General features: G+C 39.9%; 6 protein-coding genes and 2 long non-coding RNA genes across 14 annotated transcripts; 3 read left to right on the forward strand and 5 right to left on the reverse strand.

Moving 5' to 3' along the window:
- Nucleotides 1–7,181: 7,181 nt before the first annotated feature.
- On the reverse strand, nucleotides 7,182–18,546 carry LOC146493172 (TBC1 domain family member 20). Its single transcript, XM_085147737.1, has 10 exons — nucleotides 18,289–18,546; nucleotides 17,505–17,559; nucleotides 15,441–15,571; nucleotides 15,236–15,316; nucleotides 14,657–14,843; nucleotides 14,469–14,570; nucleotides 11,803–11,944; nucleotides 10,855–11,039; nucleotides 9,914–10,023; nucleotides 7,182–8,695 (listed from the first exon to the last, which is right to left on the reverse strand). The coding sequence occupies exons 1-10, from the start codon at nucleotides 18,356–18,358 to the stop codon at nucleotides 8,529–8,531; spliced, it is 1,230 nt and encodes a 409-aa protein (XP_085003863.1). The 5' UTR covers nucleotides 18,359–18,546; the 3' UTR covers nucleotides 7,182–8,528.
- A 295-nt stretch (nucleotides 18,547–18,841) lies between these two features.
- Nucleotides 18,842–47,814, forward strand: dgat1a (diacylglycerol O-acyltransferase 1a). Of its 2 annotated transcripts, none has more exons than XM_085147736.1 (17): nucleotides 18,842–19,306; nucleotides 21,005–21,092; nucleotides 25,347–25,387; nucleotides 25,664–25,749; nucleotides 26,246–26,298; nucleotides 26,690–26,795; nucleotides 27,040–27,168; nucleotides 27,504–27,578; nucleotides 27,838–27,941; nucleotides 28,082–28,120; nucleotides 28,338–28,379; nucleotides 28,513–28,557; nucleotides 28,841–28,953; nucleotides 29,197–29,262; nucleotides 29,428–29,515; nucleotides 45,887–45,949; nucleotides 46,027–47,814. In XM_085147736.1, exons 1-17 carry the CDS (start codon nucleotides 19,041–19,043, stop codon nucleotides 46,171–46,173), a joined length of 1,551 nt encoding a protein of 516 aa, XP_085003862.1. In that variant the 5' UTR covers nucleotides 18,842–19,040; the 3' UTR covers nucleotides 46,174–47,814. The 2 variants fall into 2 exon arrangements, with proteins under 2 accessions (XP_085003862.1, XP_085003861.1); XM_085147735.1 differs by lacking the exons at nucleotides 45,887–45,949; nucleotides 46,027–47,814 and adding exons at nucleotides 29,732–29,794; nucleotides 29,872–30,387 and having other exon boundaries at nucleotides 18,851–19,306.
- On the reverse strand, nucleotides 32,130–43,055 carry cfap20 (cilia and flagella associated protein 20). 4 transcript variants are annotated; one of them, XM_085147741.1, is made up of 6 exons: nucleotides 43,008–43,055; nucleotides 35,091–35,170; nucleotides 34,610–34,721; nucleotides 34,327–34,515; nucleotides 34,104–34,217; nucleotides 32,130–33,978 (listed from the first exon to the last, which is right to left on the reverse strand). In XM_085147741.1, the coding sequence occupies exons 1-6, from the start codon at nucleotides 43,038–43,040 to the stop codon at nucleotides 33,973–33,975; spliced, it is 534 nt and encodes a 177-aa protein (XP_085003867.1). In that variant the 5' UTR covers nucleotides 43,041–43,055; the 3' UTR covers nucleotides 32,130–33,972. The 4 variants fall into 4 exon arrangements, with proteins under 4 accessions (XP_085003867.1, XP_085003865.1, XP_085003864.1 ...); XM_085147739.1 differs by lacking the exon at nucleotides 43,008–43,055 and adding an exon at nucleotides 42,270–42,458 and having other exon boundaries at nucleotides 32,130–33,975; XM_085147738.1 differs by lacking the exon at nucleotides 43,008–43,055 and adding an exon at nucleotides 42,270–42,450.
- On the forward strand, nucleotides 41,456–45,878 carry LOC146493175 (uncharacterized). The gene is made up of 5 exons (XR_014871810.1): nucleotides 41,456–41,727; nucleotides 44,370–44,588; nucleotides 45,019–45,107; nucleotides 45,351–45,416; nucleotides 45,582–45,878. It is a non-coding gene; the product is annotated as an uncharacterized LOC146493175 (long non-coding RNA).
- LOC146493176 (cilia- and flagella-associated protein 20-like) lies at nucleotides 47,682–52,460 on the reverse strand. Its single transcript, XM_085149463.1, has 7 exons — nucleotides 52,434–52,460; nucleotides 51,679–51,750; nucleotides 49,614–49,693; nucleotides 49,133–49,244; nucleotides 48,850–49,038; nucleotides 48,628–48,741; nucleotides 47,682–48,502 (listed from the first exon to the last, which is right to left on the reverse strand). Exons 1-7 carry the CDS (start codon nucleotides 52,458–52,460, stop codon nucleotides 48,497–48,499), a joined length of 600 nt encoding a protein of 199 aa, XP_085005589.1. The 3' UTR covers nucleotides 47,682–48,496.
- LOC146493177 (G-protein coupled receptor 20-like) lies at nucleotides 51,388–62,339 on the forward strand. The gene is made up of 3 exons (XM_085147742.1): nucleotides 51,388–59,197; nucleotides 59,578–59,710; nucleotides 59,994–62,339. The coding sequence occupies exons 1-3, from the start codon at nucleotides 58,902–58,904 to the stop codon at nucleotides 60,597–60,599; spliced, it is 1,035 nt and encodes a 344-aa protein (XP_085003868.1). The 5' UTR covers nucleotides 51,388–58,901; the 3' UTR covers nucleotides 60,600–62,339.
- A 1,741-nt stretch (nucleotides 62,340–64,080) lies between these two features.
- LOC146493178 (polyamine-transporter SLC45A4-like) lies at nucleotides 64,081–117,542 on the reverse strand. 3 transcript variants are annotated; one of them, XM_085147733.1, is made up of 17 exons: nucleotides 117,386–117,542; nucleotides 116,587–116,864; nucleotides 116,221–116,302; nucleotides 95,793–97,107; nucleotides 74,141–74,329; nucleotides 72,700–72,879; nucleotides 72,407–72,597; nucleotides 72,141–72,321; nucleotides 71,295–71,756; nucleotides 70,766–71,037; nucleotides 70,512–70,673; nucleotides 70,115–70,214; nucleotides 69,927–70,007; nucleotides 69,700–69,830; nucleotides 69,456–69,524; nucleotides 69,216–69,370; nucleotides 64,081–68,486 (listed from the first exon to the last, which is right to left on the reverse strand). In XM_085147733.1, exons 4-17 carry the CDS (start codon nucleotides 96,109–96,111, stop codon nucleotides 68,306–68,308), a joined length of 2,673 nt encoding a protein of 890 aa, XP_085003859.1. In that variant the 5' UTR covers nucleotides 96,112–97,107; nucleotides 116,221–116,302; nucleotides 116,587–116,864; nucleotides 117,386–117,542; the 3' UTR covers nucleotides 64,081–68,305. The 3 variants fall into 3 exon arrangements, with proteins under 3 accessions (XP_085003859.1, XP_085003858.1, XP_085003860.1); XM_085147732.1 differs by lacking the exon at nucleotides 116,587–116,864; XM_085147734.1 differs by lacking the exons at nucleotides 116,221–116,302; nucleotides 116,587–116,864; nucleotides 117,386–117,542 and adding an exon at nucleotides 101,627–105,205.
- LOC146493179 (uncharacterized) lies at nucleotides 86,083–95,786 on the reverse strand. Its single transcript, XR_014871811.1, has 2 exons — nucleotides 87,016–95,786; nucleotides 86,083–86,973 (listed from the first exon to the last, which is right to left on the reverse strand). It is a non-coding gene; the product is annotated as an uncharacterized LOC146493179 (long non-coding RNA).
- Nucleotides 117,543–121,896: the final 4,354 nt, after the last annotated feature.

Genomic DNA, 121,896 nt, shown 5'->3' on the forward strand with positions numbered 1-121,896 from the left:
GCTAACAAGTGTCCGCTTAATAAAACAAGACTTGAAAACCTGACAGGTATTTCTCTTAGAAGCTGGAGAGTAAAAAGAGAGCAAACATTTGCCAGAAAACTACAACTCTTAATGAAATATTAATGTTGTTTCATATGCACTGGATTTGTGGAAAAACACTTGCTAGCACAATTAGTATAAGTGCTTCAGTGCTTACAGATTTTACAGTGTCTCCTAAAAAGGAAAAATACCTTTAATGTCATCAAAGAATGTTATGCAAATTGTAAATAATTGGTCAAAATGTAAACAGTCTAGTGTAAAATGGGCAAAAACGGTCTACAAAGAGTTCACCAAATCCATCTGCAATAGTAGCCAGCACCAGACCATCCACCATGGGTCCTTTCTTGGGTCCAGTGTTCACAGCTGGTGCTTTTTGCTTCCATGTTTCTGAACTTTTTTTTTAAGCCAGTAAGGGGCAAATGGATAAAGACTTTTTTCATATTATATACATATGAATCCCTGAATCTCTTGGGCATGCAGTTGCCTTCAGTTTCTTAAACCGGGTCCACGCAGGGGGTGATTCACAATGATGTGGTGACCAGAGACTATAGAAATTCAGTGATATTTGGTGACTTTAAATGATCACAGCTGAAATTATGCTAAATTGGGAGCTAAATTATGATGCAAGCAGTTGATGCACAGGAATAACATTAGTTTACACTCTTTACAAACATGACTGCTCTCTGCCTTCCCAGAGAACAGGAGTGAAAGAAGCCATCTATGTCCACTGTGAGCGACCATCTTTGAACAGAGGCGGTGGTTTAGGACACCAACTGTCTGCCATCTATAATCCAGTTTTGAGTTCCCTCCCCAGATGCCTTAACGCCCACTCACATCCTGGGCCATCTGACCTCAGGAATTCACATGATAAGGTGGGGCCAGGTTTCACAATGAGCTCACCCGAAACCCTGGCTGATTGGGACCCACACCGAGTTTCACACCTTGGCTCAGGCGATTAGAGGATCATCAGGGGGTCCTTATGTCCCTCTGTGGGGGGGACACTCCCACTAGGTTTAAATCTAAGGCTCCCCATCATTTGACCTTAGAACTGAAGAAGCTTCTCGGATGAGAGGTGAAACGTCTTCAAGCAACTTAAAGAAGTCCAGACACTTCTCTTTGCAAGCTCCTTTGACTACGATGACCTGGATGACTGAGAACCTTCACAGACATCTTCCCAGACAAACCACATCTTCAAGTTTGTGGATGACACCACAGTGCTTGACCTCATCTCCAACAAGAGACGAGTCGGCTTATGGGAAAGAAGTGGATACATTGGTAGTCTGGCACTCTGACCACAACCTCTGTCTGGACATCAGCAGAACAAAAGAAAGAATTGTAGATTTCCAGAGGTCAGGTCGCCTACATTAGCAGCAAGGATGTAGAGCATGTCACCTGTTTCAAGTTCTTCGGGCTGTCCTCAAACTCTAACATAGCCTTGGACATTGGAAAAACCCAAGAATATCTGTTTTACCTCAGGAAACCAATGAGAGAAAAGACTGTTGGTCAATTTCTGCAATGGAGAGTGTGCTGACATACTGTGTGGCTTCCCGGTCCTCCAGCTGCACAAAGGCAGAACAGGAAACCATCCAGAGGATCATTAAAACTGCTGGAAAGACCATTGGGACAGAGCTGCCAGACATTACAACCATCTTCACCTCCCACTGACTCTTCTCACCCTGCCCATCACCTGTTCCAACTACTTTCATCAGGCAAAAGGTTCAGGTCCATTAAAGCAAGGACTTTTAAAATGACAAAAGTTTTTACCCACAAGCAATCAGACTTTGTAGTAGCTGCTCGCCGCAACTGTCTACCAGCCTTAGCAGAGAGAGTCACCCTTTGTGAGAGCCCATCGAGCTTTTGACTTTCAAAAAAGTCAGAATTTTGGCGTCAATGCTACCTGCAAACCACTAATTAGAATATTATGACTGACTAAAAATTTAATGTCTTCAATCTGTCACAAAATTAACCTCCCTATTCAAGTTCCCACTGGTAAAGAGACTTTACTGTGATACATTTCATTTAATCTGGGCTTATCTTTAAATACTGTGATCATCACAAATGCCACTTTTCTCAAGATAATGCTCACTGATTTTTATGCCTTTTAACTTAAAAAAAATAGACACTCAAAGATTTGGCACGGTTCCAGGGTTACAAACCACAGCGACGTGATTAAAGTGTTGGTAAAACAGGCAACACAGCTTTTTTTTTTAATGTTTGTTTGTTTGCAAAACTAAATCCACTGAATGAATTAAAATAAAACTCGTTTTGTCATGGCTCAGTGAAAGTGGAGGTGCTGCTGCTCCTGTTATCGCCGGCGCTAAAGCCATGTGAGTGCAAATGTGTGTGTGTGTGTGTGTGTCACCAGGGAGAGGAAAAATGAAGAAAAAAAAGAAAAAAAAAAAAATCAGACAAACCCCTGGAGCAGCTGTTGTCCCAAATGTGCACAATGTTTAGCACACATGCACACGCAGATACCTAGCATTTTATTTTGCTTTCACTGACGCTGTCCTTACTAACCTCACAGTTCTCAAACAGAAACACACGCACATATACTGTTGCTTGGTCTTTATTTACCAATAAGATCAGATGTGAAAAGTTTCAGTGGTCCTGAGGGTGGCTGGCTATCAGCTGACACGGCGCTTCATGGAAGAATTTCTGTCTGTGTGGGCTTAGGGGTCTTGGTCATCATTTAGTGTTGAAATTAGGGCTGTAACACCTCCAGATTGCTTCGTGAATAAACTCAAACCATCCCTCTCCACATCTGCTCTCAGCACTAATCAGAACCGCACTCACCTCCTTTCACCTCATTAGAAATCTTCAAGGGACTCCCTTTAAATACATATTTCCATGGACCTCCGCTACCTCTCTCTGTTACCTCAAACACGTCCGCCAGATGTCTTTTTCTGCAGTTTTAAATCGCGCTCTCTCCACCATCGTCTCATCCCTTGCTCCCTTTTAACCCTCGCCTTTCTGCCTCACCTCATGTTTCTGATTTTGGCCCCCACTCTTAATCCCTGGCTGTTTCCCTAGGGGGGTCAGACAGACAGATGCACAGCGTTGTCTTTACACACACAGACTCATTTTCTGACCTCATTTCTCCAAAGAGGGCAGTTTAACAGTTGCTACGAACAGACAACAGCTGCACAGTGCAAACAGAGAAAAGCAGAATAAAAGCAAGAAAAGAAAATTAAGCAGCTGATTTCTTAGAAGTTATTGCCATGCATTAAGGCTGAAATCTGTTTTCATTCTTCCTATCATGGAAAACCAGGATTAAAAGCAGCCACAATCATCACATTTGGCAGGCTGTGACAAGGGAATACAAGTTATTTTTGCTCCAAGGAATGTCCAGTTGTCAACATACATTTCAGCCAGTCATCATATTTTCTATGATTATAATACAGATACAACTGGCTGCTTTGACTGACAGCTGTGGCAACGCAGGCAGCTGTACAGAGAGCCAGGAGCTGTCTGCTAGACCTCACCTCCACTAATTTGAGTCACAGAACTGGACATCTGTATCATTTTTGTGCTTTTTGTGCCTTATGGTGAATTTCTAATGCACCTATCTGAGATATGGTATAGTGAGCTGTGAAAACTGTGCTCCAGTTTTGGGAAATTAAATTCTAGTATTAGTCTGTTACTAGCCAGCAATTAGCAGGTTGTATATTTGTGTGCTGCAATGACACAAGCTATAGATGTAGCTTTCAAATTAAGCTTGCTGTCACTAGCTGATATCTTAGCACTCCACCCTTCAACCCACATATTTATTTCACTTATCCAATTCAAGGTTTTCACTGCGATTGACCAGGATGAACAAGATTGGAAATGATCTGCTGTAGTGAGGCCTAAAAAGGAGAAGAAGAATCATACAATTCAGGGATGCTGCTGGCTTAAAGCCTTTCCTAGCTGTCACAGGGCAAGAAGGTTGGTACACCCTGGACAAGTTGCCATCTATTGCAGAGCTAACATGGATATAGACAATCATCAACACTCTCATTGACCAACGGCCAATTTAGAATCAGCAGTTAACCTAATGTGTATGTCTTTGGACTGTGGGAGGAATCCAGGAATCCAATGCCGCCAACTCCACCCTCTGGTCAAAATACCATAACGTCTGGTTCTTTAAAAACACAATGGCAACACCACAAACCAGTGGTGTAACCAGTGAATAATGTGTGTTTAAAAACAAATCATGCAATTACAGATTTGCGGAGAAATTGACACAACTGAGTACACTTAGCACATCAATTAAAAATACTAGTACAAAAATCTGAGATACAGTTTCCCCTCCCTGCAAATGTGCAAGTAACACTACTCCAACAATATGTTCACAGAAATTCAGAAAGTAATTGAACTTCTTTATTTTGTTCATAGCAATGTCACAATCTTAAGCAATGACCAAGAGCTTTTCAGAAAGACAGTAACAATAGCAACAAAGTGCTCCTCGTTCTCTGTAAACTCTGACAAAAGCCTGATAGAAGTTTTTTGTCACTTTCTTCCAGAGCACGAATAAACTTTCACTTTGGTGCTCTAAATATTTTATCTTTGTCATTTATTCACTGCTCTGCTCTATATGTGAACCACAGATCAGTACAAAGTAAAAGAATTGTTCAAAGATAGTTTGTAACAATCATCAGAAATGTGCATTAAAATGCTCATGAACTCTATGTGTTAACATACAGCTAAAGCATCTTTTTCAGGAAATTTGCAGACCTCAGAGAGAGAAGCGAGCAGTCATAAATTCACTGGAAGCTTAAAGGGTTTTTTTTAATAACAAGACACTTAATTCATAATCTGGCATGAAAAAGAGTTTCTTGATTTTTCTGTTATTTTTCTGTTACCGGGTGTTTGTCCTGCATTGATTTTCACTTGTTTTCATAATCAACATAGAATCTAATCATATCTGGCCAGATTGGTTCTTGAAATGAACTTTCAGAGGGATTTTGTTTAGCTACTACTAGGTGGAGTGAAAAACAGCTTCAAAATGCATGCAGGTCTCAGTTGTGATCTCAAGGGAAATGCAAGAAAAACAAGACACTGCAACTGAAAAGCAATAAAATAAAAGGCAAATAAATAAATAAATAAAATTGTGAACTGTTCAAGAAAGCTGATCAATAAAGTAAGTGTATGCACTACATGAAATTAATTTACTGCGAGGGTTCTATTTTCTGTTTGCTTCTCTTGAAATGAAAGTATTTAATGGTGTTTATTTATGAATTTAAATGAGCCTGAAACCTCCTTCGTCTTTCTTTTGACTGATCTCACTCAGACCCAGAAACAGGCTTCAATCATTTTTTAAGGCATGTGCCAAACTGAGACTGGGCAGGTGTTGGTGTGGGTGTTTTTGAAGTTTAACATGATTGCAAGGGAAAAAAAAAAAAAAAAAGACAAGGAGAAAGTATCTTAGCACGCCAAAAGCCAGGGGCAAGAATTAAATCCTCATTAGGATCTGGCAGCACTACCACTCACCTTGTGTGTTCATGTGTGTATGTGTGTTTACATGGCACAAAATAGAACCACATAGTAACATCAAACACAATCGTCAAAGTGTTTTTCTCAGCATATTAAAACCAAGCAGCACTTTATGAATAAGCAAAAACCAAAAAATATTTTCTGAATACAACTGATTTATATAAATCATGTGTCAAAGCATCATAGACACACAGCTACACACAACCACTTTAAAAGTACAGCCAGTGGTAACAGACATTACTGCATTTAGGTCAACAGTAAATGTTCCTTTTCTATATATTACTCTGAAAAGTATAAAGTTACACTATATGGACTAAAGTATTGAACCACACGTCTAAATTTTTGAATTCAAGATGTTTTCAGCCGCATTGGGTATAACAGCGAGCACCTAGCCATGCAGACTGCCTTTGCAAACATTTGTGAAAAAATGCACTGCTCAACAAAAGCTCACTGAATTAGATGGAGGCCTGCAATATTTCTCGATTTCCTGGCATGGTTCAGGCTTTACAGGGTTAACATCGGCAGAAAAACGCACCGGGAGCTTCACCTCATGGGTTTTTAAGGATGAGCAGCTCCTGTGGGTGTAAAGTATAGCTGGCAGTCTACTTAAGTCCATATGGTGTATTTCTCTATGTGAACACTGAGAGCACTCTCATTTCTGTCCAAGCACGGTGACTTCCTATGGTGCCTCAGTGAACACTTCTAACCTTCAATGAATTACAACTTGTAGAAACAAATTAAGCAAATAACATGTTTTGTGTGAGTTCCAGAGGTGCAGGTGGGCAGATTTCAGATGGAGCCAGAAATCGATCTCGTTTCCAGTCTTCATGCTAAGCTGCCTACAGTTGTCCAAAGAAGTATCTTCATCAAACTCTCAGCGAGGAAGCAAAATGTCAGTTCATTCCTTTCACTCCTAAACTGACTCATGATAACTGACACAAGCAGCTTTTAAAATCTAAGTCACTATGACCTGCACAGATATAAATCTGTAAACCACAAACCCTTATTAACCATTTAAGCCATTCCTCTTATTTGGTTATATTAAACACATATTCATACAACCCTGTCATTATTTAATATATCTAAATAAATAGCCAATCAGATTGTTGCTCGTAAAATAAACAATTTGACTGTTAATGAGGCACAGAGAGAAACAAAACATTAATAGATAAAAACACAGACGACCCAAACATTTTTAAAAGAAACAAAAACTAGCCTGCAACTAAAGCTAACATTTCCCATTTCTCGCTTTTTGCACAAGTGCACATTTAATGCATTTATACTGGACAATCAAATGTACAGCTAAGGCTATTTGAACAACCAGCACAGGATTACCGACTGACTTGCAGACCCAGTTGACAGTTTTCTCTGATTTATTCTGATATATAATGATTAACTTATTTTCACCGTGATGAATGCTTGGGGCCCAGAAGCTCTAATTTACTACAGTGAAACTGTAAACACAACTGATCGTGCACGGCTGACTTCACACGCAGAAGAAATCAACAGGGCAGACTGCACGGCGAGCTGTGCAAACATGTGATACATTCATATCTGATGACAGAGGAAGCAGTGGGGATAGGCTGGGTGGTTGGGGAGTGTTGTTACTTCAGCAAAGCCAAGTTAACCGAAGCTTCGGTACATGCTTGTAAAAGCTGATTAATTATTCATGATTTAAGTCTAACAGAGAGCATGCATCGCTGTTTGGAAGGAAACCCCTCACACACCCACGCGTGTACCTCAGGTGGAAGCGGCCTCTATTATTAATATTCGCTTTTCAGGTTATGAAACTCTGTGATTAGCTTTGGCATTAACAGCATCTAAGTATGTGTGATGTTATTCGGGGAGATGCAACGACTTCCACTAACACAAACAAATATATTTAAATAAAAATCTTTGAGTTACAGAAATTGTTCAAATTGTCCACTGATTAAAGCTAAACAGTCATTTTTAAGCTGCAGAAAGCAAAAGATGAAGATGAGGTACTTTTGCTCTAGTGATGGCTGTTCGGGGTGGATGTCAGCGCAAACCTGCTAAATATTTTAGGAATGTAAAAGTACTGGTTTCTTCCCCATATTCACTCAGCGCGGTGGGCAGCAAGCAGCAGCAAAACTGCAACTGAAAACATAAAAAACTGTTTCAATACCTCCTGCTAAATGATTTTCCAAAAAGTATTACTGCTTGCATAAAGCGACCCTTGTTACTGAGTGCAACGTTCATATTTTGATAGCGCAAAAGCTCATTTGGGGTGTCACGCTCTACTGTAAATTTAACTGGCTGCCACCTGGAGTAAAGCAATTAATACAAGGCTCACAAGCAAAATCTCCACCTCCATTGCTCCATCTTTCTCTTTCACTTCCCTTCTTTGCTAGTAACTAGAAGCTTTTAGCAGAAAACGCCGCTCTTTAATAATTTGTACTCATGTGTCACTGTGCTGGCTTTGGGCACTTTTGGCTCTCAGATATTGCTGCTGATCTAAAAAGCAACTTTAACAGAAATACACAAACCGGGCAGGACGAACTAAAAACAAGTATCAGCAAAATAATCAGCTGACAAGAAATAGATACCAGCAGCCTGAAACAGCAAAAATGTGTTAGTGTTTCACGTGCACGGACGGATCCTTATGTAAAGGGCCGCTGACAGGGGGACATGCATAATCCCCTCCTATATAGGAGCAAGTCACCCAGACTGTAAGAGCCACAAAATGACAACTAACCCTTTTGCTTTGCACCCCTTTGTGACCTTCATCTCTTTGTCACCGGTTTGGCTTTCTACTTCAGTTATCCTGCTCACACACACACACACACACGTGTACAAGAATCCTGAGGCTGAATTATAGAAAACAAGCCGCATGCTTGTTCAACGTGGTTTAGTGGCAACAACCTGTTTGGCACCAATATTGTTCCTCCTCATTTTCTTCACCATCTCAAGATAAGCTTCAAGTTTTTAAAAATGTGCACCTATACTGCATGTGTCAGTGTTCTTGCTGAATAGTCTGTATTCCCACCACCACCACGTCAGAACAGTTGAAGTAATGCCTCAGGTCCCCAGTCCATGGCGGTCTGAGCCACAGCGAACACGGCTGCCCCGAGTGTCGCGGACAGCCCCCACACTGCCATCTTCACCATCCTGTTTCCCCTCCTCCACAGCTGGCCTTGGTCCCCGGGCAACGCAGCTTCCAGGCCTGCGTGTCAGGAGGTTGCGAGCATAGAATAAGGAGGAGCACAAAAACTGCAATATTTAGGTTTTGAAATTTCGAAAGGAGCTGCTTCAGTCTTATGATTATTTTGGATGCTGTAGTTTGACTTTTTTTTTTTTTTTTTTTTACTACTATTTTAAATATTAGGTTCACCCTTCAGCGCTAACAAACAGACTACATCTTCTAAAAATGTCCATGGAGTTAAATCAACACAAATCAAAAAACACTTTAAGCAAAAATTGAATATTTTAAGCTTCGTGGAGGTTTCCTGCCAGGCTGCATTAAGAGCGCATTATTTAACATTTAAACACAGACCTTGTGTGTGGAATTTTAAACTTCATGCAGTGTTAAGCCAGTGTTAATAAACAGACTGACTTCTGACTTTTTTTTTTTGCCTTTTCCATCACTCCCAGTGTGTCTATCCTTTGTGGCTGCAATTTGAATCAATTAAAAACGGCAAATACTACAGAAAGGCAACCCCCCCCCAAGATTTCAAACACATGGTATATCTTTGATCAATGAAATTAGCTAAAATTGGACTTGAGTTACAATAGTGTTGTAAAACCACTGCTTACAAGGTGAAGGACGATTTTTCATAGTTAATGAGAGGCAGAGAAGAAGAAGGTTCTATAGATCGGCCCTCTGTGTGTCCGTTATGCATTTCATCTCACTTGTAATTGAATTTTGATGAAACTATGGGGAATTGTGTAAATAAGCTTTAATATTACTCTGCTTAGTCTGAGGGGAATGATACAACATGTTTGTGATTGCGTGTTCATCTTATACAAGCTGCTAAAAACCTACGGGAATAATGCATCTTTTTGTTCTGTTCTGCCATATTCAAATTTGCACTTGATTGGTCTGATGGGGGTGCTACAGTATTTGTTTACTTGTTATTGATTGGCCCAAAGGGAGGTGCAGAGATTGTGGGCGATGGCATATTTGCTGTTGCCTTGTTTTGAAGAATTGTGTTTACATGAGGTGGAAAAAACAAATGTAACAAACTGAGGATCCAACATCCAACAAATTTTCTTCATACAGTTCCACAGTTGATAATAATAATAATAATAATAATAATAATAATAATAATATTTTGCCAACTTCAAAGAATTTACTTTTACCATAACCATCTACATGTCTGTACCCTGTATGTGTGAAGACCTCCTTCAGAGTCAGTAATAAGATTACAGAGGCTATTTTTACCATGTCTGGAGGTGGTGGAGCCCTGGGCCTTTGTGAGACGCTGGAGAACAGAGTCCGGCCTCTGGCGGAGGGTGGAGAGCTGAAATGCCTGGAAGGTGCTGATGGACCGGCTAAAGAAAGCAGAGGAAGAGAAGGAAAGCAGAGGGAGATTTAGTTAGTGATGGAGAACAGAGGCAGGTCTAAGGTGAAGCATGGATAACTGGAATGATGTGAAAAGATGGACTGATGAATAAAGTGATGGATAAAGACAGGCGAGGAAGTGAGTGGTAGACAATTTCAGAGAACTGCTAACTCAATATCTCATGTGTATAGGAAGCTCAGAGGGTAATGTATGGTGAGACATCAGTATCTTTCAGTGTGTCAGTCAAGGCCTTGTGTCACTTCATGCCCTAAACAATGACTGTATGAGCCACACTGAAGGACACTGACAGGCAGAAAGCGACTGATGGCTGAGGATACACAGTGAAAAGGAGACTGTTATCATGCCTCTAAGGCTACCCCCTAAAAAGTTTAAATATGTGAAAAATGTTCACATAGAACCTCTCACTCACACACACACTAAATGTCCTGTGTGTGTTAGCAGCACCACCGAGCCAGTCACGATGTGCTTATAGAGCATCAACTCTCAGTTGATGAAGGAATGACATTACATTACATGCTTTTTCTGCATTTATTAAATATTCAATTAAATTCTATTTTATTTACAAAGCACCAAATCACAACAACAGTTACTTCAAGGGGCTTTACCATATTGTAAGGTAGAGACTCCAAAATAATACAGAGTTTAGATGACCCCCTATGAACAAGCACTTGGCGACAGTGGGAAGGAAAAACTCCCTTTACACAGGAAGAAACCTCCTGCAGAACCTGGCTTAGGGAGGAGTGGGTTGAGGGGATAGTAATGCCCAATTAACAACTTTATTAAACTGGCGTGCCCTCACCTCTTGCGAGACTGCAGTGCTGCCTGCTTGGCCAGTAATGATGGAGGGTACTTCTCGAACAGGTCCTGTGCCTGGCCAATCAGAAGCTCGTATGGGAGATCCTGGGGGATACGAGAGAGGAGGTGGTGGACCATGGCCATGTCACACTCTGTCTGCTTCACCTCCTTTTCTCTGTGCAACACAATCTGAGGAGAAGAGGAGCAAAGCACCAGTTAAAACTTTTAACCCTAAAGCAGATCACTCTGGGTAACACTTGAATACCAGACTGCATATATAGTACATTAGCTTGCGTTGTTTGTGAGGCGAAGTAAGTGCACTGCAGACAGATAAGCAGATGAAGAGTTAAAGCCCCATGCTGTGCGCTGTACTCTGCCTGGGAGGAAACATGAACTACATTCTGCTTTGTTGTTTCACACACTTCAAACAGAGCTCTCCCTCTGCCCAGCCCCTCTAAACACACTCACACATACACACACACACACACATAAAAACATCCTCAAGTGCAAACAAGAAGCCACTAATCAAAATGCACAGACTCTACAGTTAAATAACACAAAGGAACAAAGGACTTGTGTACACTCTCGACATAACATACTTCAGCAGACAGAAACAATCCAGCTGGAAGTAACACGCATGTATGGCATGCAGCAGTTAGTGTGGAGGAGCAGATGAAAAAAGTCAAAATGTTTTCCCTTTGTAATCTGTTTCCGTGTCCTTCCTACTAAAGCTCTCACATCAGTCAGCTCTCTCTGCTCATTCTTTTTCCCTTTCCTCTTTAATCCCTCCCTCTGTACCCCTCTTTCTCATCTGTTCATTAGGAAGTATCCAATTAACTAGTCTGATGACTTCACAGTACTCTGCCTCACTCTGTGTGCGTGTGTGTGTGTCAACATGTATTCACGTGTTCTGGATTACTGACAAAACAACCTCATTGGCTCTCGCCCATACCGTAGCAGCAAGGTAGATGGGCATCAGGGGATGTGAGGCCAGGAAGAAGTCGTACAGTCTCAGGGTATGCTTGAACTCTGAGAGAACATGGCCGTACCATGTGATGAGCCAGGAAAGTGCAAAGATGGTTCCAACCTCCGCTCTGAAGACAAAAGGCACATTTCATCATGTTACCTTATTTTAACATTTCATTTGATTGTTTTTTTGTGTAACCCTGTTTATACATATATCTACGTTCATATTTGCCCTGTTTGATCCTTTCTGAACTATTTTGTATTTATTTATTTATTTATTCTTGGACTTCTCTAGACTGGTTTTGTATCATTCGCATTTCAAAATAATCCCCACTTATTTACACTGGGTCTTAGTGCAGCAGATGGGTGGGGCTGCTGTGCTCACACCCATAGCCTGTGCCTAAGATGACCACATTAAAGATATTTTAATACAAATCCAAAAACAGAAACATTTCTGAAACCATAACAGTATATACTGTACAGTGTTGCCTCTGTACACCACCACAGCAGATTTTGATTAAAATAGCTAATATGTGATTGATGTTCACACTTTTAGCTGTAATTCAAGAAGTCTTACAGAAAAGTATTTCATCAACTATTTAGACATTGCAGGCATTTTTATAGATCAGAGGCTCAAACGCAACCTGAGAAACTAACATTTTACAAACGGGGACTGAAAGAACATCATCAAATATCCCTGTACTGTTAGACATTGATTTTATTCCACTTTCTCTGTCTTGAGAAACTCGCCAGTTGCTTTTGCAGTTTTCTTTGGACTCTGAAGTAGCATCCATATTTGGCTGAATCTGAGCAGACAATATAGCCCTGTACACTTCAGAATTTATCCTGCTACTTCTATCAGCAGTCACACTATCAATAAACACTAGTGACCTGGTTCCACTGGCATTCATACATGCCAATGTCATAACATTGCCTTCACATGTTTGACAGATGATGAGGTCTGCTTTGGATCATGGGTTGTTTCTTTCCTCCTCCATACTCTTCTCTTCCATAATTCTGATATGAGTTCATCTTGGTTTCCTTTTTTTCCGGAGCTGTTTTAGATGTTTTCTGGCAAAGTCTAATCTGGCCTTTCTGTTCTTAAGTGTAAGCAGTGGTTTGGACGTTTCATTGACAATGACACACCTACCTCCTGGAGAATGTTCTTGACTTGGTTAGATATTGTGAAGGATAATTTTTGTATTTTTAAACCAAGGAAAGAATTTGTAAAAATCAAGTGTCTTATTTGGTCTTCTGGGCCTTTTGGTGTTGCTAACTTGGACTATGTTTTCCTTCTTTTTAAAGATGGACCTGATTGTTTTCTTGGCCACATCTTAAGTTTTGGAAGTCAATGATGTTCTATTATCACCCAAATTTCTATGAAATAACAAGACACATTTGAACCTTTCATTGTTTGGGAAGCCAACCCCTCCCCCCCAAAAAAAATTAATTTGACCACAATAAAGGTCAGACTTGTGTGTCTGACTCATGCCTTTAAGTCACATTTTAAACATGTGGTCAAGTATGAAAAGTGAGAACGTACAATCACTCTTTCTTAATATATGACTGCCTGTTTTAAGTGATCCAATGACACAGGACATGTGGATCAAAACCAGAAAAAAAGAAAACCTCTGGATCTGAGTTGGTCAAAAGCTATTTTCCCCCCGCTCATTGCCTTTAATACATATGTCATAATCCTGAAATCCTGACCACTTGAGATATAAAATACAGAACTGAAAGAAAAGTATGTTTTTTCAACCTCACATATATCCTGCTACTGTGCCTCAAGTAAAATAACAAATTAGAAGTTTCCGATCAATACTGGACAGGAGAACTGAGCGACAAAGAACAAATGCGTGCTAAATAAAGGGACTGACAAATGGAAAGAAGCAGGGACTGATAGATAGAGGAAAGGAGCAAAGGGCAAAGATCATGTGCGATGGGTTGGGTAGGGATTGAAAATGAAGCAGGAGAGAAAGAAAAATAAAGGTGAGCAAAAGAACAAGTACAGAATAAAAGAGGCAGAGATAAGAAGACAGACAAGGAGAAGAGGAAGCGCACAGCAGAAAGGGTGACTGAAACTTTGAAGTAGGGTGTTGTTTATCCTGCTGTCTTCTCCAAGTGCAATGTCTTGTTTTTTGTGCTTTTTCTGTTTATGTCAGCATGTATGTGAGACAGGTAGTTTGCAAATATGGAAGTTGCCAGTACAGTATCAATTATGAACAGGCAGCAAGACAAAAAAAAAAAAAAAAAAAAAAAAAAAAAAAAAAACTGCAGACATGCACGCATCAAAAATACTTTAAAGGGTGATTCATTGATTTGCAAACATTTCCATCCGCAGTCCTACACACATTATCTGCAGCAGCTGGCTATTTCTTGACGTCCTTTGTTTTGTGTTTTAACAAACTGCAAATTGTTCATATATCATTTTTAGGTGAATTCACTAGTGTCTCGCAAATAAAGTTAAATGTGGTGTACACCTTGGCAGGACAGACAGGCTGTTGTACCATTTGATAGCTGAACTCCAACTGCTGATGCGTTTTCAGTAATATTTTAATTCAATTGCAAATACACTAGCCGTTTCTCTCCCTGTAAGCATTATAGGTAAAAACCAACACTGTGGTGCCCTCTAGTGGTCACTACTTTTTGTACCTGATCATGAAGTTATGCAGTTCCAAATCAACCTGCTCCAAAATAGGCATCAGATAGTTTAAAATGTGTTTGGTGCTGTCCATGGTAGGATCCATGAAGTCCCTGCACAGAGAGAAGACTTGCAGAAGTTGGAAAAATTTTAACTATACATAAAAGTATGAGAATCAGCAGGAAATAAAATATCCAACCTGAGGTGATAATTAGACAGTGTGTCCAACAAGGCGATGGCCATTCGTTCCCCAACTACCAGCAGCAGAGTGACGGCCACATCATGGTAGCCTTGGTAGTAGTGCAGCTGAGTGTTACGCTTCAAAACCTCCAGTATGATGTCAATGAGCTGCTCCTGAAGCACTGCTCTCTCCGTGGCTGGCATACCTGCAGAAGAGCAAATGAGCAGTGCATTTATGTAATCCAAAAAGAGACGCTAGAAAGGGTTTATTGTTGGATTATTAGAGTTCAGAATACAGAATCCAGTGTTTTCTATGGGCCTCATTCTGCTATGTTGCAAGATTTTAAAGGCAAATGTGCTTGCTGACTCTGTAAACAACAGTAGTGCTGTTGAATTTAAAATACAACAACACTCTCAGCTCAAAAAAGTGGGAACTCCTCCTGTGAAGATTAAACTTGGTTTATAAATTACTCACAAGATAACTCCATGTTGCTTTAAGGTCAAGGTTACAGTTTAACAAATGGCACATTGCGCTATGCTGCTATCTTTAGAGATAAAACACACCTACCTACCTACCCACCCACACCCACACACACACCTTTCGGAAAACGCTTCATCGACCTCCTGACATCAAGGACTACTTGGTTGTAGTCTTTGTGGTTCTCCCTCACATCTCGACCTACAACAAAAGAAATGTTTCCCTTATTGTTGCTAGCATTGTTTGCACTAGGAGCACTTAATTTATTACTTATTTATGCAGTTCATCAAACACTAACCACGCATTAAATTAAGTGTATACTAACCAGGTTTATGTGGTAGCTCATAGACATTTATGTTCAGTAGTTTGGGCCATACTTTTCTCCTTAGCTCATCAGTGAGCAGTCCTCCTTTACTGACTGCCGCTCTCCTCAAGGTCTCAATGTCCACTGGATCACTGTTCATTCAAAAGCCAAAATTAGACCATTTTTATATTACTTAAGGTCTGCTCATAGTATCTAAAATTTGTACCAGTTAGAAACTCCTACCTCTGATTTAAATAAACTAAGAAAACAGCTAATGCATTTTTTGTAGAATTAAAAAATTACTATGTTCAACAGGTCAGCACTATTTATATGTTAATGTAATTTAAATTACTTTCACAGGCTAAAATTTAATTGGAGTCATTTCAAGTAGTTTAATAAAAATTCTTTTAAAAATTACTGCCTGAAGTCTAGAACACATGTGCATGACCAAATATTACTTGATCATTGAAGAGAATTCCCCCAAAATAATAATAATTCTCTCTTGAGCTCCTTTTGCAGTACCCTTTTGGAATTTCCACCGCTGTCCAATCAGATTTGCAGAATTTGGCTGAATCTGAGTAGAATGAACCCTGCTGCTTCAATCAAGAGTCTCATCACTATAGACTAGTGCCCCGCTTTCACTGGCAGCCATACATGCCCATACCATAACATTGTAAACACTGTGTTTGACAGATAATGTGATATCCTTTGGAACATGAGTGGTTTTCTACTTCTCCATACTTAATCCCCATCATTCTGGCACTAGTTAATCTTATTTTCATCTTTTTTCCAGAACTGTTGCCACTCTTTTAGATGTTCTCTAGCACAGTCGAATACAATTCTTGAATGAACCGGTAGTTTGGACCTTATTGTAAACCCTCTGCATTTCCATTCATGAAGGTGTCTTTTGATTGAAGACCTTAAGAATGAAACACCTACTTCACAAAGAGAGTGTTCTTGATTTGGCAAGATCTTGTTTTGGCATCATCTTGCCAAGTGAAGTGAATTCACTGGCTAGTGATGAACCACATGATTTTGATCACTACTAAAGTTTCTGTGTTCGCTCTCTGATAGGTTTATTTGGGGATTATTCAGACTAATGATGGCCCCTGTCACTTTCATCAACATCAGTTTTGGACTTCAAAATTAAATTCAGATGAACAGCTCCAGACTGAACACCTCGAATGAACTCCAGATATTTTATCTGTGTAATTTGTCATGAATTAATGAGGGAGCAGGCTTTGCCTGGCCATGAAAGTGCTAATCAGTCAATTGTCCAATTACTTCTGAGCTCCTGAAAATAAGGGACTAGCTATAAAAACTGCTATAATTTTCAAACAGTTAATGCAATATCTTTGTGAAACCCCTTGAATTACAGCTTAAAGTCAGCACTTCAATCACATCTTGATTGTTTTATTTCAGTTTTAAATTTGAAATTCACTGGGGTGATGTACAGAGGCAACATTAGAAAACAAAAATGTATCACTACCCAAAAACGTGTGGACTTAACTGTATAACACATTTTAGGACACAGTTTAAGTGTATTTTTTTAAAACACAAGAACAGTTAAAACAACTGTTCTTGAGAAATTAGTCTGGCTGCTTCTGCCTCCTCTTTATAGTAAAGTCCTTATGATTACATCATAATATTCCTGAACACACCAGAGTAATCACCACATGTGCAATCATGTTAGTATAAAAGTTATTGTCTGTTGATAAATTAGTGCCATCTAATTGTGAAATAGTGTATTGGATAAGAAGGTAGAGGGGATTTCTCCAGTGGAAATATGCCTTATGCCCTGGAGTTGTAGAACTATCTGAGGTATTTATTACCATAGAAAATATTGAAAAAAAGATCCACTTTTTAGGCTTCTAAAATGATGAAGAAGATTGTCAGGATTTTCATGTTCGCTGAAGCAACTATTTTCCTGTTTTATTTCACTCCTAGAACATAATACACAAATCTGAATGTCCCATGACTGGCAGCACATAGCTCAAGAGTGTAAAATTGCTCTTCATCTGCTTAAATTTGCATGTCCAGTTTTTGTGGTGTAAGCACACTCAAGAGACACACTGTGATATTAACCTGATCAAAGCCTGATGGATCTCAGCCAGCTTTTGCTTCCTCCCACAACCTGGCTCTGCAACAAACAGGCAGAGATGAAGGTGTAAGAAAACAAAGTAAAAGCAAGTGGTATGGATGAAACAGAGAGTTGTGCGAGAGCGTCCACACAGAGAGAAGAAAAATGGATAAGGACAGAGACTTGAGGATCACGTTTAAAATCACACTATTATGGCTTTGAAGGTAAACCCAAAGATTTATACTTATTTTACTAACCTGCACAGACAAACCAGGTGTTTCTTCATTCATTTCATACTAAAAGACATTGCCTTTTTTAAAAGTCATTTACGCAAGGAAAGCCATTAGGATCAATGATCATAAAGTTATCTAAATGCTATGCTTTAGATTGCAGCCAGTGTGAGTTAAACGCAAAACAAGTGACAGCTTTGCTGGATCGCTGACCAAAAGCACCTTTTCCGTCTCCTCCCTGCCAGACTGTCAGCTGTAAATTTCCAAGCAGTCCAGTCTGCCTGACAGGCTGCCACGCAAGCAGCTGAAGTTTGCTCTTACTTTGCTCTTGTAAACAAAGCAGCACATTTTAGTTGCTGTCACTTGACTGCAGTAATATTAGATTAAATTAGAATTAGCTACATAGTCTAGTCTGGTCTAGTTTTGCTTGCCTGCACGTACAGATGTTATCGAAGCAGTCATCGTAATAAAACGGTATAACTTTAAAATAAGACGTCTTAAGCGACTGAATGCAGTATCTCTTCTTCAAAAACAAAGTCTGTTAGCTGTCATCGCGTACCTCTTGTGAAAGATCCATTCCCATTCACCACAACTCCGCCGTTCTGTTTCTTCCTCTTGAGTCTTTTCATTCCCTCTAAAAGCAGACTACGGAATCTCCGAGTTTACACCGTAACATATGTGAGTTAAAGAATTAAAAATATGTACGTAAACAGGTGAAAAAACACTGAAAATACCTGTCCTAGTGACGAAGCTTCCCTCAACAGCTGTCGCTACTTAACTCAACCGAGCGAGCGTTCTCAGCTACAATGCAATTGGTCAGAAATACCTCGTGACCAAAAGGACGTATACTATTGGTTTTCCTTTCACTCGCACTGCAACCTGACTTGATTACAGATTTGTAGTCCATACATGTGAGCGACACAGGCAATTATACTTTGTATAATAAATGTTGAGACAGAAATGTTCTTATGCAGTAACTTTTTTTATAAGGAAAAAAGTGAGTGTTTGTATCGTAATTGCAAATAAGTAAGAAAAAACGGACAGGACACTGTGATTGCTTTATTTTATTTTTTCTTCACGAACGGGGGATGTCAGCTGAAAATACAGAACTGGCAACCCTTCTGACAAATGCACCTTGAGCCGTCGTAATGAACCGCCCCTCTCATTACCAGCGCTCACATTGCAGGAGGAAGAACATCCCGCTGCTGTTTGTTCAGCTCCTGTTGTGAAGTTACTGAGGGACAAACGAGCGGCGGGCAGTTTGACCAACAATGTCGAGCAGGTAGAAACAGCGTGACTGAAGCCCCGGAAATGAGCGAAACAGCCGAGACGAGAGGGCCCGTAACCCGCCGGAGGAGGACGACCATCACCAGCACCAAGCAAACCAAGAGGCAAGACGCAAGGGAGAAACCTTCACCGTGTTCCTCTAAAGAAAAAGCCGCAGACAAGGTCCAGAAGCATGCGAACAACAACGGCAATGTGGAGAAAGAAATGGGGAAGTCAACACAGCAGCAGCAGCTCGCAAACAGTCCGAAGAAGCAGAGGAGTGCGGTAGAAGATATCAACGACATGCTCAGGTAACCTTTGACGTTAACGTTCCAGCATTACGTATAGACGTTAACGGTAAATTGTTAGCAGATGGGTACATCTCATACTCCTCCTCCCCTTTTCATTCATGTGTAATTTAGCCAGAGTCGTTATTCTTCCTCCATTGTTTCCTGTAGCTTAATTGCCGTTTCATGACAGGTTAGCGGGTACTTATTTCTTACAAAGCTGTTCTTGAGCTAGTGGGCATATATTTAAAAAAAAAAAGACTCAGTTGCAGAAACCCAAAAGTTGCACTTAATCCTAACATTTCCATAAGCTTTAAATACCTCCTTTTGAGTTGCCTTCGTTCATCCCTCTTTATTTCTGCATTTTCTACATTTCTTTAATAGCCTTGCATGAATGCAATCTGTGAGAGTCTGGCACAGGTCTGGGGAGCTTTTTTATTTCCAGCTTTATAAACAAACTGACATAACTTTCATTGCTTGCTTTTTTTATTAGCTGGAGTTTGCTCTTTTGCCAGGCCAATAATAAATAATTTAAGAAAATAGTCAGCAGATCGATGGAGAGTTTGTCTCAGATGTCTCTAATTTTGATGCAATATAAAAATGAATAATAGTAACAGACTTCTTTGGCAGAACACTCACTCACTTGTGGAACAGAGGTAGGGTAGCTTTGAGTTTGTATACAGGGTGTGTCAGGAGAACAGGTAGGGTATGACCGACCTTGCTGCAAACAATAGCCCATGCTTCACCCTATGGGCACCACACCATCTTCTCAGATCTGCCTACCTATTTAAAGCATGCATTTCTTTAGGTTGAAGCCATGCCTTCTTGATTACCCCCATGGAATTTCTACATCCTTGTGATTGGTGTGAAGGCCAGGGTCCTAATACGACACTTTAATACACAGTAAAAGGAAGGTGATTTTAATTTGTGATTCATTTTTATTTTAATTGGATCCCAACCAGCTGGCGTAGGCAAGTGATGTGTTCTTGTGACACATGCTTTGGCAATAGCATGTCTACTGTTTGCATGCATTTCTGCACGTTTCTCATGTTGAGTGAGTCTCCTGGCACTATGTTAAAAACCACTTTGGTTTTTCCTCCTTTATTTTTCCATCCTCTTGCCCTCTCTACAGTTTTCCTAACTCGCTGTTATTGCTCCATCTCCTCTGACCAGTCTTCTCCTCCTCTGTCCTTGTTCACCCTTTATCACATATGGCTGTGTAAAAGTTCCTTCATGGTTTCTTGATGAACAGCCTCAGTTTTCTAAAGCATAGATTGGGGGCAGTGCCATGTAAACCTTTTAACTGCAGTGTGTGATTTATCCACGTAAAAGCTGGTATAGAAATTAAATAATTTTCCTCTGATCCTAACTTGAAGTTCAGATTAACTTTAATGTCAGATTATACCACATTGTTAAGTGTATTACCACCTGGAAAGTGGTAATCGGTCCAAGAAAAATAAGCTAAGTAAGGGAAGTTCAGCATAGCTGGTCCTCAACATGAAGTCACACGTGTGTCATTTTTGAAGGATTTCTCAATGTGTTAATCATAAATGACTCACTCTGAGTTATCGGTGCATTGTAAGAGTTGTAAAATCAATCCTGTTTCTCTAACTAGATTTCCCCCCTTAGCTTGTGGAGACAGTGAGACAGGAAAGAGTGCTAATCATTTGATTATAGTCTAAAATTTAATGGTGAACGTGTCAACTGTGTGTTTTTCTGCAGGTGTCACAATCTACAGGAGTCTCTCTTGAGCTCAGCCAGCGGCTACAGCAACTACAGAGGAATCCTCAACTGGTGTGTTGTCATGCTGGTGAGTTAAACCTCATTACATGTCCACACAGAAATGAAAATGTATGCCACCGTTGCTTCGAAAACTGTGTAACATTTAGAAAGTTAGACCCCTCATTCACCTAAATCTTACTGGTCTGGACAAGGCTCATGCAAGAAATCTCAAAGAATTACTCTCTAATCTCAACAGCTCATGTATGGTTATTCTTATTCTTTGCCACCCCTCTCTCTCACTCACTCACTCAGCCACTCACTCACCCACTCACTCAGCCACTCAGCCATCCAAAGTGTATAAAACTACTGCAGCAAAACAAAAGTTCCAGCCCACACAAAGTACACATCCCTCTGGGCTTGCTGTTAGACCTGTTGTTACATTGACTTTTTGTGACACATTAACTTGTCGTGTTGTCTGCAGGAACGCTGATAAATCGACTTTTGTGTTATCTCTCATAACACTTGCAGATTAGCCACATAAGTACTTTTTTTCTTTTTCTTTTTTTTTGGTTTTGCTCTGGCCTGGGTTGCCATTTCTTGTAGATATTTCTATATTTTTGATAAGAGGCGTGTTTGTAAGCTACAGTTTAATCTCAGTGAGCTTGTTTGAACTTTCTCATCAAAAGTGAACTTTGTTAGGTGGGCTTATATTACGCGAGGTCTTTAATTTGATGGCCAAATTGTTTTCCTTTTATTAGTAATTTAGGACAGCGTGGCATCGCAGTGGTTAACACTCTCTCCTCACAGTAAAAGGGTCCTGTCTTTTAAGTTTTATTTGAGTTTTTTATATTGGGCAAACAAATAAATGAGCATCACGCAAAACATGCAACAAAAAAACAAGAGGTTGTGGGATTAGAATCACAGTAAAATAGAAAAAAAGTCATCTGCTCCAAAGTATGTAGATTTTTTTTTAACAGTGTGAGTAAACACTTTTTTTTTTTTTTTTTGGCTAACTGCCCGTAGGACCTTTCAAACAGTGTTTATCTTTCTTTTAATTCATGTGGGAAAGCTGCAAAATAACATAAATAAATAAATTAGAACTCTGGAGATCATTCGTGATGATTCTTTCCAAAAAAGTTGACTCAAAATGCTTCAGCTCTAACTTTGATCTAACTGGACCCATATCTAATATTGTGGTAATTTCTTTACTGTAAATTTTTAGTGAGCTAACATCCTTAACAGTTATCAATTCTATGAAAAACTCAATTTTCTAGCTGTAGCAGGGACATTTTTATTAGTAATGACAAAGAAATTCCTTCATTCACAACAGCTCACAATGTTTGCTAGTATTGTTATTGTTAATGCTTGCTAGTTATTTGAAAATAACATTTGCTGGAGCTCCTTTTAAAATAATTGAAATGGTTTGCTACAGTGTATGCAAAGACTAACCATTGTGGCTGCCATACTTTGTAGTACTACTAGCATTAATAACTAAATTGGCCAACCTGGCTTTCATACAGCAAGATACTTCTGTTGAAGTTAGCTGAATGCAGGCATTTTAGTTAAATATGTCATGTCCCTCTGTGTTGAGGAGACTTCAGGACTGTTAACCTCATTTAGAAACAAGAGCTTCTGCCCCAGTCCAGTGAGGGAAGTGTTGGTGTCTGTCTCCAGAGACAGCCTGCAGTGCCCCAGAGAATCCTGTCAGTTTTAGCCTTATAATAGGCATCTAGATTTAAAAATATCCAGTTAGCTGTAATCTACATGAAAGGGAATTCGTGTGTGTGTGTGTGTGTGTGTGTGTGTGTGTGTGTGTGTGTGTGTGTCCTTGTGTAGATGTACTTGCATGATTGCTCTGTCTGCATGTATCTATGCAGATTTCTGTATGTATGTATTTGGGTGGTTCTATGACAGGTTTATTCCCGTTTTTGAAGGTTTAGATTGCCGTTCAGCACATCTTTCACTTTGTGGTCACCACATACCCAACGGATGGTGTTCACTTTAGACGTTTTTCAGAGGATTGTTTAGGATCAGGCTGTAAAAATGTAAAGTGGACCCCCAGAGCCTTGAATGTGTGTATATTTAGGAGTTCAGTAAGTTGTGTACTTTGTCCTCGATAACAAGGACCATCAGATAAATTCCTAAAATGTCAGCTGTAGAAGTGCATGCTTCTAGAGATGGGAATATAGATGTATTTTGTGCCCTCTATGATTTTTTATTTGTAAGATTTAACACAAAATAACAGGGAAAAACTAAGTTTTTAAGAAAATAGCCCAAAATACTAGTATGAAATTCTTCTTGTGAGAGAAAACTCAATATTCTTGGTACTCCATCCTCTGCATTGCTGGCAGGATAAAATACTTCTCATGTTGTGTAATTACTGAGCTGGCATCATCTAGTATCCGAACCCTGGGAACAAAGTCTACATGGGATTTTGAGACTTCCAGAATACCTTTTGTTTATATTTGTCTTCAGCACATGCATAGATTATTTGTTACCATTTGTTTTGATTTGTGATCTGATGAAAGTGATTCTGAGGTTCATGAAACATTTTTTTAAGCTTTGTTTTAGAATAGTCTTATTTTCTGATTGTTACCTGATGAATCATGATCCATTTACAGAGACCTCTAAGAGAAGATCGCTCGTTCTGCTGCAGACCCATCTGCTTGGCAAATAGCTGCATACCAGATGTTGGTTTTAAGGTGTCCCCCTTCTCCAAAATCAGACCTGTTCATTTTCAATTCGAAAACTTCATTAGCTACTAACAAGGCACAGATGGCTGCGACCAGTTCTTCTTCATCTTTGTTACATGGTTTAAGACACAGTATTGAGCTTGTTGGTCATAGATGTGGGAAGAGTACCTGAGACTTAGAATGGTTCATTGCATTGTTCCAATTGATTTGCAGACAAGTAAACCATGTAAATAGTTTATATGGCCACAGGCTGACAAGGTCAGTGCACCGTGACGTAAAGCCTGTTTTAAGATTTGATCTTTGTTCTCACCTGTTTTCTCAGGGCATCTTTGCCAGAGACCAGGTTCAGTGAACATCAGTGGCTTCTTTCATTGTTAAAATTACTATCCACCAGATCAGAGAGAGGGATGTTCATTTTGCATTATAGATTGTTCAAAGAAAGTACAAGTGGATAGAAGTAATATTTTGATTTAATAGTTCTATAGTGTAGTTTGATAGCTGTATATTATGTGATTTTTTTTTAAAAATGTAGTCTTATTAAAAGCATTTCATTTTCTAGAACATTATAAATGATAACAAACATAACATACACTATAGTAAAGTAGCTTTTGGACATATTAACCTTTTTCCTTCACCCTTCCCAGAGCGCAGAGATTTTTGCCCCTGTACCCAGCCTTTATCATTACTGTTAATTCATCCTCCTGAGAATCCTATGACCCTCTGATCCTATGACTTATAATATCCTGTGCTGAAAACTGACATCCCATCAGTATTTTAATGGTGTGCATAGAAAGGGCAAACGGTAACAATGAAAAACACTGCGGTGGAAACAAGTAGTTTCCACTGCAGGAAGTTGGGGGGGGGAAAGGCAAATCTTTGTAAAATCTTCAATGTTGCAATATTCTCTACAAACGTTGCTACAGTAAATGTGTGACATGCTACAGTGGCCTCCTCTGTGCTGAAGATTACTGAGGTAAAGGTTACTGGTTTGGACTACAGACAAAACCACATTGCTGCCGGGGTTTGGCAAGCTGGTGGGGATATTCACTGCAGCATGACCCCATTAAGTGTCATACACCAAATGTCGTCATTATCTTAACTAGCTTAAGCAGCTAGTGACTAATATAAAAATGAACTAGAACTGTACAGATCCCATATATAATGTTGCTTCTTTAAATCGTGCAAAGTCTAGCGTTATCTTAGACTCTCTGATAGCCCCGATGGCTGAGATAAAGCTGGACTCTGAACTTAAATATACAATTTAATAATAAACTTGTTTTGCTCGACACTTTCTATCAGATCGCGCTTCAGCAGGGTGTCAATGTGAACAGCAGGAACATGTGGCTAAATTTAGCTGAGGATCTAATCTATTTATAACTCGGCATCTAACATTTTTATTTCTAATATCCTCCTCCTTAATGAATTCCAGCATAAGAATAAATGTGTTTTGTTTGTTTGTTTTCATCAAATTTGAATAGCAACAGTTTCAATGTGTATAAACAAACAGTTACATCTGCACGTTGAAGATTCAGACAGTGTTTTGTTTTCTGTTTCAGCTTTTTAATGAAGATCAACTTTGAAAAATATGCTTTGAAATTTTTCTATAGTACGAGTCATGTTAATATTGTGTCCTGTTGCATCTTTCTCAGGTGCTGAGTAATGCACGACTTTTCTTAGAGAACATTATAAAGTGAGTATACACCTATATTTATGTAGCTGTTATGGGGGGGGGGGGGGGGGGGTGTTTAATCAACAAAAGCTTACATATTGAGAACTGCTTCATGCCCGGAACAACTTGAACTGTTGCTGCAGTACAGATGTTCTAAGGCATGAGCTTGTTCCAGGTCTTAGGTTATGAAGCTTATTTCCTCTTGTTCCACATCAGCTTGGACAGGCTCCAGCCTTCTGCATCACTTTAAGAGATGACTTCCTATAGCTGTAAAATATATTTCTGTTCCTTTTTCAGGTATGGCATCTTGGTAGACCCTATCCAAGTAGTGTCCCTCTTCTTAAAGGACCCCTACAGCTGGCCAGCAGCATGCCTAATAATTGGTACGGAGCCTTAATTTTACTGCACACGGTTATTGAGTTACAACCATGTGTTTATTTGTAACTTAAGGATTGAGATGATAAAATTCACAAACATGGTTTGTAGTTGTATTGCTGTGTAGTGGTTATTAACAGCTTCTTTAAGTACAAAAGATGTAAATGGATCCAGCGTAATTAAGTTTTTCAGTGGCTCAAATGTGCAATGTTGCCACATAGAAGTGTAGTTCATGTGAGCCTCTGTGTATAATATATTTTGCTGATAATTGTTCAGATTTTATTCACTTGGATACAGTTGATTCTTGATGCAGCCTGTGTTTTACAACACAGGTAATCAGTACTACGGTGAAAGCAGAACTTAAAACAAAGGTTGCATTTGAATGTTGTTCTTCAAATTCTCTTTTGAAGTTTGTGACTGAAATAAACCGAGTAATGATTGATTTTGATTTTTATGGCATAGCATCTCATAGAGTTTGAGTACTGTTTTGTTTTTGTGTTTTAGTGTCCAATGTGTTCATCTTAGCAGCCTTGTACATAGAGCGGCGTCTGGCTGTGGTAAGTCCCTACACTAATATGATGTGTTTTTCTGTGTTGGATTAAATTTTCATTTAACTTGTGATGCTCAGGTCTTCTTCTGGGACTCTTCGACCTCAGTAAGCTTATTTGTTGATGTGATAACACTGTTTTCTTACAGTACAAAGAAAGTGGATTTGATTAGAAGGTTGTCATTCTGTGATCTCCCATGTGTGCTTGAAACAGGTGCTTTTCAGTTGCTGAAGTCCTCAAAGTAAATTCAACATCACAGCGCCACCTCTTTTTATACCTGCTCTTAAATCCGATAAGAACACTGAAGCTGATCCAGATTAGATAGCACAGTTCCTTAAGAGAAAAAATACTGAAAGTATTAATAAAATATTGCTTACTTTTTGTCCTTTATTCTTTCTAGGGCACAATCTCCGAAACTACAGGGCTGATTCTTCACTTGTTTAATCTGACATCCTTGTTAATCTTTCCTTCAGCCTCAATACTCACTGTGACCTCCATCACACCAGGTACAATATATTTTTTTTTATGCTTTATTCTTTTTTACACAAGAGGAGTGGGTCTTCTGTTTAGAAAATTAGAACAACTGAGAGCAATAATGTCAAGTACTTTAAGGTGAATATGAGTGAGCCAGTGAGTCAATCTGTACACATACCCAGCTATGTTTGGTCCATTATTTATTTATTACGTACCATGTCATCTATTGCACACTGCTAGTGACTTGTACATTGTGTGTGTCTGTGTCTGTGTCAGTGGGTGGTGTGCTCTCCTTAGGCACCTACACAGTGCTGTTTCTCAAGCTGTACTCCTACATGGACTCCAACAAGTGGTGCAGAGAAATCAGACACGCCAAAGCTAAAAGAATGACACGATCATATTCGTGTAAGTATATTAGCATAGGAACTGCTGGGCTGTTGAGTCATTGTGACTAAGTTCAACAAAACGACTCATATCTGTGAATGAATTCAGTAGACGATTCATACCTGCAGAGATTTATTGCACTGTTTTGCTTATACTGCCATCTAGTGGTGGCATAGTAACATGTGCAACTCTTTCATAGAATAGCTGGTGCTATTTCAATTGACCGTGGATCAAAGCTGGATCTGCATCTGTAGCTATATTACTGTGGATTCATTTTAATACACAATAATGAATAAAATAAAATTGAATGATGCTTGAAATTCTAATTGTTGTGCCTATTCATCTGCCACATTCAGGTCCAATTGTGGCACAGTCCAACGGGTCAGCGGCTAACACCAATGTCTCCTACCCAGGCAACCTCACACACAGAGGTAACAGACTGCACAGTTAGTGCAGATGGACATTGCTACCAACAACAATGAGAAAGAAAATTAGTGGGTCAAAATATTTGCTGTGTAAATATTAACTTAAAGTAGGGGCTGAGGAGTATCTCTTTGTATATCCAGTAAATGTCATTTTTCACAAGGTCTTATTTATTTTTTTAAACATTCCAATATCAAAGTCAGAAAGTGTAGGATCAAGTCATTAATGTGACACTTTGATGTGACCTGTTTGTGTGTTTGTCTTTAGACATGTACTACTTCATCTTTGCACCAACTCTCTGCTACCAGCTCAACTTCCCACGGTCTCCACGGATACGCAAAAGGTTTCTGATCAGAAGACTTTTTGAAATGGTGAGAGGAAATGATCAGAAACACAGTCCCAAAATTTTAGTTAGTGACCTAATTATAATGACAGAAAATGAATCGCAATCCCAAACGAGGAGATGAATGTGTGAATGTTTTATTTAAATCTTAACGTTCTTTTCTTCCAGCTTTTCCTCATGCAGTTGTTGGTGGGATTAATACAGCAGGTATGAAACCTTTGAGCTGGAAAATGCTGCCTGCAATAAATATATTTAGATTTGACTTATAGTTTGTTTTCTGTAGCTGATTGTTTATCTGTCATTCTCTTACATTGTTTAGTGAAAATCTGAAATTGTGATATGCCTAGTTCAAACACATTTCTTCTTTGAGTATATTGTGGAAAAGCAGCAAAAAAGAAACCTAACCTAAGTCTGTGTCTTCCAGTGGATGGTCCCAAGTGTTCAGAACTCAATGAAACCGTTCCAGGTGTGTATAAACACAGAGACACTCACCGCATCACTTACAATGGCTCCAATAAAAGAAGAGTCAAAAAAATATTTGCCTGTAACTGGAGCGGTCTTATAAAGAAAGGGTATCATTTTTTTGTTACTTCTTAAAGGAAATGGACTTTTCTAGGATGGTGGAGCGGCTGCTGAAACTAGCTGTGAGTATCTAGACTGCACATCAGAGACTTTATCCGTGATCTATTATTAGTATTAGTGATCTAAATTAAACGCTCAAATAAATCCCTTTATTCTGGTGTTGTGTGGTTTTTTTGTTTTTTTCCTTTTTTTTGTATTAACATTTTTAATGTGAAATTTATTCTGTGCTCATCTCAAAAGAGGTCTCAAGAGTTACATTTGTTAGTCAACAGTAGTTCAACCTTACCAACCTAGACACCTTTTCCTCTCTCCTCTCTAATCCTCCCCCTGACTGCCTCCTCCCAGGTTCCTAACCATCTAATATGGTTAATATTCTTCTATTGGTTTTTCCATTCCTCTCTGAACTTTGTGGCAGAGCTTCTGCAGTTTGGAGACCGGGAGTTCTACAGGGACTGGTGGTGAGTCGTCAAGCATACATTTTCTGTGTGACTCCTCTCATCTTTCATTTATTTATTTATTTGCTCCTTCCATTTTTCTGTTACTTTAATATGTTGTTGTAGCAGTCTGTCAAATGTAGGAGAAGTGATGGTGTTTCCAAATGCAACAGATGATGTATCACATAGGTTTTAAAGAGTGTTTTCCTAGGAATATTGACATATTGCAGTTTTGACATCAGTTCCTTAAACTGCTCTTGATTTCAGGAACTCTGAGACTGTCACATACTTCTGGGCCAACTGGAACATCCCAGTGCACAAGTGGTGCCTGAGGTGAGCAGCAAACTCTGTAATGAGAAGTCTTTTTTTTAAATCAGTATTGCCACATTTGATTGTTTGATTGGTTGGCTTTAGTCTCATTAATAGTGCATATATAGTGATATACCCAGATATAAAAAGAAAGACCAGGAGTCATTTGTCTGTTTCCCTGTTTTGCAGACATTTCTATAAGCCAATGTTGAGGAAGGGGGTGAACAAATTTCTGGCTCAAACTGCTGTTTTTCTGGTTTCTGCCTTTTTCCATGAGGTAAATGAGCAACATTCAGCCTCAAACACCTGTGATGGCTGTTTTTACTTCTGTATGTGAAGCAGACTGTTTTTACTAAATGTTTTATTCCTACATGAAGGCAGAAATTCAGAGGTTCCTGGTGCATGCACAGAAAGAAGAGTTGCTAGCTTACAGCATCACTGTTATAAATGCAACTGCTGAGTTCTAAAAAAGGGAATCTGTTTCTTTCCTCAGTACCTGGTGAGTGTTCCTCTCAAGATGTTTAGACTGTGGGCATTCATGGGAATGATGGCTCAGGTAAGGTCCTATATTTATTTATTTCATTATATACTGAGGCATACACATGCATTCACCTCTGACTTTAAACCCTTCAGGTTCCTCTGGCTTTGTTCGTAAGTCGCTTCCTGAACGGAAACTACGGCAACGCGGCCGTGTGGATCTCACTCATCATTGGACAGCCCATCGCCGTGTTGATGTACGTCCATGACTACTATGTCATTCATTACGGGAGCACTACATAACACAGGACAGACACCCACACACCAGTCTGTGGAACACGCCAATAAGGTATTATAGAGCAGGTTCAGGGGAATCCATGGCAAGCTGATGTTTATGAAGCTGTTGAAGCATTGGCATGAAAGTTGTGACTTCATTTTTGCACATTAGAAAACCATCAGGAAATGATTTTGGATATTTAGGAGTCTTGTCTAGTCTCACACTGCACCCCTGTCAGCCTCCAACTGTGCGATCCACTGTACAAAAACAAATATATGGTGCTAGTGGTTTAATCTACCGTTCATTGGCTCAATGGTTAGACTTCTTTGGGGGTTGGGGACTTCTCTGCTTTAATACATTCATTTTAAAAGTGGGAAGACTAATAAAAACCACACGCTCCTCCACTCAGTAGTGAATGTTTAAGAATGCACATACCAGCAGGTGCAACAAGTGTGAACCACTGCCAACTGTGCACAAGCTACAGCCTGGATCCAGGATCCTTTTTCCAGAGATTCTATATCAGGGGCTGAGGAGCATCTCTTTGTATATCCAGAGGCAACACTTTTAAATGTTAAAGCCAGTAAACTTCTACAAGCTAAAGCCTGACATCCTGGTCGACCACTTAAGAATATCCAGGGCTTGACATAGACCAGACTGACTTTTGCATGTATCCTTGGATGCAATATAACTTCCAGTATTACGGACGGGATATTAAAAATGACACCGAAAATGTCAGAAGGTAGAAAACTGAAGGAAACAAGGATTCCTCTCCAAAAAGACTGAGCACCAGGACGTTGATGTGGATTTATTTGTACATTTGTATGTCACACAAAATCAATGCAAGCTTTGAGCGGAAGAGCACGTGTTGCCGGCTTACTTGCCTTGGCTTTATCATAATCTTGTGTCTGCACTGCCTTTGATTTGTCAAGTTTATTTTATAGTTTTGCAGTATTGTATTTGCTGGATGTTTGATTGTGCCATCTTGAAATCACATGTGGTATTTTGTGTTTAAACTAATGATTTAAGTGTTTGATTTGCCAGATTGAACCAATGAATGTTTTTTGCACTTGAGATGCATGCAGTTAACTTGAAGCAATAGATTTCAATGGATGCATTATTTTAAGTTGTATCAATCATGTAAAGAAAACAAATTTGTGCTGAGATTTCTATGTTCTGTAATCTGCTTGTTGACGTTGCTGTTAAAAGGGAAAACTGAAGCTGCATTAATTTAAAGAAAGCAGTTGAAACAGCCTGATCACGTTGGATGATTTACAGTATTTGTTGAGTCCATTTCTTTGATCTAGATATTGTCAGAACATGACACTACTGCCAGTGTGGATAACATACCATAAATTGATGTAGGAAGATATTCTTATTTTATCAATCTTTGAGAGATAATTGACAGCCTTTTGTTTAAAAATGGTTGCATTCTTTCCTTTTTGATCATAATTCAGGGAAAAACTGTCCTTGAGCACCAGTAATAGAACTGAGTGTTGGCATTCCTTACTGAATACTAAGTGCCTGCTGTAAAAAGGAGGGGAAAATGCTTGCATTTAAAATGAAGAAAAATGCTGTTAGATTTGATGCCAAATACTTGTAATATAATCCAAAATGTAGGAAAGGTAGTCTTTTATCTATGTAGCAAGTGGGCTTCTTTGTATGGTATGGTGATTTGTGCGGGAGCCTAAGATTTACTGCACTAAGCTCAAACTGAAATATTTTACCAAATCTCAGTTTTAAAGCTATAATTTTTGTTTTCCTGAAAACACAAAAGTAAAGCATCATTCTGATCACTTTTAGTATTTCATTGCACAAATGACACTTTTTACATCCTCTTTGTCTGACCCACTTTCATCTGCAAATGTGACCCAGTTCTGAATTTTGTCAGACGTGAGATACAGTTATTGTGTGACACCAGAGTTAACATCTGAGAAGAGGTTTTTTTTTTTGTTTTTTTTTTCTCCCCTAAAAACTTGTTTCTACATTTACAAACCATATATCTAAATAACATGAGCTTGCTGAGGAAAAACAGAAAATGGGTACTTCAGTACAATCGATAGAAAGGCATCCAAAGCAGTTCAAAGGTGTTTCTTCGATATTAGTTAATGTTGAGGTGTGTGTTTTGTTTTTTGATGCAATATGTAAAATTGAATATATTGCTAGTTTTGCTCATGTGTACAGAAATCCAAAGTGAAGAAAAAGATTATCTTGGAAAGGCAACTGTCACTGAAAACGTGTGGTGTTTGATTAAAAAAAAAAAAAATCATTTATCTGGTTAATGGACTTGTCTGTTTGTGTTTCATTAACTCTTTCCCCCATTTGGTGACCTCCCCTGAGTTTTGACGCCACAGTACATATCAGTGAAGATGTGGTTTGTTGACTATTTGAATAGCTTCCAGGTTTTTCTAAGAGTAATTACATAGACAAAGACCACCCTCACAAACTTCTGATGCAAACCTATTTTGTTCTATAAGCAGGCCTGAAATATGGCAGAAATGAAAAGGCCTCTAGGCCAACTTCTAGTAGGTTTTCAGTTGGTAAAGACTTAAACAAGTAGTGTGCCTCCTTCGGTTTTTGACAAATAAGATGATTGTCCTAAATCCTGTACTTAATGTTATAGCACATCAAAAGAAGTTGTGGTAATCATTCTTTATAAACTTAAAAGCAAGCAGCATTATTAGCAGAGACCCTGTAATGATGTCTTTTCATCCATCCATCCATCTATCTGCTCTAAACTGCTCATAAGAAGCTCATGTTCACAGTACAGTCTGTCGGGAAAAATACACCCTCTACACCCGCTTCTTACCTTTTAGTCCCATATTTGAAAAGGTTTGCTACCGATGCTCTATAAGATAGACAACGTGCACTGTGAGGTGTTTTTAAACATCCTTGAGCTCACTCCATAGACATTACGCACTTTGAGACCCTTCAAGCAATTGCTACGCATATCGCTGGTTGCTATTGCACATGATTCGTTTGTTTACGGGTTTTCGTTTCCCTTATACTAGTTCCGAGTGAACCCCTCCCCGCCCCCCGTCTCGCTTAATTTGAGGAAATAATTATTGTATGAATCTTTATATAAAAAAAAAATCTTCATTCTATTTTGTGTAGCCAGGGAACCGATCCATAAACAGCTCGGTTAAGGTGGTAACAGAAAACCTGAAGATATTTTTTTTCCCCAAAAAACTTTATTACAACCTGGTAATAAACAGCACAGGTAATAGTAATAAATACACCTGAATAAAACACAGAAGAAGCAAATGAAGCAGATCAAGCAGAAAAAGCCTGCCTAAAACAAACAGACTAGAGCTTGATAATGTTCACATAAAGGCTTTTATCTAAGCACACATTCTGTTTTTATAGATATTTATTTTGTGAAGAAACCACCGTAACCATACAAAATCTAATATTATAATTATTAATATTGTAAATGAACAGGCGTGGTTATGGAATTGGGCTAGAAGTAGTTAGCCTAATCAAAATAAATGTCACAATTATCACAGCATCTAAACATATTTCTATAATAGAGAGCCAAATCTGAGAAACCTTTTAGCAAATATAAAACTACTGACATGTAAAATAACAGGATTAAAATCAGATAGAAGCAAGTGTCAGGATCTTATTTGTTTAAAGGACCAGAGGTAAAGATCATATTTTGTTCCTGTCAAGTGTTATAGCTTTAATAGCAACAACGATTCATTGAAACTAAGTCTTTCTGCTGATATTCATACCTCTAGTACAAGAAAAAAAAATAAAGGGATTCTGCATTGTGTCAGAAGGAAATTTAGACGAGGGCATAAGGTGGTCAACATTCATAAACACTGTTTAGGATGCACAGGATGGTGGCAAACTGGAAAAACCCCAGAATAATGGACATGGTGGACTTTTATTATTTATTCAATTATCTTTTTACAGCAGTGCAAGGAAACATCAGACCAGACTCCAAGTCACATCGGGGGGGCTGCACACCGCAAGAAGCTCTACTGCTGCAAGACACAGACAGACAAGTGTTGAACTTCTACACAACATTTTTACAGACTGAGAGCTGAAATGGTAACTTTTTGACTGTAATACTGTATTAGCGTTCACGTATATGGAGAGATGTACTAACCTTGGCCTTCTGATTCTGGACAGGCAGGTAGAGTTTAAACTCAGCTGGAAGCTCATCCTCAGAGTACAGTCTGTCGGAGAAATACACCCTCCTTATCCGACAGTTAGCATGAATCTGAGGGGGGAAACAGAGCAGATGTTAAAAAGAGAAAAAGGAATATTGCGCCAAATTCTTACTATAGAGAAACAGGAAAGACTCAGAGGTTCCTCATGTGTGCACTAACCTGTACACGTAGCGTCTCTGTGTAATTGGTTCCATAAGCCCTCCTGGTGAAGTCGGACAGGTTGAACTGAATCTGGTTCCAGCCGTCATCGAGCCTCATGGGCATGGTGCAGATGAAGGGCTTCACCCTCGTCGTGCTCTGATAGTTACTCGCTCGAAACCGCCGGCGAACGTTTTTATCGTCCAGAACCTGAGAGGGAGATTTGAGACACACGTAGCACCAGGTCTATGGTAGATTCCCAGACTGTATGTAAGCCAATCACAAAGCATTTAAATGTCTCTACCTGGACCTCAAAGGTGAAATACTTCTTGAGGTTCTTAATGATCATGACCAAAAAGGGAAGTTTGATTCCCAGCGTCTTCTTGGGGTCTGCAGGGCATGTTATGTAGGTGGTGCTGTAGGGAAGACAGAGTTGATGAAGCTAGGATGGGCGAGACTTAAATAACGGATTTATCTCAGTTATTTAACACGACAAAAATATTAAAGAAAGTAAATCTAATTACTCTGCCAGGCATCTACATGATACATTAATGTACACTTACTTCAAACAGAACACAAAGACATATTATACACAAAGTGAAGACAATCAATGCACCCAAGAGCTTGAAAAAAAGAATATCATGTTCAATATGCCAGGACTGCAATAGTGTTTATAATTATATAATTGTGTATATTATTATAATTTTCAGTTTACATATCCTGTACATATCGTAGAACTGAAAATAAAGTTGACCTTTGATTAATAAATAAACAGACAAACTCACCTGACATTTGCTCCCTCAATCTCCAGCACATTCGAATGTATGTCATTGTCCGTGACTCTCTTTATGTGACCGTTCCTCACCTGTGAAAACCCAGAAATAGATTTGTTCCCTTATTTTCAATGGAGAAATTAGGATGTTTCCCAGAGCGTTTAGAGTGCTGTATGGCATACCAACTGTAAACCCCCCTGAATTAGATGTGGGATATCGAAGCAAAACTAATGAATGAAGAAGGCATGTCTCATATCTAAAGTCAGATTCATCAACCAGGGATTGGGACTGCCAGGACTCCCACCCCTGATCGCTGCCCAATCCGCAAAGCACTGAACTTAATACTTGCTTTTCAAGCTTTGAGTTTTTCTATCCAACTGTCGCTAAGGGGGGCAAAGGGGGGGGGGGGGGGGGGGGTGTAGAAATGACTGAAAGATTAATAGGCTCTGTTTTGAGTTTTGTTCAAAAAGGAATGACTTCATATAGGAAAAAATATATCAAATATGCAGGACACCTTAAGCTAGGTTTTTAATTAAGCAGCAAGGCAGAACAAAATCAGGGCTGTATCAAGACACAGGGACTAAACCCCAATTCAACCAGACCAAGAACTGATCCGGAATTAAAACAGGACTACAACAGTTCAAAATCAGGGCTACTGAGGACTTAACCAAGACAGAACAAGAATCAGAACTAGATGATAGTAGCACTAAAAATCATCATAGACCTGCACTACACTTATTTTTTAATTCTACCAAAGAACACTATTTAGATTGAGAAAAGTTTATATAATTATTCAGCCTTGTTGTGCAAACAAGCCTGCATAACTTAATAAATATAGAATTTGAAAAATAACAAACCTAAAAAGAAACACTAGGTACATGAGTACCTATGACACGTGATACTTTTGGTAAACAACCATTTGACATGTGTGTCTCACCTGCTCTTGTTCCATCTCTGTTCTGTCCCCATTCTCCTCTCTCTCCCTCTTTGTGCTGACAATCATCAAATATACAGTTGAAACCAGATAGAGATGGACCGATCCGATATTACGTATCAGTATCGGTCCGATACTGATGTAAATTACTGGATCGGATATCGGAGAGAAACAAAAAATGTAATCCGATCCATTAAATATCAAAAAAGCACCTCACAAAACTTGCGACACGGCATAACTCGGCTCATAACCGTAGCACGTCGGAGCAGTGTGCTCACGTGATAGAGCGGCTGTGTGTATTTGTAGCCTCGCTACCAAACCAGCATTTCATCTCCAATGAAGTTATCCCAGAGAAGTAAAGCAAGTGTGTAAGTTCATCTCTGAATGTTTGTAAAGCATTCCCACGTCAAGCTTAACAACCGACATATGGAGCGACTGCCTCTTCTCTCTCTCCTTCCCTCTCCTGTTGCTACTTCAATCATGAAACTACTTAATGATCAGCTGATCGGCTTTTCTGTCACGAGTCCATCTCTATTCTTTGTTTTTGGCCCACTTCGCGCCAGAAAGAGGAAACCAGCGGCTGAACAACAGCAGCACATTTAAGCTTGATAATCTGTTGTTAGAATTTATTTAATATTACTTTCTAGACCAGGATCCTTTTCTACGTAGCTGACGGCTGGTAACTGTGCAGGGGCGGATCTAGCAAAGTTTAGCCAGGGGGGCCGATAGGGCATGAACAGGGAAAAGGGGGGCACAAAGACATACTTTTCTTTCTTATTCTCATTTAAAATGTCGAGCTTTTAATAAATAACTTTCTGAATCTTACACCCAAAGTTTTAATCTTGTGTAAAATATATAGAAGTCCATTACTGTATATAGTAACTGTTAAGTCTAATATACCCTAGTAAGCTATACTACCTTTTCCTTTGGGAAGGTATCATCTGTGCAGTCTGCAATTCTGTAGAAGAAAGATGTTGAATCTATTTAATTATTCTTGAAAAATAATTTATTTCTGTGCATTTTTTTTCACACTGCATCAAATTAAAGTTGATTACGTCGATTAAGCATCATGAGGAGGAGGGTGGGGGGTGGTTCCCTATTTTTTTTTTTGCTGGGAGTTTGCAACCCTATTAGTTAGGTTGCTTAATATTTCTGCTAAGTACTCTTTAAAATACCAGAATAGGGAGGATGGAGTAGGTTTAAGTTTATTAGATTGATCAGTATTGCTGAACTATGAATTATTTTGTTGTATTTTTTACATACAGGTATAACAGAATAGCTTTAGTGTTGTTGTTTATTTAAACTTGAGTATGAACTTATACAAAATGCAGCAAGATATTAAAAAAACAATTTTATTGATTAAAAAACACACTATATCGGATTCATATCGGCAGATATCCAAATTTATGATATCAGTATCGGTATCGGACATAAAAAAGTGGTATCGTGCCATCTCTAATTTACATACTCTTCAGATAAAAACACTTTTTTAATTGTAACATCAAATCAGACTAAATGTTTATTTTTTTAGATTGATAAATATACAAACATATTTGTTAACTTTAAGAGTAAAGAGAGAAATTGTCTGTATTTCTTAATTGCAAATGGCACCAAATTGTATATAAAATTGAGCCAAACTTATGGAGGTCCACAATTCTTTTCCAGGTGTTTTGGTCTTTTCCCAAGTTAAAGAAACAGGCTGTGTTTTGCCTTATATGCATCCACAGGTGTGCCACCAATTTACTCACATGGACTCTACTAACCTATCAGAAGCTTCTTCAGCTCAGAATGGAATCGTCTGGAGTTTTCTTTTTAATTAACAATAAACTTAGTGTACATGTACTCCTAAATTTGGTGAAAGTGATAAAAAATAGACAGCTCTGTCTCTCTTTATTCTGACATTTAACTAATTCAAAAGATATTTCAATATTTATTTAACCAAAACAAAACAAGTTTACTCTAAATTGATGTTGTACAGTAAAAAAAATGTTCTTGTGTTTTCCATAAAGTGTATGTAAATATCTGGTTTCAACTGTGAATATACTGCTGTGTATTGAAATTCCTCGTTTTGCATAGAAATATACTGAACAACATACAAAGCATAATATATAAAATACTACCAGAGTTTTTTCTTTGAAAGAAGCCCCTTATGTCCATTCTTGTATATCAGTGCATTACTGAAACCGATTTATTTAGCCGTGGAGGGTAACAACTGAAAATATGAAATAAACACACATGTAAGCTAAGACTCTCTAAAGAAACAGCATCGTTGTTGTTCAGCTTTTCATTTCGCCATTTGCTGATTCACTCGAAGAGCAAGTAACATAATATGGGTCAAGTGATCAGTTTGATATCAATCTTTCGTGATACACCATCATATTTACATTATTTGTACAGTACGAATGATTTGCTTTGGTACCTGGTCGAACTTCAGTTCTCCTCTGTCTGCCTGGCTGCGTTTCTCTAACAGCGCACTCGCAGGCAGCAGCTGCCCCGCCCCGCTTAGTGCCTGAGCTCGGATCATACCAATATTAGGGGGGATTTACGCACAGTTGTAAATTCCCACAGTGTGCACCATTGACTGTAGAAAACATGGACGACGTGACAGCTCCCCAAAAATGAAGCCAAAACGTCTCTATCGCCCCTAGTGTCTGGCTGCAGTATAGGTCATAAACCCCGCCTCCTCCATGTTAGCGGATGGGACTGGGGTCAGACTAAAATAAATTAATTCTCCTTAGATAATTTTTTTCCAAAGATTCTTTCTTTTGTTTTCAATAGTTCTCATCACGCTGATTGATGTTCAAGGGGTCTCCTTTCCCATAAGTTTGATTCTAATTCCTACCGCGGTGATGTTAAATTGGGGTGAAACGTCATCATAAGAGCTTTGACTGACAGCTGCAGTCACGGAGAAACTTGCGTATCTCTGTTCGCGAATAGCAGATAGAGCGTAGGCTTGAGGATGCCCAGCGTTTACGCTACGAAAACACGACCGAGTGTTTTAACCTGACAGCCTGAGGTGTTCTTCAGTAAACTGGACTACCCGACAGAAGGACCCGAGGCCCCGCTGCACTTTTTCGGTAAGTTAAACGTGTTTGTAAGCTAATCCGTAACTACCGTCCTTAGCTAGCTCCTGAGACCTAGCTAGCTAAGATGAGCACTCGGCTGTCAGGGTTTGTTTAGCTGTGCAGGTGAATGAATTTACTAAAGAAATCAAGAGAAACGCCCCGGGCTGCTCAGTCACTAATTACTGTTACTGTACTTTTATTACAAGTATTATACTGTAAAAGCAACAGGCTGCACCCTGCTTCAGCTCCTGTGCAGAGCTGAATATTAAATATGTGCAAACAACAGCATGTTTTCAGTCTCTTGCCACATCTGTAAAGACAGTAACAATTTTTTTAAAAGCTTGTACTTCAGTAAGTCCTCATTAATCAGGAACTATGGATTAAAGTACTGTAGTGTACTGTAATACTGTACTGAAAAAAATGTAAGAGAAGAACTTCAGATCCTGAGTGTGTGAGGACAGAAGAATCAGCTTTATTTCAATATTGAAGGATAAAATTTATATCCGAGTTTGATGGTTCTGTTGTCTTTGTGATTACAGGAGCTGCCCTCAGATTCAGACCTCAGCCCCATCGAGTGACAGCAGACAGATCATCCAACATGTTCATATGTTAACTGTAAAATGAACTGATGAAAACAGTACAAAGGTTAAAGTACCACATGTGCTGTAGTGAAAGCTGCAGCTGTTTTATTAAGTTAAAGACAAAAAACAAAAGGATTAATCACTCATGTAACTGTATCACTATATATCAGCATTAACAGGACCTCAGTTTGGTGTTTCACAAAGCTGCTGATCTCAGACCTGCACAGCTTCCGTTTTAAACACTTGATGTACTCAGCTGCATGAAGAGCATATGAGATTTTGTCTAACACAATTAAATAAAACCAGGTCGTCACTTGTATGTTGAACTACAAACTTGTCATCTGGAATTCTTTCACAGTTTTTTGCAGATAGTGTTATTTACTATAAAGTGATTCAGAGTTATTCATACCAGAGTAACCAGAGAGGATCACATATTTTTAAATATATAACTTTCTACAGGACTTAATATAATATCTTTATGTAAAAGTCTGGAGCCTCTGGGCAGTATCTGAGTATTTATAACATTACACAAAGCAAAGGTCTCATTACAGTGTTGATGAAATGCTGGGTTTATCCATCTCCTGGGGCGGGCCTACGGAGCAGTGCTGAAGATTTCCCTGCGAGGGAGCTTCTGGTGAAGATCATGAGTCCTGTTTGATCACTGCCATGAGCTTCAGTCTTCCTGGTGTTTCTTAAATGATGCCTCTTACAGCGGGTCAACAGAACTTATGGCACAGGACAGCTGTGAAGAAAGAAAGGGAAGAAGTTTCTCCAAACCTCTGGACCCAGGAAACCCAGCTTGGTCCTGATGGTCTCCCTTACTAGTTTCTCTCCAGGGTAAATGTAGCTGTTGATATAATATGGACTCTATTATCAAATGAAAAGAACAAATTAGACTACACTACTGAAACCTCATGCTGTTGTTTTTAAAGTCTCCATGTTACCAAGCTGTAGAGGGATCTGAAGATTTAAACAGTTTTAGATCCATTACACTCACAGTCTTATGTTAAAATCTCAAAGGCCAGCATTATATTTTTGATATTAACAATAACTCTGGGCCTCTGTAGAGTGTGCAGCTGATCTCATCGCTGTCTAAAAATGGATAAAAAAAAAACACAAGTGTTGAAGACTATTAAGAGTAGCAGGTGTGTAGCATCGCTAACTAGCTAGCAACAAGCCTCCAACACAGTGCGTATGCTAGCGGCTAAGCTAACTAACGAATTAACAACAGAGTAATTTTAGAACTATAAGATGATAAGCTGTGTGTCGTTTTTATAACAGTGACATGGTTGTATTTACCTTAATTAAACGAGTTGTCAGTCGCGGTAAACCAGCAAAAAAACTCGAGCAGCCGGGCTATGTAAAAAGTGTAGGGGGGCGTGTTTGCGGTCACGTCCAGCGGGTGTGTGGGCGGGAGTCACTACTGCGCAGACTCTGGCTCCAAATTTGCAAGATGGCAGCCTCCACAAGCGGGGAATTTTGGCTTCATTTTTGCACAATGGTAGGAGGCGGGGTCGTGTCTTCCATGTTTTCTACAGTCAATGGTGTACACTATGTGCTTCGAATATTGTGTGTAGTTTTTGTTTTATACAGTTGTCAGCCAGGCATCTAACTAAGAAAAAATTACACTCCAAAAGACCCTGGGCTTCTGTAAAAAAACAAACAAAAAAAAAACCCGGGCTTAAGCCCAGTGGTGGTTTTTCGTTTTTTGAAAAATACCGGTCTCATCAAGAGGATCTGAGGTTTCAGGAATGACGGACGATTAACAGCCAGGAGGTGGCAGGAATGCAAAAGTTTTGGATGCAAGCTGCCGTTAAACTTGACTGAAGAAGAAGAAGAGTTGAAATATCTTTGGATCTTGCTTATGGGAAAGGAGAGACAGGAGACTGACAGATGGAGTGGTGTGGCGTGTGCAAGGATGCAGACCGTGAAGAGAGAGCTTAGCATTAAGGGAAACTGTCAATTTACCAGTCGCTCAAAAGAATAGAATCGTGGATACAAGCAGCAGAAATATTCCCTCAGAGCTAGGGTGAGGAGCTCAGACACGCTGGAGAGATTATGTCTCTTGGGTGAGTTTGGGAACGCCTCCGTGTACCCCCGGACAAGGTGATGGGGAATGCGAAGTCTGAGTCTATCTACTTAGAGTGCTTTCTTGCAACCTGGACTTGGATACGCGGCAGAAAATGAATGGATGGATGGATATCTCATGTCTTAGATCATTTGTCACCACTGCATATATGGCCATGCAGAGAGGACTGCAAAGCTCATACTTGAATATCTGACCAGCAACAACTCCTGTTTAGCACATTAGCCCGTAAAACCGTGTGAATGGTACCAATGACTCAATCAAACGAATGTAACTTCAATTACTGATGTATGACTCGGCTTAGCAACTTAGCAGCACTGCCTCCATAGCTACCCTTTATCATGTTGCTTCTACAAGTAATCAACAAGAACTGCGCGTCGTGAATTTAAAGTGCATCTAGAAAACGTCCACAGCCATAAAACAGTGCGAAGTAAGCGGCGTGAGTGCACATGATGCTAGCCAGTTTTAGCCCCGCTCGCTAAGCCAACATACAGCTCCCTGCTTCTGTTCTGAGCGACTGCTTACCTTTTTGTCCCATATCTGAAGAGGTTTGCTGCCGATACTATATAAAATAGACAAAAAACCGCTCTGGAATGTGTTTTTAAACATCTTCTTTGGGCTCAGCAGACAGTCAATGTGCACATACTGTAACAGCTTCTAACTAAAGCTATACGTTTGTTTACAGGTTTAATTCCCGCCTCCAACTTTTCTGGTTCGGTGTGCTAGAATATAAACCGTTCCACTAACAGAAACTACCACGTTGGCACTCAGAATAAAAAAGAGAAATCGGTTTCACTGAGTGGTCGAATATTCCCACACCGTGTGAAATCAGAAAGAAGGCAGCGGATGTCTCGTTTTTATTTTGGTGTTGCTGGGGAACGAAAATCATCTGACGTTGTTCATGCCGGTTAATAACTGCTGACGCTTCTCGGTCGCCGTGGTAACAGTGTAAGCTTAAAGCACAAGCGTTTAACATAATGTCGTCTAGAAGTCGCCGAAATAACCAAAACAGCTTTCACGTTTGATGATTTTTGTTTCAGTGACTGAATGCATGATATAACAAAAACTCCCTAATCATAAACTAATTCAAAATGATATCTTGAGCTGCCCGATTCTCACCGCCTGCAGCCAGATCCATATGCGCGTCTCCAAAGAATTTTAAGACTTATCTTTAGTTTAGAGAGACGAGCTTTCACGCATAGCTTCCATAACCAAATAGGGCCGCACAGCTCTGATCCTCCATTACAGCTGTCAGGATATTACCTGTACAGTTCCTGTAAAGGGATGATGCAGCATTAAACAAGGCACCCTAGAGCTACTGGAGTTTCCTATGGTCTGTTGAGGTGGGAGAATCCATCCAAATATTAATATAGTATAATAGTTAATAGTTAATAATATAATAGTTTCAATACCAACTAAATATTGGCATCAGAATGACACTAGCACAATGGGACTGATACTTTGCTTTAATCATCTTAAGTTCAGTATGTAGCCCACCTAATTATAAAAGTAAACCTCTATGCACTATGAAAAAATGTATGAACCTTTTTGTCATGTCTTTCTCTTAAATCTGTTTTATTTATAGCCTGTAGCACATTGAAACAACAGAAGTTGACCAAAAGTGCTTTAAAGACAGATTCCAGGTCTAAGACCCCCCAAAACCCCTGTTTGAAAATACACGAAAAGCTGAAAGGTGTGTTTTGCTGTGTTAACTCATCACTCATCACATCATTAAAATGTGTTCAGGAATTGCAAATTCAAATTGATTTATCTCATAAATGCTCTCCCCTAAATAAACTGGCTTTATGGGTTAAGTTAGGTATTGGTATACTAACCTTGTATTTACTTGGTATCGGATCTATTCCTAAACTTGCTGTGTCATACAGCAATAATGGTCTTTCTTTCACTTTCTTTTCTTTTCTTTCTGAATGTTTTTTCTTTGGTTCATCAGAATTTACTCAGGTACAGTACCAGTCACAGTGACCCAGATGCTTAATAATATTATCTGATGTCTTACCTGTCCATAGAGACCAAGATTATTCATGTTGATCTGATAATAGTGTAGCTACTCTTTATTTATTTCGGGTATTTCCTTACACTGACAGAAAAGTGGGTTGACATTGATGTTGACATCCCTGTTTTAGGTGAACATCATGTTTTAGGATTTAATGAGTTTCTAAACTTAATACTGAAGTAATGATTCTAAATGATGTTTTAACTATCATTGGGTCCTGATACTCCGCCACCTCCACCTTGGTCTATTCTGCCACCGTCTCCAAACCATACATTAGAGTAGGTCTCACTACAACCTTATAAACCTTCCTTTTCACTTTTGTCACCATCCTTCAGTTACAAATCACCCCTGAATCTTATTTTCAGCCTGCCTGCACTCTCGCGTTCAACTCTCTCATGCAGTGTCTTTTGCTTTGGATAGCTGACCCCGACTATTTAAACTCATACACCTTCACTACCTCTACTCCTTTCACCTTCAGTGTTCCCCCGTCTCCCTCTCATTCATACACATGTATTTAGTCTTACATTTACAATGACTATTCTTTTCTTTTCTATTCTATTCTATTCTATTCTATTCTTGCTTTTACTGCCTTTCATTCATTTTCTCTCCAGTGCATATGCCCACCTCTCCAGGCTCTCTGCCACCTGCTAAAATCTGTAACAGGGCTACACCCTCGCTGCAGGAAGGAGCGCTTTCGCAGATCATTCATCCCAACAGCAGTTAGACTCTATAACTCCTCAATCACGATGTCATAAGTCACTGGACACTGTGAACATCCACGGTCACCACTTCATGCATAATGGACCTTCCATGTGTATGGACATGTGCAGGTATATATGTATGTATATCTATACATATGTATATTTAGTGTATTTAGTATATTTAGTGTGTACATGTGTGTGTGTACATGTCTATAAACAGGAATAGTAGTGGTACAATAGCTATATCAAGCTATATAGTTTATGTCTTCCATATTTCCAACCATATCCATAATCACATACTGTGTATGCTACCATTGTATATAGTGTATTATACTGTGTATGCTACCATTGTATATAGTGTATTATACTGTGTATGCTACTATTGTATATAGTGTATTATACTGTGTATGCTACCAGTGTATATAGTGTATTATCTTACTTTTTTTCATTGATTGTACTTATTGTATTTTTGTATTTCCTTCTGATATCTGTACCTGAGCTGAGGTGACGCAAAAATTTCCCCGTTGTGGGATCAATAAGGTCTTATCTTATCTTTCAGTAGTTCTGAACAGAAGGCCTACTGAAAGCTAAAATATATCTCCTGCAGCTCCTGCAGTTTGGAGACCGGGAGTTCTACAGGGACTGGTGGTGAGTCGTCAAGCATACATTTTCTGTGTGACTCCTCTCATCTTTCATTTATTTATTTATTTGCTTCTTCCATTTTTCTGTTACTTTAATATGTTGTTGTAGCAGTCTGTCAGATGTAGGAGAAGTGATGGTGTTTCCAAATGCAACAGATGATGTATCACATAGGTTTTAAAGAGTGTTTTCCTAGGAATATTGACATATTGCAGTTTTGACATCAGTTCCTTAAACTGCTCTTGATTTCAGGAACTCTGAGACTGTCACATACTTCTGGGCCAACTGGAACATCCCAGTGCACAAGTGGTGCCTGAGGTGAGCAGCAAACTCTGTAATGACAAGTCTTTTTTTTAAATCAGTATTGCCACATTTGATTGTTTGATTGGTTGGCTTTAGTCTCATTAATAGTGCATGTATAGTTATATACCCAGATATAAAAAGAAAGACCAGGAGTCATTTGTCTGTTTCCCTGTTTTGCAGACATTTCTATAAGCCAATGTTGAGGAAGGGGGTGAACAAATTTCTGGCTCAAACTGCTGTTTTTCTGGCTTCTGCCTTTTTTCCATGAGGTAAATGAGCAACATTCAGCCTCAAACACCTTTGATGGCTGTTTTTACTTCTGTATGTGAAGCAGACTGTTTTTACTAAATGTTTTATTCCTACATGAAGGCAGAAATTCAGAGGTTCCTGGTGCATGCACAGAAAGAAGAGTTGCTAGCTTACAGCATCACTGTTATAAATGCAACTGCTGAGTTCTAAAAAAGGGAATCTGTTTCTTTCCTCAGTACCTGGTGAGTGTTCCTCTCAAGATGTTTAGACTCTGGGCATTCATGGGAATGATGGCTCAGGTAAGGTCCTATATTTATTTATTTCATTATATACTGAGGCATACACATGCATTCACCTCTGACTTTAAACCCTTCAGGTTCCTCTGGCTTTGTTTGTAAGTCGCTTCCTGAACGGAAACTACGGCAACGCGGCCATGTGGATCTCACTCATCATTGGACAGCCCATCGCCATGTTGATGTACGTCCATGACTACAGTGTCATTCATTACGGGAGCACTACATAACACAGGACAGACACCCACACACCAGTCTGTGGAACACGCCAATGAGGTATTATAGAGCAGGTTCAGGGGAATCCATGGCAAGCTGATGTTTATGAAGCTGTTGAAGCATTGGCACAAAAGTTGTGACTTTATTTTTGCACATTAGAAAACCATCAGGAAATGATTTTGGAGTCTTGTCTAGTCTCACACTGCACCCCTGTCAGCCTCCAACTGTGCGATCCACTGTATGAAAACAAATATATGGTGCTAGTGGTTTAATTTACCGTTCATTGGCTCAAAGGTTAGACTTCTTTGGGGGTTGGGGACTTCTCTGCTTTAATACATTCATCTTAAAAGTGGGAAGACTAATAAAAACCACACGCTCCTCCGCTCAGTGAATGTTTAAGAATGCACATACCAGCAGGTGCAACAAGTGTGAACCACTGCCAACTGTGCACAAGCTACAGCCTGGATCCAGGATCCTTCTTCCAGAGAAACTATATGAAAATGGGGATTCTATATCAGGGGCTGAGGAGCATCTCTTTGTATATCCAGAGGCAACACTTTTAAATGTTAAAGCCATTAAACTTCTACAAGCTAAAGCCTGACATCCTGGTCGACCACTTAAGAATCTCCAGGGCTTGACATAGACCAGACTGACTTTTGCATGTATCCTTGGATGCAATATAACTTCCAGTATTACGGACGGTATAAGAAAAATGACATTGAAAATGTCCGAAGGTAGAAAACTGAAGGAAACAAGGATTCCTCTCCAAAAAGACTGAGCACCAGGACGTTGATGTGGATTTATTTGTACAGTTGTATGTCAAACAAAAAGATTATCTTAGAAAAGCAACTGTCACTGAAAACGTGTGGTGTTTGATTAAAAAAAATCATTTATCTGGTTATTGGACTTGTCTGTTTGTGTTTCATTAACTCTTTCCCCCATTTGGTGACCTCCCCTGAGTTTTGACGCCACAGTACATATCAGTGAAGATGTGGTTTGTTGACTATTTGAATAGCTTCCAGGTTTTTCTAAGAGCAATTACATAGGCAAAGACCACCCTCACAAACTTCTGATGCAAACCCATTTTGTTCTATAAGCAGGCCTGAAATATGGCAGAAATGAAAAGGGCTTCTAGGCCAACTTCTAGTAGGTTTTCAGTTGGTAAAGACTTAGACAAGTAGTGTGCCTCCTTCGGTTTTTGACAAATAAGATGATTATCCTAAATCTTGTACTTAATGTTATAGCACATCAAAAGCAGTTGTGGTAATCATTCTTTATAAACTTAAAAGCAAGCAGCATTATTAGTAGCATGTGATTCGTTTGTTTACGGGTTTTCGTTTCCCTTATACTAGTTCCGGGTGAACCCCTCCCCGCCCCCATCTCGCTTAATTTGAATAAACATCTGAGGAAATAATTATTGTGTGAATCTTTATTTAAAAAAAAATCTTCATTCTATTTTGTGTAGCCAGGGAACCGATCCATAAACAACTCAGTTAAGGTGGTAACAGAAAACCTGAAGATATTTTTTTTTCCCAAAAAACTTTATTACAACCTGGTAATAAACAGCACAGGTAATAGTAATAAATACACCTGAATAAAACACAGAAGAAGCAAATGAAGCAGATCAAGCAGAAAAAGCCTGCCTAAAACAAACAGACTAGAGCTTGATAATGTTCACATAAAGGCTTTTATCTAAGCACACATTCTGTTTTTATAGATATTTATTTTGTGAAGAAACCACCGTAACCATACAAAATCTAATATTATAATTATTAATATTGTAAATGAACAGGTGTGGTTATGGAATTGGGCTAGAAGTAGTTAGCCTAATCAAAATAAATGTCACAATCATCACAGCATCTAAACATATTTCTATAATAGAGAGCCAAATCTGAGAAACCTTTTAGCAAATATAAAACTACTGACATGTAAAATAACAGGATTAAAATCAGATAGAAGCAAGTGTCAGGATCTTATTTGTTTAAAGGACCAGAGGTAAAGATTATATTTTGTTCCTGTCAAGTGTTATAGCTTTAATAGCAACAACAATTCATTGAAACTAAGTCTTTCTGATGATATTCATACCTCTAGTACAAGAAGAAAAAAAAAAAAAGGGATTCTGCATTGTGTCAGAAGGAAATTTAGACGAGGGCATAAGGTGGTCAACATTCATAAACACTGTTTAGGATGCACAGGATGGTGGCAAACTGGAAAAACCCCAGAATAATGGACATGGTGGACTTTTATTATTTATTCAATTATCTTTTTACAGCAGTGCAAGGAAACATCAGACCAGACTCCAAGTCACATCGGGGGGGCTGCACACCGCAAGAAGCTCTACTGCTGCAAGACACAGACAGACAAGTGTTGAACTTCTACACAACATTTTTACAGACTGAGAGCTGAAATGGTAACTTTTTGACTGTAATACTGTATTAGCGTTCACGTATATGGAGAGATGTACTAACCTTGGCCTTCTGATTCTGGACAGGCAGGTAGAGTTTAAACTCAGCTGGAAGCTCATCCTCAGAGTACAGTCTGTCGGAGAAATACACCCTCCTTATCCGACAGTTAGCATGAATCTGAGGGGGGAAACAGAGCAGATGTTAAAAGAGAAAAAGGAATATTGCGCCAAATTCTTACTATAGAGAAACAGGAAAGACTCAGAGGTTCCTCATGTGTGCACTAACCTGTACACGTAGCGTCTCTGTGTAATTGGTTCCATAAGCCCTCCTGGTGAAGTCGGACAGGTTGAACTGAATCTGGTTCCAGCCGTCATCGAGCCTCATGGGCATGGTGCAGATGAAGGGCTTCACCCTCGTCGTGCTCTGATAGTTACTCGCTCGAAACCGCCGGCGAACGTTTTTATCGTCCAGAACCTGAGAGGGAGATTTGAGACACACGTAGCACCAGGTCTATGGTAGATTCCCAGACTGTATGTAAGCCAATCACAAAGCATTTAAATGTCTCTACCTGGACCTCAAAGGTGAAATACTTCTTGAGGTTCTTAATGATCATGACCAAAAAGGGAAGTTTGATTCCCAGCGTCTTCTTGGGGTCTGCAGGGCATGTTATGTAGGTGGTGCTGTAGGGAGGACAGAGTTGATGAAGCTAGGATGGGCGAGACTTAAATAACGGATTTATCTCAGTTATTTAACACGACAAAAATATTAAAGAAAGTAAATCTAATTACTCTGCCAGGCATCTACATGATACATTAATGTACACTTACTTCAAACAGAACACAAAGACATATTATACACAAAGTGAAGACAATCAATGCACCCAAGAGCTTGAAAAAAAGAATATCATGTTCAATATGCCAGGACTGCAATAGTGTTTATAATTATATAATTGTGTATATTATTATAATTTTCAGTTTACATATCCTGTACATATCGTAGAACTGAAAATAAAGTTGACCTTTGATTAATAAATAAACAGACAAACTCACCTGACATTTGTTCCCTCAATCTCCAGCACATTCGAATGTATGTCATTGTCCGTGACTCTCTTTATGTGACCGTTCCTCACCTGTGAAGATCCAGAAATAGATTTGTTCCCTTATTTTCAATGGAGAAATTAGGATGTTTCCCAGAGCGTTTAGAGTGCTGTATGGCGTACCAACTGTAAACCCCCCTGAATCAGATGTGGGATATCGAAGCAAAACTAATGAATGAAGAAGGCATGTCTCATATCTAAAGTCAGATTCATCAACCACGGATTGGGACTGCCAGGACTCCCACCCCTGATCGCTGCCCAATCCGCAAAGCACTGAACTTAATACTTGCTTTTCAAGCTTTGAGTTTTTCTATCCAACTGTCGCTAAGTCCTTGCAGATAGGGGGTCATCTCACTGTTGGGGTTTTCTCTGCATTACTGTAGGTACCTTACATTATAATTCTAGGCACCTCAAGTCAACTGTTGTTGTTATTTGGTGCTATATAAAATTGAAAATTGAATTGAACTGTCCGACCTCCGGGTTAGAGATCAGTTGTTGCTTCAGAGGAGTTGAAATATCTCTGGATCTTGCTTATGGGAAAGGAGAGACAGGAGACTGACAGATGGAGTGGTGTGGCGTGTGCAATGATGCAGACCGTGAAGAGAGAGCTTGGCATTAAGGGAAACTGTCAATTTACCAGTCGCTCAAGAGAATAGAATCGTGGATACAAGCAGCAGAAATATTCCCTCAGAGCTAGGGTGAGGAGCTCAGACACGCTGGAGAGATTATGTCTCTTGGGTGAGTTTGGGAACGCCTCCGTGTACCCCCGGACAAGATGATGGGGAATGCGAAGTCTGAGTCTATCTACTTAGAGTGCTTTCTTGCAACCTGGACTTGGATACGCGGCAGAAAATGAATGGATGGATATCTCATGTCTCAGATCATTTGTCACCACTGCATATATGGCCATGCAGAGAGGACTGCAAAGCTCATACTTGAATATCTGACCAGCAACAACTCCTGTTTAGCACATTAGCCCGTAAAACCGTGTGAATGGTACCAATGACTCAATCAAACGAATGTAACTTCAATTACTGATGTGTGACTCAGGTTAGCAACTTAGCAGCACTGCCTCCATAGCTACCCTGTATCATGTTGCTTCTACAAGTAATCAACAAGAACTGCGCGTTGTGAATTTAAAGTGCATCTAGAAAACGTCCACAGCCATAAAACAGTGCGAAGTTTAAAAGCGGCGTGAGTGCACATGATGCTAGCCAGTTTTAGCCCCGCTCGCTAAGCCAACATACAGCTCCCTGCTTCCGTTCTGAGCGACTGCTTACCTTTTTGTCCCATATCTGAAGAGGTTTGCTGCCGATACTATATAAAATAGACAAAAAACCGCTCTGGAATGTGTTTTTAAACATCTTCTTTGGGCTCAGCAGACAATCAATGTGCACATACTGTAACCGCTTCTAACTAAAGCTATACGCTTGTTTACAGGTTTAATTTCCGCCTCCAACTTTTCTGGTTCCGTGTGCTAGAATATAAACCGTTCCACTAACAGAAACTACCACGTTGGCACTCAGAATAAAAAAGAGAAATCGGTTTCACTGAGTGGTCGAATATTCCCACACCGTGTGAAATCAGAAAGACGGCAGCGGATGTCTCGTTTTTATTTTGGTGTTGCTGGGGAACGAAAATCATCTGACGTTGTTCATGCCGGTTAATAACTGCTGACGCTTCTCGGTCGCCGTGGTAACAGTGTAAGCTTAAAGCACAAGCGTTTAACATAATGTCGTCTAGAAGTCGCCGAAATAACCAAAACAGCTTTCACGTTTGATGATTTTTGTTTCAGTGACTGAATGCATGATATAATAAAAACTCCCTAATCATAAACTAATTCAAAATGATATCTTGAGCTGCCCGATTCTCACCGCCTGCAGCCAGATCCATATGCGCGTCTCCAAAGAATTTTAAGACTTATCTTTAGTTTAGAGAGATGAGCTTTCACGCATAGCTTCCGTAACCAAATAGGACCGCACAGCTCTGATCCTCCATTACAGCTGTCAGGATATTACCTGTACAGTTCCCGTAGAGGGATGATGCAGCATTAAACAAGGCACCCTAGAGCTACTGGAGTTTCCTATGGTCTGTAGAGGTGGGAGAATCCATCCAAATATTAATATAGTATAATAGTTAATAGTTAATAATATAATAGTTTCAATACCAACTAAATATTGGCATCAGAATGACACTAGCACAATGGGACTGATACTTTGCTTTAATCATCTTAAGTTCAGTATGTAGCCCACCTAATTATAAAAGTAAACCTCTATGCACTATGAAAAAATGTATGAACCTTTTTGTCATGTCTTTCTCTTAAATCTGTTTTATTTATAGCCTGTAGCACATTGAAACAACAGAAGTTGACCAAAAGTGCTTTAAAGACAGATTCCAGGTCTAAGACCCCCCCAAAACCCCTGTTTGAAAATACACGAAAAGCTGAAAGGTGTGTTTTGCTGTGTTAACTCATCACTCATCACATCATTAAAATGTGTTCAGGAATTGCAAATTCAAATTGATTTATCTCATAAATGCTCTCCCCTAAATAAACTGGCTTTATGGGTTAAGTTAGGTATTGGTATACTAACCTTGTATTTACTTGGTATCGGATCTATTCCTAAACTTGCTGTGTCATACAGCAATAATGGTCTTTCTTTCACTTTCTTTTCTTTTCTTTCTGAATGTTTTTTCTTTGGTTCATCAGAATTTACTCAGGTACAGTACCAGTCACAGTGACCCAGATGCTTAATAATATTATCTGATGTCTTACCTGTCCATAGAGACCAAGATTATTCATGTTGATCTGATAATAGTGTAGCTACTCTTTATTTATTTCGGGTATTTCCTTACACTGACAGAAAAGTGGGTTGACATTGATGTTGACATCCCTGTTTTAGGCGAACATCATGTTTTAGGATTTAATGAGTTTCTAAACTTAATACTGAAGTAATGATTCTAAATGATGTTTTAACTATCATTGGGTCCTGCAGTAGATATCAGGACATTATCAGTCCATAATGTAACATATCATTGAACCATGACACCACCTTTGAATCCTACCTTAAGGAGCATTCATCTGACGGCCATATCCTCTGCTTTTTCTGACTAATACATTAGCCCCACAGACCTAAAAAGGCAGATAGAGTCTAGTCCAGCCACCATCCTATCTTATTTAACTCCAGTTCTAGAAAATGAAATCATCTTTCTGAAGTTTGCCTATAAGACAGCTCCATCTTTATCTAACCTCAGCTGTTCATTTTTAATTTTGGATCCTGGTCACCCCCCATTTAAATCTTAACATTTTCAACTCCGCCACCTTCACAGTTACAAATCACCCTTGAATCTTATTTTCAGCCTGCCTGCACTCTTGCGTTCAACTCTCTCATGCAGTGTCTTTTGCTTTCGATAGCTGACCCCGACTATTTAAACTCATACACCTTCACTACCTCTACTCCTTTCACCTTCAGTGTTCCCCCGTCTCCCTCTCATTCATACACATGTATTTAGTCTTACATTTACAATGACTATTCTATTCTATTTTTGCTTTTACTGTCTTTCATTCATTTTCTCTCCAGTGCATATGCCCACCTCTCCAGGCTCTCTGCCACCTGCTAAAATCTGTAACAGGGCTATTTCAGTACTTCTGAACAGAATATCTACTGAAAGCTAAAATAAATCCCTCTCAGCCTAACAAAATATGTTTGTTTTTCCCATGAGGTTTTAGCTCCTCTCTGCTTGTTAAATGCCTGCAGACTTACCCTTGTCTGCAAGCCCAGATAATTCCTCTGACATTTCCAATTTTGTCAGAGTTTAAGTTTAAGTGCTGGAGTGCCCCTTAATTCCCTAATACATCTACCCCAAAGGTTTCTAGAAATAGATTTCCTATGCACAACTTAATTTAAGCACTCTTTCCACTCTCTAAATTCCGCCAAAGTGTCAAGCGTGACATCCTTCTTCCATCTCCAACAGTTTAAACATTTGGAAAAGATTTCAAATATTTAAACAAGCCAAGAAACGTTCAATCAAACATTAACCAGGCACTTTGTGTAATGACATCACCAACAGCGAAGTCTCCTTTTAGCTTCATAAGAACTGACGCCTATGGCTTTTTTCACCGGTATTACTGCCACAGGACTTTATTTGACATTTTGATGTTAGCCACACAACCGCAAACATATTCAATGGGACAGATGTTACAGCTGTTTATCCTCCTGTGTGTTTAGGTGATTCTTCTTTGTGGTGAAACAAATGTAAAGTGATCCCTTCTCTACTTTTTATCTATCTTTCACTATGAAGGTGTCCTCTCCCATTTTTATAAGTGTGTGTTGGTTCACGGGTTCACAGGCTGGCAGCTTCATAAAAACATCTACAGAAACAGTTTATGCTGCGTTGTATGCTTTACGCTTTTATTTTGCTCTTTACTTCTCTAATTGAATCATGTATTTACACAGAGACAAACGTATATTTTTTCTCTCTAATGCTGTCCAAGTGGGACCACCCTGGAGACAGCTTTAAATAAACGATTTTGAAACTGCCTTTTGTTTTTGTCCCACAGAGACAGAGCAGTCTTCCAGCCAGCTCTTTCTAATTTTTCCTCCTCCTTTTAGCCTGCCAGCCACTTACTCTTTTCTTGTTATTCCCAATCCAAGTGTTATCCATCCACATATGTGTTCCTCTTCTGCTTTTTGACACCTTGGATGCTCAAGCCTTGTCTTTGCATTGCCTTTCCAAATCCCTGTTTCAGATGAAATATATTAGAAGATGTCCTATTCGACGAGAGCTCAAACTAAAGAGGTGTAAAATGGGAGATATTATGAGACAAAACAGAAACCATAAGGTGGAGGAAGATGGGGAATGACAAGAAAGAAAATGAAAGAAGTTAACATTTTTGATACATCTTCATTACATTTTCTGTAATACGTGATATGAAAGAGATGATGGAAAGAGGAGGTCCGCCTGTTGAACTTTACTTTCCATTGGAGGACGCTCTCCGCCCCAGAGCTCCACATCTGACTCTCTGGGCCTATTCTTTCCTTACCTTTTAGCAAATTACTGAAAGAACAAAGGATGGACGAAATGAAGAGAAGATAAAAGTATGAAATTAAAAGCAACTGAGGAGCTCTTAATTTATATAATCGGACAACAAGTACTTTTGCACAAGTCTACTGCATGAGGATTTGTTTTCACCACTTTTTCTCATCTCCAGGTACGTTAAATCCATTCAGTCATCATTATTTGACTTTGATTCTATTTTGTTTTTTTCTGGTTATGGTTTTTGTACCTAACGATCAGGAGGACAATAGTCTGCATTACTTTGCCTCATTTTCTGAGCAGCAGTTTTAAGGTTCCTTGTGTACATTTGTCCTCTTGGAGATTTTCACCCTACAGTACTTTCCCTCTGGTACATGCATATTACTGTTTGTTTTTTTTTCATTGGAAATTGTACACAAAAAGGAGCTTTCATTCTTTTAAGAGTGCATAATGTAAAGTTTAAAATGCCTGAATTTAACTTGTGAGGGTTTAGCTCAAAGGCAGACCCTATAGATTTAGATATGATTTTTTTATGTTCTAATAATTTAATTTAAAAGTGAATCTAAGAAGCAAATGCACGTCTGCATTTGTAAAGTCTGCAGGTGCTGGGCAGCAATGATTAACACAATGTTAAAAAAACATTTGCAGGCTTCAAAGTCATTCACTGGTTTATCTTTTATATAATAATTTTGTCACATATTTTACCATAACTATGAAGTTTCAAAGAAGATAGCTGCTTGGAGAGTTTTTTTTCTTTTTTAAAATCCAGGCTGACAGCCATGTTTTAATCTAACTGTCTTGTGATGATGAAGAGTGGAAAGACCTCTCTCTGCGGCACATGTTATCCAGTGGGAGCTCATCCGTCTCTGGTTTTTATAAGGAATGACACTTTTGACCAAAATGAGAGGATCTGCTGAGTAAAATATGACATTATTTAAGACATTTATCTTTTATAAAATTACTTTCATTAAAGTAAAGGATGATATTTTTAATGTATGTTTTTTCTGACATCGAACAGTCAAGACTAAATAAACACTTTTTGTGAGATTTAATTTGGGGCTTTTAGAAACGCATTAACAGGAACAGTTCAGAGTAGAAAGGAAAGTGTGATGGAGAAGATGAATGATGGGCAGACTCAAATCCAGGCTGCTTCTTAAAGGACTTGAGTTGCTTGTATGTGATGTGCAAGCTCTCCCAGGGGAGCTCCACAGATTTGCTGAGAGAAAAATAAATCATTTTATCCCCCGTGATTCATCAGATGAAACAAGCTGAAACTAACTTTTAAGCCAACTTGACTAAAGGTCCTGTAAGGACTCTGGATGAACGCAGAACAACTACAGAGATTGTACGACAACAAGTTTATTTCCATAAAAAATGAGTGTGATAAGTTTCAAAGCTCTGGGAAAAGTTAGTACATTCAAGGTAAGGGTGAAACAGTTTTGGCCAACTAATGAATAGCTTGTTTGGCCAGTTCTTCTTAAGCAACATAACAAATTCACTAATGTCATAACGCCTTATTTATCACACTGTTTTATCTGTTCCCGTCTGGCTTTGAAATATCAACACTATTTTTGGTCAGTCTTTTTACTTCTTTAAGCCCCTTCAAAGTGAACACAGTCCAGCCGTTTTTTTTTTAAACAGGACGTGTCGCACTGATCATGTTTATCAGGTTAAGACAACCATCTACATCATGTTCAACACAACACGTGTCAGTGGTGTGTTAAATAGCCGCGCGCGCTGGCAGGGTTCATCTTAATGCTGTGCTCCATCTTTGAAGTAACACACACGGTCGTGTACTTAACTTTGTTGAGAGTGTCACATCCTTTTAGGGAGGAGATGAAGATGGATACAGTTGCCTCTACGATACAAGAGCACATTGTTTATAGGATCGGGATTTCCAAAGTCTCTCTGCCTGGATTCATTTCTGCAGATGTTGGCCATGTTTTCATCCCTAGAAGTCACAGCTATCTCCTTTAGTTTTTAGTGTGCGTATGTGTGTGTGTCTTTGTGTGTGTGTGAGTTTGGAGAACAAAGCTGTTTGGAACTATTTACAATACAGTATCCAAGGCTGAGTCCAAGATAAAAGGTTAAGGCATCCGTCTTTAAATTACTGCCAGGAGGCTGTAATGAAGAAGCCCTGATATTACTCAACAATCTGAGGGGGAAAAAAAGGTTTAAAAAAGTAGATGGAATGAGTCTGGACATAATCCTAAAAAGCTTTTGCCATTTAGAAAAGACAAGAATCTGAAAGATTTATTTTCCTCACTACGTTAACAAAGTAATAAATAATTAAAAAACCCTTAAGTGCTACAGTATTTTTTGAGGTACGCATCAAGAAATAGTACTTTACTTCCGCAACTGCTTTAATTCTTTGTGGCATGGATTTAGCAAGGTACTAAAAACATTATTCGCAGATTTTGGTCCACATTGACATGATAGCATCACACGGTTGCTGCAGATTTGTCAGCTGCACATCATTGTGAACATCCTGTTCCACCACATCTCAAAGGCGCTCTATTGGATTGAGATCCGGTGATAGTGGAAGACACCTGAGTACAGTGAACTCACTGTCATGTTCAAGAAACCAGTTTGAAATGATTTGACCTTTGTTGCCTGGTTTGTTATCCTGCTAGAAGTAGCCATCAGACAATGTGTACTCTGTGGTCATAAATGGACATGGTCAGCAACAATAAACTATCATCTTTCAGTACTAAGGGGCCAAAAGTGTGCCAGGAAAATCCATTCCACACCATTACATCATCACCACTATCACATTTGGTACAAGGCAGGAAGGATGGATCCATGCTTTCATGTTGTTTACACCAAACCTGACCTTACCAGCAGAAACTGAGACTAATCAGACCAGACAGCATTGTACAATTTTGGTGAGAGGAGCAGCAATCAGTATGGACTTCTGCTGCTGTAGTCAATCTGTTTCAAGCTTCGACATGTTATGCATCCAAAAAAAGCTCTTCTGCATGCCTTGACTTGTTCTTTTTGAGTATTTTTGAGATACTGTCTTCCTATCAGCCCAAAGTAGTCTGGTCAGTTTCCTCTGGCCTCTGACATCAGCAAGACATTTTCTTTTTTTTTTCTGCCACTCACTGGATATTTTCTTTTGGATCATTCTGAAATGGTTTCATGGGAAAATCCCAGTAGATCAGCAGTTTCTGGAATACTCAGACTACTTCATCTAGCACCAGCAGTCATACCACGTCCAGTCACTCCAATCACTTTTCTTCCCTATTCTGATGCTCAGCTTGACCTGAACAGGCTGTTCAAATGCAGAGAGTTGCTGCCACATGATTAGCTGATTAGATATATTAATGTTAATGAGTGGCTGAACAGGTGTGCCTAATGAAATGTCCAGGTGACTGTATTTCTCTTTATATAGTCCACTTGCTTCATTATTATTGTGGGGTTTTTAACTGAAAATAACAACAAGCAGTTGTTTTATTCATACATTAACAGTGTGGTAACACAATCCCAGTTCCAATAACTAGCTTTCTAAAGGATTTTGCATTGTTGTCATGGAAATAATACCTTGAAAGTGTGAAAGCAGATGTTAGACTGGACTTCCAGTTGAGATTACTACTATAGTAAAGGAATTATTCCCCTAAAGTTGACATAACATAATATAGACATTGTAATTTGCTTTTATTTGTATTTATTGATTTAAGTAAAACATTGTAAATCTTTTTTTTTCTTTTTTTACATCTTCACTTTCTGATTCTCACCAGCCTACCTGTCATTCATTTTTTCCAACCAATGGAGAGCCTTCTCGCCAACATCAGCTCCAACTCCACTGCTGAGCCTCTCCTGTCACTTTTCAACTCACACCAAACTAACTGCAACACCTGGGACCAGGAATGGGGGACCGCAAACCTGCACAGGTTCGCCCACCTGGACATGCAGCTGTATCAAGATTTCTACACCGTCTGGGTTTTTCTGATGGTAAGATCAAATGCTGAATAAATCTTATGTTACACTCCAGCATTTTCTATTTCTGTGCAGTTCCTTAAGTTGTTTTTACACTTGTTTAGGGTAAGCAGATAAAAGCAAGGACCCCGCCTAAATAAATTGAATAGATTAAATTTACCAAGAAAAGACTCAATAATAGCATAAAATCCTGCACACAGGACCCTTGCACTCCAGAATATCCCAAACTGAGAAGACACTAAGCCTTTAAATATGCAAGTAGCTCTGCATGACCAATAAACTAAGGGTCCATCCCTCCCTGCTGCAGGTGTTTAACTGTCTGATGCTGGTGGTTGGGATGGTCCTCAACAGCCTGGCTCTCTACGTTTTCTGCGGTGCCTCTGCACACTCTTCAGCCTCCGTGGTTTACACCATAAACCTGGCCGTGGCTGACCTGCTGGTGGCTCTGTCGCTGCCAGCTCGCATCGCTCTGTACCACAGTGGAGGGAGCTGTGTGGCCTGCTCATACGTCCACACCTTCAGCTACTTTGTCAATATGTACTGTAGTATCCTGTTTCTGACCAGGTGGGTGAGTCATAACCTCATTTATCACATAACGAGGAGCTGTTATGCTTTTCATTATTTTTAGTTATGTGCATTCTTTTAGTTGGATGCTCATATTCAAAAAAGTTCGGCTTCTGGGTGGTCTAATTTCTTGATTTCCAGAAGTTCTTGTGTCAAGGTGATATCAGTTTGGCATGGATTTCCTTATACCGTCATCTCAGGCTAGGACTGAGATGAAAGAAGCTTTTGTTTGTGGAAGCCAGGCAAGGGGCAGCCAATCAGAAGAAAGGCAGGGTTTTAAGGAGTGAAGCCTTAAAGAAGCCTAGTATTCAAATTTATCAAAAAATAAATTGGAATAATATGTCCCCTCTATCAATATTCACTGATGGCTTTCTATTCAGCATCTGTATCGATCGGTACCTCGCTGTCGTCCACGCATCCAGTACCCTTCATCGATGGAGGACCATAGGAGCGGCCAGGTGTGTCAGTGCCACCGTGTGGTTCATTGCAGTCGTGGTCACCTACTCTTTTCAGGTGAAGAGACACACTAAAAACACAGCACACACAGGATGAGCTCTCAGTGTATAAATCCACAAAATAAATTTTAAATTATCCTGAGTATTAAAACTTATCAGTGATGACCGTCAGTTAATCAAATAGTGATTTTCATGAGGTTGCAAGCAAAGTAGGAGGAGTCTTGGTTTACAGAACAGTCAGGATCTAAAGAAGAGGAGAGCTGACAAGACTGTCAAGCTGAGACAAGCTAAGAATGCTAAAAGGCTAAATCATGATAGAATCGCTCTCCTTCTCTCTCTAGACCACAGCTTTGGAGTTCAGTTCCTCCTGCATGGTCCTCCCTGCCCTCTTCTATCTCACCATCCTGGAGTTTCTCCTCCCCCTGCTCGCCGTGTTGGTCTTCACTCTGCGCGTCACCTGTTTTCTCTCCTCCAGCCACAGCGGGATGCCCCACCAGAGCAGGGTGAGGAGGACTCGTGCCATCAGGCTTTTGGCCACCGTCCTGGTGGTCTTCACTGTGTGTTTCACACCCTTCCACGTCCGCCAGGTGCTGGTTTACTTCCAGTTCAGAGTGGCGGGGGAGGCGCCCGGGCAAGGGCAGAGGGATGTGCTTGCCTATCACATCACCGTGACCTTGAGCAGCCTGAACAGCTGCCTGGATCCAGTGGTTTACTGCTTTGTGACGGACAGCTTCAAGAGAATGTGGAGGACCAGGAAAAGGGGAGGCAGAGAGGAGGACAGGGAGGTGGGGTTTACAAGTGGCGTCGAAGGGGAGAGGAATTCGATGAATAAATGCTCGGGTACGGCACTGGCGATAGCTCAGAGCATAGCCACACTAACGCTCACAAGCGCACCCCTCTCTACAGCCAGCGCACACCACTCTGATTGGACAGGCGGCCATGTTTAAGGAAACCAGTGATGGCACAGTTCAGAGAGACAGCTGGAGACAGTGACACATGTCGAGTTTGTTTTGCTGTGAAACCAATGAACTTACACTGCTTCAAGTTTCAAAAGCTGCTGGATTACACACAGAAAAAAAAACTATGTATGTGGGGAGTTGATGTTTGGCTTGTGTTCCAGTGGCACCTCATCAAAGTTTGTGATGTAAAAATTCAGATTGACTAGGGGGGAAAAAACCCTTTTATTCACAAACAAGCTTTTTATTTAGTCATCGTTCTGTCTGGATACTTTTTTAACACTCTTTGTAAATTCTTGCACACAATGTGAGTTAAACAAGGCTTTACCTGTCCCTTTATTCCCTTTCTCGCTCTTTTTTTTAAACTAAAATTTTTCCATTAAAAATAAAAACAAAAAGTTGTATAGTAACAGTTGTATAGTAGGTAAATCGGGCAAACTAACGTGACTAAATCCTATGTTTTAGAATGGAAATACTCCTTTTGTGTACTTTTGTAGACCATTTATTTGACTGCTTTGATTTTTTAGGATGTATTTGACTCTGATTCATCAATATGTCTGTATTGAGTCACACTGAATGTTGAAAGCCTTCAAAAATGACATTTGCAACATTAAAATGAAGAATAACAGAAAGAGTTATGAGCAAAGAAAAGAGACTTTCAGAGGGTTGAAGTCTCGAGACACATAAATAGGATAAATGCACTCTTTGTGTGTATAAACGTTTAGGGATACACAGTGTGATGTTCTTTTAATGACTTGTTAATAATTTAAAAAATGATTAAATGGACTTATGTCAGCATCACAGAGACAGGAAACGATGAAAAACAAGAGCACTGCTTTGTTTCTAGTACATCAGGTTATTTGGCTTTAGAGGCTGTGATCACACATCTTCCTCATAATTCAGGACTTGGTAGATGCAAGTTAAATGTTTAAGAAATGGATGCATCAATCAAACTATGTACTAACATAAAGTCACTTTATCATAAATTCATTTTCTTCTTCTTCTCCTTGGTTGTTTGTCTCAGCATTGCTTGTCAGTCAGTGTGTGCTATTTGTACTGACTTGTTTATCTTGTTTAGTATATTAAATGATTTATATAAAGAAAATGCAGAGATGGTGGTACTTTTCAAATTAAAGAGCTGTTTCTTTGGCTGTAGCTGTTGTTAATAAAAGAAATAGTCACCAGCAACTTTATTAGGTACATTCTTTTAACTCCTGGTTAAACACTTGAGCCTACCTGAGTATTGTTCATGATCATCTCTATTGCTTTATGACCACAGTGTCTCCATCACCTGATTGCTGTGCTCAGATGGCCTCCACAGTCATCAGGTCTCAATCTGGTAAAGCACTGGTAAAGGGATGTGGTGGAACAGGAGATTCACATCATGGATTGCAGCCAAACAAATCTGCAGTAACTTTGATGCTGTCGTGTCAATATGCACCAAAATCTCTGGAATGTTTGCAGCACTTGATGAATCTGTGCTACAAAGGATTAAGGCAGAAATGGGGTCCAACCTGGTACTAGGTGTACTCCACCAGAGGACAGCATCTCCCTGCAGTGGAAGAATGCATCATCCAGAACAATCACACTGGCACTGATTAACAGTGAAGCTGTTCATGAAAAATAACAGATTATGTTATTTCATAGCTGCTGCTGTTATCCACTGAAATATCTGTGTGTTCTAAAGCAGGGTGAAAAAAAAGTGAATTATAAATTTAATTTACAAATTAAAAAAAACGATTTATGACTACTCTCCTACACAAGATTTCAATGGATTTGTGTATTAAGTGCATAAAACTCTTTGTTTAGTTTTCATTGACGATATTAGAGTCGAGCTATGAGGTGTCAGTCATAGCAGGAGTGTGAGACATTAAATTGAGTGACATTTCCCTCCATCATCCTTCCAGAGAAGCAGCAGGTCATCACAGTTCACTTTACGTAACTGCGATGACCTTGGCTTGCAACTTTATACTAATGCGCGCACACACACGCACACACACACGCACACACACATACGTAAATACTTACCATCAGCTGGCCCTGCTGCCACATGATGAGTCTGGGTTAAACACACACCAGTTTCAGGTTCCTTCTCTGGCTTCTCTTCATGGAAACAGCCAAAGCTTTGACCGAGTGTGTGCAGTGCATGTGCGTGTGCGTTTGTGTGCGCTAGAAATCTGATTCTGCACAACAAAATGTTTTTTCCCAGTTTTCCTCTTCCTTCTCAGCGGTCTAACCGCAATGCATCATGGGAAACCAAATTAGCTGCTTTGAAGACGCTGAGTAAAGATTTTTATTGGCACATGAAAAAATGTCTTGAAACTGCAGACCAGCAGGTTGCTTCACCAACAGTCACATGCATTCCAGCAAAAAACAAGCAAACAAAAATACGAGCGAGGTCACAAAAACAGAATTATTTTTATATTTGCTTTTTTGGAGAAACCTGGTCGTTAGCTTCAGTGGATCACAATTTATTTACTTTGTTTAGTATAAAAACTAAATAACACTTTATATTACAGCTCACAACTAAGGGTGTAATTTCTATGTAATTAAGGGGAATTTTAACATATTCTATTTTTGTATTTTTATTTGCAACAATTAATTACTGTAATTAAATGTAAGTGGTTTCTAAGTAATCTTACTCAGTGTATCAGTAATTTTGATTTGCGCCTAACTTTTAAGCAGACACAAATTATTCTGTGAGTGATTCAAGTACTTTGTGTCTCCTTTCCTGTAAAATACCCAGAATTTAGGCGCAATTTGAAATGACTTATCCACAACTCAAATTTGTATTTGTATGTAAATACAAATAATTGTTTTAAAGTTGTAATTTATTTAAATTAATTAATTAATTACATTTGATTACAGGGGAATTACACCCTTAGTTGTCAAGTGCAATTGAGTTTTATCATTTCCTCAGATAAAAATACTCTAAATACCTCCTTTACAAAAAAAAAAGCATGATTTGGAAATGCTTGCCAAATCTTTATAATAAAGAATGAAAATTCTCTAATGAACATTTAATTAATATTTTACAAGGAATAAGATGCTCTTTTACTTGCAAGAAAATGTGCATCAAGCCTGATAAAAACCAGTCTGCTTAGAGCTTAAGACTCCCTAAAGATAATAAGTGAGGTAACAATATACAGAAGGACATTAGTGCATTTTATTAACATGTTTTTTAGACATTGTTATCCCTTAATATTTCATTATTTACGTGTGGTAAAAAAAATTTGCAATGTAATACTAAAAAGAGTAAACTAACAGCTACACTCAAGATCAAGACCTTTCTGAGCATCTTTCTCAACTCATGTTAAATGCACTGCAAAGCATTTTCCTCCAAGTATTAAAAACATTCTATTTTTAAAATGAATTTGTTTCTCTGATTATTATTGCATATAAAAACATGTATTTTGTGGCTATCACTGTATATTTATGTCTTTATGAAGTGAGACACTCCCAGTTGCAGAAATCTTTTTTGATCAAATGAACTTTTATTTTCATCCAGAGCAGATTTTTTTTCTCTTTTTTTTGCCTGTATGGTGAGACCCTTCTTTATTATTGATTCTTGTCAAATTTTGAATTCTGAGTGAAAATGCCAAATGATGAAAAACGTCATTGGTTGTTTGCTTCTGAACAGAGTTTAAGGTGCGTTCCATACAGTGTTCATCCAGAGTCCTACATATGAAGGCTCAAGCATATTTACATAACATAGAGATATATATACAGACTTTATATAGAAAACAACACTACTAACAAAAATAATCATCTTTTTTATAGCAGCAAAAAAGAAGAAACTAAAAGAGAAATATGTATATTTACATCTTTTTTTCCAAATAACAAGGCATATTATATATAGTACACTGCGTATATTTACTTTCCCATTCTTTAAGTATTCATCTTGATTTAATCTCTATGAAAATCAAAGTATATAGGCATCGCTCTCCTCTGTCATTAACACACAGTTTACTAAAGGCAGAGCCACAAACACACAAACATGCATGCACGGAGGCTGGACTGACTGCATGGCCGTCACGCTGCTGCCAGGAAATATGAAACAGCGTCACCGCGTCTCCACATTCATTCAGTGATGCGGACGGTGGAGAGCAAACACTGAAAATGTACAAAGGCCAAAATTTGACGTGTGTGGCTCTGCCTAGGATTCAAATAAAACACAACACACACAAAAAAAAGTTTCTAGTTGAATTAAAACAACAGAACAGAGACAAAAAAAAAAGACTTCAGGCATCATCGCCATCGATTCCAGAGCTAAGTGTAAACCAGGTGATTGCAGAACAGAGAACCAGGACCAAAAAGTGAACACTGAGATGACAGTTTTAACACACTGCTGTCTTTTTGCTTTGCCAGTTGTGAGAGGACCTATGCTCGCTCTCTCTCTCTCTCACACACACTCTCTCTCACACACGCACACACACAAAGTCCAGTTCACCTGTAACAGCAAATAGAATAGCTTTAATTTACTCATTTGCAAACTAAATGTCCTTTATAGACAAGAAAGCTCAAAAAATAAATATCCACAGTTACTTGTTTTTTTTTCCTCCTTTTGCAATAAAGTTCTACTTGTTTTTTTTGTTGTTTTTTTTTACTTATGTGCAAGTTCTGTGCAATGTCAGGACTCCCACCCTGGATCGTCAAACATCAAAACCAAAAACAAAACTCACATTCGTTGACTTTAAAACAAACAAACAAACAAAACATTAGCATTTTAAGTCACCAGATGGAATCAGAGGTTAAGAACTCAATCTCCCAGCAGGCCAAGCGAAGCGGCTGAGCTGAACCGAGTCGCCGGAACATTCCAGAGTCTGTGATAAAAGGCTTGGGACATCATTGGAACAACAACCCCCCCACTTCCCCATAAAATCAACTACTTTCTCACTGCATTGGAACAGAAACACTCTAGTTGCACTTCAAGTATTCACAGCCAGGAGTCTCTAACCTACACTTGTAATGAAGGACGTCTCATCCTGTAACACATTTCTTCACTTTCCAGCTTGAAAAGTGATAAAGTGGATGTTTAAAACTCGCTCACCTGTTAGGAGTGTACTGACCCAGACCAAGCACAATGCTTCAGCTTAAAGAGTACATGTTGCGTTTAAGTTTTTTTTTTTTTTTTTAACACATTTAAGTTCAAACGAAAACAAAAAGACACAAACATCCAGCCGTGCATTAGAAAATACATCCCTGACCTATTATGATTAAAGAAAAGAGCTCAAGTGATTTGTACAGTCACACTTTGGTGTTCTGAACATGCATATCGTTGTCGTCGCATGCAAAGCTCCATAACCCCAAAGTTGATTTTTTAAATTATTTTTTTATGTTTATTCAGAACATTTTATTGCGCTAATGGCTGCAGGGGCCGTTTTTTAAAACATTCAATCTTAGTAACGTTTTATCTTACTCTCTGATTCAATGTACCTGAAAGTATGGAAGGAATCGAATTAGTATTAGAAGAAAATGTTAAACTTTGCACATGAGTGAAAAATCATAAACACGTCCCCCCCTCCAAAAAAAGCCATCCTCTGAATTCTCTTCTAAAGTCGCTCAAGTTAAAAAAACAAACAAAATAAAAACACCTTTTCCACTAAATGCTTTACATACGTTCATACATACAAACAGTTCTTTCCATTTAGTCATCACCCCCACTGCAATTTACATTTTGTTTCCCTTCAAGCTGCTTGCTTCAGCTGATTGAAATGAAAGGGAAACTGACCCAAAAATATGCACCACCAACAACAACCCTGCTCAGCCTGCACAAGCTCTGCACAGTACTCTGATCAACAAGGGTCCTTATTGCAACTAAAGGCCTGATTTATCGGGGAACAAACAACACTTTAAAATGACTTTTTACAAGTCCAGCATAATCAGCTAAAGAAACATTCAGAAGATTAAGATCGTTTAACGTCACCGCACACTCAGTCAGCAAGGTCTTTGTATCTATCCTGGATTGCTAAACTCGGCAGTTTTGCTTCCTTTGCTGTGGCTACCGCAGCAGATTTAACCATTTTTCCCAAAGCCTTTTGACTGTATTGTAAAATAAATGTCACAACACTTCAATCAAAATTAGTGAAACTCTAAATTCTTGGTGTTATCTTTTGTTCTGTGAAAGTTACAGTGCTTAAAACCGGGTCTTGGTCTGCTTTGAAAAATATAGAATCTACTCTGTTCTTCTTCTTTTGGTGACGTGGAAAGACCCCCAACAGGACCATGACCTTCTCTTGAAGCTTAAGCAACAAGCCTTAAACTGTTGTCATAAATGACTACTGTCAACACAATGGAGATTTGTTTGCCTGTTTTTAAACAATTCCATAAAATTCAACAACCATAAAAAATATTAGAACCCCAAATCCAAAAGGTAACGCTGTTCTAGCTGAACCTTGTGACATTTCTTTTCCAACAATGTGCAGTGAGTGGCAAACTTTATGCTGACAGTATCTTTTTTAAAACAAACAAACAAAAAAATAAGCGAAAAAGTAAAGAAAAGGAGAACAACTCGGTTTCCTTTTTCTCTTCCTCTCTGGTGTTTGGTTTGTCGCTCCTCAGCTAGTCTAACATGCAGCATAGGTTAGTTTGATTAGTCAAAACAAACAGAAACATCACTGTGGTTCCTCACTAAATCTTGAAAACAATATTTGATTGTAATGCCCCATATACTGCACACACTGCATCTAGGCTCTTACTTTCACGCTTGTCGAATTTCACCCGGTAAACATGCATATTTTTTGACTGTTGTTTTATCGTTTGATATACATGCGACTTTATTCTCATGCTCAATATTTCTGAGCAGATCCTCTGGATTATTGTCCTCTTTTCCCCGCGTTGAAGGCTGAATTAAAGATTTTTGTCAGTCCTGCCATATGAAAGAGGGCAACAGCATCAATTTTATGGTCAATAAATTCCCCAGGAACCAGGCTTCGGGCTTGCGATTTCAAAAAATGCCACTTCCAAAAGTCTTTAGAGTCTTAAAGCTAGTGTCGCTGCAATGTCCCGCAAAGCCGACTGTGTTGTTGGGGTTGTTTTGGTGTTTTAAGTCAGCAGACACACACATTCTCGTAAATCAGCGTCCACATCACTCAATCAACCTGACTCCACAGTGCGGAAGAACGATTTTCAGCATTTTGTAATGATTGCAGCTTCAAGGACTAATGTTCATCGATAGAGTTCATTATTAGGGTGTTCATTCGATTGTGTTGAACTTAGATGAGGAAATGTGTGCGTGTGAGGGTTTGAATGAGTATGTATGTGAGTCCCCTGAAGTTTCCTGTCCAGGTGGCTGCTCAGTAGCACCTCCTAGAGGCCCTGAGAGACAGGAGACAACCTCTCCTTAAAACGACGGTCAATTAATTACTCAATCCTGGACGATCCTGACAGATCAATCAAAAGTCCGTAAGGGATAAGTGGAAGGAACTTCGTCAACAGCTGAAGCGGCACTGGGACCAGAATGACTTTTGTTGGGTAAGTTGGTCTAATGTGACGCTGGTCCCACGGTAGACTGTGATGTTTTCTTCAGTGTGACATGTAAATTTAAATTAAAAAAAAAAAACCCTGTTAAAGCCAGAACAAACGCCAAGAGTGGACCAAAGCAAATCCACATCAAGGCACACCTTTGAGTCTTTTCCATCAGCAATGACAAATCAAGTTGTTTCTGCAGCAAAGTGTCTGTCACCGCAGTCAGCCAATCACAGAGCAGACTCATTTTCCACCTGACAGGAAGCAGTAGTGCTGGTGGCCTTCCCCTCCTTGTTGAGTTTCAGGAAGCTGGGTTTCTCAATCACTACGGTAACAGCCCCTTCGCCGCTATTGGGATTTTCCAGCGATGGCAAAGTCCGTTTCTCTGAAGCTTTGGCTGATTCCCCGTCCCTGCCAATTGAAATAAAAATTTGTTAGGACTTCACAATGGGCTTAAAAACAGCTACAGATTAAGTAGGTCAAATGAAACAGTCTCAACGTTAAGCTAACTTAAAGCGCAGGCATGAGTGCCATATTTAGGCCTTTATCTATAGAAGTTTCTTGTATGATGTCATGCACACATTGCCTGAGAATTTGCTGTTTGCTAGGAAGAAATGTGTTTTCCTCAACTGATGAGCAAGTGGTTGCTGTCGGTTGCTGGCTGCTGCTAGGTGAAACTGGTCCCAAAGTAGGTGCTACATCAAAAACTTCCTTGTAATGGCTTTAACTGCTGGCAGTCTGCAACATTTAATAGTATTTTCCATGGAGCACAGCAATCCATCTGCAAATACTCACTAACAACTCACCATGCGGTAGTAAACTTGAAAAGGTTCACTTTCAAAGTAAAAGTTGTGCATTAGCACTGCAGTCATCACATTTTCATGGAGTAGTTGGAGTCTAGTTGGAGTAGGCCTGTGTGACTGGGGCTATATTTCACAGCAACTGCCAGATGGTTGAGGACAGGTCCCTAAGTCTAGGTGACTGGTTCCTTATGTGGTTTAACCTACATTGTCCCACTTCCAAAATGGCAAACAAGTTAATGTCACGTTAGTGATCATCTGACTGCAAAACCTCAGTAAAGGCCTATTTCTTAGTTTGTGTGTGTATTGCTTTATGGCTAAGAACGTGTAGTTTTCTCACCCGTTGTTTGGAGTTGGATAAATAACCAGGAAGCAGGCAGTAAAGAATCCAAGGAGGGAGCCCCCAGAGGCCACCATGGGAATGACACGAACGCTGCCAACAGCTTCCACTACAGAACCCAGAGCTGAGGCCACCAATATCTGGCTGATGTACACCTGAAGAATCCCAACACAGTTTTCTCGATACAATATATGACATGAATGTAAGTGGCAGAACTAAATGACTTTATTCAACGCTCACCTGACAGGACAGGATGGCACAGTCAATGCCAAAGCCTCTGCGAGAGTTGCCAGGACTGTGCTGGATATACTGAAAAATGCAAAGAAAGTTATTAGTCCCAAAAGACATGATAATTATTTTCTAACAAAAAAAGTAGGATCCATTAAAATTACTAGCTATTCTTTAACTATGCATTTAATTCATATCTTTGTAGATTCATATCTATATTAGATCATTCAGCTTTTTTAATTGAATATATCTGTACCGCTTTCATTTCGTGATATTGTCCCAGTAGAGCATAAGGACAGTAGGAGATACTCATGGAGATGATGCCCATGCTGCTGATCATCACCATGGCCACGTACACATTAGGGAAAATTGCCATGACTGCAGTTCCTATGAAGGAAAACACAAAAAAGAGGGACATTAGGGCACTACTGACTATCCAGTGTGCTTTTCTACTCTACTGTGGTCTATTACTGCAGTTCATACCTATGGAGAATCCAAGTGTACCCAGGATGTAGATAACCTTAATGCTCAAGTCAAAGTTGTCGAGATATTTTTGAAGAATAGCTAGAAAAGAGAGATTTGTTGATTGTTTACTCAAATGATTAAAAGAAAATCCACTTTCTAACCAGGAAAACTGAATGATGTGAGCATGTGCTCTTGCGCATGGCTACCTGAACATGTAGCTGCAGTCATGGCATATATACCCAGGCCCCAGCATCCCATCTGAACTCCTTTGTGATAGTTATCCAATAAGGTCGAGTTAGAAGGAGCCTGTGAGACAGAAAACTGGGCTTAGTTACATCACTTTTTACGTAAGATGGAGACTGTTTTGCTCTTTTTTTATCCTCCTGCAGCAAAATAAATGACAAAAATCAGAGAAATGAAATGAAGCCTGTGCAAAGCATTTAAAAAAAGAAAAGAAAAACTGAAACAAGATCGTACAATACTTCTGATAAATGTTTTTAGGGTAAATAATTAAAAAAAAAAAAAAACACGATATATGTTGGTAAAGTGAGGTGAAGTGAATGTATGTATGTATATCTGTGCATTTTCGACTGTTTCTCATACTTTAGGATCTCCGTGGTAGATGACTTGTCCCATGAAGTCGGTGAAGAAGACCGCCTCTGCAATGATGGAGAACCAGGTGAGCAGGTGACAGGCACAAAGCCGCAGCAGCTCCTGGGGCATCTTTAGCATGGAGAGCCACAGCAGGCGCACGGTGGTCTCAACCTGAGGGGAGAAGATAAAAATCACACATTACAGTTACCAGCGAGGACAAACAATACAGACTCGTTAAGCATCACACCCCTCCATCCGCACACCTCGCCCTCTTCACTCTCCGTGTCCCCGCTGGAGGAGTTGGTGTTCCCGCTGCGGTGTCTGTTCCTCTGCCTGTTCCTCCTCCTGTGCCTGGCCTCCACTTCGTACAGGTCATTCATGCTGCGGGACGGCTTGATGAGAAAAGCTGCATTGGCTCGGCGGTAGCGGTAACGATGATTACCCACGCGGCCGTAGTAAGAAAAAGTGCAGGACGGCTGGCGGTAGAAGGTGTGGCGGTGGCGTGACTGTCTCATAGGAGCTCCAGTACTGGCAGCTGGATGAAGAGAGAGTTTGTTAATGGGTTCATCTTTTAATAACTACTATAACACTGTAGGGAAATTATCCAGGTCTTTTATGCTAAAATTTAAAGAAACTGATTTAGCATTATTGTGCTATTTTTCTAAACTAAAGTTGTTTACATCAGAACAATTTCACATGACCAAATTTGACTTTCCCAGTATAACTAAATATGACTGGGTTAACATATATCAACAAATAACAACATGGCTATAATAACGTAAAGATGCTGACCTTTGACCATTCCAGCACGGTGTGCCTGTCCTTTGGAGCTCAGCCTGTTAGTGCCAAGTCTGTCAGTATTAGTAACGCTGGCTAACAGCCGCCCGTTCAGCGTCCGCTGCTCGTTGAGCTGGTTGTTCAGCAGCGCCTCCTGCCCGTCGTCGTTTTCCATTTCTTGCAGGAAAGCTGAGAGGCGGGAAATCCTGGGGGTGGTAACATTCGTTTGATTGCTGCTGTTTTGGGGGCGGAGCAAGTCTTGACTTCCCGTGCTGCTGCTGCGTCTGATGCTGGCGAATCGGGGGGGTGGGGTGCTGCGATTGGGGTTGAAGAAGGGAGCGGTCATGGAGGGGGAGCCGTGATAGGGCGAGAGGTGATCGGCGAAGATGGAAGGCTCTATGTGGCACAAGAACATCGCATCGTGGTCGAGGTGATCGAGGGTTGCGTCTGCCATGGCGAGGACGCTGTCGCTTTTACCTGGAGAAAGAAGAGGGGGAGGTGATGCGATCAGTTTAGGTGTCAGAAATTTAGAGAAAAGCGAAAGAAACAGGGCAGAGAAAAAGGGATGAAGTTACAGCTGCCCTGTCATGACTGAAAAAAAGAGAGAAAGAGCAATGAAGCATTTTTATAAGTGGAAATAAAAGTCTTTGTGACATATGGTCCTGATCCTGAACTTCCTTTTGCTCTCTTTTTGCCTAGGAAACATAAAAACCAAACACCAAAAAAGTATACATATGTCGCTAACTTCAGGTTTATTTGGATTTCCTTGGCACAGTGACCATCTTTCTTTGATCATTTGAATTGAAAACCATTTAAAATAGATTTTGCTCATTTAAAAAAAACAGAAGTTTCTGAACTTACTTCTCACAAGCTCCACCTCTAGGAAGTCCATGTCTCCATGCTCTGACTGGTCATCTTCGTATGGGTCATAGAGGTCGTAGCTCTCTACCGTATCATCCTCACCGATCATTTCTAATTTGGCGCCGAGAAGTGCGGCCCTGCCATTGGCCGATGTTTGAAGGTGGGCAGGATCCAGACTTTCCTGTTGAGAGAGCAGTGAAAGGATGTTTCTGTGATGTCACTGAAAAAGTCTATTTCTACTAAAACTGAACTTCACGGTTCAGTACCTGCTCGAGCCTGTCGTGTTGCGGCGAGTACTGCTGCTCCTCGATACTTAAGAGATGCAGCACGACGGAGACAGAGAAGAGGATGGCTGCAAAGAAGAAGAGGATCTGCTCCTGCGACTTGAAGACTGCTCCGAGGAACGTGTGCGTCCAGTCCAAACCTCCAAGTGCGTAGCCGACTGCGCCGCCTAGACCTGCGGGCAAGAACACACACAACAAACACGCGACAGGTGAATTCTGCTCTTTCGCAGTAATGGCGGAAAATATTTTATCGCTGCGTTTATCATCAGCTGTACCTGCAGAGGCGGCGTGGATATTCAGTGCCATGTCTTGCTCCTCTGTGTCTGCCACGTCTAACAGGTATGCTCTGATTGGTCCCTCTGTGGCATCCGCACAAAAGTCCAGCACCACCACACCCAGCACAGTAAGAACAATCCCTATTGGTTGTCTCCCCTGCTCATCACCGAGTGACAGACCTGCCAGAGAAACACAGAGATGATTTTCAGTGCTTATCTTACTTTAGGTTTAGAAATACAAAAATAAAAAGGGCAATAATTATCAAGAAGAAATGTGTAGCACAACGAAAAAAAATAATTAGTTTACGCTGATGTAACCAAGCATGGTAAGAGCTAACAGCACATTACTGAATGACAATAGCAGCTATAGACACAAACAGGTCACTGCACATTTCCCATACTGCGTTGCATGTCGTGTGTGACCTTGTGTACCACATGACATTTGTGACCCGGTCTGCCCCCCCCTGCACCCCGAGGGCCTGAAGCTGTATAAATGTATGTGAACAACACAGTGTGCAGTGGGGTGTGCACTTTGAGTGTATTGTGTGTTGTTGAGGCAGTGTGACTAAGCATGACAAACTCAAATCCATTAACATCAGGGAAATAGAAACATTCGTAGAAAGAACAGCGGCGTGTCAGTATGTGCGCTTGTGTACATGTGGGTGTTTTGTGTATTTGTGTGTATGCGTGTGTATAGGGGGTGGGGGGACAATGGAGCCACGGTACGCACTAGCAAGGCACCCAGACAGGAAGTGAACTGTGATTGGTAGAAAGGGGGAAGCAAACAGGAAACATTTCCCTGTGAAATGCCTGCTCTTGTGTTCCCATGTCAACACACACACTCACTTACAGCTACACACACACACACACACACACATACACACATTCATTCACAGGTTACTACAGCTTTCCCATGTCGTCCTGGCTCATTCACACACATTCGCCTATACTTACATGGAAACGCACACGTTCTCTTATTTATTCACTCATTTCTCTCAGACAGGTCACTGTTTGTTTCCCACGTTAACCCTCCAGCACAAACACACACACACACACACACACACACACACACACACACACCTCCCTGGTGCCCTTAATTGACCCGGGTGCCACTGCAGAAGAATAGAGGCAGAACAGAATAGACGTGAGTAAAACTGAATAGAATTTGCTGACAGAAAACTGTTCACACACCTCTTGTTCTTATTTATAACTCCTTTGACATTTCATTTGGTTATATTTAGAGATGTGTACAGGCCCCGTACACTATTGTTCTACATTAGGCACACATTTGATTATGGGTCACACTATTATATTATGGCTAAAGGAAAATCCTGAACTCTTGACCCCTACAGTGAGGTTTGCTATAACTGCTCTGTTGTTCTCTTCTCAGCTAATGCACATAGAAAATGTCTCATTAAGAAAAAAAACCCCAAAAACGTACCTATCAGTGATCCATTCAGAAACAGAGCCACTCCAATCAGTGTTCCTATACAGAGAGCCAGGATGAACGGTCTCCTCCTGCCCCATCGCAGAGTGCAGCGGTCACTGGCCGAGCCGATCAGAGGAGTGAACAAGAGGCCAAGAACTGGACTGAGGAACCACGTCAGACTGTAGTACTGCTCTGGAAGACCTGCACAGCACAGACACAGAGACAGATGAGGTGTGAGCAGAGACAGAGACAGTGAGAGCTAACAACAGGTGCGCAACACAGATGCGACTGTGCTTCCACCAGGGGGCGCAAGCTGCATTCAAACTGTTCAGGTTGAGTTATAATTTCTGATTAATATAAATATTAAATATTAAATAAATATAAATATTTTAAATATTAAATAAATATTTTATTTTTTTAATACAGAAATTAGGCAATTGCAAAATTTAAATTAGCCACAGGTGGCATAAACTGTGACACTAATATTAAACATAACTTTATTTATATGATTAGATACATATAAAAAGACTGTTCAGCATCATTGCATACAGACATCCTTGGCTTACAATTATTTAGAAATATAATTTCATCCATCCAACAGCAGAAACGATTCTTTCAACAAAACCAGCAATCAGCCAGCCTGCTGGTTAATGCTGCTCACTGTCATCATGATTAACATAATAATATCCTGCTTATCTGATATTAATTAACACATGTAATATTGCAATCGGGTAATAGAATTTTCAGTGACTCACTATGTGACAGCAGGTCGCAGTCACAGGTGAAGTGCACTGCCACATAAATTGGTTGTTTGTGCTGTTACTGCTGCTACCTAAGAGCTGACCTGAGGCTGACTTTTTCAACACCTTCTGTTAAAGCCTACACGAAGATAAAGAGGAGAAAGCCACAGCAACCGGCCCCGACGGCAGGATTTATCTCAGGTCTGCTGAGCTTCTGTGTGTTAACGTTCCCCCTGGATTACCGCACAAAGGAATTCGACAGAGACTCCGGTGCTCTTTTTAATGCAGAGAAAATGAGTGAAAATTGAGTGTGGAGGCTCAGTGATCAGGTTAGTCAGGCTTTTGTCAGTAATCGACACAAAAGAAACTGCCCCGACAGTGACTCGCCTGTGTTAAACAATTCAATTATGAGCTCTCAAACGAAGGAAGGAAATCTCCTTTTTGTTGCTTCTTCTGAAAGCACGAGAGCACTTATGCATTTCTTATTAACTACTGCTTAAATAAACTCATAAACCTGAAAGCAGTAAACGGAAAGTATTACTTCTGACTAAATAGGAGCGAAGAAAGACAGGAAAACTTTTATTTTTCTATTCAACATTCGTTTCCTGAATTAAATGGATTGAGCTCAGCATAACCCAGACTGTTATGTGAACGTGACCTTGTTACTGAGCGCACATTTAATTATCTTTATGCGCCGAATTTCCAGCGTCGGAAACCAGGTGAGGATTTCAAACACATCCGATGAATGATGGGGCCCCAAATTAGGATGGGCCAGTGGAAATAACTAAAGAGACACTTAGGATGCAGCAAACTAATGGAAACGCACACATGCTTTTGATATCTCTCAATAATACCACTCAACACTGTGTAAACCCATCAAACACACCTGTCGCCAGCAAAAATAGCTCTTAACCCCTCTTAACCTGAAGTATGTACTTAATATTTTATAAACCTAGCATAAATTCACTGTTGATTATCATCATCAAAGATTAAAAATACATTGCTAATCTCATAATGTGTTTCAGAGATAAGGTTACTGCAAAGTAAAACAGATTTCTGGTCCATTTAAAAGCCACATGACATCACACAGTTCAGAAATGAACCACTTCTAGCTCCTTAACACAAATATCTAATTGGCCAATCACATGTCAGCATCTCAGTGCATTTAAGTGTTCAGACATTGGAAAGATGACCTGCTTCCAGCAAGATAGCACACTAAATCACCTGGAACTGTTTTCTTGAACATGATAGATGGTTAACTACATTCAAAGAACCTCCCCAGTCACCAGATATCAATGCAATAGAGCACTTTAGGATCTAGTGGAGCAGGAGAGGCACTTTGTTGAATCTGCCCCAGGAAGATATTTAAGAATGATCAGCCATCAGTCAGCCATTGGGATCCAGTGTTGGCTGTGTCCAAGCCAGCTGTTTACACCTGTAACTTATACAAAGTGTTGCAAGCAAGAAGAAAATCATCGGGACTTTAGCAAAGCTGTGAGTCAAACCCAGAGGCAACAACTTCTCACTTCTTAAACAAGCTGTTTGCTTAGTCTTTGCTTCTACAAACCGTCTGACTTCCCCCCACATGCTGCCTCTGCCGATTCAGCACTTCCTCCTTGAGGGCAGGTATCAAGTAGGATTTGTCAAGATACTTGGAAAGCCTTGCGTTTGACTTTTTGAAACGTGCTCTCAATCCACGGCATTTAGTGAAACCAGTCAGACTCACTGTTTTGCTAAACAGTGACACTAGACTGGGATCAGATGGAAAAAAATAAAGTTATCTGAGTGGAGTGATAGGATAAAAGGATATAGCTGTAAACCAGAAAACTGGCATTACTTTTATTTGCTTCTAAGTCTGTGTATTCAGTCAGATAATAAAATTTTCCTAATTTGTTTCACTGATAAACAGAAAGTAAAATCGAGTTTCTTTGAGTCATCACGCCCATTTAGTTATCAATGCATTAGTGAGATGGGAAGCGGAGGAGGCGGAGGCAGGCAGCCCTTTAAGCTAAGTGAAGTCAGCTGAATTGCAAATAATTCAATCACAACTTTATCCTTGTCTCACTGGCAAACTATCGCTTGATGTGGCTCACTGAAAAATGAATGCCATTTGGCTGCCGCACAGAGACAAGGAGAGACATTGAAACACTGAAAAGGTATGAGGTCATTCTCTGAACCCTGCTTAAAAACTGGGAAATTAACTTTCAAAGTATTCAAAAAGCACCACGCCTCTTTAATGGCAAAACGAGAGGGTTGACCACTATTTACTGAACCACACAAATCTAAAGGCCAATTTGGGCAGAAGCCACCAGCAGTGTTGTGGATATAACCAATAAAGAGTAGCACATTGCTGTAACTAAACGGTTACAGCAATAAAACTCCTGGTCCCAAATTTAGTAGTCACATTACAGTTATCACTTTTATTTTAAGTCACTATGGCCTACAGCCAGTACTGCAGTTGGACCTTGTGTTTGCCATTTCACATTTTCGTTCTTTCTTTCTACTGTCTGGCTTTGAGGTACGCTTTATTAAAGAGTAGAAAAAGAAAGAGTTTGTGTATGCTTTATATGCATATGTATGTGTGGGTACATGTAAAGATTACACTGCAATGAATGTAAGAAATCACTCACAGGAGATACGTAGCTAAACTAATGCATTACTTCAAATTATAATCCTTAATACAGTGCAATAAATACCTACCTGTGTGTAGTGTGAAGAAGTTTCTAAAATGATCTCTTTAAGTGGTTTTAGCAAAAAGTTTTTTTTATTTATTTAGTTAATTCTGCAATAATTCACTTTAATAAGAAGAGAGACAGCAGAAATGCAGAACTGCTGATCAATACAAGCAAGATGCCAATGATAGTTAATTCCTCAGTGGGCCAACAGATGGAAGAAACTTGGAGAGAGCAAGTGAGTTGATGGCATCAAATCTAATTGAAAGAAGATTAAGACTTATCTGAATTTTTAAATGGACTTTCGATTTTCTCAAGGAGTCCTCTTTTAAGAGATAGACGTCAATAACTGAGTGCCACCATATCTAATTATCAAGACCTGATCTAAAACTTCCCCAGAAGTCCACGAACAGACGGTAAACACCGAGGTCACCATGTCAGGTGCAGGGTCAAGATCCTTTCACACAATCCTCATCAGTCCATAGAAGTCCAGGCGACAAATCTAATCTGACTCATTTCTTTCAAATAACCAGTGTTGATGTCCGATGTTGATGTGTAGAAATTTCCTGGAATTTTGTGGGAATGGAGTTGTTTGCTTGCAAAACCCTGCCATCATGTGAAACTGTCTGCTGCAATCATGGTAATTTTCATGTTTTCACTGCTGTTGATGAATCACATGTTTCTGTTTGGCAGGAATTGTTTCACAGATCTGCAAGGCTATCTTCAGACCACAAACTCTGAAGCAGAAACAGCAACTTCAAGGTTAAACTGCATTTTCTCATAGGAACACTGAGAGCTGGACAGGCAGCAGTGAGAAATGTGAGACAGTCTCACATCCCTTTGCTTTTGCTAGATTGCTGCAAAGGTCAAAACAGAGACTGCATTTCACAAGGAGCAAATCTTTTCCATCGCTTTTCACTGCGAAGAAACAGGAGGCAGAGGCAACTGAAGGTTGAACAAGAATAACAAGTCGGCCTACATTTACATTTGGAAACTTTTCATTAGCAGATCAAGTGAACTCCAGGTGTCGAGACTTCATCCGCTATAGCGCTTAAACACATTGATCAGCAACATCGGCACTCACTCACAGCAGAGGTGTCGTCATGGACTCTGGATGAAAGCCGGTTAGCTTCAATCACACCGAAACTGATATCACTGTGACACATTTCTTTACTGTAACAGCTGCTGATGTGACTCACTTGAAGCAGAGTGCATTACATACTGCTGCTCAGGTTTTCTCAGCATGCTGCCAAAGAAAAACAACAGGCTGGACTATGCAAATATAATTACCTATAGCCATAGCCATAGCTATAGCCTCAAAAAAATGACTTATTAATTATTACAACTAATGAAGGATATGAGTAATTAAAGGGAGAGAAAAAAAAAAACAGCCAACAAAGACCTCGCAGAGGCCTCTTCTTAAATGCTTTTTGGAGGATTTTATTGCAATTAACTGATAAATAATCTGGTTTCCAGATGCCAAAGAAGTCTGTGCTTATGCTTTAGTGAATGACATTCTAGTATTCTTTAAATACCTTACTAATCAACAGGTATTTGTGTCTGTGTGATATACCCATATCGCCTAGGCTTGCTAGCGTTACCTGATAAGCTAGTCCGTCACGTTGTCTCTGACGGTGTGGAAACTGCAACTTCAATCTGTGTCCACAAACCAGTGACATCCATCTTTTATGGACTACAGCTCTGTCTGGCTAACAACCTAAACTCTAGAGATAAGCAGCTTTATCTCATGAGAGATGATGAAAAGTTGTAAATCTTCACATTTTTTTAAATGGTAGGCTATTCATTTTCAGCGTATCAACAAACAGATTTATCAACAAGTACATTTCCGCCCCCACTCATCCAAACAGAGAGCTCATTGAGTCTTGAGGAGCACTGTGGTCAAGTCTCTTGGTCTGTGAGGCATGTACAGGTGGATATAATGTGTGTCCTTGTGCCTGCCACCTTCGATTTGTATGTTTTTCCAGAGGAAGATATAAATTCATAGCTATAAGCACTTTTAAGTGGCAGGAACATTGAGCCTTTGACCTCACTTTGACTTTACAGCTCATCATCCTGTTGTCCCGTACAAATGTTCACCTCTCTCTTTCTCATGAACAGGCCATAAACTAGGCTTGACCCTTGTCACCGTGGCGACCAGGTCTTGGGAACACTGTCGCCACGGAGACTCCATCACCTTTGCTTCCTGGCTCCTAATATGGCTGTGTCATTCACACAGTGCTTCCTGTTGTTTGGTGAGTTCAGACTGAGGAACAATTTGTTTCTTTAAGTTTTTTTCTCAATTTTTTAATACCCTTTTCAATCTTTTGTTTCTCTCTCTCATAAACACACACTAACACACCCAAGAACGCACGAATACCCACAAAAATAACACATAACATGCAAAAGCCACAAACGCAAGACCTGTTAAAAAGTCAAACAGTGGCACGGCAATAAAGCGGGAGACAAAGCAGCAGATAGGAATCGGTCTGTCGGTAGGTTTGTCAACATCAAAACAGGAAAACTGTTTCTAGTAAACAGTTCCCACACAAAACACCAGAAACACAGTCAACATGCAGGAAATACACACATGTCTCAGTTCCCACACATAGACACAGACTTACAGTCTCACCTATGGAAATAATAATAATAATATTAATAAAAAGGAGCTCACACAGCTGAGTTCCCACACAGTTTGAGTACAGTAAGGCCAAATGCACACTCACACAGGGAACAATACTGAGAGAATCAAGAAGCAGGAAGCATTTTAGAAAAGAGAGAACAAGAAACAAGTGCAGTAACAGACAAGGAAGGGAGGAAACGGAGAGAAAGAGGGAGTGTGAGAAAGGATTAAGATCAAAGCATTTGAAAACAGAGTTAGGATAAGGTGAGAGGAGGAGAAAAGGGAGGAAAGACGGAAGAATGAAGATAGAGGGACAGAAAAAGTTCATATTCGGGCTGTCACATGGCTGTTAAGCATCGCCAATTGATTGTGGGAAAGAAAAATGTTCAATCTCCTCCGTCTATCATCAAAGAGTTGTTTTTTGTTGTTGTTGTTGTTGTTTTTTTAAAGCTACGCACATTTCCTGAACACACACACACACACGCACACGCACGGACTAAAAACTGAGCTTAATGTGTGACTGTTGGAAACACAAATCTCCTATTCATCCCAGATTTCATGTGTGTCTTGTCGTCACTGCACTGTAAAATACACAGTAAAACTTTGTAGCTTCAATTGTTTTCAAACCACTTTTATTGTGAATAAAGCAGCTTTGAAACACTATATCAAGATATGCTGTATTCTAGTGTCAATCAAAAGGACAATGAATCTGAGGTTGACCTGAAGTTCACACTGAGATCTTCATTTGAGCAAACTACTTTCAAACTACTTGAAATAAATTACTCCCACTGTGCTTTTATGTTCTGCAAAGAAAGTCCTCAGATCACTTACAGCCTGCATGCTTCTCTCACATTTTCACAACAGTCCCCTCCTTGTTTTCTCTTGTACAGTTCATTTGAATTTGTTCCCTTTAGCTACATGTTGAGCGAAAAACTTCTCCAAAAGTTGTAAAATCTATCAGATGCTTTCTGTTGCTATAACGGGGTTTCAAAGCAAGACGCGTTTAACAAATATAAGTACGACAATAGTGAGTGACACCTCTCTTTAATCATCTGCAGAGCTGTCTAAACAAAATAACCAACTTAAATCAAGTTAATGCTAAAGTGTAACAAGAAGTTTACATCAAAGGCAGTTTGACATATTAGCCGGCAGCTGGAATAATCATAACTTAAACATGTGATGCTCAGTTCATACCACTGACAGCTCCATGTTGTCTGTATGTGACTGATAATTAAGTGTCCGAATAAATCGCTTCCGTTTTCAGTCATTTTCTATTAGATCAGGCATGTCAAAGTAATTTTACAATGTGGGGCATGTCCACCCCACTTTGACTCCTGTGGGCCGGACCAGCAAAAACTCCTCTTTCTGTCAGGGTAAAGAAGTTTGACTATGCATTTAATCCCAGAGATATTTTAATGTATAATAAGAAGTGAAATTTCAACAATACATTGCAGTTTTTCTACATGATAAATTAATGCTTCTTTGGGCTTAAACTCAAACTTAAACTGTAAGAAGTAAATGTGTGCAGTGGGCCCATTCTGGCCCCCGGATATCAAACATTAAAGTTTATCTGATAATATCACTTCTTAAATTTCTTCTAGATTGAAATGCTTGCACATGGAGGAGAGGCTAGACACGGATGGTTGCTCCTGCTGGTCTAAGTCATCTAACTGTCTAATAGTAGTCTAATCCTCCAAAGTGTAACTCATATTCACCTTATTTAAAGAAAAACAAAAAACATAAGCAGCCAAAGAAGTTGCTCTACACATCTGCACTTCTTTTTTGCTCCTTGCTTAAAAATGTGGTCACATAAGTGAGACAGCGAGAGTTCATTTCTGCTTTTCCTCCAAAAGTTCTTAATCAGTTATAATTGATCTCTGTTGGGCAATCGAACAGCACTGCTCTGACCCAAATGCCTCCAGATCAAAGAATGCAAGTGTGCCACTTTTGAAAAGTACACAGTTGGAAGAAGACGAATTTTCCCTAAATTTGCTGATAAAATGACGCCTGTAGAGTGAAAACTGTGGACTCAGCAGTGGGTTACAGAGAAAAACTTCAGAAGAAATGTTTTGCTTCGCCCACTCTGTCGGCTAATTTATCCACTCTAGCTGTGACTATTCTGTCCGCTCAAACTAAAGGGGTTTATTTCTTCACAACAAATAACAAACAAATCATTTGAAGATGACGCACTTCTTGGGCATTTCTGCAAAATTCCATTCATATATATATATATATATATATATATATATATATATATATATATATATATATATATATATATATATATATATATATATATATATATATATATATATATATATATATATATAAAATTTAGGAATAAATAATAAACTACAACCAATCTAATTTTTTTTTTTACATTTCTTAATTGTTTAGCCTGTTGAGCCAACATACTGGTACCTGGTCTCGCTCCTCCTCTCTCGCACCATTAACTGTAAATGATCTAGCTCCACTGGAAAACAACAAAACTCAACTCCAAACGTAAAATCAAACAATCAGTCCTTTTCCTACAAAACAAACAATCTTATTCTCTCCTATTCCAGCCCTTCACTTCTACTCTCTCTCTCTTTCCGTTCCCATTCCTCCCGTTCCCATTCTCCCATAAATCCCCCAAAAACAATCCTTTCATATCCTGCGCTGGCGTGAGAAAACCACAAGAAAAATGACAAGGGTCCAGAAAAGAGGGAGAGAAACGGTGTGAAAAGTGAGAGTAGGGTAGAGGTCATGATGGGAGAAAGTGGGCAGGAAGGAAGGAGGGCGAGAGCGAGAGAACGAGAGACAGAGAGCGCGAGGAGAGGAAAGGAGGAAGCAGGTGGTCTTAAATAAACAAAACATGCAAACTGAGTCAGGTGTAGCACTCAAAGGGGAAGGAAGAAAGAAAGGGAAGAAATGTGGTTTGTAACAGATGGGGCCGTGAGGGCAGAATTAAAATTTAGACTCTTATGGTCAATATTTTATTATTGATAAGTGTTTGGCAGTGGGTTCGATTTCAGCAGGAGGGAAGAAGAGTTCTTCTTGCAGCTCATTTAAAATCTGCAAATATGTAGAATTAATATCTTTGAAGTCTGGGACAGATATCTGCTGATGTTAAAGTAAAATTTCAGCGTATATCTGTGAGGAAAACAAATCCTCATGTTGTTATTTACCTTTTTAATTTATTCTGGAAGAAAGTGGTTTGAAGGAAGATTAAACCGAGTGATTGCTGAAGTACAAACTGAGCTTCAAAGGACATTTTATGCTGTAATTTGCTGTTGGTGTTCATGCTTTTCCTTTTAACCTGCCATTTGCCCTGGAAGAGCTGGGAATTAGGGCTGGGCGATATGGCCTAAAATTCATATCGCGATATAATTTGAAGCATGTGCGATAACGATATACATCTCGATATATTCTTTTCTTCTGTATAACATATTTTCCACACTATAAGGCACACTTAAAATCCTTTAATTTTCTCAAAAATCGAGAGTATTCCTTATGTATGAATTTTGGTTGTGCTTACTGACCTCGAACCAATTTTAGCGTGCAGAAATCTGTTAAAAAATGTTTTAGTACAACTTTGGTAAGCCGCACTGCTTGATGGATTGTCAGAGCATTACAGCTGCCGTAGTGAGGAGCTTCGCGGAGTAATCTGGGTCCAAAACTCTGTCCATTTCAGGTCCCAAAGTCAAACGAACACTGAGAGTTAAAAACGGTCTAAATTCTTTCATCTTTAATAAAATCATCAGCGTTGCCGCTTTACCAGCCGTAACAATTAAGTTTAACATCCAGGCATCCATGAAAACAAAAGTTATAAAATTTAACGGAGTTAGAAGTTAGCAGGAAGTTAGCTCGCTAGTTTCCACCTAAACATGACATACCATGTTCTGACTGAGAGATTTTTGAAACTAATTAAAACGTACAGCTCTGCTACCACTTCCGATATAAATGAAGACAGAAAACTAAACAGCAGTGGCGTTTGTAGGGTTACTGAAGTTGGACTACCTGGTATAGAGATTGACAGACCACGTGACCTTCGCGCATTGCATGATGCAATGCGCGAAGGTCACGTTCCCAGCATGCAATTTGCATGCTGGGAACTCGTGGCAAAACAATCCAAGTACCGCATCAAACGCAAGCATTTGCAGCACCGCAAAACGTTCATTCTCCGGTTCCAATACCTTCTTGCTTTTCCTTTGCCCCCAAAAAAGTTATGTACAAAACGAAGGAGAACAATGCCGGTCTGTACAAAGACAGACTTGATGAAAAGTCAAAGAAAAGATACGAGGAAAAAAATCAAAGGAGTGAAAGGGTCAGACCCTTACGAGCACACAGAGTGGACACAATACGTTAGCGTGCTGCCCAACTTTCATAAATAATACAACAGCTTCTTGCCATTTTTTGTGTTTCTCTTTATCTCTGCGTGACTGTTTTCAATTGAAAGCCTGCGTGCGCTAGTACCTCTTGCCACGAGTTCCCAGAATCCTTTGCGGTTTATGAATCTCTATCGTTGGCCAAATTTATATTGTTTCTATCGTATATCGTTTATATCGCCCACCCCTACTGGGAATGCTGATTCATTGCATTATTATTATTGTATTGTGGCATCTGCTAAAAGCAAACTTGCCCAACATTTATGTTCATGGTGACTGGGGAGTGGATAGAAAGAAATGCCTGAGACAGACAGAGGGAGACATCAGGAGAGTCAGGAATGAGTCACAGTGCTTCCCAGCAGCAAGAGATGGTGAGAGCATCAATCACACAACAGACACACACAGATGCTAGTACCAAGGCGCGTGCACACACACACTGAAGAAAATGCAGATAGAAGTAGGCAAGCTCCACCACCAAGGTTGTAATCAACAAAGTGCCTATTAGGGAGAAATACAGCAAACTGCTAACTCAATCAATGAAAGCAAGAAATCTCAAAGAAATTTCTACCTGATATAGATGAGTGTGTGTGTATCACAGATTTATAACCCTATTCTTGAGAGAAAGGTGGGTTTTTACACTCCACACACGCATGCACACACAAATCTGTTTTATATTGACCGGAAACTGCTTTAAGAGACGTTTATCCAGCTCATTTAACACAAAAAAAGAGCAGATATTATCCTCTGCGTGAGCGAGAGTCCTAAAACACAGGGGCAAAATCCACCACTAACTGTCCTCACTATGTAAAAGGTGGCATTAAAGATGCATGAAGCTTGCATGTACATGCACACACACGCAGCTGCTTTTAGTCAGCAGAGTTATGTAACAGCACTGCAGTAAACTAGGAGCCTCCCACTGAGATGGAGAGAGGAAGGAGAGCCAGACAGATGGAGACATTTACACCGACTGCGAAGTTTGATGAGTGAAATCAGACTGAATGAGTGAATTTGCTCTTTCAAGCTATCTGTCATTGGCACCGATATACGGCCTCGTGTGATTGACAGCAGGGAGTCAGGTCTCTGGCTGGGGCTGACCTATAACACACAGGATGCTCCAGCTGGCAACATTTGCTGTCCTTTCACTACCAAAGAAGCGATCGATGAAGCCGATCGGCAGTGATCAGTCGGTAATGTTATGTAATGACGAGTACAGTAGGTCAGCCATGTAATGAGGTGGCACTTCTGCATTTTCTTAATTCAAAACGTGACACATTAAAGCCTGAAGTACAATTGTTCCCTTCGACACACAAAGGGGAATTTCAGCTTTCTGTGATGATGCAACAATCTGAAAATATTTTATTGATCTACTTTGTGTATTGGCCAGCCACCACTAATCGCATGGGACACAACTCAGTAAAATCAAAACGCTTCAACAGTTTCAAAGCGAAGACAAACGACAAGCAGCTTCAAAGAAAGTAGAGCCAGAACCTGTTGCAAAAACTAATATGTCCCCTCTGATTTTCTCATTTTATATGTGGAAGTTTTTTGGACTGCATTAAAAAAATGTCCTCTGCAATAAATATAGGTATATGTCATTGTCATGTGAAACCTAATGAGTTTTTTTTCCAAGTTACAATTTGTAATGGTCACAAGTCAGACGGCTTCTTCCTTGTGACTATGCTGCAATGCATTTTGCAATACCTAAAACTTTCTGTGGTAAGAGGTGACCCTTACAAGTTCATAAAAGTTTAAAATTGCACAGTAATACATGTCATATATGTACTGACCTCATGACTGATCCAGACACAGATCTCTGTGGTATCACACAGAGATGCAATACCTGGAGGTCAAAATAATAATAAAAAAAACACAAACTAATGAATAACATCTTTAAACATGTGGCATGTAATCTATGAATATTAACAGTTTTCCATAAAAATAAAATTTAAAGGAAATTCAACTGATCCTTCTGGCAAAAAACATCATAAACAGTTTTTTAAAGGTGGAAATCTATATTTCAGCCTGGATTTATATAATGAAAATAGCCTGGAAATATAATCCCTGTACATGGACATGAATTATTTGCCTTTGAAGTGCATCTTCCAAAAAAAGTAGGACAGGGTTTGTTAAAAAAACAAAACAAAAGAACAGCCTTTACCCAAACCATCATCCATTTCTAAACCTAACCAACAACCTAACTACCAAAAGACTAAAAATACTCTTCTTTTGTGGGATTTGAGCACCAGTTCCTTGAGTGAAAGTCCTGTGACTTTATCTGAGTAAATAACTCCACAGGACCAGTCTGTCAGTATTCATCCATATTCCTCTCATTAATATACGGTCAAAGTCAGCGAGAGTCAGTGAGAGAGCAGATGTTTTTCTGCTCTTTTAAAATACGCACCCAATCACATACACACACACACACACTCTCTCTCTCTCTCTCTCTCTCTCTCTCTCTCTCTCTCTCTCTCTCGCATATCCACCCAACTGCCCTCAGGCCAACCATTACTGATGTGTTTTTTGGCTGTTGTTGGGCCTGTGTGTGTTTGTGTGTTTCACTCTTGGTTTTATGGATTTCTGGTCACTATTACTGACTGCAGTCCAACTTGTTTTGTATAGTGTGAAGTATAAAAAAGTAAAGCTGTAAAAAAAAAAAAAAAAAAAAAAGGAATGGAAAAAAAGGAGTTCAGTGTTAAGGCTTCTGGATAAAGTCCATAAAACCTTTTTTTATTATTATTGTGAAACAAATATTTGTATAGTATTTGTATTATTTTTTTTATTTGATGTAAACCTCCTTCCTCTAGAGATTTTTAAGGTGTGGTTGGGTTTTTTTTTTTTCTGTTTTCATGTGTGTTGTGATTAATTTGAGTTACAGAAAAAAAATTTGAGCAGCTTCTTGTCACATTAGCCTTGTGTTTATACCACTGCAGTGCTCTGAAGTTAGGATAAATGATGGGCTGAGCAAGCTGCAGGTCAGCTGTTGATGCATGATGAGGTTTGCATTTACATCTGGTTCATTTCCATATCGCACAAATCTTATTAAACAAAACTGCTGTGAGCTCAAAACCCAAACAAGCAAGCACCATTTGCACATCCAACAACATGTGGCAACTCTGCCAGCCTCTTTACTGTGCTAAAATAATTTACAGGCATTTCACAGAAATTTAATAACAAATACATTTTTGATTTTTTTCAGCATCATCTCTCTAATACAGATGTCCCCTAAAACAGCGGTCCCCAACCTTTTTTGCGCCACGGACCGGTTTATGCCCGACAATATTTTCACGGACCGGCCTTTAAGGCGTCGCGGATAAATACAACAAAATAAAACTAGTACCGGTACCGAAAAAAAGAAGATTTATTCATAACACACGAGTTAACGATAAAAACGATAACAAAATAATGCTGAAAACCGATAAAAACCCTGAAAACCATACATTTCACACCTGGGCCTCAACTCTCGCGGCCCGGTACCAAACGACCGAGGTCCGAGGCCCGGGGGTTGGGGACCGCTGCCCTAAAATGAAGCACAGCTTTGTGATTTTTCAAAAATAAATTCTTACAATGAAGTTACTTACAAGAGTAAACAATTTATTGTGTTAAAACATAAATTTATGCTGATGTTCTCTATTTATTTTCAAAGATAACAACTGCTGGTCAAACCTCTGCATTTAGCATACCTTTTAGCAGGTTATAGGTCTTAAACAATGTCTTTTTATTAAGAGTTTTTCTTTTATACATATAAACAAAAAGAGAAGAACAGGATTACAGATGATCTGTACATTCGGGGTAATTAGCTTTAAGGCTGTGATATAAAAGAAAAAACAAGAAAAAACAAAAAGGGAAATAAAGAAAAAAAAAGAGAAATATAAACATGTGTATAATATTTCCCCAAATAACATAATCCCTGCAAAATAATCCGATTCATTCCCATCCGGGTCACTGCTCTAGACCTGTACACTGTGTTTCCACACCTGACATAAGAGAGTTTGCTGAAAAATTCTTATAGATTTTGAAATGCAGAAATTTTCCAGTTTTAGACACGACATGAGGTCATTTAACCACTGTTTGTGAGTGGGAGGGGCAGCGTCCCGCCACCTCAGTAGGATTGCCCTCCTGGCCAACAGGGAACAGAATGATAACACCTGTCTTTTAGAGGCCGTAGAACCACCTTATTCCCACTGACGTCAAACAGAGCAAGAAGGGGGCCAGGGGCCAGCGTCACACTGAGAATCCTGGACAGGGTATAAACATTTTACATTTTGAAGTACTTACAGCTGCTCTCTTGTTTCCCAAGAGGTCACCGCAGTGTATGGATCAACCTGGCAGAGATGTTTATGCCAGATGACGGCTTGTTACCCTCCTGGGGCTGGGGTTTTTGTTTCCTCCTCCTCCTAATTTCAAACCAACAACCTTCCGCATATTTGAACTTTAACTGTCTGTTTTTCTTATTTTGTATTTTTATTCATATTAACTGTTTGTGAGGGTTTTTTTCCCCACATGTTTCAGGGTGCTCTCTGTAAACAAATTCCTTAGGCCACTGATTACAACTATAATCATCTTAATAAAACGAAAAGAATTTTTTTAAAAACAGCTTCCCCCAAAGTTTCTTTGTCCCTCATCATCACCTGAGAGCTTTGCTATTTGCTTGTCTATAGCGAGAGAGGGGCGGGAACAATGTGCTGACACACACACACACATTCAGTTCTGCATTCCTCGCATATCGTATACCGATAGCACTCACATACCTGGCTTATCGCCTGCTGGGTGGAAAAATAGCACACCTATAATATGTCTTTGACTAAAGTATTTGTTGACTCTGCATCTACACTATGTCACGAATGCAAAAAACAGATCCGTGAAAGTAACCTGTGCCGCTGCTCTCATTACAGTTTAACCCTCTCAACGACCCCTAACGGTCCACACGCCACAGTCTGGGAACCGCTGGCATCCGTGGTTCACCACTGTGCAAAGCTACTGACGTGCAAATAACTCTTTCATAAAAACACTTTTAGTGTCTATGTTAGTGATAACTTATGGTAAATGGTAAATGGACTGATTCTTATATAGCGCTTTTCTACTCTCTCGGAGCACTCAAAGCGCTCTATACAACATGCCACATTCACCCAATCACACCCATTCTCACAAGCACTTTATCTATACTTAGTGCTATCTAACTACATTCACACACATTCATACTCCGATGGACGCATCGGAGAGCAACTTGGGGTTAGTATCTTGCCCAAGGATACTTGACATGCAGACTGGAGGAGCCAAGGATCGAACCACCAACCTTCCGATCAGTAGGTGACCTGCTCTACCTCCTGAGCTACAGCCACCCAAATTAATTATTAATATGAACAAAGTTACTGCTGTGATGAGTCCAAATGCTATAAATAAGAAGACTTCAAATAACTGAATAGACTGGTGTGTTTGTCTCTCTCTCTCTCTCTGTGTCTCTCTCTCTTTCCCTGTGGTGACAGGCAAAAGCGTAAAACGATTAATGAAGACTGATTGTGATTTACACACAGTGGCTCCCATTTCTCACATTTTTTTCAATCCAGATGTTTCTCTCCTACCTCCATATTCTAGCTATGTGTTGATAAACCCTCATTTCACCTATGCAGGCGTTTTAAAAACGTTTTTCTGTCACTCTGTCCTCCATCTTTTCTATCCTTTGAATGACTTGGTCAGATTATAGTGATTAGTGAGTGTGACATCAAGCCAGTCATTTATGTAACCCTGTATTACAGTGTCTGCAAGGTCATCTGCTAGATTAGACCAGTGAACATGATAGGATCACTCAGTGGATTAGGTTACCTGGCATGCAAGTATAAACAGTGTAAGATCAAGTTGATTTGTTGCAAATTAAACAGCGGGGGCAGATTTCCTATTGTGACATGACAACAGGGTACCAGCTACTATCTAGCTCCCATGAAATCGGAGCAAAAGAAAAGTTAACGCGCAGACTGGCATGTGGTAAAATTTGTGACATAAATTTAAAATAACAGTTTGCTTGTAGCAAACTTGGCAAATCTGGCCTCCAGTAAGCCGTCGCGGCACCGTGCCACGATGCATTAGTAAAGTAAACAAGCACTCAAATGGTTTCATTATTTCATTAACTTTAACTGCCACTTTGTGGGTCATTTAGTTTGGTATGCAAATATTAAGAGGCACATGGCTTTTCAGAATTCGAGGAAATCAGATGTAGTAAAAGGTGAAGACACTAATCCAGAGAGCTCCACCTTTGGGCCGCAGAGAAGGTTGTTTCATTTTGGATTGAAGTAATCTCCTTAAGAAGGCCACCAAAGAAGGACAACAAAGTTGTAGAGTTGCCAGCCTGCACTCTTTTGGGCAACACAATGGTGGCATTGCTGCAAAGGTGGGCAGTCAACCATGCAAATAAACAGATTATAAATAATTACGGGTTAGAAAGAGACCTTTGAATCAGACTGTGCTACTCCTGAGATTGTTTAGCCTCATGCTCATTTTCATTTATCAAATTTTTATTGTATTAAGTTGATTTACTGAACCCTTTCATCATTAGAGGATCAGCCAGTTTCGTGAAATAATTGAAAAAGAACGTGGGCAAAATAACACAAACTGCTGAAAATAACTGAAACGAGTTCATCTGCATCAAATGAAAGTTGAAATTTCAAGAAAATATAACAATATTTAGTAGGTGAGTGAATGCTGGGAGTCTTTGCTCTCCAGGTTAGTGTGTGTGTGTGTGTGTGTGTGTGTGGGGGGGGGGGGGGGCTGTGTGCTTCTGGCTGTTTTTTTGTTTCTTTTTTTTTTTACAGTTCTGCCAAGCGAGACCTTCTTATCTCATTGTATTTGTATTCTGAATACAATGACAATAAAGACTTTCTATTTGATTCTATTCTATTCTATTAATCAAATTCAAATCACAGCGACTTTTGAGGTCAGTGGGTGTAACTTAACGAGCAACGTACTCGACGGGGTTTATAAAATTACATCCAGTTCTCAAAATTAAGTGAAACAAAACAACACGAGCTTCTGCTGTATTCACATTAAATACTTTTTGTCATGATTCTTACGCACTGCCTTGTATCTGTAGGTACTTAATTCTCACACCACAATGCTTCTATGTCTGATAACGTCCCTAATTTGACGTTAGTCCAACAGCCTGCTGTTAGTACGGAGCTGCACATATATACATATATATTTGATAAAGACAAATAACGAGTATTTTGATGCTTTACTAGTTGTCTTGAGTTGAGGTCAGTTCTGAGAAAGCTGATTATGTAATGTGACACGCTCATAACTGAAAAGATCGACACAGCACACGGTCTGGACTCATCACCCCCACCCCCCACACTGCTCTTTTTCTTTTACCTTATCACTTTTCTTAATCCCATTTCTAGAGCTGACTCCCTTTCACTCTTATCTCTGTGTGAGCATTAGGTGGTGTTCCTGCTGAGGGTGATTTTCAACAAAGACAACAGGAAAATGTCCCTGCAGGTCATGCAGAACAAATCAAAGGCAGTGCACTGGATGCAAAACATCTTTTCAAAAGACTCTTCGCCTCTCTGTGTGGCAGCTTAAATGACCTAAAAAAAATAGCCACAAACACAGAGTTTACAGAGAAATAAACAAGAACATTTCAGAGTATGTAAGATATCAATGCATATACCCAGCAGGGTACACAGAGGCAGATCCTTCAGCTATCAGACCCCTTTCTGTGGAACAAGCTCCCAGTTTGGGTTCAGTAAACACACACCTGCTCTACTGCTAAGATTAGGTTTAAAACGTTCCTTATTGAATCCTTGTCTCTCTGCGCACCTCTTTTGTCTCCTCCTTTCCCCATCACCCACTAACTTGTCACAGAAGATGGCTGCCCTCTTTGAGCCCACTCGTTACTATAAACAAAGGGAGTTTGTCATCCCCACTGTGGGGTTTTCTCTAATATTGGTGAATCTTTAACCTTACAATATATGGCAGCTTGAGATGATCATTGTTGCGAACATGTGCTATATGAATAAAATTGACCTTAAATGAATTTACTTAATTGAACGCAAGAAACAAGGACAAAAGCTGCACAGTGATCATCTTATCTCACTTATATCGAGTGTTTTCAACTAGCAGCCCAGACTGTACAAGACTCAAGCCCAATTTGGTCCGATTTGATGCCTAAATTATAAATATAACTGTCTCAACAGCCCCAATATGTGCCCTTGCCTTTAGGGGAAAGGCCTGCCTCCTTGTATAAGAGCAGACGAGAGCTCGGCATGCTCCCCGCACAAGCCCTTGTAAGGCAGAAGTTTCTTAGCTTTTCTCCGCGTTGTGTAAATATGGGCTCCTTGACCAAATTGTATCAGCTGCACACACACTCAGACACACACCCTCTCCCCTTCTGTGACCTCAATGTTGTGGGGTTACACATACAATGGTTTCACTCAGGCAGAGCCAACCAGCCAGCTTACTGACGATCTAGCTAATTCTAGTAGCTACAGTCAGTGCATAGAGCACTAACTACATAGAGGAGCGAGTGTGGGAGAGCGGGATATTGTTATCCCAAAACTTGGAGCTCTGCCCACAGTTAGAGGAGGGGGTTGTTTTCAGGTACTACATCTGTTTGTTTTTCCTTTAGCAGGCTAAAAACATGAATGAATGCAAACACAAGCAACCTTTGTGGCTGTGAGGGGTCGGGGGAAACGTAGTCGTACACAGGCGTATAACTTCCCAACTGATCTAAAAACCAAACGCTCAAGATGGTTCTGGATGTTGTAAAATAAGAACTGAAAAGTCCTTTTCTATTTCAAAACAAAGTGGCTCACCCAAAAGCCATAATAAAACTTCCTCTTCCAGGTTTGCTTCCACCTTGTTTGTTCTGCCAGCAGTTTTCCAGCTCTGTTATAATGGTCCTGTCAATACTTTACAATGGTGTTTTTATGAGGAAAAATCACTCTGGTCCACGGGGGATTTTTTTTAGCTCTACTTTGCCACTGGAAGAAAGATGTGCTGACATGCCATATTAAGATCTATTAATACATCCATGAGGCTAATCAGCATGCACAGGAAATGAGGAAAACTCTCCATGGTTAACCAAGTTCATTGCCATTTTTAGACTTGCTAAACTATCCAAAACATGATGTATGGCAGACAAAACAGGGCGGGAAGTAAAATCTTGCCAAAATGTCACACAGAGAGTACAAGATCACCACAAGCAAAGTAAATTCCAACCTGCTATTTTATCCAAACAGTTTGTTGAAATTATTACATTATTCTCCAAATCTCTCATACTAATGAGCTCTCAGACAACTCCAATCTCTGCAGTCCCTCGCTCAACTTGTTTTATGACTTTACAGATCTTGACTGTACAGTCTTGGTTCACTCTCATCGACCTAATTTTCAGCAGCTGTTAACATGATAGGCACGTCAGCTTCACGAGATCTTAACATCATTTGTAGTCTTTTCCAGGCTGCAGGCGTGTCTCTTATGCGTAAAGCATTCTTTGGCAGCGACGTGTGACGCAAATGTACACGTTTTTATTTGTAACTTATTAGTAAAAATGCTTTGCATGGAGTATTTGGTAGTAATAATAACAACATGCACGGTTTATCTGTATTGTACTGACCGGAATCTCCTTTATTCGGATGAAAGGCAACCTTCTCATTAATTATGACGAGTAAAAGGTCAAAATGAATGAAAAACACAAATACCATGACTGGATTATCTTTCCTCTCAGTGACAAATAAAGTCACTGTTCTGTCTGCTTTAGTTTTAGCAGACTAATCTGTGGGGCTTGTACCTCCTGGCAGTTTCAAAATCTACTAAGAGGAGCTCAGACATATTCTGATCTAAAAAAAAATTAGGCTAGGGCAGCTAAATCGGGGCTAAAATTAGAACCAAAACATGCAGCGGCTCCCCCGTGTAATGTGTCCTCAGGAGACATGTTTAAATGAATCCCAGAAATATTTTTTGTTACTTGTGATGCCTTTTCCTGCTTTAATATTACGCATCAAGAGCACACCAATCTTTTAAATTCAGCTGAAAGCCTTTATCTCAGTGCTGGCCTTCGACACAACAAACACTTGAAGTGCATGTTTGGGATCCTGGTTCCCTGTGGCGGCTCATCCCGGGTGAGCCGGCCAGGAGTCACGGTGTCCACAGAGCGACTTCCTATTCATGTCCCCTTGGTTATGTAAGCTAGGACATCGCGCTAATGTCAGTGAAGGGGAAGGAGAAATTTGAAGAGGAAAAAAAAGAAGCAAGAGGGGGGGTTTACATGGAAACTACAAATAATGCTATGGCTGTTTCTCACATTTTTCTCTTCACACCCTCTCCATCTCCTCTACAGACTCCAGTACCCTCCAGACAGAACTGGACTTGGCATATTTTCAAAAGGCTGTCAAAGATGACACTGGGTGCAAATGACAGCATGCCCACTGTGACCAGAGGTCTGGTTCTCTCTGTGTGTGCATGCTGTGAGGCAGGGTGTAAGCCGGGTAATCTCCAAGCAGATCCGAACAAGGTGAAGGGGAGATGAGATATGTGCTCTGACATTTTAGCTGCTAAGGTGTCCCCTTAAATGGCATTACAATTTAAAGATAGACAACAGTGTTTCATCCATCCATCCATCTGAGGGGTTGGAGCATCTGGAGCGTATCCCAGCTGTCATAGGGCAAGAGGCAGGGTACAACTTGGACAGGTTGTCAGTTTGGGTCAGGGCTGTCACAGAGAGACAGGCAACCATTCACACTCATAGTCACACCTACAACCGGTTTAGAATTACCAATTAACTTAATGCCCATGAACCCAGCCATGGGCAGGCCACATGACAGCCTAGTGCTGGTCACAACCCTGGTACCTTGGTTATGTCAAGCACATGTTGCAGAGCTCCATTCATTAGCTTATCCCAACATCGATCCGTAGAAGTAAATGTTTTCCACAACACCATGAAATGTCTTCAACACACTCTTTGCTCTACTCTATACCTCACTGATAGCAGTGAGCTAGCCAGTGATAAATTCTTTCTCCCACTGAAAACGCCACGTCCAGAAGGACAGAATCAACATTTTTTGTGAGTGGCTGCTCTTTATTGTGAGACCTTGCTGCTCTTTTCTTCCCATTTTTTGTGAATTAATAATTTTGGTCGTTGTAGTTTGATGTAGATCCTGAACTACAGTTTAAAAAACACATGAAACAGATATTTTTAAAAAACAGGAATTTTGCAGCTGAAGTACTTTGCAGATGTTGGCTTTCTATGTTTCATATGTAAATCATCTGGACTCTGCTCACCTATTTGCAGCAGCACAGGCGTCACCAGCGCTGTCTCCATGGCGTAGCAGAACTCCCGACCGAACATCACGGCTCCGTGCATCACCCATCGCTTTAAAGGAATCCCTTCGATCGATCCTTCGCTAGCAGATTCCTCTCCTCCTCGGCCTCCCTCTGCCGCTCCGCCTCCGCCTCCCAATCCATCCGTCTCGCCTCCTGCTCCTCCTTTCTCCTCATCCAAGCCTGATGCGGTGGAGTTTTTGCTGCTAACCCCACCCACCAGAGATCCGACCTGCATGGTGTCAGCCTCTGTGTTCTGGGGAGGCATGTTGGAGGGCATGCAAGCAACAGGAAAACAAGCGCACCCCTTCTAACAATACTACAGTACAAAAACAACACTACTCCTACTACTCCTCAATTCAAGTTACTTGTACTTTAAAACGAGTAGTGACTTTCTAGAAGTAACTTTATTACAATCTTTACAAGCTACAAAATGCAATCAGTGGTTGTAACTTGCTAGTTATACACTTGTTACATCTATTTCTTAAGTGTTCAAGAAGTGCTGAATAACTGTAACAGATGCTTCCCAGCCTGCGAGGTAATAAAATGTATGTTAAACTGGGTCCTACTAAAACTATAAAGGTTAAAGACACTAAATATTTGCAGACAAACTAATCTGCTATCCCCAGATGTATCAGAGATCCAAAAAAAGAAGAAAAAAAAATCAATTAGCAATCAGCTGTCCTCTAAAGTTGTCCTCCAAAAACACTGCAAATTGAAATTCCCAACCTTTTTAATCCTTGTTTAGATTGGGAGGAAAAAATCAAATAAAATCAGCTTTCTCAAGGCCTGTAGAGAATCTCAGAAAAATAAAGGAAGCAGTTGAATTTCATGGGAAGAGTACGCGGTACATTCCAAGAGTGGCTTTGTGCACTTGCTTCTTTTGTGTGTGCACGTCAAAGTGTGAGAGAAACTGCTTGCAAAACAGCTTTATTTGGTATGGAAGTGTTTGTGTGTGTAGCTGTTTTTGTTGTGTGTGTGTGTGAGTGTGTGTGTGTGGGTGTGTGTGTGTGTGTGTTGTGGGTGTTTATGGCTTTTTTGTCATCGAGGTTTGCGCCTCTTTTCTTACTGTCTATTACAAGCAGTAAAAATCCATATAGAAGACCATTCAGTGAGTTCCAGAGTCATTTTCTGTATGGAGGGCTGGATGGAGGGCTGGATGACGGAGTGGGTGGGGGCGATCAAAAGGTCGCGGGGGGAGGGGGTCGGAGGAGGAGGGAATGCGGCGACGGTAGGCGGAGCTCCTCTGAAAATCCCCATCGAATGGCTGATCAATCTGGAAGAAAAATGGCAAGAGGAGAGACAAACAGCAGTGAGCTACAGCTGCTTAAATCTTAAACATGTCCTACTGTTATCTCCTAATGAGCTCGGTAGGTGTGGGAAGGTGCGAGTGATGTGATTTTTCATGCATCAGCTGTGATTAGATGAGGGAGTGGTTTTATTCTTGAAGGTGATAACGATCAGCTGCAAAAACACCAACTGAGCTTGTATAAAAGAAACTACAGCTGTTTCTTTTTTCTCTTACATGATTTATCAGCAAGTATAAAACACAGTGCAAACAGGCTTCTCATAAAACTTGGCACCGATGCATATGCAATCTACACTTTAGGTCCATTTCATTAGATACACCTGTTCAACTGCTTGTTAATGCAAATATCTAATCAGCCAATCCCAGGGTGGCAACGAGGTGCATTTAGGCATATAAACATGATCAAAATGGTGTGCTTTCTTCAGAATGGGGAAGAAAGGTGATTTAAGCGACTCTAAAAAGGGGCATGGTTGTTGGTGCCAGACAGGCTGGTCTGAGTTTTTCACAAACTGCTGATCTGATGGGAGTTTCCCACACAACTACCTCTAGGGTTTACAGAGAAAGAGAGGAAATATCCAGTGAACAGCAGTTGTTTGGATGAAAATGCTTTGTTGAAGCCAGAAGTCAGATTGCTTTGAGCTGACAGGAAAGCAATAACTAAAAAAAACCCAAAAACACTTGCACAAGGTATGAAGAAGAGTAGAAAATCAAACAAGCTGCAACTCCTGTCAGCTAAGAACAGGTTCACATGCTCACCAAGATACTCAAATAACCTCTGGAGTGACCAGAAGGTGCAATAAAGCAACTTCTGGGATGTGGCAGAAAGATTCACATCATGGATGTGCAGCCGATAAATCTGCAGCAACTGTGTGATGCTATCAAGTCAATATGGACCAAAATCTGAGTAATGTTTCCACCAACTTGTTGAATCTGTGCCACAAAGAATTAAAGTAGCGCTGAAGGTAAAAAGAGTCCAACCTGGTACTACCAAGGTGTAAATAACAATCTGGCCAGCGAGTATACGTAGCGAAATACTGGCAAAAAAAAAAAAGAAAGAAAAAGCCAAAGTAATGACATGAAAGATTTTAAAAACAAATGGGAAATGGGAAATTGAATTCTTATTACCTTACCTTACCTATTTAGACCTTAAACAACTTTTAAATCTTCAAAAATCTTCATTATAAAGCCTGTGAATAAGCATCTCAAAATAAACCAGTGTTTCTACTGCTTTTTACAATTAAAAGTTGTGAAAATACCAAGAAAACAACCTTCCAATAACTCACCAATAACTCAAATCTAAAACCAAAGTTATATACAAGGTCACAGCATAGAGAAAAGGTCTGTTTCTGTAACTTGGCAAACCAAGTCACACGTGTTTGAATTTGTAAGTGTGAATTTTTTGGGTTTTTTTTAAGTATGAGCATGCTTACACCACAATTTAGGCAGACACATACGTATGTGTTCTCTCGTATGAAAAGAGTTCATTTTTAAACGGTGTAATTGGTTTGAGCACATGATTCATCCGCGCAGACACTCGGACAGTCTTTGAAACTGGACGGGAAGGATGAAAGAATGTGTTTTATGAGCTAAAATGTTTTCAAGTTGAGCTACTGTCTCAAACAGAGGGCTTGTGTGTGTGGCGAGAAGAAACGACAGACATGCAGATGAAAAAAAACAATCTTTAAAAAGGAGAAGGAGAAAGAGGAGTACAAGAAGGGGAGGCCTTCAGCTAATAGCGCGCTTCACGGAGAGACAGAGAAACACAGTCTGCATGGAAGTTCAATACAATTTCCCACAGAGCCGAATTCCAAAGTGTGTGTTTTTGTGCGCAGTGGCCCACTGGATTAAAACCCATGGAGACCGCACGATTCATCACACCCAACACACACTAATGCTTGCCACGTGAACAGCACACATACAAAATAACAGTGCTAAGACTCTTATTGAGCCTCTTAGCAAGAGATTGAGAAAGTAAATAAAATTAGAGTGAGGGAAGGAGAGCGGTGACGGGAGGAAGGGTGGAAGGAAGGAGGGTTTTTGACAGGTGGATGGTGGGAGGAACCAGCGATGGAGGGAGAGGGGAGAAGAGACAGATCAACAGAGTTTCTTTCTTTTCTCCACTCCTAGTGTACTCACATGTCCTCATTAAGATTCATGATGCCCTCAAGATGGTCCTGAATATTTTATTGTGCACAAACAGATAGGACCCTCGTCACCTGACCTCACACACTGCAGCAGATTACATAACGGCCCCTCTTCTCTCTGGGCGTACATTTAAAATACAAATATGCCCCAAATGTTCTTGTGAATTATGTTTGGATTTGAGCGCAACAACAGAAAGAACATCAGAATCTCCACGGTCAAGACAGAGGGAACGCGATGTGCTGAAAGTCTCCATGTTGAAACATGCCAACAACAAAAACACCAACAAAATGTTCCAATCTGGTTGGCCACATATCTCCAAATACTTCATGTGTGATGGTGGACATAATTTATGGTTCCCAACAGGGTGGAGACGCTGCAATTCTGGTCATGGGAAGTAATGAGTTTTTTTTCCCCCCAAATGGTACACACATTAATGTGAAGTTTAAAACTACAAGAAGAAGAAAAACACAACCGATACAGTACCAACACGATTAAATACTTATTGTGAGGGTGTCAGATGGTTTCTTCATCTATGACAGGCCTTTAGGGGCTACAGCCAACCACTAAATTCAGCTCTTAATTTACTGCTTAATAAAAAACTATTGAGAATTTCCTAAAGCAATTTTTCTGCTAATCGTTTAATATATTAATAATAATTTAAAAGGGGTGGAAAGTACTGGTTACAAACTATATTTCAATTAATAATGTTTTCTTGGTGATTGCAGCAGCCTTTACAAGTGAAGAAAATGAAGGGTATTCTTTTCAAATGAGCTACAGTCACTGACAGCACTGACACTAAAGGTATCAGCAGCAGGATTATAGCAGTGACACACAATAAGTCAAATGTAAGCACAAAAGTAGCCTAGATTGTAGTTTCCAGTGATTTTTAGGCAAAAATGTGAAATAACTGCATAACTGCTTCAGTTTATTAATAACTAAAGTCACTAAACACTCACAGTAAGTGAGTGCAACTAGCAAGTTCTCTAGAAATCGTCATTAGTTTACTTTTGTCTAAATCACCAGCTGCAAGAGCTGTGTGTTTTTAGCTTGGGTGGTGACGTTTGTTCCCACCTTTTGCTGGAACAATGTATTAAGCTTTGTTGAAGGGTCATTGAAGCAGCTCTCTGATGTGCAGCTCTTGCCCTCAGACATGTCTGGGCCTGTCTCGTTGTGCACTCTAGGCGTGGAGTCTATATGACTGGTATGGGCATGTGACACCACTAAGTCAAGTTAAAAAAAATTGCACTGGTATTATATAGCACAGCCTTAAATTTAAGGTCACGCAGCTTCGATTAGCAGATGTTTTGCCCGAAAGTATACAGCTGGAGTTTCTGTAACAGTCAAGATTTTAGTGAATAGCTTTAGTGAAATCTGACGGCAGCGCTGATGCATACAGTCATACACTACCACACAATGATTGAATAAATAGTACCTAATGCTCGCTGCCAATTTCAAGCTTTACATCTCTGCAATTTGATTTCAGTATTATAATGACATTTATATAATGACATTTCTCTGCCTGGAAGTAAACCTATAAAGAAATGCATAAAACTAACTGAATGTGAGACGTGCTTCATTTTTGTGATACTCAAAAATAACTCAAGTGACTGGGAGAGGACACCTGCTGAGCACAAACGGCTGAATTAACCAAAGAAATGCTAAACAGCGTGAGTTGTCAGGGTGAAAACTGCCATGAAACAGGAGCTGAATCAATTTGAATAATTTGGTAAACACAAGAAGCTTTTAATCCATCTCTTCTGACAGTGAAATCCCGAGTCTTAATAGCAAACAATCACCAACACCATGGTCCAAGTCTCTTCTTCAGATCCTTTTTAGGCCTAAATTAATTTTGTGTAGGTTGTAAATATGAGGATGGGTGCCTTTAAGGACAGTAGCTTGCAATCTCCTGCTCAGGCAGCGCTATTCATCCTGCATTTGTAGTCCTCAAACACACACACAGACAGCAATGCATGGTTTCTAATCATCAGTCCACACACATGCAGCACCAGCTTATATAGAACTGAAACTCAGCTTTCCAGGGAGCAACCAAGTGAAATGCAAGGAAAGACTCACTCACAGACTGAAACACAACTAAGACAAATGCTTGCAATGAACCTTTAAAAATCCTACTGAAGAAGATGAGAGGAAAATAAGAGCAGGATGGAAGCAAAGGAGATGCCTGTGAAGTTCAAGGTCAGACAAATTAAGAGTCCGCCATGTCCCATGTCTCACAGAGCAACACACACACACAGGATTTCTGACTCTTCAGTGCACACACTAAACACGCATAACCCGAGTCTATTTTAGTGGGTGTTTATTCTTGCTCCATAGACCAGATTACCTGTGACACAAACGTGAAATCAGAGCGAGCGCTGTCTTTCTCACTTCATCCACCTTCTCCGTTCCCCTGCTCCTCTTTCTTTTTCAGTGCTGACTCATGACTCGCGTCTGCAGAGCAAGTTGACTTTGCAGACATGAAAACCATGCAAGTCTTATCAGTTATGCAAAGCCGAGAACATCTAATTTGGGCGCAGGGGTGGAGCTGGAAAGCAAGCGGCAACAACAACAGTTGGAGCCAGCGACTTCCCATAGCACACAACCCCAAACAAACAAATTCCGATTTTTTTTTTCCCGTTGTTTTAACTGCTGTAAAGAGAAAATTGAGCTTACGTATATGTGATTGTTGGCTTCATTTTGTTTCAAAGGCGCAGTACTTAATTTCTTCCACAGCTCAGTGTTAGGTTTAAAACCAGTTTTAAACATTGTTCTCATGGAAAGCGAAACCAGCCTAGAATTTTTTTAATGAGGAGCTGGCACGGTAAAAAACAACTACTTAGTACTCTGCAAGAACTGAAAACAACTAGATTCCAAATACTGTAAAATATGTTCAACTTTTGAGACAGCAACAAATATTTATTTTAATCTAGTCGGTCTTATTGTATTTCCAAATCACAAGTTTAAGGATGATTGTACTCTGGCGATGGTGGGCTACCTGAAGCTGTATAATGTACAGTAGATATTTAACTTTACAGAAGCTGGGACACGAGCCAGGCATAGCCTCAACAGCAAGCTAACCTTTAGTTAATGGTGGAGGCTGCTCTGCTCAAAGGCAGCGGTCCTGCTATGATCCACAGTCCACATCATCACATATGTGTGTTAATACAACGAACCTCTTTACAATCTCACTGTTTGTCTACGACAGTGTTGGTTGCCACCATGGATGCTGACAGAATAAGATATGATAAAGCATGAAACATATAATCCACACTTCATTTACTTTAATTTCAGACTGCTGTAGTAAAATGAGTACATGTTGTTTGATTTGTTTGATTACAGCAACATATTGCTTCTGCCGCTCAGTCTGTTTGTCCCTCACATTCACCAACACCTTTGAAAGTTGAGTGCAAACAACAATCTTGACTCGTAACCAAGACGTAACCACAGGTGTGAGATCAGGAAACATTTTCAAGGTATTCTTGGATAGTCAAAATAATTGATAACCTGTTTTATATGAAAAGTTATCCTTTTTTTTTTTTAAATATATAACTTTAAATAGTAGAAAGGTTTTACTGTTAATCAGACGCATTATGTGAGGGATAGGCGTTGGATTTCGGGATGTTATGACCAATTGAATTAATTATTATTAATTATGTGTGTTCTTTTCTCAAATCATCACTGTTTCACATATGTAAACATAAGTGGTGTTGCTGCAGAGCAGTGAAGCACGTGTGCACTCTGTAAACAATGCCACGCTGACCTATATAGAGGTACATATAGATTACAAGGACGCCAGGATCAAATTCACATTCTGCAGGGGCTGCAGATGCTTTTGTGCATTGAGTAAATAAAAATAAAGAGGCAGGTATTTTATTACTCCAAGATCAGTAGCCTAATATTGTGCATTATTATGATTAAGGGTTTGTGATCCAAAGAAAGGTAAAAAGGGCAGGAAATTGTGTAATCTAATTTCACAGACTGCTGTCAGTGTCATGACCCTTGTTGTACTCCTTCCTGTCTCCTTTCTTCTGTGTCTCTTGTTTTCCTGTCCTATTGTCTCTCTGTGTGTCACTTGTAGTTGTAGCACCATTCACATTTCCTGCAGTCAATTCGATCAGCATCTAAAACCGGTGGCTCATCACCAGCCATACATCTACTCGACTCTCCAGTCGCTATCTGACAGACATCACAGGAGAGACACCATTATCACATTTATTGTGTTTGTGAGTGAGTTAAACTAATTTAATTTCGTTGTGCTTAGATTTCACCCCCACCTCTCCGCCTGCTCTCAAGCTTCAGCTCCTCAAGCTCACCGGCAGCAGCTCCTTTCTCCCTGCCTGCCCACTCTAGCTGTCTGCCAAGCCAGCTCACCCGGTCTCTGCCATCAGTCTGCCTGTACATTGTGCCAGCCACGCTTCACCTCTCTTCATCACAGCCTGCCTGTTTAATCTCCAAAAAAACAACAACCTTATATCTACAGCCCTTACACCTTGACTACATTCGGAATAAAGTCTCCCTCTGAGTCACGGTCAACTTGTGTCCATGTGGTGTGAATGCTTTTGAGTCCAGAAATTTTAACTGTAGCTAGTCAGCTAGCCATGTTGACAAGTTCTGTTTGTTGGCACTGGTCTGAGATTCAGTTGTGATTTATAGCAAACACACTGTGGACGAGTAGACAGCTGGCAACTTCGCTCTTTCTTTGTTTTCTTTTGTTTTGTTACAGTTAACACTTGGAAGCTTTTATTGCACTTCTTCTTAGAGCAATCTAGCAAGATGTAGTCAACTGGATCACCATTATCTTCACTTCACCTCTGTTCTGCACATCAGTAAAACAGAGAGCAGAGGAGAGGAAACAGAATAGCCACTCTCACACTGAGGTGACATTAAAGAAGAGGACAGCATATCAAAAATGCAGATTTTTGTTTAAAATGAATTTTAAGCTAATTTTAAATACTGCTTAATGCTAAAGTCACCCAAGAGAATCAAAATTATTGTTGCAATCTTGTGCCATGACCCTTTAATCTTCTTGCTTTTGAAGGCGGGGACCATGTCGTCAACCACTTGCAGTCATACTGCAACTGAATCCGGCAAACTTGCAATTTTTAGTATTATACTGCAATTAACTGTAATAAATCTGCATAAAACTGCAAACCTGTTTGGGATTCCACATAATCTGAAAGAAATTCCTCCACAAATGTTATGCAGTTTATGCAGGACAAAGATTCGACTGCAAAATGACAGAGATACTCAGCAACCTTCCTTTTATATAGGAATATAACCTGAGTAAAGCTATTGGGAAACCAGTTGATTTGCGGTCTCTAATATAAAGAGAAGGTTGAGCTCACAGACTGACTCAGATTGCCAACAAAATGCAATCAAGCTGTCTATATTTATAAATGTGACAGCAATTATTTGCAAACCTTCACCAAAGTGACAAAGAGTGACTGGACCGCAACTGTTTGGAGACAGGTTTCCTCCAACCAGGTGACCTGTGCACTTGCCTTGTGATAGGAAACGGTCACACAGAGGTTGAGGGTGTTGCACTCTCAATCTATGGGATACCAGTTTGTCACCGCAGATACATGAAAGCGGTCAGTAAATGCAAAAAAATTGGATTTGAGTCACAGATTTTTCACAAATCGCAGGGAGGTTGTTTTCCTATTTGTACTCTACTGTGACTGAGTTTAAAAAAAAAAACAACTGATTCACAGTCTCTTACTCACACTGAGGATCACAGCTTATCGCTTATTAAATACTGATACTGGTTGTGTACTCAGTATTGGCCGATATCCAAAGCCGAGACATGTGTATCAGCAGCAGGAGTCATGGATATTTTAATATATTTATACATTAGCCTTTTAATTTTTTTCTGTACTAAATATCTTAGATATTCATAATACCACACATAGTTATTATGACTGCTATGTAAACTAGGCAGTGTTGGGGAGTAACGGAATACATGTACCGCCATTACGTATTTAAAATACAAAATATGAGTAACTGTATTCAGTTACAGTTACCGTTTAAAAAGGTGGTATTTAGAATACAGTTACTTTGTTGAAATAAATGGATTACACGGCGGTACTTCCCTGTTTCATATACTGTTTGGGTTTTGTTTGAAAGCTATGTTCTGTTGTTCCAGGCGGCAGCGTTACAGTTGCCATGGTTACAGGGTGACGCTCTTTCTGCGTGTTTCCTGGGTGAGAGAGCGCCTGTTGTTGTTGTGCTAAGCTAATAGGCAGAATACTACCGGTATAGCTCTAAAGAATGTAGCATCATAGGCAGTGTAGTCCGTGCTGCAGGGAGAATGGACTGCCATACCCGTTATGTGTCTGTGAGCGAGGGAGGGAGAAAAAGGAAAAGTACGAGCTGTCATCGAGCAAAAACGGGAGCTGGAAGCATGTAAATATAATAATAACCACTGCAGCCAAGAAGAGTGCCTGACGAGCCCAGTTGTAAGTTATCTATTAAGACTCGACTGTACAACATGTTCGTGTTTTCCTCCAAAAATAATAACTCTCATTGAGTAACGTAACGGAATACGTTACAGAATACATTTTGGGGCATGTATTCTGTATTCTGTAATGGAATACATTTTAAAAGTAACCTTCCCAACACTGAAACTAGGAAATTCTCAGGGCCTTTAACTGGGTAAGAGAGTTGGCTCAAGTCAAATGTTTCCAACACTGAAGAAAGTCTCAGAAGAAAAAAACCTTTGTTGGTTGGCACAGTATGTGGCTTTAAAAATGTGTGCGCGTCTGCGTGCACTTGTGTGCAAGAGTGATAAAATGAAATAGAAATATGTCGCTGGCAGATGTTCAGTGTTCTGTTTCTCCCTGAGTTATCTTCTGTTGTTGTCTACATTTCAGTTATCTACACCCTAAAAGTGGCATGTAAACACGCAGGATGCTGCGCAAACCTTTGCATGTGGAAAAAAGACTTGAACAGCCTTTTTCTGTAGATGATTTTCCCATGAAAAACAACCACTGGCCAGTTTTTGGGGAGCAGATGGCAGGGATAAGAGAGCAAGAGAAACAGAGCGAGGTTGGGAGGTAGACGGAAGCTGGCTGTTAGTGTTATGGTGCAGCAGTGCTGCAGTGCAGGGAGTACAGGGGGGGCACATGTGTATCAACGTGCTGTAGCCTCAATGACAAATCTCCTACTCATTACACAGCGCTTAGATCACTATACCGGGTGGCATGAATATGACATAATATAAGTGCTGTTCACTTACATGCACTCTAACACACACGCATATTAAAACACTTAGAAGAGCCTCCCACCGACTTGGTTTTATCCATGTGATGCCCTAGCAGCTCTAAATTAATCCCCAGTCCCAGCCTCACCTGAAACTCCCAGCTGCCTTCTCTCAAAATAGACGCCAAAGGTCTCTGCTTGCTGAAATGACGAGACACCACAAAAACTGTTTCACTGCGAGTTCAGCCAAGGTTAACCTTCTAGTCACTGTCAACCTTCTAGTGACGTCAGAAAAGTCTCCCCACCACAAAACAAAACGGACTAAATCAGGGAATTTGAAAACGAGACACCACACATTGCATTCTTGCCTAAAACTTCAGTTCCTTTTGTGTGTTATTATATAATGTCTGCGCATATTATGCATCTGAGTAGCTCAAACAACTAGAATAAAATTATTCTACCCACTTGCATAAGGCAGGAGGCGTGTTAATTTGGTGTGGGAAATGATATATTAGATCTATTTACATAACTCTGGCAAAACTAATATACTAACATTAACCCAAATTCACTTGAGAGCATAATTAGGAGCAGCTGAGTCTGAGAGACGATTAATCTGAGCCTCCTTGTTTTCAGTCAGAGAGCAGAACTACAGACGTGTCAACAAACCTGCGTCACAACATCCACACAGGTCGCAGTGACATCTAAATAAAAATTTTATTTGCCCAATTCAATTAATTATAAAAGAGTTACACTGGTTATATCTGGTTTTATGGGCTGAAAATTTTCAATCATTTCTTTATATTTTGTTTCCAAGGAGCCAGACTGTCTTGTCATTTAGTCTTTAAAGTCTTTCAAGTTGTCTTAGTCAATAGTAGTCAATAGCTGTTCAGGCTCTCTGAGGCTCTTTTGATGTTTTTGCTAGGACACTGACTGCTCTTCCATCCATTTTCAGCTAGGTAACCTTGGGTTAGACGTAGAGTTCATGGTTTCAATAAACTGCTGCACCATTTCTAATTTTCCTATCAAAATACAAAGGAATGAGCTCAAGGCTCATTTGTGAGTACTGCAAGGCTTTTGCACACTACTGCATGTTGTGGCTACAACACAGCTAACAATTTAGCAGTAATCTCATTATTCCCATTATTCCATAAGATTAGCCACAACAAACAGAGAAAACAGACGTACAGAGAGGTACACAGATAACGATGGCTTAGCTGAACAGACATCAACAAGTTCTTTCATCAGTGGCTGTTGTGTTCTTGTCCTTTTGACAAGCAAACCAGGTCGCTCACGTCACAACACATGCAAGGTCTCCTCTGGTGGTGCTGCCTTGACTCAACAGTGGCCCTGTTTTTACACCCAGTCACAGCATCAACACTGCATGCTAAATATTATGAGTAGTAGTAAATTTATTGGATCCTGAAGAAGCATCCATACATGTTGAGTGTGGCATCTGTATGAATTAGCACGACTGGTGCGTCATCTGGTGACAACAAGGACACCGTGCCTGTGTCGCTGAGCTGCCAGTATCTCTGAGTAAATATCTGAGCGACAATGGGCTCAACAAGTGCATATTTATATAAGAAATTACACATTGATTTGTATTCATTTCTAATTAGGGTCTGTGTCAAAGCTAGGATTGTGTCACAGGACTGGAATATTTCACATAGGTTCATTATTTAAGCTCATACTTATTTTAGATTGAACTTTGGAGAAAGGATCGTGATCATCTTTGTAGAATTAAAGAAGAAATACAGGCAATGTTAGCGTTAGCAAATAAAACAGGAGAGGAAAGGAGAGATGAGACCTTGACTGTATGTTGTGTCAGCTTGCTTAGCAGCCTGTAATAGCCTGGTCATCTTAATGTTTATTTTTAGCCCTCTTAGCTAACAGGCTGGCTAGTTAGCACTCTGTCTGGCCCACCATACAAACTGCAGCCAATTCAAACACAACACAGCTAGCAAGCTTACCTTACACTTTCAAAATCAAAATAAACGGCATCACTGGCCTCAAGTTTTCCAGTTTTGAGGCTAAAGTAAAGACAGCAAGCTAGACTTGTGCTAAAATGTTACACAGCCTCTCTTCAGCTTTTTAAGAACACCACTCTATTTCACATTTGTAATAAATTATTATTATATGGTTAAACAGGCTGAACACCGAGGCCACGCACGTGCCTGCACACTGTTGTTTTAATCTGCAAGGTCTGGTGATCTGAGCCTGTCTAGACACTGGATGTCAGCGTTGTGTCTACAGTGTGGTTAATTTCTAATCATTATTAGGATAATCTGCTGACCCAGAAATTAACAGGCCAACAAATGACCATCAAAGGCCTCTGATGTTAAAGCGGCCCTGCACATCTGAATAGGTGAAGCTGGTTACGGTGAGGTTTTGACAAGCTGCTGACAGCAGATCTGACCTACTTCTGCCCCAGAGTCAGAGTACTCGTGTGTCACCCAGACCCGATACATACCCACCCACCCACCCACCCACCCACACACCCACACACCCACACACACACACACACACACACCCACACACCCACACACCCACACACACACACACACACACACACACACACACACACACCACTGTAGCTCAACCACCTCAAACCCTGCACACTACAGTACCCCCCACTATCCAACATTGTATTACTGCAACCCCCACATGCATGGCCCAAAGGGGCTTCCCAAGGGGGCTGCCTACTTTTAAAGAAACCGTGTGCATGTATGTTTTTTGGAGTGTGCATCTTCCCACAAACACCCCCGCTGAGGTTTCTAACCACAAGGGAGCTGCAAGCCAGACAAGGCAGAAAAAACCCCCACCAAAAAAAGAGACCGAGGAGGTGATATCAATCTGCTTTCTCTATCTCTCGTTAGTGCGTTTCTTCTTTCCAGCCTCCAGTGTGGCCAAGCACTGCCTGTCTCAGTACACTTTTGCCTCTCACTGACATTTGAATAAAAACATAACCCTAAAGCTGCCTCCGAGTGAGTTCAAACCTCGGTAAGAACGCACACACCACCCCTAAGCTCACCACATGAGGCTGCTGAAAGCAGTTAAACACTGGTGTGTTTGTTTTTGTCTTGTAACCAACATTATTGTTTCACATCAGCACGTATGACAGCAAGTCAGAAGAATGACAAGTGCCTGCCCTGACCTGTTCAGGACTGCACTAAACGTCAAGACGACAAGTTCTGACGCCGTCCACACTTCTGATGGAATATCACACACACACACACACACACACACACATGCTTAAAGCTGATAAAGGCAAACGAATATGAACAACGCTCAACTGCTGCAACACACAACTTTACAGTAGTTGTTAACAGACAAGTTGATTGTGATTATGCAAAAATATAAATATAATTAAACCTAATGAAACATACTACTAGAGCAGTAACGTTGTAAAAACTTGTTAGTGAGAATTTATCCAGTGTGGTACTGCTTTCTTATTTCTGGGGGGGAAAAAACAAATAAACAAAGCAAATATAGGTCAATGGAAGTAAGTCAAGGTAGGTTTTGTTTTCTTGCTCTGCTTCTCTGCTCATATGTTGTCGTTGTTGTTCCGTCTCACTAAACCTGCTAGCCTTAACATTCGGCAATGAAATGTGACACCAGCAAAAAAACTATGTTGTGTTTACTTTAGAAAGCATAGAATAGTTACCAGTGCTGGGAGTTTACACCATCAAACAAAGAGAGGTGTTGTACAAATAACGAATGAAAGGGAAATGACAAGAATAAAAGATTCTGTACGACTTTTATCGCCTTGACACAGTCAATATTTGTAAACTAATCCCAAGCATGCTAGTACCTTCAAAAGTTTTTATAGCACTGCCGTGGAGATGATTCACAATTTAACAATTATATTAAGGTCATGCTTTCATGTGATCCGCGTGATACTTTAAGAAAGAGAACGAGACTCCTGCGATGTGGCAGCAAACCAAAAGCTGTCTCAGGTGTGATTACCCTTTTTTCAAACTTGATGCAGCTAACACTCTCTCCAACATTTGTAAGTCAAAGCGCGCCATGGCAACACAAACATATCTGGTTAAATACACAATATGTCTAAAATCAGGCGAGTTTACTATATTTGATAGCCTGAAAGCCAAAGTCACAGAAGGACCCGGAGCTAACACTAGCGCATCTGTTGCCCATGGATATGAACATATACCGTAATGACTGTAGTAATGTATGTATGTCTATTTCCTCTTAGACACATCAATCAATCCTGATTAACTGCCTAGGGTACCAGGATTATCAGCATCTATATAGCTTCTGTGTAGCAGCTGAGCTCAAAACAAACAGCAACGTCGTTGTTTATGAACAGACATTTTTGACATCCGACTATATATATATACACGGTGATATAATGAAGATAAGCAGAATAACAAGATAAATGAACAGACGTGTCTGTGTATTAATACATGAGCAAAGTAAAAAAGGCCTCAGGCCTGGCAAAAACCACCGGCAGGGCAGGTTTTTGCTAGTCAGTTAAACCATAAAAGTGAACCCAACCCAATTCTAATTTACTGTAGAGTACATAAGACATACAAGTATTGACAATTTTCTGTTTTAAAATGAGTCTGGATGTGCAATGGATCGTCTAACTTTTTGCCTCCTTTTTTATTTCGGCACACTGATGTAAAAAATAAGTAAATAAATAAGTGATTGAGTGAGTGTGCTTCAAATGGCAGATTTAAATTGTTCCATTATGCAAACTGTATTCAAAAGGACTAACCACCTGCTATCCTACACTGACAGCCTCGTGCTCATGACAACAACAAACTACATCATGCTGCAACCAATCTGTGGTGAATTACAAATGATTTGGGATCTAATGCGTCTAACAGCAACAGCATCCAAACCTGAGATCATTAGCAGCAAATGAGAAAGGATGCAAAGGTCTGCTATATTATATTATTATTTCCAGTTTGTTTTTTTTCATCTGCAGCACTGACAACATAATGCTCTGATCAAACTTAGTGACTCACAGTCAAAAAAAGGCAAATAACTTTCAAATTAGAACATTTTCACAAACATCTTTATAGACACGGATATCAAATGACGAAGTGCAAGTACGCAGACTTGATTAAACCATCTGGACCGTTTCATCCACATGTGCTAAAATACTACGAGGGATGATGTTTGATCAGAGCACCGCACTTTTAGTTAAACCCGTGACACTTTGTGTAATCTCTCAGGTATAAAAAGGTTTAAAAGGACCCCAGATTGAACACTCTTTCTTCTTGTGTTGCAGGAAAATTAGCTCAAAAGTGCCCAAGTGTTTGCGTGCAACCATTAGTTTGAGTGCAGTATTACTAACAGCGTTAATGACATTACTGGCACACAGCCAGTTATCCTCTCTCCTCACCGACCCAGGATACCCGACCGGTCTGTATGAATATTCAGTGACCCTATGAGCACCTTTTAAAAGTGAAAGCTATTCACTGGGTCCTTCTTAAATTTGAATTTTGAACAAGATATTAAAGAATCTGAGATACAGTGGCAGATATATCAATTATTCCTATCTGGTTATTTTCTCTGTAATTAGGATTTTATTTTATTTTATTGTATTCGTCTTACATCAAGTGACACATCTAGGAGTTTTTATAAGCTGCAAAAGAGGGGAGGGAGAAGAGAAGAAGAGGACACCTGCTGCTACTGTGACTCAAATGCAGATGTAGAGTTTGTGTGTTTCAATTCTGTTGCATTAAATTTGGTAGAGTTGCAGTTGTACGTTTTCAGGAATGGCTCATTTTATTATTTTTGGTCTTTAGAGTTTACCAGATGTCACTGACTGAACCTGAGGCTGTTTCCTTCAAGAGGAAAAGTTAGAAAAAAAAAGAAAAAGCTAAGGGATTGAGAGTGTAACAGTTGTGCTGCCTTCTCTTAGTACCAGATGGCAATTATCCTGTTTGATAAAACATACTCCAAGAGTTAACTGCAAATGCTAGTGAGGACGAGGTGTGTGCTTCATCCACGAAGCTCTAAAGGCAGCCAAGATTTACAACCCAAAAGAAGTCCGATGTGCTGCCAGTCATTCCTGGCATCCACTCAGCTTTTTGCTAATTTAATTGGAAAGTTGAGCCTCTTTTAGCTCTCAGACATTTTCTACCCATGATGAGTCAGTAAAGATGAGGACGGAAATTAGAAAAAAGCAACACAAAGATAAGAGACAAATGACTTTAGAAAGACTTTGGACAGGGAAACTTTAAATACGCCTTCAGCGCAGATTTTTCATTGAAGAACAGAGCTCACTGACGCGGTGTTAACGTTAACCCTGGGCAGCTGAGCCCGAAAAGCTCTCAATGTGGTGAAGCCAAGTATGTTCAGACTTTGGCCTGCCCCTGAGGAAAACGAAAATCTGATCTTTCCCACAACTTTCTGTACTTTCTGCAGTTAAACCTAAAAATTGGCTACTAAATTTCACCAGCTTCATCACTTAAAGGCTTAAAATAATCTGAATAAGAATCCAGCCAAGATAATCCAAATCTCCAGGATTTGGTTCATGTGGTGCTGGTTTTGCAGGTCTGGATGCTTTTAAACCACATTTGGTGTCTGCCAGGTTTTCGACCGGCCTCTCCTGCTTTGTGGTCACATGACCATATGAACATCTTGTATGGACCACCTTATTAGTGGCTGTGACTCTGGAGGTAGCAAGTTGATCAGACAGTCAGCGGTCTACTCCCTGCCTCCCCTAGTTTGCACTCGTGCAGTGTGTGTGAATGTTAGGTAAAGCTCTTAGGCACAGAAAAGGGTGCTTGTGTGATTGCATAAATGAGAGTTGTAGTTAGACGTATGCGTAGGTTCACAGTCATCCAGATCGTGGTGCTCTTGAGTTCCTGAAAAAGAAGCCGAAAGGACTTCTTTAAGTTTTTGAAGACATTTCAACTCTAATCCCGGATGCTTTTTTGATGACCACGATGACGGCCAAAACACCTTGATCAGACATTAAACTTGCCGAGGCTTTAACCTAAACTGCTTTTGTATGAACAACAAGGAAACTTGTAAAGCATCACCTCACACCTAACTTTCCCACGACTCTACTTAATGAGTTCAAAGCGCCACAAGCAGGTTGTGGAACTGGAACGTCTGCTCGAGTTTAAGACGTGTCAAAATAAATACAAACAAAGACTGAAGACGCAAATGACAGAGTGAAGAGAAAAGAAACGAGTCTAAAAAAAGAAAAAAATGCATACAAGACAGAGTAGAGGAGGAGCAAGCAAAGTGGAAAGTGCAGAAGACACAAAGTCCTTAGAAGACGTTTTGTACTACTGGCAATATCTTCCCACACACACAGGTGCAGAGTGTACCTAAACCTAACTCTAACCCATAGGGTTAGGTTTCCTCCAACTCAAAACCGGGGCTAAATACAGTATTGACTTTGATAACAGTCCTCCAAGTTTAGAAAATCAACCAGCCATGCATTACAGATACTCTCCACACACAAAAACGTGCCGGGCTGCAGATTCCCCTCAACACACATCTGTGAGGTCACCAGCAAATCAAACCATTATATCTTCTTCATTACAGGGGCCCACCTGAACTCTGAAGAAAACATAGTTCACTGAGGATAAAGTGACTCTAAACAATGCAGTGGCATTTATACATGCACGGCATCTTAGAAAGACTTGTTATGGACGAGAGGGGAGTGAGGTTGTTGATGGCTCGGATGCAAGCGAGATGATGAACAAATACACATAAACACACGCATTTGCCCTGTGATCGTAAGTGGAAAAACATATTAGCTCTCTCCTTTCTTTCCCCCGCTCCCCTCTCATGTTTGTGTATGAAAACCTCTCACCAGTAGGAAATGGGTTATCTACACACAGGATCAGGACTCGGGATAGTGAGCCAGATCTGCTGTTTGTGTGTGAGTGTGAGTGAAATGCAAGGAGGATGAGTGAGATTCAGGCAGCCAGTATTACTTCAAACTAAATCAGCTGGTGGTTTTGGAGCAAAAAGAAGAGCTGCAGTTCATTTATACTTATTTTTAAACCACTAGGTCACTGACACGACTGTTGCAGAAATAATTTCATTGCTTTAAAATGATGCATGACAGCACCATAAACCCCTGTCTGTACTCAGTAATCAAACACCTTTGGAACACACTCCTTTGCTTTTATAGAAGGGTTGTAGGCTGTTCCTTGTCTTCTCCCTGAGCCATTCAATCTGTTTGCATCTGTGCAGCTAGATATTTCGCACATACAGAAAACACAGGTATCCATTCTTTAGTTCAACCTCATAAAAAACATACTTACTTAAATGTCATCCTATTTCTATTTAATGCTATGCAGATTTAGCCCTTCCAAATCATTTCAGCCCTTAATTCAGTTGTAGCTCTGTCTGTTTGCCTTAAAGATTTTGTTTTGATATGTTGGTTTTATGGGAAACTGAGAGTTCAGGTTGAGCTACGATCTCTCTGAAGGAGGAGAGCTTCTTGTTTTCTGCTCACATCAGAACTCGTGCTATGAAAACTAGTAAAACAACAGATCTGGAGTCACAGTGAGGGTGCGTTTAACCTTTCGACATCAGCCTCGGGACATCGGTTTGAAAAACAACACACACAGGTATGTTGGGGCTTTTTTTGTTTTTTTGGAAAGGGTAGTATCTGAACCAGCTTAAAACACCAAAATAAACCATTCCAAACATGAATGCCATCTATTTATTGCAGACACTAGTGTTAACTAATGGTAGCATACTAAAACTATAGTCCTATTAGCATGTGCAGACAGTGTTCTGTTCACGAGCGGTGGGCCAAGCGGATCGGTGCAACATCTACAGTAATGAGGAAGAAGTAGGTGAACAGGAAAGCCTACTGGTCGATCTACATTCCTGTCCTCACCTGTAGTCAACAATCACAAATATAAGTGTTGTCTGGGGCCTCACCCAGACTGAGCTTAGTCATTTGGAAGGGGCTCCGCCTCGTCACAAAGGAATCAACTGACATGGTTCAAGCATGCCTTACCATCCTCCCCCAGGGCCAGAGGAGGTGGTACCTCAGCAAGGCAAAGTCTGAGCAGGTCTGGTCAAAGACAATCTCTGCAGTTATCAGACATTACTAGAGGTCCACATAAACAGCAGTCCCAGGAAGACAGAACTATTATGGATGTTTTGTTTATGGAAATACCCACCAACTCTACATGCAAATATCAAACATCTGCATGTAGGTAGTTATTATATCCTCCTATGTGAAGGTACAGAGGGAGGTGTTGACAGTGTTTGCTTAAGATCTGAGAAAATGTATCTTTATGTGCATTTGGGGAGTGTGTTCATGTGACTATCTGCACATGACCACTTGGGTCTGGCTACATTCGTGAGGGGTAATAACCTGATGCTGAAACAGCAGCAGTTGATAGTCAGCAAACATTTCTTCAAGAGGAAGTCGGTAGCTTTCACTTCAGCTAAACAAGCTAGTCTTTAGCACACAAACTGAAACCTAAACCACATCGGAACCAGGAGCCTGACATAGATTTTTTGAGGAAGTAACAAACATCACATGAGCGTGCGTCTGTGTGTGCACTGTCAGGTCGAGCCAAACCAAAACCAAGATCGCGTCACTCGGAGTGAACCTCCGATTCGGCACAACAGAAACATATTAAACTTAAAACACAACATCTTTTGGCCATTTACGACTCTTTCTTCGGGTCTTTTATCTTTTTGCGTGGATCAAACACCAAAGTGAAACACACGAGATGATCTTTAAAATGCTTTTCGTGTGCACGTGCATGCAAGACTCACCAAAAGGCCTTGAAAGCTTCATAAATGTCGTTGAGACGTCGTAGTTTGGTCCAAGCTGCAATCTTAAGCCCTGCAGTCGTACCTGAGCATGCAACATTGAAAAAGACACAAATTAATACAGATTACAGTCATCTCAGGTCAATGACACTTAACTCATGGATTATTACGGTATAACTAACATTACAAGTAATGCTTTTATCAAGGCAATTATTTCTGCATTAATCCATTTGTTGTGCTCTCTAAGGATCTAAGACCAAGACACATCCACATAAACTGCCAGTAAACACAAAAATGAGAAAGAGATACTTTAACACTTGAACCCTATGCAGTCAGGTAGGAAACCACAGCTGATGTGTTCAAACACACCTACAACCAGTGACGATGAATCAGTTGTTACCGTGCAGGACAACGAAACACAAGAGCGAAACACAACAGCTCAGGGTCACGGATGGGCTGAAGCCTATCCCAGCTGTCACGGGGGGTGGGGGTTACACCCCGGACAGGTCACCGATCTATAGCAGATTCACATTCGCGGCCAATTTAGAATCGCCAATTAACTTAACTAAGATCAATGCCTCTGGGGTGATCATCCACACTACGGCCGGCCGCTGGACTCGAACCCACGACCCCGCAGATTTCTCTCTCTGTAAACCAAATGTACCGGTAGATCCTTGGTTTCAGTCACCCGTGTGTTAAACACTACAATAAACTACTCCTTCCTGGTAAATTTCACACACACACACACACACACACACACACACACACACACACAGCAGTGATGGAGGAAATGAAAATTATTCTAATGCCAGTATTCTCAACATGTAAACTGTAAACAACCACCGCTGAGCCTCTTCTGCTTCATCTACTTTAAATTTAAACACCACCCACTTGCACCATTTTGTTTTACACTTTATAATAAGAGAAGCCTAATTTTTATCCTGACCTGTACCCTGCAGATTGCAACCCCCTCGAGCCTCTCTCCTGTTTTTGAAACAGGCCTGCAGAAAACTACAGTAAATGCCTCCTCCTTCTCCTGCTCCTGTCTCTGCAGCAGCAACCTGAGATGCTTTGCTTTCCGCCTGGCGGAGCCGACCAACAGCGGCTATAAAATGTTAAAAATTAGTCCCGACTCGTCTCTGCTGCTTCCCCCGGGCATCGCGCTCACCTCGCCGTGTCGTGTCAGCCGTTGGCTCCGTGTTTTCGTCCGCTACGTGGTCGGACAGTCGCTCGGCTCTGCAGCAGCTTTTGTTGCATAGGTTGTCCACTGCTCCCGCAACTACAGCCAGGGCTTTAAATACGCTTTTAAAGCAGTATCTGTCGGAAGAGGAGACGTAGCGCTAGCTTCCGCCGACGCCACGACTCATTTGCATAAAGAGGCGGAGTCTTGGCGTTGGTATACAAAGAAGCAGAGAAACTAAACTCTTAAAGGGAAATGCCGTTAAAAATAGTGCAGTTTTCGCTTAAAGCAGAGGTATCAATGCTTTATATTGCTTTATTCTTTTACATGTCCAGTTTTAGTTAGCTTTTCCTTTCTTTCTTTTAATAACTAGTTTAAATTTCTCGTTACACCGTCTATTATTTCTAAGGTTTTATACACCAAGGTACCATATACAACCTCAAAAGAACAACAACACATGGTATTTTGCACGTTCGTTATTTATTTAATGAAAAGCTAAGCCAAAATGTAGAAGCAGTTTGCATGAAATTGAGTGCATGCCATAATTCAGTAGATCGTAATACTGCCTTCAGCAGCAATAACTTGATGTAAATGGCATGTATTTGTATAGCGCTTTACTTAGTCTTTATGGACCCTAAAGCACTTTACACTACATTCAGTCATCCACCCATTCACACACACTGGTGATGGCAAGCTACATTGTAGCCACAGCTGCCCTGGGGCGCACTGACAGAGGCAAGGCTGCCAGACACTGGTGCCACCGGGCCCTCTGACCACCACCAGTAGGCAACAGGTGAAGTGTCTTGCCCAAGGACACAACGACCGAGACTGTCAGAGCCAGGGCTCGAACCGGCAACCTTCCAATTACAATATGAACTGCCAACTCTTGAGCCACGATCGCCCCAAAATGTACTCGTTTTCTGTATGACTGTATGACTGGAAATTTGCCCCACTCTTCTTTAGAGCATTACTTTGAGTTCATTGAGAGATCCAGGGATTAGTTTATAAACAGTTCTTATAAAGTCCTCCACAGCTTTTCAGTCAGGCTGAGGTCTGGCTTAGACTGGTGCATTGGAACAGCTTCGATCATTGTCCTGTTGCATGCCCCAGTTTTCAGTCAAGCTTTAGTTATTAGACAAATGGCCTCATATTTGACTCTAGAACACTTTGGTATAGCAGAGGAGTTTGTGATCAACTCAGCGACTACAAGGTGTCCAGTTCCTGTACACTGATCACTATCCCTCCACCACCGTGCTTAACAATTGGTTTTTGCCAATGTGCTGTGGGTGGTTTTCACCAAAATTGCTGCTGTGCACTTTGGCCAGACATCTTCACTTTGGTCTCATCTGTCCAAAGGACCTTGTTCCAGAAGTCTTCCAGAAGCTTCCATCTTCCTTTCAGAAAGTAAAAGAGGCTTTCTCCTGGCAATCCTTTCAAACAAGCCATTCTTGTTCAATCTTTTCTCATTGTGCTGTCATGAACTTTAACATTAACATGCTAATTGAGGCCTGTAGAATCTGAGATGTAGCACCTAGGTTTTTCAAAGTTTCTCTGCACAGTCTGAACTTGATGTCCACACACATACTTAGGTTTACTTAGTCATATACAGCATTTTGGCTTAGTTTTGTTAAATAAGTTATTTAATATGGTTATTATGTGTCATGCATTTCCATAATTTTAACACCTGCTAAGAAGCACATCAGCTTAATTATGTCCAGATACTTAAAATCTTAGAACTGAAAGAGGGTATATTTTCTTTTTCAAGACTTTTTTTGACCCATGTTGTAGTTTGTTTGCTGATTAGATTTATTTTTCCCCTTTATTTTTGAAAAAAAAAAGCACTTTCAGTCAACAAAACCAGCCCACAGACCTCCAGGTTTGGGTCAATGCATAATGTATAACATCCTTGTATTAAAATCCAGTTTTATAAAGAAGAAAAAAGAAGAAAATAAAACAAACTGCTGGAAACCAATTTTCCCTTATTTATTGTGCAGCCTAATAAGGAGCAGTTGGCCTCAAAACATCTAATTTGCTTTGGGTAATAAGTATGAGAAAGCTGGATCCCTGCAGTTTGTAAGTTTTAAATTTATTGTTTCAGTATTATTGCTTTTTATTTCTTTCTTTCTTTCATATAAAATTTCACATGCAAATGAGTGTGAGGACAAATATAGTGACAACAGCAACATCATAAAGGCAAAAGTGATGGTTAAAAAGAGTAAAGAGAAATGTTAAATTTGCTCTCTCTTCATGGCTACAACATGAGGGGAAAACTCACACACCACAGCATCCCCTTGAAATCAGGACCTCAGTTATAACAGATTATTTTTTATGTCATTTCATTCATTATTCTAAGACCATCGTCTAAATTCTAGCAATGTTAACTTTGGCTTCACTTTCTTGCTGAAAGGTCAAATTAAATAAGCTCCATATTCACACCTTTGGAAAGGTAAATAGGCCAGTTGATTTGGGAGGGGAGGTTAACAAAAGTGCTTATATATTAACATAATTTAGATACAAAATGATTGATGCCTCCATTTCTGTCGGCCAACTTATTAAACATGAAAAATCTAATCAAAAGGAAATTTCTCATAAAATCAGTAAAACTCATGAAGCTGACAAAGCAATATCCATGGTTATGCGTTGCTAACTGTATCCCAAGATTTTCAGGGGACAAATTTCCTTTAAAAAGGCTCTGATATTACACTGTAATAAATGATGAACTACTAAGACATGCATTTTATTGTTGAATGCAACCTGCAAACCACCACCCCCCCCCCCCCAAACCAAAAAACCACCCATTCTAATATACAGTAACATTTTCCCTCCTCAGTTTCCCTCATTTGTGCTTTTCACATTCATTCTTTCAAAAAAGAAAAGGCAGACACTGTGGTGCAGTGCTGTAACTCACACAGAGCCATTAGCTATATTTTATTTCTTTTCTGTTGCTGGAGATTGTTTTCCAAAAAGAAGTGTCATTATCATATTGCAAAGCTGTAAATCCATCATTTCACTTTCAGTTGTGCTTAAGCGCTGCAGACCAAGCAGATTTGAAGTTAGGTAAATTAGTCATTTGCAGTCAGCTGACTGGGGCTGCTAACAATTTATATACAATTAAGCAATTAAGCGGGCTGCTTGAATCCTTGACATCTCATCAGTTATGAAAATTGCTGCCAGTTGAATCAATTAGTCAGCTAATCTATGGCTTGTTTACATCATTAACACCTTATAAAACGCAACATGTATATGATTGATTAAATCAAAAACAGCTCTAAAAGTATCATGGTGCAATTGTAGCTTTAAAAAAAGCAGCTTAAATTCTGTTTAAACTTAAGAAACCAGAGTTACTAAAACAAACACACTGTATTATTTTACAGGCGGCTCCATGAGCAGAGCTCCCTTCCTCCAAAGTTTAACCCTTTGAGGTCAAGGCCGTCATCGACGACCGCCCAAAAGCTGACCCCTAACCGTAATTGTAACCATACTTAACTGAAGACATGCAAACATGATCCTTTTAGAAATAATGTAAATCGATTTTGACTTGTGCCAGTTACAATGATGACTTTCTTTGGGAACTTGGAAGGAAAAAGCATGAAAATATATAATCTGAAAGCACAGAGCTGGGGTGTTATCACAAATGATGATTTACACCTCAGAGAGTTAAAAACAAATGGCAGAGTACAAAAACGTGAAGGAAATCTGTTCAAATACTTTCCAGATATTGATGGCTTGGCTGTAAATTTAAAAATCTATAAACATCACCTCCTGTGACTTGCAAGGCTTCACCTGTTCTTATTCTTATCAAAAATGATCTTAATCTAGTGTTAGATTAACAGAGATCTGACTGATGCCAAGGAATCATCAGGAGTGCAGCTCTAAAAATATCGTTGACGTGACATTCATTTATAATCTTCTGTCTTACCCTCGAGCAGACGCCATATTTCTTTTATTCTTTAATGGTCTGTCAGAACCTGCACGAGCACATAGCCATAAACCATCAATTGACATTATCTGCAGTAAATCTATGTACAGTTTTCAACAACACGTCGGCGGCAAAAATCACTGTTGTAGAGTCTGTTGTTGTACTTGTTGTAGTCATTATTAATAAATGTGTATAAATAGGTCCCAACAGAGGAACTATTTACTTCTGTTTACTTTAGTTTGCAAAAACTAAACCGACTAGTTGTTACAGAAAACATAAAATCACATCTCGCTTGAACTCTATGACCTGCTGTATTTCAAGACCCCATTTGTAGACTCAAAAATGCTGTTTTGCTAATCTTACTCTGACTTATGTGGCTCTGTATAAACGCTATTTACATGTTAAAGCAATGTAAGTTGTCTGACATGAAAAAATATTGTCCCACCCTCAAAGCAGTGTTTTCTTACTGTTTCAAAGTGGACAATGGTCAGCTGGCAAAAGATTCTGCTGAGCATTGAACTGTTGTCTGTTCAAACCACAGACTTGCAATACAACGTCAACATTTTTTTTGCAGCTGTCC

The sequence above is a fragment of the Neolamprologus multifasciatus genome, chromosome 22, assembly GCF_963576455.1.
Source record: "Neolamprologus multifasciatus chromosome 22, fNeoMul1.2, whole genome shotgun sequence".
NCBI lineage: Eukaryota > Metazoa > Chordata > Actinopteri > Cichliformes > Cichlidae > Neolamprologus > Neolamprologus multifasciatus.

Excerpts from the sequence above, each read along its gene's own strand:
- dgat1a (XM_085147736.1), top strand. The coding sequence starts at position 19,041 with ATGAGCGAAACAGCCGAGACGAGAGGGCCCGTAACCCGCCGGAGGAGG. Across the intron at positions 19,307-21,004 it reads GATATCAACGACATGCTCAG|GTGTCACAATCTACAGGAGT; the intron begins GTAACCTTTGAC and ends GTTTTTCTGCAG. Across the intron at positions 29,516-45,886 it reads TTTCTGCCTTTTTCCATGAG|TACCTGGTGAGTGTTCCTCT; the intron begins GTAAATGAGCAA and ends TTCTTTCCTCAG.
- LOC146493177 (XM_085147742.1), top strand. The coding sequence starts at position 58,902 with ATGACCAATAAACTAAGGGTCCATCCCTCCCTGCTGCAGGTGTTTAAC. Across the intron at positions 59,198-59,577 it reads AGTATCCTGTTTCTGACCAG|CATCTGTATCGATCGGTACC; the intron begins GTGGGTGAGTCA and ends CTTTCTATTCAG. Across the intron at positions 59,711-59,993 it reads TGGTCACCTACTCTTTTCAG|ACCACAGCTTTGGAGTTCAG; the intron begins GTGAAGAGACAC and ends TTCTCTCTCTAG.
- LOC146493172 (XM_085147737.1), bottom strand. The coding sequence starts at position 18,358 with ATGAAAAGACTCAAGAGGAAGAAACAGAACGGCGGAGTTGTGGTGAAT. Across the intron at positions 14,844-15,235 it reads GATGAAGCGTTTTCCGAAAG|GTATGCCAGCCACGGAGAGA; the intron begins GTGTGTGTGTGG and ends GCTCTTCTGCAG. Across the intron at positions 10,024-10,854 it reads GCACTGCAGTCTCGCAAGAG|CCGGTCCATCAGCACCTTCC; the intron begins GTGAGGGCACGC and ends TGCTTTCTTTAG.
- LOC146493176 (XM_085149463.1), bottom strand. The coding sequence starts at position 52,460 with ATGAATAATCTTGGTCTCTATGGACAG. Across the intron at positions 51,751-52,433 it reads ATCTTGGTCTCTATGGACAG|ACCATAGGAAACTCCAGTAG; the intron begins GTAAGACATCAG and ends CCACCTCTACAG. Across the intron at positions 48,742-48,849 it reads CAGAGACGCTACGTGTACAG|ATTCATGCTAACTGTCGGAT; the intron begins GTTAGTGCACAC and ends TTCCCCCCTCAG.
- LOC146493178 (XM_085147732.1), bottom strand. The coding sequence starts at position 96,111 with ATGCCCTCCAACATGCCTCCCCAGAACACAGAGGCTGACACCATGCAG. Across the intron at positions 71,757-72,140 it reads AGAGGTGGAGCTTGTGAGAA|GTAAAAGCGACAGCGTCCTC; the intron begins GTAAGTTCAGAA and ends TTCTTTCTCCAG. Across the intron at positions 69,831-69,926 it reads TACACTTGGATTCTCCATAG|GAACTGCAGTCATGGCAATT; the intron begins GTATGAACTGCA and ends TTTCCTTCATAG.
- cfap20 (XM_085147738.1), bottom strand. The coding sequence starts at position 42,353 with ATGTTTAAAAACACATTCCAGAGCGGTTTTTTGTCTATTTTATATAGT. Across the intron at positions 35,171-42,269 it reads TTCAGATATGGGACAAAAAG|GTGAGGAACGGTCACATAAA; the intron begins GTAAGCAGTCGC and ends GGGTTTTCACAG. Across the intron at positions 34,218-34,326 it reads CAGAGACGCTACGTGTACAG|ATTCATGCTAACTGTCGGAT; the intron begins GTTAGTGCACAC and ends TTCCCCCCTCAG.